General features: G+C 32.8%; 2 protein-coding genes and 1 long non-coding RNA gene across 7 annotated transcripts; 1 reads left to right on the forward strand and 2 right to left on the reverse strand.

Moving 5' to 3' along the window:
* Positions 1-16,845: 16,845 nt before the first annotated feature.
* On the reverse strand, positions 16,846-35,315 carry LOC124357082 (glycoprotein-N-acetylgalactosamine 3-beta-galactosyltransferase 1-like). 3 transcript variants are annotated; one of them, XM_046808502.1, is made up of 9 exons: positions 35,167-35,315; positions 31,923-32,061; positions 30,624-30,706; positions 27,702-27,854; positions 26,980-27,118; positions 24,506-24,624; positions 21,265-21,366; positions 18,829-18,986; positions 16,846-17,020 (listed from the first exon to the last, which is right to left on the reverse strand). In XM_046808502.1, the coding sequence occupies exons 1-9, from the start codon at positions 35,225-35,227 to the stop codon at positions 16,865-16,867; spliced, it is 1,110 nt and encodes a 369-aa protein (XP_046664458.1). In that variant the 5' UTR covers positions 35,228-35,315; the 3' UTR covers positions 16,846-16,864. The 3 variants fall into 3 exon arrangements, with proteins under 3 accessions (XP_046664458.1, XP_046664459.1, XP_046664460.1); XM_046808503.1 differs by lacking the exon at positions 31,923-32,061 and having other exon boundaries at positions 35,167-35,279; XM_046808504.1 differs by lacking the exons at positions 30,624-30,706; positions 31,923-32,061 and having other exon boundaries at positions 35,167-35,303.
* Positions 35,316-44,913: 9,598 nt separating this feature from the next.
* Positions 44,914-105,670, forward strand: LOC124357083 (H(+)/Cl(-) exchange transporter 7). 3 transcript variants are annotated; one of them, XM_046808505.1, is made up of 17 exons: positions 44,914-45,239; positions 52,551-52,665; positions 58,345-58,431; positions 62,895-63,093; positions 71,996-72,105; positions 72,357-72,500; positions 77,557-77,869; positions 81,795-81,954; positions 88,325-88,463; positions 89,325-89,418; positions 90,889-91,058; positions 92,069-92,251; positions 94,222-94,440; positions 95,079-95,243; positions 95,923-96,006; positions 99,229-99,309; positions 100,585-105,670. In XM_046808505.1, the coding sequence occupies exons 2-17, from the start codon at positions 52,579-52,581 to the stop codon at positions 100,684-100,686; spliced, it is 2,337 nt and encodes a 778-aa protein (XP_046664461.1). In that variant the 5' UTR covers positions 44,914-45,239; positions 52,551-52,578; the 3' UTR covers positions 100,687-105,670. The 3 variants fall into 3 exon arrangements, with proteins under 3 accessions (XP_046664461.1, XP_046664462.1, XP_046664463.1); XM_046808506.1 differs by having other exon boundaries at positions 44,914-45,186; XM_046808507.1 differs by lacking the exons at positions 44,914-45,239; positions 52,551-52,665 and adding an exon at positions 57,846-57,953.
* LOC124357085 lies at positions 54,412-57,820 on the reverse strand. The gene is made up of 2 exons (XR_006921919.1): positions 57,509-57,820; positions 54,412-54,728 (listed from the first exon to the last, which is right to left on the reverse strand). It is a non-coding gene; the product is annotated as an uncharacterized LOC124357085 (long non-coding RNA).
* Positions 105,671-144,179: the final 38,509 nt, after the last annotated feature.

The following is a 144,179-nucleotide window of genomic DNA, read 5'->3' on the forward strand; positions in this document are numbered from 1 at the left end:
TTACAAAAAAGTTACCACGCTATTCTCAGATAAAAAAATATTGATAGCCGAGTTTAAGCTTTAATCACAAACTAAATAGTACAGCTATAATTACAGGAGCATTATTAAGCTTTATCTTGTTTATTTCTGGCTTTAAATATGTAAAGCAAATTATTAACAAAAAATAACTTCAAGCTTTTATGTCGGTAAGAAGAAAAAAAGTATCGGTGTTGGGGGTTTTCAATCAAAACTGCAACTTTGAGCATTCATATATCGTAAACCTCTGATCCTGTTAAGACCATTTTTTTTACATATAATGTACTATTATTGAGTATGTAATTTTAGAATTATGAAAAAGAGTTCTCATCACCATTACCATTCTCAACTATATTTTTGAACGGACGGATGGTTAAAAAAAATCTGCATAGGCCAATTCATGGGGCCGATTTATTTTTAACACCGGTTTAGTTAAACAAGACGTTAGTTAATTCACCGCGGCTGCGCCTACTTGTTGGAACGCGCACACCGGCGTACTGCTGAGAACGGCATTGTCACTATCGTTCTGTGCGCGGTTCGCTCGCGCACTGGAGTTAACTATAATTATTTATAACTTATATTCAACATAGACTTTCCCATAAGAACCCTATCTTCAGTATAGCTTATAAACCATTAATTTAACGATTCAATAGCATTGAGACTGTGATCTCAAATTTGTATAGTGAAATATTTATGGATTTCAAACTAATTCTTATTTATAACGTAGTTTAGCCACATGCTAAAAGAGGAGCCTCAGATGCGCAGCCGGCGCGACAGTTGATCACAGTGTTCCCTCCTTGGCGGGAGATAGCCGGGGGTAGCCGAGTCTGACTGACCGCATTTGAATATTGCACGCCATTTAAGGGTGATATCCACTTGTTTATATACGTCGATGATAATGCAACAATTGAACAAAGGTTGGCATGTTTTAAAACACTTATATCCAGTTTAGGGCCTACAACTTGGCATCCATCGGTCCATATATGCAGAAAACCACTTACATAATCATCGCCAATATTTATCAGACGTCCAGGAAGTAATTAGCAGCATGTCGGAGTAGCCTTGGTAGAGGTCTGCAGCATTGCTATCGTGTCTTGGCCAATCAGAGCGTTCAGATTCGGGCTGCCAAAGATCAAGGACACAGTAGCATCAGCTGTATATCTGTTCACGCTTTAATATCGAACAATAATCAGCCTAGTGTTGCTAAATTTAAACGTTTCTGGGAGACTAGGATTTACTTGGAAATGTAAGCTCGATATCTTTTTCTGTAAGATAAAATAAAAAAGAGCACCTTAATTATGATCAAGGTTCCAAGCGACGGCGGCGGCGAGAGCCTGAGCTATGAGGCTAATTTCACGCTGCCCACTGCAATGTCAAATTAATTACCGCATCATATATTATGAATGATTTAACTTTTTGTTAGGTGGCCCATAAAGTTTCTTCTATATTAAATTTAATAAACTTTAAACTAATTTGATATGATTGAGTACAGTAAAAATAATAAAGATTGATCAGATTGAGAGCCTGCTGTAGTGGCGGCCATCTTATAAAAAATAACGGCGTAAAGTGCATGAAGAGTAACATTGTTCTGATGGGAGTAAACTCAAGGTTGTTTCGCTACAGCCGGCTCTTAAGCACCCCAAAAATGTCGCTTTTAAGCCCCTGATCATGTCGTCTGGAAGCGAATGTGAAAAATATGTTCAGTAAAAAACTGTTCAGTTACAACTAAATTCAGCCTTGCCTCCATACCAATCTTCGAAGCTACTCGTCAGCATAGCTCCATAACTTACCTGTAAGTTCAAATGCAGCTAGACGAACAAATGGATTCTTCCAGTGGTGAAGAGAGCAGTCCAATTACGGTTTGGCCCCTTTACCCGCCTCCTAAGAACCAGCTCCGAAGTCGCTGCAGATTATAATATCTTGCAACTGCAGGAAATGCTGCAAAGGAAGCTGCAGTTGCAGGACATCCGGCATACAATGTTCGCCGATATGCAGCTACTGCAAGGGCAAATCTAACACTAACACCATGCCAACAGACTATGATGAGGTCGATAACGACACAACCGTATTTTAGTTGAGAAACGACTTCGAGTTGAATGTTACACAATCGGTCACGACCCAAGTAGCCCAATTCCAACGAAACGGAGGAAAACGTAACAGGCTAATCTAAATAATAAAGGTAAAGATAATATATATTAGTCACATGTATGATAAGAAAACAAAAACCTTATTCGTTATGTATTTTTAAAGAGTTTTACAATAACTTTAATAAACTGCTTTTTCTTTTCCTCTACCCTTTTATAGTATAAAAATATCTCGTTGAAGAAATGTTTATGTTTAAAGGAAATTTTCCATTGAGTAATATTGTCCTATACGTCACGCTACAGACCTGTGTCCCGTTCAACACGGTATTCAAAAACATCCTTGAAATCCATGGATTTTAACCAAAATTTGCAATGAAATTGTTTGGAATAAACGTTAGGAAAGGATGGCTTAGAGCACTTGGAGCCTGAATCGGTATTGATAAAAATAATTGTTTTGTGAAATAAATAATAACGCTGAATGGTTACGTAGAATCCTTTGGTTGAAAGGGGCATATTTCAAAAGCCATACATAAAGAGTGTCTACGTGGTTACCTTGAACTTAACATGATTTTCACTTAAAATGGCATGAATTTTGGACTCTAAACATGAATAGATATGTTAACGAAGAGTAGTTCTATAGTACATTTGGAACAAGAAAACACAGCCGTAGGGCCGAACCTCATTTCCATATAACTACCATGGACGTCTTGTGAAATTATAGAATTTGGAATAAATTTGTATCATTATTAACATTTTATGGAACAAATATCTTGTATTAAGTATTCATTTAAGTAACGGGACAGACTTCTTAATAGGAAACGTTTCTTTTTGTAACAACTGGGATAAATTTCATGGGTTGGTAAAAATCTTTACACTCATCTGTTTTATTATATAACAAATTTAAACGGAGGACAGTTCAGGGCTTTTGGAGTAAATGGGGTGGAACAACAGAGTGAATATGTTTCTACAGGCTATGTTAAATTTGCATTCATTTTGGTATGAAGATGATGTGGAAAAATGTGAATAAAAATGAAAAGGTAGTATAGATTACGCATGGATGGTAAACTACACGCCTTTGGATGAAAGTGGAAGAAGTCTCGAATCATACACTATTCCTTTAAAGCTTTACGGATATTCATGAGTGCATGACTTCAAGCGGCTCAATAGTCAACAATTCAGGAGATCTGAGTTCCCAAAATTTGGAGATTCTCAACAGCTCACATATACAGAATACTTGTAGTAATTGGGAACTAGCCAGAGGTAGTCTTCCAGAGGCCAGTGTGGGTCAGAGATTGGAAGCTTTGACAGGCCGAAATCTTTCACAGACAGAAAGTCCGAGGAACTGAATAATTACAAAGACTAAGTTTTAAGAGACCTAGAAATTCTACAGTTGGAAGGTTACATGAAGCAGAGAAGAAACCAGAAATTTTCAAGAACATCTAGAGGCTAAAACTTTCCAGGAGTGGAGAGCTTCCAGAGTCTAAGATATTCCATGAATCAAAAACCTGTAGGATCTCGAACAAGGAGCGTTCAGAACCACATCATTTAGAGAGTAACCATTTCCAAGGCTAGGAGTCTAGGGGTCTGTAGGGAACGTGAGTTTCCAGATGACATTTTTAGAATAGGAATACCGTATGTAGAGAGTTCTCTAAATCGAAACCAAACATCTACAGAGACTTCTAGAGCTGCAAGAGGTCGATAAACTCTACATGTCAAATGTGATTACTTCCAAAGCCTGGTAGCTTCTAGAGGCTGAAATTCCTAGACAGTGAGCCAAAAGTTGTTGTTTGATAGTACAGAATGCTATTAAGTATGGTTTCACATTGGCTTTTCAAACAACAAATTGGAAAATAGCTTATGTCTAAATTAATTGTTATGTGTGTAGAGTTACAAAATCCTGTTAATGTGTCTATTGAATCTTTTTTAATGGGATTATACATTATTCCTGAGATTTAGACACGTTTATTTGCAATTTACAAACCTTGATTCTCTAGTCCCCATTTTATTTTTTATATCCTTGGTACATGTGAGAGCAAGTACTAGTTTCTATATTTGCACGTAAAGAACGATCTATCAACGCACTTCTGTGGGTGCCAAATAGTCAGTTTCATCAAAACCCACCTCGGGTATGATTCACCTCATGAATGTTAATTTCATTATGACATGTGCGACGTAAGTCTAAACTCATTGACAGTTAGACAGATCTGACACTCTACAATTAAACGTATCCTCCAAGGCGCTTGTGGGCGGGCAAGCGGACTACTTCCTACACTATCTGAGCAGAATGGCTATCTACGCAGTCAACAGTCGTAAAATTGTGTAATGGCTATTTAATAGCCTTTGTCATTATATTCTTGGCTTCGATCCGCCATCCTAAACATGTTTAGCTCTACGGAGCCAATGGCCGATGTGTATCTCTTCTCTCTGTTGTCCAGCGTAGGCCCTAGCACCCGAGGATAAAATAAATGTCAGTGATTGCCATGTGTTATCATTATATTGTGGAGAAATTCATAAGCTACCAGATGGAACGTCGGAATGAAAATGTAGTTTTTAGTATAGTGCAATATTTTCACTATCAGCTCTTCTTGTGTATATCTGTCTTATAGAACAACACTTGTCATTATTAAACAATAATAATTAAACATACAAAACAGCTTAAAGATCTGAAACCATTCAAAAAAGCAGTCACAAAACATGTACAACTACATGGAATTAGATTAGTCTTTTAGAAAAGTGACATCTTTAATAACCTTTAAACCACCAGGAAGGCGTTGTACAATTGTGACATGAAGTAGTAGGAGACATTTTCCAGCTCCACCTTATGAAAATAAAGATTGTTCTTCTGTCGTGTGTTGTGATTCTTCCAAGGTAAACACAGGTTGATCAGGTTGATGCAGGTCTGCACCTTTCACACGGATTCTATTGGTACCAAATTGGCATCAGCATTGAGCGATCCATGGTATTGTCTTCTTGAAGTATATAAAGGACGCACTACTGTATTCTGTACGTTTACGAGCATATTACAGTCCCTCGATATATTGTTGTAGTTTGAGTAAAACGCTTGTAAAATAGAAACAAAATTTCAAACGGCACAAGTTTTCATTTTTCAGTTTCTGAACATATTTTTTTATTTAAAAACCCATAATCTCCACGAATCTATGGTTATAGACATGCACATTATCATTAAGAGTAAGGTTGCTGTCAAGAATTAAAGTATGAGTTATATAATTACAACCTACGTTACCTTACTTGGTCTTGGGAAGAGAAATAGAAGCTCAATTGCTACGTTTCGAGAATGATACCTACCTTTTCCTTTCGATTCTTTTGCATTAAAGTAGATTGTGAAATGTGTATTATTGCATATTTCATTGGGTTCTCGGAACTTATTTCAACTCTACGGAACTTAATTGACCATTCAACATCTTATATTTCAAATACAAGATGGGAAGTCTGCAATAAGCAGTGTGAACATAATTGGACCCAGTAACCGATATTTTAAGTACTATGTTATCATATTTTTCATGTATTTATCATGAACATCTAAGTGTATTTAAACATTTCAAGAAACTAGTTCAACTAATATGTAATAAAACCAAACGTATAAAAAACTGAAAAGTTATGTATTTAACGTGGCTCGCCTACAGTGTGCTTTCCAAACGAAACAACAATAACAGTATAATCAAAATTGGAAACACCTGTTACGATCTCGACATATTAATTATAGTATAAAATTATACGTTTGCATTTTGTTTAATAACATTCATTTTCCTTCCTATTAGACTCCGAAACAAACGTGACAGAATGACGTTGAAGGGTCATAAGTCGATTTTGACTCACAGTCAAAAATTCCTGCCTTCAACACCGTCAAGACTTCATGACCTAGGATTAGCAGAAACAAACTGTAAAAATAACATTAAATACCTTGGCATTGAAATTGCCTCTAGTCTACAATATAATCTGCATGTACACCAACCGTGCAGGAAACTTTTCTTATAGGCAGATTCAACCTAGAGAGCATTTTACATGCATCATTTACAACCTACTTTACCTTACTTGGTCTTGGGGAGAGAAATAGAAGCTCAATGCGTAAAAAAGAGATGCTTAGACGGTCATCGAGAAATATGATGAGTAGCGTTTGTTGAACTTGAAATTCTAACGTTGGTGGGACTGTGTGCAGATATACTGTACACGTGGCCATTTTTACACAGTATTTGTGTTGTAACCACACGTTAGGACAAGCACCAACATAACATAAGATGAGCCATGAATATTTCCCATCAATACCACCATAAGTGTTTCTATAGCAAAAAGATATATCGGAAGAAATGTCTGTTGAAGAATACTGTTGAAGAAGTGACTGACGGATTATTGGAGAGACTCAGTTGAAGAATGCTCGATGCAGGTGAATAAACACAAGTTTACTGACTTCCAGATTGTGCAAATAAAGAAATTATCTATTGTTTACATTTACAGATATTTTATTGGCTGAGCGTTAGCGAAGCCTATCACTCGTGGGGCTGGAAAAAATTAAATTTCTGTCTGTATGTCCCTCTGTCTGTCTGCATGATATCTCGAAAACGAACTGACCTATATAGACTTTAAATTTTACATAAAGCCTCATTTATATATTATAAACACTGAATTGGATGATGATGAATGTTACTCCATGGGATTGGGCTAAGCGTTAGCAAACATTTTTCATTGGTTTAATGGGTAACCATGATGGCAACAAGAAAATAGCAGAATACATACATTTGTAAACTGCAACTGAGTAAAAGCATTTGAAATTTTAACAAGTGACATTTTTATTCATAGTGTAAATAGAGTGGAAACTCAACATTCGAAATCCTTGAGAGGTTTGATTTCAGAGCACTGTTGCGTTGCACCCTCTCTAGCTAACCGGAACTTTTATTATTTAACACTAATATGAAACCTGTCTTAATAAACAAAAATGTGAATGAATGATGTGGCAATCAATATATTCGAGAAATATTTCACATTTTGCATGAGACTTCATTTCTACATATACAAGAATGAGTTATATGATTGTTCAGTCCAACCATGGAATTAGCTCAGCGTCATTGATGGATGACACAGTTTCTCTTTGTCTGTCAGGGGAATGTAACATTTTCTTTTCTGTGTGATTGTTGGCATATCTACCTATCTGCTCGTAAGACACCTCAAGGATGAAATAAGCTACAGATTTGCTATCTCAGCTGTGCCAATTACGTGACACCTGGTGAGGTATACCTTGTTTAATATGAGCCAACAAAAGCAACTTTATAAAAAACATTTTACGCGGCACCAAACTCTGTCATTAAAACCAATATAATCTGTACGCAAATCAACAGCAGTTTTTGCTTGAGTTTAGCCAGTGATAAAGTAATTTTCCCTCCACGAATGTACATATAATAGCCCGTTCCAATCAATGCCACCTCCGCACGTGGTAACGAATAGGCTATCCTGTAATCTCGCCGCTTCTCCAGTTCAACGGCCGGCCGTCCAGCCCCCGGCACGGGGGAGTCTCGCTGCTTACGGAAACTGGTCAGCCCACGGGGCGGCGGGAAAGAACAATCCTTTAATTGATGTTGACTGGCGGTTATAATGGAGGCGCCTATGTAGCGCGTAATCTCCAATACAAACAAATAGCCTACATGTTTTAAATTTATTTACCACTTAATTAACTTCCGTAATCGTTCCTTTTGTGTTCAAATCAGAAATTTTATAATCGGCTTACAATATTTTGGTAAAGTCATGATTTCATAATTTTATAAATGTGTTATATTTTGCAATTCATGTTTACCGTCATATTTTGTCATTGTTTTGGAAGAATTTAAACATTATTTTTAGATCAATTTAATCTTTTTATGTCTTTATGTGTCTCCTTAGGTGCGTGAGCTTATAATTCTTATATAACATTGGAAAGCAACAAGCACAGTAGATCTTTTTGAAGATTGCCTCTGGAGTCTCCTAGCTGAGAAACAGAATCGCAAAAGATAAACCGTGATGGCCTAGTGTTTGTAAAAATAAAAGGCCGATTAGTGAAAAAAATTAAATTAAATGTTAGAAGGGTCTCCAGGAGGAAATATTAGTAAAGCTTCTACAGAAGTAAATAATCTCAGCTGTGTTATAATGTATTTTATTTGTGTCAAGAACAATTTTTCATTAATTACTTGTGACAGAAATGGTAGGTCGGTCGCATTTCATAGTTCCACGGATGGCTTGATAAGGACAAGCAGACTTAAATGTTTTGCAATTTAATGGTCCTGACAAAATTCGTTTATAATGAGGACCAATGGTAGAAACCACTGGTAGACCACCATTTCAAATGGACTGGTCGGAAATTAACTAAGCTAGCAAATAGCTCAGAAAAGTTATATGAGTATCTGGAGTATTACAATAACTGAAGTTGTTATAGGTAGTTAGTTTGGAGGAGAGCGAGTACACTGTTAAAATATCCAAGATGGTAGATCAGAACACTATAAAAGTAGAAAACACCTGAGTACAAGTAGTTCTAAACGGGGCCATTAAGAAGCCAAGGACGTAGCCAGCTAGGGGCCCAAGGGGTCAGGACTTCTCACATTTTGTTAATTACTTTTTTAGTAAACTATTATTATTATTTAAATAATCCAGTATTCCTGACATGTACTGCTGAAAGATCGTTCTAAAAAAAGAAACGGGTCAAGAACGTTTTAAGGAACACAATGGTGCCTTACTTTCAGTCCACTAGGGAAAAAATATCAGTTGTCTGGACCCCCCAAAACAAATATTTTCTTGGCTACGTTCTTGCATGGACCAGCACCCATATGAATAATAATAATATGTTTTATTTCATATAAACATAAACGTTTCATCGTAACCGACAAAGTGAATTGTATACTAAAATTTTACATCATTCACTACATTTGAACCTCACATACATACAATTTTTACATTCCACCCCAATTCTCATTTATTTCGAGTTTCTTCCCTCTCTTGCTCCAATGTCATTCAGCCAATTATGTGGTCTCCCAATCGTGAGTCATAAAATCGTCTATGTTGAAGAACGCTTTTGAAATCAGTGCTGTTTTAAGACGAATTTAAATGCCTTGGGCATCGAATTGGGAAATAGGTTGACAAATTGAACTCCCACCTGAGAAGGCAAGCGTTCGTAAACTACCGTGCTGTGTCTCAGAGTTTGGTAGTTTGGCTATCCCTGCCTCTAGGTTCATAAGGGTGCGATAGGATTGCACTTTGTCTCGAAAAAAAGAGACTTCTCTAAAATATAGAGGCAGGGTAATATCAACAGTTTCAGATTTTTGAATGCTGGTCTGCATGACTTTAAATTGCAGTTTTGCAATTATTCTGATTTTTTTTTAGAATGAATATTTGTGTTTCCACAACCTCCCCACAAACGCATAGGATATATATGAGTAGACTAGCCCATAATACGCTGTCATCAGAACCTGAGTTGGGCAGAATTTAGTGTCCATATAAATAAAGGTCCAGCTACAAGCAGGCTTTTTGTCATTTTTTGTTTTTTGTTTTTCACGATTACAAAACATCAAAAGCTGAAAGCTTTGGCACATGTTCTCGAACTCTCAATGAAGGTTGAACTAAATGTAATTTACAATTTTACATGTTCTACTAAGCCCTAGCCATGAATAACAGCTTAGAAACTTTATTCTGGTGGTTCAGTTCGGTGCATATTTCACCCTCTCTGGCTTCTCGTTCATGGTTCCCCGACGTCAAATTGATCAATTACCCTGGAATAGTCAAGAAGTGATAGGATAAAGGAATTTCCCAATTAATAAGCTCCTTTAAGAAGATAGTTCTGTAACTAAGCCTAACAGTTTTTAAAGTTTCCTGTGGGAAATCGCTAAACATTACACTGGCATGTGTGAAATCCGTCGTCCAATAAATACCTAGTCAAGCAGGTCATTTCTAAGACCGTTAAATTTTCAATCACTACACACTTTGCATAATGGCATTTGGAATAGCGAACTCCGCTTTGTTGCTTCGTCATCGCCGACCCTCTATACGGGAAGCCTCGGCATCTAATAGGGCTGTGACAATTCATTACTGGAGCACTCTGTAATTAGCTCAAATACGATAAGATCGAGCACGGCCTTGCCACCTGGCGCAAGGCCGTAGTCTGGAGCTGTGAGACTCGGCCCGCGGGAATGTCCCTACACTTCGCACAAGGACGACCACTGGACCAATAGTCAGATTAATATATAACGGTTCCAATTATTGGATCAAATTAGCCCATTACCTTTTTGCTAGATTATCATAATGAGAGTTAAGATTTACTTGATACATGGTTGCGGTGTGCTGTTTTGGCATCGGGGACAGTCGGCTGTGGTTTACCAAATCGAACAAAGACCAATTTGGGCTTCTGGCGAGTTTTTTCTTTACATTCTTTACAGTCAATTTACAAACTATTATGAAACCTCACCTTAAAATACTTATCTAGTATTTTACATTTTATGTATTGCAAGTTATATGTATTGGAAGATTTATTATGCTTTATTCTGTTGTACTTTACATATTTATTAAACAATGTTATTCAATTTTATTAGCAAAGTATTTAAAGTCTGGCATGCTCATTTATACTGTTAATCGTGCAATGTGTTTAAGTTTCATTTTCTGTAAAAATGATTTTTTGCTTCATTCATTGGTTTCCAGTTTATATTGACCGTTCTGGTTGTCCTCGAAGATAATCTGAAATTGTCAGCTTATTGTCTGGACCAGTATGAGCTTCGTTCGTTACTGCCCGGTTTTGCGGTTTTGGACTTTCATACGCTTAAACTCAATTCTCTGATTTCATATGCGACATACGACCTAACCTACCAATCTGTCTGCACTGATATCGTTACGAATCAAATAATACCACAAACTGGAACTGGCACTATCCCACGGTGGCGCCACAGCATGTTATCGATAGCCAGGTCAAGTTTGATTGCTGCGGTGTGACGAAGCCTCGCGCCGGGTGGCACGTGTGTAGGTGCGAGATTTAGACGATATACGACTACCCATCAATCGATCTGCACTGATGTCGTTACGACTTTAATAATAGAGCAGACTGGCACTAGCCCATACCCCTGTGGTACGCCACACAGTGTCGCGCCACAGCATGTTATCGATGGCCGGGTCAAGTTTCATTGCTGTGGTGTGTCGATACCGCGCGCCAGGTAGCAAGTGTGTAGGTGCGAGATTTAGACGATATACGACTACCCATCAATCGATCTACACTGATGTCGTTAAGACTGTAATAATAGAGCAGACTGGCACTAGCCCACACCCCTGTGGTACGCCACACAGTGTCGCGCCACAGTATGTTATCGAAAGCCAGTTCAAGTTTGAATGCTGTGGTGTGTCGATACCGCGCGCCGGGGGGCACGTGTGTAGGTGCGAGACTCTGCGACATACGACTACCCATCAAATCAAATCAAATCGTTTAATTGCAGTTGACAATATACATTGCATAGCAAACGTCAATTTTCATGTCTAAATTTTTTCCATTCATCCCACATCAAGGCCACATTTAAACTTACAACATTCAAACATTCACTCCCCATTCATTCCATGCCAATTACGCCCACTTTCGGCGCTGGAGTCAGTTTCCTCATCGCGTGGTCTCCCAGTTGAATGCCAGAAACTCATCAACACTGTAGAAAGCGTTTGACGCCAGGCAAAGTTTGATACGAGTTTTTAACACCTTGGGCGTTGAGGCATTTTTAATTTTGTTTGGCAATCTGTTTATAAAATGAACACCTGCCTGCGAAGGCAAATGTTCATAAACCACCGTTCTGTGCATTCCCGAACGGTAGTTATCTCTGCCTCTTGTCTCATATTCATGTATGTCTCGTCCTCTGGTTAAGGCACATTTAGACAAACAATATAAGGTCGACAACCATCAATCGATCTACACTGATGTCGTTACGACTGTAATAATAGAGCAGACTGGCACTAGCCCACACCCCTGTGGTACACCACACAGCGTCGCGCCGCACAGTGTTACCGATAGCCAGGTCAAGTTTGATTGCTGCGGTGTGTCGAAGCCGCGCGCCGGGTGAACGTGTGTAGGTGCGAGATCTCGGCGATAGACGCCAGCCTACGATCCCGCACCGCCCTTGTATGGCCAGGCAGCCCCCTCGCGATATATCTCCATCAAACATAAATTATCTTGTTTATTCGACATCGCGGTAGGCGCGCGCTTCGGATTCAGTTCACCTCGAGGCATTACTAGGGGTATTCAAAATACGCAATAACATCTTATTTTCCCGTACGCCTTTAGTACTTGATTTGTGTACCCACTCCAGAGACCTCCTATTTTAAATATATAGCCTATAATGGTGTATAATAATATACTAATTGACGACACTAGCTGAACACATTCTGACCATTCCCCTTCCCTCAATACTAAAATATACGAGTATTTCCATCTCCTTCACTGTTTGGCATCCTTCACCAAATCTTGTGTTCTCCACTATGTTTGCAACGTTACTACCACCATATCAATATAGTCCGAAGCATATCTGAGAGCGTAAAGGTAAATTTAGTTAATCTTTCTTGAAATGACTGAGGACGGTGAAGAGATTTGATTTTTAGATTGACCGTTGGCATAGTTTGATAATAAAATGTACTGGAGGATTTTGGGACGGTCTGAAGCTAGGGTGTACTGAAAGTTAGATTTTTAGAATGGTTTGAGGCTAAGGTGTATTGAGAGATAATTGTATGGTCTATGTTTGCAAAGTTACAGCCTGCATATCAATATATCTCCGCATATCTGTAAGAGTAAATGAGGACTTAGACAATCGTTCTTGACGTGACTGCGGACCGTGACGAGATCTAATTTTTAGATCGATCGTTGGGATGGTTTTATGAGAGAATGTACTGGAGGTCGTATTTTGGGACGGTCTGAAGCTAGGATATACTGAAGGCAATGTCAGATCTAGAGGAAGGTCTGCGGTGGCCAAGGCCCCCTCCGAGAGTTTGGAAAACGGCGGTTTTAAGGTGTCACTCTCGGATTGTAACCATAAAAAAATAAAATTAACTTAACTTTATAAACAACATTTTGAGTATGGGCAAGTTCCTTTCTAGACATTTAACTTCTTGTGGTATTGAAATCCAATGTTTACTATCACAGTAACAATAATGAAAAGTATAATAAACAAAAACTCAGGTGACCCCTACAAAAAGTAGGGCTGGATCCGCCTTTCACTGAAGGTCGGATTTTTAGAATGGTTTAAGACTAAGATATAATTGAGGATTATTATGTTCTATGTTTGCAATGTTAGAGCCAACATAGTAGCCTAATACTATAGTCCGTATCTGAGAGGGTAAAGGAGGATGTAGTTAATCGTTCTTCATATGACTGGGGCCGGAGGCGGAATTTGACTTTGAGGTTGATTGTTGGGATGGTGTGATGATAGAGTGTACTAGAGGTCCTATTTTGGGACGGTCTGAAGCTACCCTAGTGCTTGAAAAAGATTAAATTAAAGTAATATTGTAGTGACTACTATACGATACTCGCTTTACTAATATTTTGGTAACTTACACATGGCCAAAATTCTATCTAGACACATAAAAAATCACGTGAGGTTCTTTTAACGGTATAAAATAGAATCAAGTTTGGATATTTTTAATCTTATCAAACGTAAAATGTAAAATTTTATACATGTTAGTTCTTTTGTCTCATTGATATAACTCTAAGCACTCATTTGGATGGATCAAAGGTTCTTTGTTCAGGTTTTGTAAACAAATACAGACTCCACAGTATAAATCTCTCTTACTATCTTCCCATACTATCTTATATTTTGTTTATTGAATACATGTTAATTATGCTGTTAAAATGAGACATCATTGATATCAAGTTAACTGCTGAATGTTGTTTGCCTGATGTTGATAGTGCAATATCACGCCACTTCAGAAATTTTACCACATAATTCTTGCTACCTTTAGATTTTTCTTTTGCTCTAAATTTATCAATTGTTAGTATCTTTCAGAAAACAATACGGAGAGTGTTTCTTTTGGACATAAGTTCTGCATTTTTCAATTTTACTACATTTTTAACTATTTTGTTCTTTCTATACAACATATCATGATATGTAGGGATATGTCTCATGTGTTTCACAAATAGTATAAGTAACTTCTATGTTTAACACATATCCTAGCTCTTACACAAGCTGGTTACATCACTCAGCTCAATACTTGACACTGTGTCACATGGGAGCCAAATTGTAAATCAACTTTATTTATATGTTTAACACATACTACCCTAGATCTTACACAAGCTGGTTACATCACTCAGCTCAATACTTGACACTGTGTCACATGGGAGCCAAATTGTAAATCAACTTTATTTATATGTTTAACACATACTACCCTAGATCTTACACAAGCTGGTTACAATCACTCAGCTCAATACTTGACACTGTGTCACATGGGAGCCAAATTGTAAATCAACTTTATTTATATGTTTAACACATACTACCCTAGATCTTACACAAGCTGGTTACATCACTCAGCTCAATACTTGACACTGTGTCACATGGGAGCCAAATTGTAAATCAAATTTATTTATATGTTTAACAGAGAATTTTGACCCACATGTATCAAGTTAAATTCAAAAAAGAAAACAGTTGATGTAATTACCCGCATGAAATTAAGTTTATATGTTTGACCCCACAAGCTCAAACTCTGGATATGACACCTTGTTTATATTTCTACCATATATTCCTTGTGGACCCTCTTCCAGAGGTGCAAGTATACTGATATAATCTCAAGCAGTCATAGAACTGTTAACTGCGCTTTCAGACATGCATGACATATTATGTAAAGTAGTAAATTTACATTTTGCATTAGAAACATTTTTTGCAGCCAGAACATGGACATGACATGTAGGTATATGCAGTTTTTTCACAGTTTGATTGGATTTATTGACGATTAACCATGCAATTATTCTGAACTGCCAAACTCACATGAACATAAAAATAAGCTGTTGGCTATATCTGGTGTGATACAGTATATAAAATTTCTCAATTCTTATAAATATATTTTTCTCAGTTACTTCAAATGTACATACCTGTACATGCTCAAATTTTAGTTTTAAAAACAGAATTTAATTGTAATAAAAGGATGGAGGTAATTGCGGAAAAAATCCTGAACCAATATTCTAAAAAGATTAATGTAAGAAGTCTAGTTCTTCAAGCAGCCTGAAAGTTGTTACTTACGCAATATGTGATACAAGTAAGTGCTGCTTGTATTGCAAAAGGCAATGATTACAGGTGGTTCCCCAGTTAGTTAAATTTAACATTTATGGTATCAACATTTTGCTAAATGAGAGCTTACAACATTTGCTAGAAATTCAGACTTCTTAGATAAAATAATTGGACACCCATTATACCATATTGGAGCTATTTTAGCTCTTAATCACGTCACTAAACAATATAATGAAAATGTTGAACTCATTTTCTTTTTTCAGACATAATATGACAATAAAAGATAAAAACGTGTTTACCAGCTTGGTTTACTTGTAAGTATAGTAAGTTTTGAACTGATTGATACATACGATCAGCTGCCAGTAAGAAAAACATACCTTATTAAAAATGTGCTCAAATTTTAGAACACTGAATTTTAGATAGATATTGATAGCATGCCACTGGGAATTTTAATATTTTTAGGAACAAAATAATGTAAAGAATATCAAACTAAATATGCAAGCTCTTGTTCACTTCACTCTCTCACCGCTTATTTTCTTGTATGATTTTTTAACCGTAATAAAGTTATTTTGTAATTTTGTTAAGTCAAATATTTATCCAGTGTTTATAAAGAAAATTAAAAAATCTGCTTTTGTTCTTTATAGTGGTTTTCCAAACTTGAATGTACTAGTAACTATTAGTATTCATGCCATACTAATAAACTATCATTTAGTAGAGCTTACAACATTTGCTAGAAATTCAGCCTTCTTAGATAAAATAATTGGATAACCTTGCCTACTTTGCAAGTCAATTCCAGCTCTGCTCGCTTGTTTTTACACCTTCGCTATGGCAAAAATTAGTTTTGTAGAACCTACAACAATCTTTTATTTGTAATGACATAACTAATATAACTAAAGGCAGAATATATTATATATATATATATAAGTATACATTATTAAACAGAAATACTATAAACTATCTTTGACATAAAATAATAAATTATTGAAATAACTCAGAACTTATGAAATATTAAAAGTAATAAAACAAACTTACATTGTTAATTTTTTACATAATATAAAAGCAATAAAATATTTAATTTCTTGTTTATTAATAAAAAAATAATTTATATATAAACACTTTTATAGCAATTTGAATATAGTAGATGGAAATGTGGTTGAATATAATTACATTTTGTTTATGACAAAATGTTCAGTGTTGAATAGACCTTTAAATTGATATATCACACAACCCATATTTACACTTGAAAATTTCTCAAACAGTATTCCTGAATTTTAGAATAATTTAACTGGATTCTGTGGGGTTTAATAAGAGGGAATTAAGAAAGAAAAGATATTAGTTGGTTCAACACCTATACGGTACATACTGCATGGGTGGTCTGCCCTACTATGAACAATTTAACTCAATAAATATTATACTTAAGAAATATAAATGACTTGCTATAGGCCAGATCTCCAAAACAAAAAATACAGTATTGTCACTGTTTCATTCTTTATCTCTGTCTAACTCGGCTCCAAAAAATATGACGTAAAATGATACCAAAATTAAAGAAAGTATAATTATTTATTTAATAACAATGAAAGTATTGGTTTTGTTCATGACGGCGTGAGGGCTGATGCCATAAGGTCGTAGATGATAGATGAGATAGTTCATGACATACATCTTCTGATGTCCAATGCCATGAAAACTGATGGCTGTATCAGAACAGCATTCGAAGCCCTGAAAAAATCAGACATTTATTATTTTGGTTCGTAATTATCGTTTCTCTATAGCCAATGATGTAACTAAAATATATTACAATTTATAGAGAAATGGTTAATTATTTGATGATATGTAAAGATTGAGATACAGGTATTTTGGCCATTTTTGCCATTAGTAAATAGCTCTCTATATATATCATGTGACCTCTTCCACTTGACTGTCTACAAGGCTCTTTGTAAACCTTCCTACTCAGCATTTCATGAAGTGCTTAACCCTTCACGGTTTTTTACATAATATTACGTTCATAGCAATTGCATAACAGTGTGCTACTGACTTAATATTACGCATGTTATATCGCTCCTGTTTTATTCTGTTATCTGCTGTAATATTGTGCAGGAATCATTTCTATGATAACCACATCTCACACAAGTAGTTCTAGCATTTTATATTAGATGTCAGCACTTCCTTGGTCCTCTGTCATGAGTGTTTGCACCTTGGTGAGTTCACATGAATATATCCAGCACACAAACAGCTGACTAGATTCATTTAAGTGATGATGACACACACACGGGTAGTGAAATGACTTAGGGGACAATATATAAAAAATAACACAAATTTTATAAGGCACAAACATATTTTTTTTGCATACAACATTATATAGCTAAACTCTACAGCCTGTCTGTAAAAAACAGTAAAATTATTCAGCAAATAACATAATTTTAGCTACAAAACCAAAACTGTTAAAGGGTTAAACTATTGAGTTCCAGACAACTCTTTCTATGGCTTTGGTGAACACCCTCAGGGTATATTATTTGTTAAAAGACTAAAAAAACACCCATTCCTATCTCATGTGGCAATATTAGCTTCTTGCCACAACCTCAAATGATAGTTTCCTCAACCTCAGGAAACTATCATTTGTGCAAATTAAAGCTGTGCCATCCATACACAGTATATGCAAACTTCTATTTAAAACTGTTACGTTGATATGTTTTTTTTAAATGTAAACTTTGGTTTACAGCAAATTAAATAATATTTCCCAAAGTATGTCTCCATATTTTCTCCTGGAATTTTTTTTACTAATTATTACATTTAAAAATCCTAAGTTGAGAAAACCTAAGCTCGTTTATACCTTCCAGTTGAACCTACAATGGGTACAGAAAGAACTGGTGTATTACCTAAATCTGGGCAACCCTATCGATGTTCAGAAGCAGTACATTACAAACCGCAAATGTTGAGATATAAGGGTGCTAGGTTAGACCGATAGGTGTAGACTACTGCAGGAGATGGCTGTTGGAGTTGTGGAGTTTGTAGAACTCTCTGAGTGTAAAAGGCAGTTGTGAGAGCCTTGATATAAGGGTGTTTCACCCCCCTACCCACTTTGAGTGGAGAGACTTTCCCTTATTCCAAGGTGACATGACTAACATTAGTGTCCAAAATGCAAAAAACATTAGTGCTCATGGATCTCAATAGGAGGCAGCTCCTACCCCCGACCTTACCCACTCTAATACCCTGTCACTACAGAAGAAAGCACAAAGGTTCCTTTAGGTCTAAGTGCAATGAGAGGTTTCTAAAAGAACAAAAACAAGTGTATTCAATTAAAATGATATTGGTGTAGAAAGAATCCTCTTAAAAATCTTTGTAACATGAAATCTGAATCTACAATTAAACCCCAACACTAGAGCAAACCATGCAATATGATACAACAATATGGCTGTGTCAATCAATAATAATAATAATTGTGAGTAGATGATACCCTTCTCAAGAAGTTCATAGAACTTTTAAAACGCTTTACAGCATTTGAAAATGGTGAAGTGTGAAATATTTACCATATTTGGTGGGTAGTAGATCATATCCCAATACCAACTGTCTTGTTTTATAGCATCTGGAATCAAATGAGTTTCTGGAGAGAATGGGAAGAACCTTCCTCTGCCAAGTGAATCTCTCGTATCTACAGGAACCACTTGTAGGTTCTCCATACACCTGCCTACATACATAATTAACCATAACTGTTAAAACAGCACTAATTATGTTTCTGTAAAATAAAAAACTAACATACTACAAGGTCCTCTGAAATATTTAAGTAAATGTTTATTGTTATTGTTATTAGTGTTATTGTTTATTGTGTGTTGTTTATTGTATTACATTCTAGAGACGTCTATGTTTTTCAAGTCAAAATGCAATCTCATCAGAGGTAGTGATATACACTCATATGAGACTAGAGGCAGGGACAACTACCGAACTGGGAGACACAGGACGGTAGTACATGAGCGCTTGCCTTCTCAGGCAGGAGCTCAGTTTGTCAACAAACTGCCAAATTTCATAAAAAGTGCCGCAATGCCTAAGGCATTTAAAACTCGTCTGAAAAGTGCATTGCTCTCAGAAGCTTTTTACAATACAGACGAGTTCATGGCACATGTTTGGGTGACCACATAATTGGCTGACTGACGCTGGTGCTAGAGTAGGAAATTCGAATAAATGAGCAGTAGGATGGATGGAATAAATTGTATGTACGAAAGTAACCTAGATGTAATGTATGAATCCAAAATTTTAGCTTATTTTCTTCTTTGACAATTGCTATAACATGTACATGTTCTAAAGCAATAAAATTATTATTATTATTATTATTATTATTATTATTGTGAAATTCTAAATGTGGTACCATGAAAACATTCCATGCTCAGTACCATGAGTTTTAGGTATTTTTTCAAGGTTACTTTTAAGAAATAAAATGTTGTATGTAGGATATTAATTACTGCCAACTGGTACAAACTTGATAAAATAAATAATTATAAATTTGGGGGAATTGAAAATTCATTAGCTCAAAAACATATCCGAAGGATTATATTTATATTAAAATATATTTAGAACAAATATTATTTAGGAAATCCTTAAGATTTATGCATTTAAAATTTAATAAGACGGAAAACAATCTTTTTTTTTATTTTTTTAAGTCTCCTCCTTCCCCAAACCTTTCGCGAGAAGAAAAGTGATAACCGTGCAAATGTTTCTTCTCATTATAGAATAACCAGAAATCTAAAATAGTGAGATCGATTGAATAAGGGAGCTCCACCATTTTGATGCTAATTTCAGCTGAAATGCCAAAAGTTTTTGCATGACTGTGGGAAGAGGTATTGTTGTGGTGCAAAATTAATGTTCGTCATGAAAAACTTCTGGCAAGCACTGCTCAGTGAACTAACTTGCTGTGACAGTCCTTTTGTCCACCTTAATAGCCTTCAACAGTTCCGTACTCTTGAAGAACACAGCATACATGAGTTTCTTCACTTGTCATTGTTTCTTGAACATTGTGGGGGGATGACTTGTCTTCAAACATCCATACATAACTCTCCCCTCTAGTTGGAACGTCATAAAATGATATATATACGTTTCATCACCAGTGATAATTTTAGAAACAATCTGATGGTCACCATTCTTTTTGCTCACTTGTCAAATCATGAGGTACCCATTGAGAAACAATTGGCTTTTTAAAAGTCATGAAAGATTATTCTCACTGCTGCGGATTCAATCCCTAGGGAAACCTCTATCATTAAATAAATGCAGTATTGTTCATCTTGGATCATAGCACGCATTTGATTAATATTTTCTCGAATGACGAACTTCCCGAATGTTCATTGTCTTGACTCAAATTATAGCGTATTCAGAATTTTAAAATCATCTAAAAACAATAAAACAGGATAGTGCTCTAGAATTAAAGGCAATTTTAAAATGTTCGACACTTTCCTCTTGAGACAAACCGACTTTTAAATCGTAGAAAATCATAGCCCAAAATGCTCTTTCAGCAACTCTAACACATCACGAAACTGTTCTTTCCGAACAGACAACACATGTAGACTGACCATCCCAAATTACTGTTATGCACTAATAGGTACTCAGATAAGACAATCAGATAAGAATGATAAGATTGTTGTAATTTGCACTGCATGCAGATATCTCAAAACTTTCTGAGTGACCCTCTTATTTTTTATTTCAAATTAAGTTTTTGAAAAAAGTAAAAAAACATTGTAATACCATTATTGTTAATTTCTATATCACTTTTTCTTATTCTCCTAATACGCAGGCTTGCTCCCCTACCCCACCTCCCCCTCCCATCATCTGGACATGCCATCTTGTGCACTTGGACATTATGCTATACACACCTGGCATAATTTGTTATGAAAATAATCAAATGTTATCTGGACTCAAATTTAAATTACTTATACTTCTCTCTTAAAATAACTATGTAACATATAATTAAATTTGAGTACCCATTTCTACATCCTCTACACCTCCATTTTTTGCACTGCAGAATTCTTGAGGAAGTCCCTCTTGAACCATTCTTACAACAGCCTCTCTGCTTAATACGTAACCTGAAACAAAACTATTCAACAATACATGAAAAAGATAAAATATTACTTTAATATCTTAACATGCTATAATGTAGAACACAATATAATACACGCATCATGAAAATTAACTCTTTTAATGACTTTTTAATCCATTCTTTGACACTGAAGACTGTTAAAAAGAAAGTAATAAATTGTTATCACCAATTATTTGTATTACTTTTAGGGTTTGCTGTATTAGTATTATCTAAAATATTTGTTAATGCATAGCAAAAGTAAAATAGAACTGAAATATCTAAATTTGAACATTCTCTATTTGATATTTAGCATCTCTACATTTCCTTATCATTGGCAACTTCAGTTTCAAATCTGAAAACATTTAATGTCTCAGATACAAAAATGTCAAGATGCATCAACAATTACTTTATTTATTCCAAAGATTGTGGTAAATATTTCCTTTTATATTCATACTTCTTTCAAGTTTTATTTAAACATCATCAATAGCTTTGTTCCTAATTAAGTAAAGTTGTGTGGTTAATAAAAAGATAGTCACTTTTTGAAGGTGATTGGTCTATGAAGTAAACTAACCAATAATCTACTTCCACAAAAATTGATGAATCCTTAATTTGTGTACTTTGTGCAATACGTGTTTACTACCATATGAATGTAAATTAAACACTTATTAGAAACTGCTACATCGAGGAATCACAAGATTCATGCTCTAGTTAGTGCATGCTAAATTCATGTATTAACATTTGTTGAAGAATCTTTTTAAATGTTCTTGTTACTTTATTCATTACATAATTATCAAAATTATTCTAGATTATTGTTTAATTATAATGTTGTTTTTTTAGTACTGTGTTCATAATTGTTGTTTTTCTTATTTTGACCCAGGATTCACTCTGCCTTGTATATTCTACCTATATCTGATTATAGGTTTCAATGTTTGACAAGTTTCTCATGTTTACTATATGCTGCTTGTGAATTCCCTTCCACTCACATTATATCTATTGAAGGCCGTCACTGGTTTGTGACTGGATTCTAGAAGACATACATAGAGTGGTTGGCCAAGACAAGTTTGCCCAAAGTGTCCTAAACTCTGCCATTTACATACATGTATGTGTGCATTTGTGAGGGATAGTCTAAATCAATCAGTGTTTTCTTAGAGGTAAGACTTTCTTTGTCATTAATACTATCTTAAAAATAAAATTGAATCGCTAAATGTGTTTCTAAACGCTAATCTCAATAGCAGCTGGACTAACTTGGCAAATTCTTTTTTTGAAATATTCTGTGAAGTCCACAGAAGGTTTATATGAAGAGAAAGATTGGAAAAATAATGATAATATTTATGTTTTATAATCCAAATTTAACTAACAATAAACAGCTGTTGACTCAATAAAACTTTCCTTAATGATTCAGCTGTTCATCAAAGAGACTAGAATATTTGTTTACTTTTTAGTTTTATAAAATATTTACACAGTGCTTACTCAGTAGCGTAATGCAGATAACAAAGACAAATTTACCCTACAACTTTTATTCCAGATCGGGCCATTGATGAATTAAAAATATATAATGCATTGCAAATACTTTGTTAAATTTTGTTTGGGAAATACTACTAAAACACTGTTATAAAACACAACTTATTGAGCAAAGTTGTGAATGCACTCGAAATACTTAAACATACTTTGCACATGTTGGCTTCCTAAACATTGAGATATGGCATTTTTACAATGGCTTAAGAGGTTTATAGAGGAATGAAAACTAAACTAACAAACTAACACAGGCTACAGTACGAAAAACAACAAGACTTCTGTGACCTAAAACCTATTATATGTAAACTGTTGTTATTATTATTATTATTATTATTATTGGAGTGGCAATAGTGGAGCAATCTGACACTGGATTTTGTGTATGAGTTAGAGCCTGTGGCTGTTGCACTTTTTATCAGTATCATCGACCTTGTAATGTGACTTTCCTTCCCCTTTACCCTGTTTGAAAAGACTCTCACAGAGACTAGTGGTCCATGAGAATGGACAAAATAAGGCTTAAATAGAATCAGCATCTCCTTAAAAAAAATAAATAAATAAAAAACAAAAAACACATATTGTTAAATGTTCCATAAACTTATTTTTTCCTATATTTTTTAAGGTATATTATTTTCTCTTTTTACCGGAAGTAGATGTTTTTGATCGCAGTAGGCTTATTAGTCGTAGGTATGTATGTATATTTTCTTCATTGTGACAACAAGGTAAACTCAAAACTAAAAATGCATATTAACTAAGTAGGTTACAGGCTTTGATTTTTAAAATGGCATGTGAAGCCATGGGTTATACTGTTAGTTAGTAATATTATACATTAGTCTTTGTATTAAAATTGTTCATCTTTTAGGGGAAAAGTTTCATGGCTTTTAAGAAACATGTTTTTAATTTTAAACTGGTAGAACAAATATTGTGGGCTCTATGATGAGAGAGAGACTTATGATCACCGATTTCTTAAGAGCCGCCTATAGTGGTGGCCATCTTAATTCTAGTCCCATAAGAACAATGTTAAATTTCATGGACTTTTACAGCCTTATTGTTAGTCTTAGAATTTAAAGATATCGTCTCATTTTAAAGATATAATCAATAAGTATCCAATCGCTTTTGTTTTTTTTAATATTTTTATTGTTTTCAAATAATCCCAAAATTATTTGTACTTTGTCATTTAAATATTAAGAAAGTATAATCTTTGCAAGGACAATTAAAAAGCATTAGGGTGTGTTTTAATAATATCTTCAAAATGAGTCATCTTCAAAATGACATAATAAATATAAGGGTGTAAAACTGCATGAGGTTTAGCATTGTTCTTATGAAGAATAGCTCAAGGTCATTTTACTGTAGTCTGCCCTTAACGTAAAACAACCTTTTAGTTATAAAGATAATGATTTAATTGTGTCGTTTTTGAAAAAGTGTCCCTTTTCCAAAGACTGAAACCCAAAAAAAAACTTAAGAGCTAATTTGGTTTATTAGCTGTATGTTTGGTAGTTTAATTATAACAGTTGTTCAGTTAAATCCTTGAATTACTTGTATGCATTTGAACATAAAGTATCAAATTTGAGGTTATATCAACATTGACTAAATTTAAGTATTTGCTACATAAAATATATTGTTCTCAAGAATACTACCTGCTCCTCCACTCATGAATCCTTGTTTGATGTACTTCTTGAAGCGACAACCAAGATAGAGAGCATCTGAAGACTTGTATTCAGAAAGAAGCTTACGCAGATTTTCCACCACCACAAATCTGAATTTAAAATGTAAATATCATATAAATAACTGAAAGGGTGTTAATAATACTAATTATTATAGCTTTGGCTGTCCTAAAATAGTTAATAATTATATTTAGGGTTATATTCATTAGTTTTAACCTTAACTCTGTAAGACTGGTTTTCTCAGGTTGTTTTCACTCCTTAATTCTTCACGAGAAGAGTCAGGACCTATGTGACTGGCCAAGACCACACTTAAGGATGTTTGAACTATACGTAGTGTCTGCTAATTCATTACTGGGTAAAACCAGTGTTCATTAATTATCAGAGCAATGGACATATATGAGTTAAACTGATAGCATACTAGCATAGTTAAACTAAACAAGATAGAAGTATGAAACACAACGTGTCATAGCAGGCTTTGCTGAGGTTGCATGCAACATTTCAAATCTGCATACAGATAGACTGACAGACAATTATACAAAAAAGTAGTTGACACGAAAGTGACATATCTTAGAACTCATTCTTGTATAAATTAAGTTTCATGCAAAATTTAAAATTAACTTACAAAATATTTGCGGACTTATTTTGCAACATGGTACATTCAGATTTTCGTTCATTAAATTGGGTTTCATACTAGTGTTTAAACCATTTAAACTTACCCACAAGTCACAATAAAATTATGTTTTACGGGTTGGGATAATTAGGCAACATGTGTTAATATGTCTCGTTTGAATCTCTAATGGGTGTATTGAGTTTGTTCCAAGATTTATTTATTATGTTATTCGTTTGTTACCATCATGGTTACACATAAGACTAATCTAAAAAATATTCGCTAATGCTCAGCCAAATAAACAGACAGAAATGAAATTGTTCTAGTTCCACAAGTAATAGGTTTCATTAAAGCTCAGCCAATAACTATATACATTTATAGTTATTTTCTGGAGGTCCTCTTCTGTCCCATTAAGTAAGACTGAAGACCTACAAACAATCATCATATTTATGATACCACATTTGTTCAAAGTCTGTAATTAATCTATTTAATATTTCCACTGCTTAGAAGCATAGTTTGTTGGAAACCACCTATATACCTGTATTGTTTCCAATTCTGTTTACTCTGTATCATTGGAATATTATCTTTTATATAACTTGGGGCTGTATTATTAATTAATTATGTTAGTTTACCCCCAAAGCTGACATTACCTAAGTCATTTACATAAATGTTGAATGTGTATAAGCGAATATGAGATACACCTAAAATTTTACCTACGGTAATTCGCTATCTTATATCATACACTTTGACAGCTGATTTCCCTATCTTAAATAGATTTGAATCATATCTGCAATACTCCTGTTAATTTCTTTTCAATTTTTATTTTATATTTCTTTTTAATTTCATGAAGAACCTTCGTTTCATTTTATTATTTTATATAAATGTAGATTATCACTTTTAAATGTAAAACAGTAATGTAGATTACACTGTGGCTCTGTTTTACACTAAAAGTATCAATTATAAATTTATGGTTAGGTGTAAAGTTCTAACCTCGCCAATTGAATATGTTTTTCTTTGTGTTAATTAAGACATTTTTCATTTCATTTCACTTCCTTGGATACCACATCTATAAAGTTGTTATAACAAAATTTGATTATGCTCTGATGCTTTATTATGTCTAAAAATAAACAAAAAAGTGTCCTTGTTGTGTTACAAACAAATATAAACACTTCTTACAAAGTGCAGGACAGATTTTTATGTTCACAACTTTCCTAAATTCAAACTGATTTGACTATTAATAATAAAACAATCATTAAAATTATGAAATTTCTCATTTGTAATTGATTTAATATCTTTAAGAAAACAGATAAAATTCAATGCATTGCTACATTTACTGCTTTGTCCACTATTGCAAACAAAAATTACAACTAGACTTTGTTTATGTTTATGTTATGTGTAAAACACACCATTCAACAAATAACACAGCTATGGTGGGAATGGTTGATTCAATACGAATGGAGAGTTTAGCTCGAGTTCACCTTCCTCTAACGTGAACTAGAAGCATCTAAAATTGTATGCTCTAACAGACTTTTGAACGAAGAAGCTCCAAATGGATTATTTTTGGATCCCTTCAGACGAACATGGCTCCAGATTTCAGGAATCGAATCTGTGACAACATCAGGTTACAGATGTTGTATGTAAGAGGAATGTAAACTGAAACTTTACTCAACATTTGCACACCATTCAAAATTACTATTTTCGAATTATGAAAGTATGTAAATCATTCTATGTGAGACATAACTACTCTTAAAACAGAGGGACTAAATTGAGGTGTTTATTACTAAGAGTTCAGTTAATTTATTTACGAGCTCACTAATAGTACTGTGGCATAAGGACTTACGTGTGATCATCAACTCGCAAGAGCCAATCATGAGTGTCTAGGTAGTGGACGTAAATATGTTTAACAGCAGCTTTCACCAGTTCCCAGTTCTTCAGTTCCCCTTCATCTGATACTAATTTCTCCACGGGCACTGACCTGTCTGATATTGGCATAGAGTTGACTGCTTGTCATTAGTTGGATATTTAATGTTGCTCTCAGTATTATTTTGGCAATATTGGATTTGGCAGTGTATTAATTTGAATGACCTTCAGCAAAATCTATTTAACTTATTATAGATACTAATTTAATATTAATTCCTCTATCTGACTTCAACAACTTCAAAATATATTTGAGCATAAATGAGTATTTTAAAAGAGTAATGATGTAAAATTTGAGACTTTAGGAACCTAAAGTAAGATTACCTCAAGGAAATACAAAAATTACATGGAGATAGAAGACAGATACATTGAATAGATATATGAAGAAGGCAGAAGGTTAAGAACAATTTGTTGTGGCTGAGATATAAATGTCCACAGAATTAATTAATATGGCTACAACATTTTCACTCAGAAAGCTAAACTTTATATTTTTATGATATAATTAATTATGTAAAAGTGATTGTTCCATTGAACTTTGAGTTACAATTTGAACATTGTCAGAATTTGAACAAGTGTATAAGATGTTCCGGACATTCACAAATTTGTAAATTCTAAAATGGAATTTAACCTTGTTTCATTGCCTACCCTCAAAATTGCTTACAAACAGCAAGGTGTTGCACCTTTTTCCCCAGGTGTTTTTCACAGCTTCGGCACTTTTTTTGAAGGTCTCTTTTGTTGTAAACACCAGACATAGTACACGAACTGTGCTTTTAAGTCGTTCAGCAATTACATCTTCCCCTGTAATAAAACTTTACTTATTACATTGTAAGCAAACTACAGAAACTTATAATTAATTATAAATACTTTGGGTTTGAACTAATACAATCAAAGATGTATCTTTTTCATATCCAGCTTGAATATTAGATTGTTAAGACTTTGAGCCATGTAATCTGTGAGTTTGATGAGGTTTATAGATTTTTTCTCCTCATGATGACCTTAACTTTCCAGTTATATATTCTGATTAACCATCAGGAAGAAACAGTGATGTGACTATGGGGTGATGAAGAAGGATGGAACGCCCTCAAAAGCCCCAAAGAAATTTCAGTGTTCTCATAAGTGCCATCTAATTTGTTTGAAATAAAATTTGTAAAATGTTTAAATTAGAATTAAGCTTATCTCATTTGCTCAAATTTAGATTCATTCAGTTTTATGCCATATAAACAGTGTGGTGTGCTTATAAATCAAGATTCATCCTCCCCAAAGCCAATTCCTACTTTCTCCAGTGCGAAGAAAGATAGGGTTGTAGTCAGTTTGTGGTTGGATGTTTACATTGCCCCTTGCCAGGAAATAGTAAATGTGTTTATACAAGATGTACACAGAGGTATCTCCCAGGAGCGTACACTTTTTATTGGTTCAAACTTGGAAGTGGAAGCTACATTAGGTATAACAAAAACTGATTTGTCCAGGGCCACCCGAAGGGGGCGAATTGGCTTTATGGGGCCAAGCGTTTAGGAGGGCTCGGGCTGAAATCCATAAAAGATTTTATAATACCTGTCATTCTATAATATATACACTGTTCTAAGAAAACAATGGACCATAAAAGAAAGTTTTTTTTACTTTTTTGAGAAAAATAGGAGAAGAAATAACAAGTTGTAATTCAAAAGTTAAATACACTTTAAAAAGACACCAAGGATTGTCGTGGTCGAAGATTTTACAACTGCTTAAATATGTCTGGTGAATGTAAATGTATGCAAGCAAGAATCAAAGTAATTAATTCAGTTGTATGTGCTGGGGTCACACAATGCTACTTGAACTTGGTTAGTGTTCATGCAGTTAGCAAATCTTGCATATAAATTGTTGCTTTATTCGGCTGTATTAACCAACCTTAAAACTTTTTACCAGCAGCCTAGAGATATAGAGTGTACTTTTAAATAAAACAAAAGAATCATAACACAGAACTTCTAACACCAGATGAAATTCCCCAGAAAATGTGTATTAGGGTTTAGGTTACAAGTCACAGTAGATCCCATTGTGCAAAACTTGCACCAAAATTATTTCAGCTTTACAATCATTTATAAGAGACTGTATTTTAAACAAGGAGGCAAAAGCTGATGAAGAAGACCTCATACATCATTCTTCTGAATTTGATAACATTATTTCATTCAGATCTGCAGATAAAATTAGTTTGAGCAATGTAATTCTGCAATCTCAGGACATTAGTTCAACTTGAAATGGAAAAAAGACAACATTCAGAATATTTAATAGTCAACATATATAGGAGATAAACAACCTACTTATTTAGAAAGCACCAAAGACTTCGAGACTGCTTTATGAGTACTTACAGAATTTGAGACATTAAGGGAGAGGGGAAAATGTGTTGCTCAAGAAAGATACTGAAAACACTGAAAATTCTGCTGATGGAAATCTTATAGTGAATGTTTTATATCACGTTCTCATTAATTGACTATTTATCTACATGAGCCTCTCAATTCACAGATGTCAGTCCAAGCACATAATTTTCCGTAGCTCAGTTTATAGCATTGGATGAACGTATTGTCTTCCTTGCCCACTTCGACTGGAAGAACTGGAACTGAGCTGGCCTTCCTTTCTTCCCAGGTAATATGTCTCTGATTATGCCCATTATCTTTTTATAGTGGATGTAACCTATACAACATGGCCCCTCTTTCCAACCTTACTTGTACTGAATATCCTGTCACATAAGAAACAGCGCAAAGGCATTTTTTAGGACTAAGTCAAATTAAGGGTATCTCAGCTTCTTGTCCCAAGCAAACAACATCACAAAGTTGTGCACAAGCTGTGTCCACATACCTTCCCAAGGTATACCACTGGATATAAATAAGCTACTATCTGCTTCAAGCTGGCAACAATACGGTTCTTGAGATTTGTGGAAATGCTTTCCATTTTGGTAGAAAAATGGTTGTTTTGAAGAATATTTGTTGTAATTTATGTAAAAAAGTCAAGAAAAAATTATTATTAGTACAATAATAATAATTACTGCATTAGTAGTAATATGTAGTGCAGTATTTTTTTTTTTACAATACTTGTAGAACATTCTTTATCCTCAGAGCACTAGGTAATGATCTATTAAATGATTTGAATTACATTTACTGTAATGTGAAATAGTTGTTTTGCTTTAGAGGGCAATTGACTGTAAATGTTGGACTAGATTACTAGACTATCATTAAACTTTTTGAAAGCGCTGAAATCGTGAACTTGGCATTTATTTATATACCACTTGATTGTAAAACGCAGTTTCACTAATGGAAGACTAACACAAAAGCCTAACATGCATAACTAAACTAACAATAGAAATTGCTATCCAAGAATAAACTGTGTAAAACCATTATTTAGTATACAGCCATGAAAGGGATAGCAAATTATCTGTAACCTACATAGAGCATCAGTGGGTGCTATAAGAGCTGAAACATCAAAATTCATGTTCTGTTTTTAAAAACTGTATAGATAAATGGTGTATTTCTATAAATGTAGTTCTACCATTCCCCCACTTTATATTCCTCTCTAAATGAATCCAACCATTATATCTACCTTTGTAGAAGGTTTCATTTACTGCATAAGTTTTCTTCAAGTATTCTGCATCTTGTGACTGTAATTGTCCTTTTGTTACTGACCTGGAAATAAACAACACATCACAACAGATTGTGATTGTTTCAAAACGTTAACATAACATTTTTTAAATTGTTTCTTCAGCAATTTGATTAATTTTAAAATTTAGTCAATCCTTTACCCTCCACTCGTAATACAGTAAATTCTTGTTCAACTACATCATATATTTCATTTACCCTTTCAGTTTTAATTAGTTGTGCTGTTATTTCTGATCTTGTGATAGGTTTGCACAAAATGGCTTTTTGTCATATTTGTTTTGTATTGCAATATCATGTTTCATTATAAGATACAATAATGTATTACATATGATTTTTATTTAGGTTTACATGCACACGATGTGACTGAAAAAATATATAAAACTACTGTATATACAAACATTTACTTCAAGCTTGAATAAAAAAAATGTTTTTAATTTTTTATGACTAAAGATAGGATAAAACTACTGTTGTAGGTATCACAATTAATTACAATTACCTCATTTTGTTAAAACAAATAAAAAAACTTATAAAAATGCATTGGTTAATTCTTTTGAGGCACCAATTGACCCCAATTGGATCAAGAGGAACTTAACTGTACAATTTCAAGTTTCTAGGACCTTTCCATCAAGAGTTATTGCACAGATTGGACATACATACAATGACATGATTTTAAGAAGGATCTACCAGATTGTTAAGAACTCAGAAATTTAAAATCATAATCATATTTGGTTCTCAGCTGTTAAATATGAAGTATTAAGATCCAGATGAAAATGATGTAATGTTGTTTTTGTTGAGAGACTTAATGATCAGCACACAAACAAACCTTATCAAACTTGGCAGCAACTGTAATGTGATGATGAGTAACATTCACATTGAATTTACACTAACATAAACATTCATAAAAAAATACCAGTAATAATTTGGTCGTCTCAATCCCAAGCTAAAAAATGTATATTTTTTGGAGTTGTGCTTTTGGTTTACGAATCACACTGTGCTCTTCGAATCATCCTCCTATTGCCTAAAACATCAAGTTTTCCATTTTCCATCTAATACATTGATTGAGTGCTCCATTTTCACATCTCATCAACAGACTCACGTGCAAGCAATGATGAAAATAGATATAATAACTATGTGATCGAAAATCACAGCAATGTAACATGGCATGCTCTACTGTCAACATACTTCACTGGTATTAAAAAACACTATTATATGATAATTAATTATTAATAATTTAGAAACTTACCAGTGTAATAAATTATCATCTCTGAATTTTGTGTGTGAATAGCGAAGAGTTGAGAAAAATGTTATGCTCAGTATCACACCACAGCAAGTTCCCACAAAAAATAAGAAAACTCTCGTGAGATTTTTTATTTTTGCCAAACCTGAAAAAAAGTAATGATGAAGGATATGTAAATACCAGATGTGGCAGAACTGATAAGGCAATTAAGCTGAGTCAATGCTCGAGGTATGGAGGAGGTTTGTGTGTGAATATCTGTTATTATTGTCTTCAATCTGTGACCTCACTTCATGGTTTGGAAAATCGAGGATTTTCAGCTCAATCATATTACCAAAACAGTAAATTAGAGGTCACATTGCTAGGTGTGGTATCTTGAAGAGGTGATGTGGAGTGACCTGCTTGGTCATCAGACTTGAGCATTTGTAATGTTTTCCTTTGGAGATATCTGGAGGATAAAGTGTTCAAACGTCACCCTCACACACTGACAGAGCTGAGAGAGTGGATTATTGATGAAGTTAACGCATACTTAAAACTGCTTATTTGGGTCTGCCACATCCTGTACAATTAAATTAGACAAGTGGATTAAAAAATCTATTATGGACTAGAGTTCTTTCAAAATAAAGGATGTAAAAGTACATTCATTTAAGTAACAACATGTAGAATATCATTTGTACATAATTGAGTTTTTTAATACGATAATTTGAAAAACAAGATTTAATAAAATAGTAATTCCTTTCACAAAAAGGTTTGAACCAATATCTAATAAAAAATAAAAGGCCATTAGGATTGTTTGGAATAAAAAATAAAATATATTATGAATTAATTCACTTTTTTACTAATGTAATCTTATGTTATTGAAATTTCAATAAATATATAATTTTACCATTTAATAGATCTTCATCATTAACAATCCACAAGTATCACAATATGCAGTATTTTTACCTGCATGTTATATTTTTTTATACTCTAATTCTTGTGATGAAATCCAGTTACATACTACTCAAATCCATTATAAATATTAATAAACAAATTTTCTAAATTCTTACCAGCACTCATTATATGATCATAATATTTACACCACTGATTACAAGATTACAACCACACTTGTACAGAATTAAGATACACTCCACAACTTCCCTCATTAACTAATCTAATGAGAATAGTAACAATCACGTTGTGAGTGCCATTAGCCTCGGGTATGTTGACTCAGGTGTTCTATAACTGTCACTGATTGAGCACCTGTGAGTAAATATTCAGTGTTTAACTTCCAGTAATCAGAGATTCACACTAAAAATAAATATTTTGGAGATGCCTTTGAGTGGGGTTCAAGGGATTGGGTCAAAATGTGTTTAAATTATATGAAAACAGTCTAAAACTAAACATTTCATATAAAGCCAATATACTAAGTATATATAGTTCCAAGTTGCTTTGTTTCTGAGTTGATAGTACGGTTCAGTTGCATTAATTGAAATAGCAAAAATTAAAGTCATGTCAGAGCAGGAAACCTACTGGATATTCAAGATCAATCTATTTATATTCCACCATTGTGGTTTCAGATCCAGACCAGTCCAGTTAAGGGTTTTCAGGGTAACTGTTATGGATACACCAAAGGAGTTATTATTTTTCCTAGTATCCAAACTTTGTGGCTTTAGGACTTAGTGGCTAGATCTGCAAAGCAAAACTTTTGATTGGGTGAAGTCAGCAACAACTTCCTCTGCTTCCAGAATGCTATAGACTGCAGGTTTCTTTCCTCTATCAAGAAATACATATGTGCACTACTCTGAACCATACCCTAAACGACATGAGACAAATAATGTACTTCCCTCCTCTGGATTCTGGGACATACAGGAGGTGCGGTACAGGGAATATAGAAGCTGACCAACTGGCCAGGAAATTCCACAATTGAATAAAACCTGAACCAGAATGCAGGTTGAGTACCATACCATTAAAGAAACACTCAGGGAAGATAGCCAACAAAGATAACCTTGATATAGAAATTTGAGTTTAAGACAAGCTAGAGAATTACTGAAAAATCGCAATGGCTAGCTGAGAAGCTCATCAAGCTAAAGGTATTGACAGACTTCCTTGCAAGGCATTGTAAGTTCAATGAAAACCTGAGAAAGCTTTATTTGAGCGAAGATTATAACTGCTGATTGTGTTAGAATGAGCAGGGAACACTCCATCATATATTGCTAATATTGCTAGAATGTGAGGCATAAGAAGGAGAAGAGCAGAAATATTTGGTCAGGATCAGTTTTAAGCAGAATATCTACCAAGTTTTGAACCCATGCAAGTGTTCAGATTCCTTTTAAAAAGACAGTAGTAACTGAGATTTACCCCAATAAGGTAGGAGAAGGAATGCACCATAGACCTCTAGGTTGGGTTGCATTGCTTTCCCCATGACTCAATACAATACAAAATGAACAATTACAAATTAACAAATATAACATCAGTTTAATATTTCATAAGGCTTTACGATTGTGATATTCAAAGCTTTAATAGGAATAGTCATATCACAATCCAATCATAGAACAAAATTGTTTATTAATTCTAATATCATTTACTAAAAAAATTAGATCGTTATTTTTACAATTTTCAATACTTTTGAAAGTTTCAAGGTACTAGTTTTTTTAGTTACTATATTGAGTCGAGAAGTATATAATAAAATAGCAGCACTATGAGTGGCAATCACTGCCATAGTTTCTAACTGATTGAAAAAGTTACAATTACATATTATTTAATATGGTCTGTAGAAATTCATCAAATCAAAAGTTTGGACATGGCGATTTAAATAATCTAACAATTATGGGTTTTTACAATGATACAATTATGGGTTTTTACAACGATACAATTATATATATATATATATATATATATATATATATATAGGTTATAACCTCATGAAGAACAAAAATAAAATGTTTAAGAGCTGTACATTTTTGGAAACCCCTTGTTAGCTTATAACCATTTAGACAATCTTGTAATATGGCAGGGCTTTTAGTCTTTTCAAAATTATATATTAACATACCAGTCCTTACTAATAGTGTCAAAAGCAACACTGTGCAAATTAATATTCAAAACCGTTATAATGCATGTTAATTCAATAGCGTTTCACAATGCCAACCATAAAATATACAACTCTTATTGTAATGGAATATTTTATTATAGTATGAGTTTTCTACCTTGCATATAAACTTGGTGTAAAATATGATTTTAATTACTTGTACATTTAGTGTGTATGCATACTTACATGAGTGAATCCTTTTATTATGTAAAGTATTGAAGAGAGCAGTGTGTGTTAAGCGAACCATAGAGCTAGGGTTAAATCAACATTAGCACTAGGTAGTGTATCATATCTGACTACATACTACTTGTAACTGATAAAACCATCCCAGTGCACTGATAAGAGGCACACCTGCTAACAGTGTGACAAAACTAGATTATAATAATAACTATCATTCGATAAGATAATAAAATGTACTGTTAAGATATTATTATATCAAGATTGTTATTGTGTATTAAAAACTGCTATTGTATCAAGATTATGAGATGAAAAATTACTTAGCTCATTTCAAAGACAACATAGTAGCTTACTTCTGGTTATTAACATTGATGACATTATGAGTATTTTATTCATGAAATTATAACTGTGTGGCTATACACTATTAAGTTAATTTTTCAGTAACTAATTTCAACCTATCAGAGCAAAACCAAGTGCTGATTTGTCTGTATGGATTTAACACAATACATATGTTTTCCAAAATCAGTGTGTATTTGTAATTTATGAACAATAAACAATAAACATTACTGTTCTTTCATATTTTTTCTTAAGATTGGTCATAAAATCAAATTAAAAATTATTAAGAGATTATTTATTAAAAAATAAGAGATAAAACGTGAATTTATAATAACAAACTGTTTTAATAAACTTTCCTTAAAAACTTTTTTAATGCCTTTCTCCTAACCTTGAAAAACACATGCCTTTTTCCTCAGTTACATTTGTATAAGAACATTACTTATGGATCAGACATTCTCTGAGTTTAATACGAGTTCAAATTCCAAGCAACTATGCTGTAGATTATGTAAACTCTGCTATTATTACAACGAAGGAAGGCTTTGAGGGAGTATTTATAAAAATTAAAAAATTAACCCTCTTTAAACCACAAATAAGGAGAATAGATCCATGAAGTCCTGGTAGTATAGATTTTCACTATATTACAGTACTGTGTTTATCCAAAATAGGAGTGTTTCTTTTAAAGAGAGCTAGCACCAATCTAATTGTAACCCAATTAAAATAATGTTAAACTTTAAATAATTTTACTCTATTATTTTGACGAGTTATAGGAGGGATTTCATTGAAAGATATAATGTATCCAAATGTTTTTTTAGATATTTTTAATACTTATTCTGACACAATCATGAACTTTTTTTTTACTTTATTTTTTAAATACTCAAAAAATATACGCTTTAGAAAAAACAAAAATGGTTTGGATGCATGTTGAGCATATCTTTAAAATGAGACATCTATAACTTTACAATATAAAACAAGAGAGTAAAAGAGTAAAAGTGTTTGAAGTTTAATTTTGTTCTTCTGGGTTAAACTCAAGGCTATTTCACTACAGCCGACTCTCAATAGTAAATCCATGTAAAATACATAGTTGTAATAGCTGTATAAGATCACAAAGTCCACACAACTACTAGATGTAAAAAAGCTAGGTTACTGTTGAACACTCTTCCTATCATTCTTGTTTCATCCTGTGTACATCTTTTTATGCTAATTGCATCTCCATTATTGCAGCAACGTTTAATAAAATCCACACTTATTGTACTGTGTTAGTATTTCAGCTCCACTTGTGTAGATACTGTGTATAACCATATATATGATTCCAGCTTTTGAGGTGAAATTCAAAATATTTCATATTCAGAGAAGACATTATTACTGATCATAACATTTCACCTACCTAGATAGTGAAACAAGTTTTGCTCACCTGTTTTTTTTTTTTTTTTTTAGATCTACCTACATATTAAGAGGATCACACCTTCTTTGTGTGCAACCATGAAATAAAAATTAAATGAAGTGAAAAATTGCATTATTATAAAGGCAACGTAGAACTGAAATGTCTTCTCTTTTGCTTAATCTCTGTACACAAATAAATAAAATAAAATTATTTGAATATTACAAAATTGAAACTGGAAAGTTTGAACTAAAATTATGTTTATAATAAATTATAGGATCTAACATAAACATTTAGATTTTAGATTTTTTTAAATACAGAAAAATGAGAGCTGACAATGAAGATGCAAAAATATTCCACAACTATTTATTAACTCTATGCATCTAGCCTGCCTCCAATGGACAGGACTAAGACTGTTAGAACATGGTGGCACACTAGGTGGAGAGAATCCTAAGGGCAAAATTATCAATAAAAATAAAATAAATAATTTATTTAGACTACAGGAAGAAATAAGCAGATAAAACTATTGTTTAGATCATCTATTTTTTATGCTTCACACTAAATCAAAACTATAATAACACAATTAAAACACTGGTAATTGGACATTTCTATGAAGAGCCATATACAGTAATGTTAAGATTTCCACCAAAACTGGCAGTCAGCAGGTCCATTCAGTTGTAAAGGTGAAAGTAAGGGACAAAGCTGTATCATGAGTTAACACGTTGATTGCGGTAAACACAGCCTACTCTTAACAGTGCCTACTGTTAACAACATATTTCCCCTGTCCCTACACATAGACAGGGTGGTCTCTACCACTCTTATGGGAGTGAGCAAGAACTACGAGGAGCAGTCCCCAGGGATGCATCCTTTCTCCTCTTCTGTAGAAACTATTTTTGGACGAACTGTTTGTGTCTTTAAATGGCGGCTGTGTTTTAAGCATAAGGGTATTCTGATGACATTGTGATTCTTGTAAGTGGCAAGTTCAACACAACAGTCACTGAACTGACCATAGCTATGCTGAATATGGTGGGGAACTGGTGTAATGAGATGGGACTTAGTGTAACCCTAACAAGGTTGGGGTGGTTGCCTTTACAAGAAAGTGTCAGTAAGAGGTTCCATTGGTCCATTCTTATTGAGAGGCTCTTACACTGAGTTCAAGTCCAAGGTTAAGTCTCTGGGTATAATCCTTAGATAGGGCCCTAAACTGGAAACCCCATCTGGGAAGAGTTATTGCCGGAAGGAAATGGTCTATGTTACAAAGCAGACGTGTGATAAGTGGGTCTTGGAGACTTAAGCAGAGGCCTTTGTATTGGTTTTATATCTCCGTGGTCAGACCTGTTCTAATGTTTGGGACTGTTGTCTGGTGGCCTGAAACGGAGGCCAAGGTAGCAGTAAATGATCTGGCTAGCATCCAAAGGATGGCTTGCCTTGTAATCACTGGGGCTTTTCCAAGTGCACCGGGTGCAGCTCTAGACTGATGCCTCAACCTCGTCCCCTGGACATTGTCATTGGGGCTATAGCCAGGAGGAGCACCTACAGTCTCTAGCAGGCGCGACTTTGGTTGGTCTCGGGCTGCAACAGAGGATACTGCAGAATTAGCATTCTGATTCAGGGAAATGCTTTGCACCATGATCTCTGATCAGATTTCACAAAGATATTCCATCAATAAATTCATGATTGCAATACCTTCTAGGAGGGGCTTAGTCGAAGGGAAAGAAACCTCTTCCACCAGTGAGCTTGAATGTTTACAGATGGCTCTAAAACTAGTGCATATTGCAAAGTCTGCATTGTTTTTGAACCTGAATATACTGGCAAACGAACGCATAAAAATGGGGTTTCTGTTGGCTGCTCCATGTATAAATAGAAATACGTAACAGAAAAGTCCACAAATAATGCTAATTCGTACTACCATTAATTTCACAATCACTGCTGAAAACTTCCTCCCAGTGTAGCGTGGTAAATTAAGTAATACTTGACGCTCAAAGAGCCAACCAAGAAAAAGGAGCAAAATCGTGAGTACTTGAATCTCGTTGCTGATACCATCATATTTTGTGGGAAAAGTTCAATCCCCCTTCGTGATCATCAAGAATTTGGGCCACTAACTGTAGAAAAAAACTCAAAATAAAGATTTTAAGCTCAGGGGCCTTACTTTCATTTCATGGTGAAACTATTAAAAAAATTCAAGCAGCATTTAAGTCTCTGTGCAACATCTCGTATTTAAGCCCTGAAGTGCAAAATGAGATTATTGATTTCTTTGGAAATTTTATCCAAAGAAAACTCGTACAAGACATAAATAGTAGTGATTGTTTTTCAATCTTAGACGATGAAACAATGGATAGGGAAGGAGCCATTTTCATTATGCATTCGCTACATTACAAAAGATGCTTGACTAGTTCTAAAAGAGGATTATGTATTCATTACACAGATCTTTCATTTATCTGCCAAACACATTTTCACAGTTATTTTGCAAATGAGGGGCGTAGAATAAAAACTCACCAACTCCAAAAATAAAAATTTTGGGGAATCGCAAAAAAACTGTTTAGGTTTTCTATTCATGGTTTGGAATAAATTTAATAGTTTGTTAATTTGAAAATTAATCATAGAAATTCTTTGTTACAACATATATTAGCAAAACTTACACTGTGTTCTTGTAAATTAGAAAACAAATTAGGAGTTAGAGAGTTTTGACACCCACACCTGGAGTTAGAGAGTTTTGCTCTGTAACGATTTGGAATTAGTGAGTATACCACTAGTGGAATCCTCATAAAGTATATTTTATTACCAAATATTAATTTTTGTTTAGCTGAAGTTAAGTTTGATGCTCTGTACCTAATTTAAAATTTTGTTTTATTAGTTAGTATTAGGCTTTACTAGATAGTTTACTGTTAAAACATAGGTAGTTTTATTAATATAGGTATTAAAGGTATTAAAAGTACGTACAAATTGTGGTACAAACGTTTTTTTAATTCCTTCAACATACATGTAAGATAAAATTAAATAATATAACATTTGTTAAGCTTTACAATCAAAATAGGAGCCTCGTCAGCTATCTCACACAACTGATTTTCTTCTGAATAGTTTGTAGGTGCTGTTGCTCCGTTCAAACACCAGTCCTAACAAAAACCTAGATCTTCTAGATTATACCAATTTCTCTGTAACTTTTAAAAATTAAGAGTTTTTTACATCATTCCTTTGTTTAACATTGCTAAGAATGTTTGTTTCTGGTATGGGCTCTAGAACAAGTTTTTTTTTTTCGGGAAGAAACAGTAAGCTATATTGCACAGTCGTAAAGATAACGGTTCTACACGCACTGTAAGTATTTTATGGATCTCCAAACGGTTTGTTGAGATTTTTTGTTTCAGATAAAGTTTTTTACATAAACCCTTTTACATTTGAAAATTTTAAGATGCCATTTATTGGCAGGCTTGAATGTGTACAATGTTTGAAACCAAGGACATTGCAGTCTTGCCGACAATATTTACGCCGCAACTTCTGAGACTATTTTTGTTCACTTCCTGAGGATTTTGTATTCCTTCCAATTACCCAGCTTAACTGGAGAAATTAACAACTCCATACTCAAATAAAAATAATTAAAATTTCTAGCACAATAAACAATGTGTAGAACACACCACACCACCAAAACACAGCATAAAAACATAACCAAACCAACCAAACCAGCTGTAGATTCAGTGTTGTACTCTGAATCATATTATCAATGAATACTCAGCCCTCATTGGCTGAAAAGTTAAGGATCTAAATTCTCTAAACGTCATAGAACTATAACCATATCTATAGAGAGTGTTGATTCAGACTACTAATTTAAAATGTATTTTTAAATATTTTGTAGTGAGGTTAGACATGAAATAAGTTTAAATATAGATGTAGGGCTAAACAAAGTATAATATACAAAAATAATATGAAATTCGAATATTTCAGAGTTTGTGAGTTTTGATTCTTCACCCCTCAAATATGTAGTACGTTATGCTTAGCTATTACTAAACTCATTGGCCAAGGCTATGATGGATGCTCTACATTTATTGGCCATATACTGGTCCATCAAAGATTTCAGCAACTAATCCAAATGCTAGGTATGTTCACTGTAAGGCACAAGGGTTAAACTTGGTTTTAAGTGATTCACTTATCTTTCCTTGTGTAAGAAACTGTCTATGTACTGTAAATGTTATATAAAATATTTGGATCATACTTAGTTTTCATTTTATACTTTAGACTTCTGCTCCTCGCATCTGTTCTATCCAAGGAACTAATATTCCTTAGATTTTGGTATTTGAACTACTAAATCCAATATCGGACCATATTATTAAACATGTCCAATTTTGCACTCCTATTATGTAGTCTGAAACATTATGAGTCAGTCGCTAGGTCTGCTGGCCGACCACCAAGGACAGCAGAATTCGAAGTCGTACGACATTGCGGCATCACCACGTTTGAAAATACTATTTTCACTATTGTGTCGCCACGTAAAATGACATATAGTATAGTAGAGAATTTATAGCATGACCGGTGACTTCGAGATGCGCCGTAGGCAAAGACGGAACTAAAGTGGTGGGGGGTGGAGCGGCTCAGTCTGTTTCCGTATTTAGCCTTGTGAACTTCGGTCTCCAGTCTTCTATACGTGCCGCCCAAAAAACATTCGCTTGTGCCAATTCACGAGTTGTAATACAATTTGTGAATTAATTGCGTTGTGCTCATTACGTTTTAAGTAAAGAGTTTGAGATGGATCATAATGTAAAAAGTAAAATTGGAGGTAGAAAGGTTATACACGGCCAAGCAAGAGAAGTGCTTCCCATTTTATGAAACGGGAAGCAGAAACCAACACACTTATAAATTTGAAGAAAGTTCAACAGCGTGTCGTAGAGGCAACTGGAATTTCTGAAAGTACGCTGAGACGAATTTTGAAGGAGGAAAAAAATAAGTCCAATTGGCAATTCTTTTAGTACGCCCAACAAAGTAAGAAAACGCAAACATACCTAAAAGTAATCTGGACAATTTTGATTTGGGTGTAGTTCGAAGAACAATAAATAATTTTCATCGACAACGGGGTTTTATTATGTTAACTATTGCGTGTGGATCGTTGGCGTTATTGTTATTTTAAGTATACATCATTAAATTAACTTGATACAAGTTGGTAGATAAAACTGAGTTTTTTTCTTATTCTACTGTGTATATTGACAAATTAATTTAACCAGATTTATATTAATTTTTAATTTAGCAGCTAGGCTATGTCAGTTGAAAATTTTGTAGTGTATAATTGTATCTACTATCGTAAATCCTGAAGCTTACACGGTTAGTAGTATATGATAAATTGAATTTTAATGGCTAACAAAGCGTAACAATTACAATTCTGAACTGTTGTCGTCGTTGGAGATCAAGAATAATATAAATTCCTACCCTTTCCCAATTTATGAGAACCCTTTCTTACCACCAGGTATCTCTACTGCGAACTCATTAAGAAGGGTGAGCTATGAACACAATTTCGGCAGAACAGAGTCATTGTTAAGATCACGTACATCCGGTCCCAATATTTCCAAGATTTCCTGTATTGAATTCCCCATCATAAAAGTCCGTCGCCGTAACTTCAAAAGAGTTTAGAAATGTTCAAATATTCTTAAGGTCTCCTATACTAAATTGCTCATCATAAAAGACCACCGTGGTAAGAACATAAGGGTCTAGAAATGTTGGCAAACACTACAATATTCGGCTCCCGCCACCACTATGAGCCGGGAGCCGAAAACTCTCAGTAGGGTTAGTAGCACCGTATTCCCTCCCCTACTTTAGATTGTGCCCCCACGCGCTCAAACTCCTCCACTCCTCACGCGCATCCCACCGGTCATGCTATAACTTCCCTAGAGTATGTGTATCGTGAATTACAGCAGATTTAGGATTCCAAAGTGTTGAAAGTCAATTGATACCTATACTATTATTTCATAAGTGTGCTAGGGACATTATAGAACTTTGATATATACAAATATATGTGCATTGGATTTTAATAAGGTACCATCAAGAAAGTAATGTTCGTAATTTCAACTGCCTCAGTTGGAAGGAAGGAGGAAATGTTGGAACGGTATTTGTAAACGAAAACTGGTCAGTCTACAGTACAGCAGTTTGACACATTTCCCCAGGATTTCTGATCGTAATAATTGTGCACAAACCTTGCCTGTTTTGAAGTTTGAGCATAACCCATTATTAGCATATTTACAACTATATTTTCATTCAGAAATAGTTGGAAAAGCAATACAGGAATAAAGAGCTAGATTTATATTTCCGCTCTTTACTTCTTTTCTTTTAGATAATACAAGGAAGATAAATCAAACAAAAAAGGGAATTAATTATCAGGTGTTGATTGAAATGTTTTCCAATTATGATATTCTCTTAAAAGAATATTTCATTCGTGTTCATTGAATCTAATAAATTTACATTTATATTTAAGCAAAAACACAGAGTAAGTCATTGAACTTCTAGACAGTATTTTCAAAGATGTTGCCAGTAACATCGAGAAGTACATTAACACATTTTGGACATCGCGTTATATATTTTACACTGATCAAATTTGTGAAATCATCAGGTATGTTCATATTGAGTGAGGGATGGTGGAGATAAGAAAGTTCTTACTTTGGAGACTTTCCCCTTTTAAGAAAGAAATTTGACGTTATTACACAACAGATTTGAACAGGTTTGGAAAAAGGTTGAGCACCTAATTCTAAATCCATTTGAACATTAAATTGTGTCAAAGCCAATGTTACAATGTCGATTCACTATAACGTAGGTTCGCTCTGAGGTTTTAAAAAAGAACATGATACAATAATCCATATAAAAACTTTATTTATAACTTATTCAAACAGTTCTTTAAATTTCTATAGTCACCTTTTCATGAATGTCTTCCTTGTTCTTAAGATTTATTTTTATGAGTTCTTGAAAATGTGTACACTTTTTCAACATCAACCTACCGTGGGGTGTTTTTTTTTTTTTTTTTTTTTTTTTTACCTTTTTATAAGTTAAAAGCCTTTCTGAAACAAGCCATATTTATAATCACTAATTAAATGCCAGTTTCAAAGAAACTTAGTCCTAGAAATGTAAATGTTGATTCACGTCGTTCGATTTGCTTGCGGCAGTGACTTAATGGTCTTAAGCATCGGACTTTGGATCTAAGCTAGAGCATTGATTATGAATCCTTCAGAACGATTTATAATCAAGTGCTAGAGCTAGTTTAGGTTCAAGTCCTGTCTGTGATGAAAGCGATACTATAAATACTGTCAACCTTATACATACCGATTCTTTCCCTTGTTATGTTTTATAGAACAGACACAGAGTATACATCAAAACAGCCACGAATATGCTACCCCAGCTACAGGAATTAATATTATTTTTCCGATTTGCCCCTCCGCCAATGACAATAACATCTGTTATAACTGTCAGAAAAAATCCTTATCCTAGGCAAGTTTTTTTCCCTGAACTGAAAACCTTATTGGCTCTTAACCTATTCAAGCATCCTCCAATCCATAAATTCAATTCTCTTAAGCTCACGAGTAAAACCCATGTCAAATCATTTGCATTTTTCACACTGTATTAAATAGTCAAGCGAAACAGACATTAGCTGAGTCCCATCAGTCACTATCCCCCAATTTCCATATCTTAACCACTTTACTATTTTTGTGTGCATCTCTACCTTCCATCCCATGATACATACACCAAAGTATTTCACATTACCAATCTCAAGTATATACGCCAGTACAAATGTTGATGGAATTTATTTTAAAAGCGATTATTTCAATCTTCAATCAATAACTATTAGCAGAATTCTCTAGCGTTATTGAAGGAATGTCTCTTAATTACATTTACTGCACTCTAGTTAACTACAAGCACTAAGGAATTCGCACTTTTATAAATTATAATAAGTTTTATTACATTTATACATATGAAATGTATTGTTTTAAAGGTTTCATAGTTAAACTAAAATACCTACGTTACGAGTACAATACAAAAATCTAACAGCTGATGACAGGACAAACAGCTGGAAATCTGCAGTTGAATGTGAGTCGTAATGATGATAAACAAAAACTGAATTTACAATAATAAGGAATGTCAACATTGAATAAGAAAGAAAAAAAAGAATGAATGCAATATTCTATTGTCTTTAGTTCTAAAACGCTCAAATAGGGGAAGTAAAAATGTTGATGGATGATTCATTTTGTGAGTGATTCACATTAGAGTTATGTGATTCCCGGTTTACTCTGATCTAATTCAAAGGCTTTGAGGAAGCTGAAGCTTCAAGCTTGTATAAATTAAAACACATATAGGTTAGTTTGTTATCACTGTTAGTTGTTACCAGCAGAGTTATAGTAACTGCACAGTAAGTAAATTACGTGTGTTTTGTTTTATTTATCAATAAAATAATTGAAAATGTTATTATTGTTGTGTTATGATATGTCACTGCATTTATATTTGTTATTGCTTACTATACGCACGGTTTGTTATTGTTATAATATGAGTATATTATTTAGTTAATTAATGTTTGACCATTCACTTATTTATTGAGCTGAGTTTTTTGTTCTGCTGTGACTTTCTTGAACATGTTGATTTTTTTATAATTGGTGTTATCAGTTGGTAATAATAAAATAAGATTAAGATATAGCCTCAATATTATGACACTACATAAACCATTCACACTAGCTTGATATAAAAAAGATTGTTTTAATTTTACCAGAAAAGGCTTAGCATAGTTCTGGGCTATGCGACTTATATTAGAGAATCTTATGAAATAATTTTTTTTATCTGAAGTAAGAATCTTAAGACCCTGCTCATAGTCCTAAAAAGATTTTGGCATCTCTCTCACATATTTTGGTAAATGTGAAGTTAAGAGCCCACCCGAAAAATTACGAGTTTTGCTTTATTAACCTATTGCTATCGTCCTCCTGAACAAAACACAATATAAGGTTTTAATGGGTGGAAATTACAATTAATGGAGTTATAGAACATTAAAAGTAGAACTACTTTTCTCATGCAGAGTAACATTTGATTGTTTTAAACGGGCATCACCTGGTCTTGCTATGATCGTAGGTCAACCTCCTATTGGCTGCTGCTAACATCAGCTGTTATGCCATCTTTATGTAAAAGAACAATAATATTGAAATCAGGGGAATTTATTAAATTTCAAATAAAACAGCATGACAGAAAAATATCCGTCGAGGTAGTATCAATCAGTAAAAATTAAAATTCTAAGTGATTAGATCATGAATGTCCCTAGCCATTACTGTTGTATAGGAAACTCAACAAAATAAAAACACAATTATTATCAATTCACATAACGATAACTTCCTACTATCTTGCAAGTAAAGAAGTTCCACCTTGAAAGTTCTAAAATTCATTACTTGTTAATTTAATGCCCTATAAATCTTCTACTGTTTTGTTCAGAAGGACGATAGCAATAGGTTAATGATACAAATTTAATTTCCACAACAACAACAACACAACAATGAATAGTGTAAAAACATACATAAGTTTAATAAATAAGCAAAATTATCGTAACCGTAACTGTGTATACGAATGTAATATGTACTTACATACCCATTGGTAACTTCCGAAGAGATAAAAATAGCTTTTCTTGATTTGAAAATAACACACGATTACACAATGAACTTATACTTATATGTACACACAAGTCTAGCTTAAACTCACCATCATCCAATGTTCCTGAAGAGTGCCACTTCTTTTTAGCATCCAAGTACTGGAGCATATATCCTTCTTGCATAAAGCTAGGAGCTTAGCTCATCCTCTAGCATAAGGAGAAGTAATAAGTTTTTATTGCTCAAGTGCAGAGGTCTTTCTACATGTTTTCCATCAGACCCTCTATTCCTGGGCATTTACAGTAGAAGAAGGCTATTTCACAGCTCAGATCTGGCCCTAGCAAAAGGCTTCAGAACCTTCTGTTGGCCAGGACATCCACTGTTTCATTCACATAAATACCTGGTATATAACCCCATCACCCAATCAAGGACCACTTTGTTTGCCTTCACAAGTTTCAATAGAGCATTCTTACACTCCCATAATATCTTTGATTCAAAAGATCAAGTGTCTATTGCAATTAAAGCAGCTTCTTGGGTAGTAATAGGTATTCTGCACATTTAGGTCATTCTGTATGTGCCTTCTGGCACATGTTTCAATTTGCCTTAAGAAGTAGAGTATGATTAGCAGATCCAGTTTTTTATATAAATTTGAACGGAAACGCTATGTTGCTTATTTACTCAATGTAACCAACTGATGCCATTTAATTAATTTGATCAAAATTTACATCCTCTGTAGTAAGTGTAGGCTAACGCAGTCTAAATATTGTTAACATAATATTATTTAATTTCAAAGTAACTTCATCTAAATAAAAATGGTATTTAACACGTTCGCTGCTAAACCACATTAGCTCCTGGGGACAGTCTTCCTTGCCAGCTGGTAACTCTAGTAACCGCTCGCACTAGGAACGCCCTTTTATGACAGTGGAAATATTCTAAATGAATAAATCATAGCTAAGTGAACTATATTTTATTCGTTTTAGACAAACAAACTATATTAATACATAAATGTGTACACCAAAATGAATGTAAAAGTTTATAAAAATGTTAAAAAGTTTATATATACATCTCCACTAACTCACTCAAATTCAGTTATTATTTACAAATATGTGGTGAGTAATTATAACAAAGTATATTTAAATGTTTACTTGAAATGATACAAAAAATATTGTAGTACATAAGTTTATAAACATGTAAGAAAAAAGAAGAAATAAGTTTACAAAAAAAATATTGATACAAATGTGTATATATATCTAACCAACCCACTCAAAAATTGTTTATTATTTACAAATATGTGGTGAAAAATATGTAAAGTTATATTTCTAATTCTTAGAAAAAAAACAATCATCCCCACAATCCTTTTTGTCTGTCATTATTCATGATATTGGTCAAAACAATAAGGCATACACAATGCCATACCACTCATTTCACAATTCCCTTTGCACTACAAACTCGGCATCCTTTATTTTTAACTTTTTGCCACTTTTTTGTTTCTCTCCAATCTTGGAGGAGACGTGGTCAATACTTTTCTGCTTCAATGGCCTTGGAGGTGTGTGAGGGTTCGGTAGGAGACGGTCAACAACTGATAGATGAAAATCATACTAAGGCATTTTTCGTTCATTACAAGAAATTCACATTTCGTTGAAGAGGAAGTGGGCGTTCATCATGAGCATCTACAACACATGAATAAAAATGTTCTTTTACCAGCGTATGGTTTTCCTCTCGCAGGAATAATAGGCCATCATCTGGTCACTTCGGTCAACTCCCTTCATAAAGTGATTATATTTTACGATTGGCAGAGGCTTTTTCCTTTCAAGTTGGTTGCGGTTGATTGAAGTGACTATTTCATTAGTGTGTTCTGTGGATATGTAAGACACTACTCTTTTATCCCTCTATTTAGCGACCAATACACTTGCGGTGTAGTGTGCAATGGTTTCTCCTTTATTCAACTTAGCTGACTTAACATCTGTTGAAATGTATGTTCAATCCAATCTGAACATACCTGTGCTGTACGCATTTCTTCTCAAAAGAGTAGAGGTGAGAGAAAAAGTATTATAATAATTGTCCATGTAATGGCTGGGTCCGCAATTTAGTTTTCCTAGCATTAGGTTTAGTACAACGTTAGCCGCATGTCCTTGCCACCAAACTCGTCACAAGTACACCACAATACATAAAGAACTTTAAAATCAAACCATGGAGATTGCACAGACTGCATAGTTTAATCCCATATTTGTGCCATTTTCCTTTTATGTATTGACGGAAATACAGCCGACCACGCCAAAGTACCATGCCCTCATCAATACACCGGTTTTGTGCGGGTAGTACATATACTTAATTTTATTACAGAAGTAATTAATAAGGAACTGGACTTAAGATGAGCAATTAGATGGATCAGGATGGCTTTCGAACTTCAAACAACGTAAGACAATAAAAAATCGGTCTTGTGACATGAAATTTGGAAAACAAAAAGAAAACAATTTATTAATATTCCAACAATTTTGGAGTCTGGGCATTTGTATTATGCCCATGTGTAAAATAAGACCAAGAAAAACCAACAACTCTTCAATAGATAGGTCTTTCCACTTACCAACTCGAGAGCCGGGTACAGTATGGGGCCCACAAAAGAACTAAAGTTCGTAGTTGTTGGTTGCCTTAACAATTCCCTCTAAAAAAACTATATCCACAAGCAGTGTGAAAAAACAAATTGGAGATTTTCAAAGGAACTAAAAATCCTTCCTGTCTAGTAAAGGAAAGATCTTTCGTTCCAATCTGGTTGTGAGCGCTCCATTGGGTTGGGTTGGTCTCTTAATCAGGATCCTTAACTTCTGAGTCTGTCTGGTACTCCACATCGTCCATGTTGTCATCCTCATCATCCGAACTCGACACTGACTCTGTTGTAAGCCTAGAACTTGGTTGTTATACACCACTTGGTTCCGAGGGAAGATCCATTGTGTTGCACAATTACTTACTACAAAAAAACTTTTTAAAAAATCATTAAAAATAATGAAGAATTCTACAGAATGCTATCGCTAGTGTGCTCTTGCTATGAACGTAATATTACAAAAGATAGTGAAGATGTTAATTAGTTTGACTAGTAAAATTTAAGGTACTAATGAATGACATTTTACATTGAATCAGAAATATTTTAAAGATGGTTTTAGATTTATATCAGTGTTCTCCCACCTAATACCCCATACCCCATAGTGGTAGACTAAAATAGTTAGTAGGCCTACAAAGATATCAAAAAAAAAAAAAAAAAAAAAAAAAAAAAAAAAAAAAAAAAAAAAAAAAAAAAAAAAAAAACACATAGGACTATGTGATATGAAAATAAACAGGTAAATTTTTAAATTAGCTAATTTAAATTTTACCTATATACACAGTGTTTACAGAAGGGTGTCACAAACTTCTGTGCCTGATAGTATTCATCATTTCAAACAAAAAATGTCATAAATACATGTCAAGAAAAGTCTTGTTTAGCCGCTAGCCACCATTTTGTGTTTTTTATAAAAAAAATTATTATCTCTATACAAATTAAGCTAAAGAAACCATATTGGGCACATAAGTTTGAGTAAATAAAAAAATTTTCAAAAATAATTGTCATTTTCTTTAATATTAACAAAATTGTGTCTGTTGAAAATTTTATTGTTAAAGTCAATTACAAAAAACCCAGTATACTTACAAAAAATGTGTTAGACACTGACTATTTAAACAATTTTATTACATTTCTAACAGTACTCGATTCAACAAAAACTGTCAATACATAAGCGAGTGTGACCACTTTAAAGGTACCCTTGCATAAGCCAGGAGCAGCAAACATTGTCTTTTGATAAGCATCAGCTGTTTTACATAGGTTATAACAATTTTGCAAGATACTATTTTGAAATTTGTACTACAATTCCAACAATACTTTTTTCAACGAAATCCATCAATGCATAAGCGAGCACGACTACTATAAAGATAAGCTTGCACAAGTCACGAGCAACCAACAACTGATACCTCTCAACTGTGACGTGTTTGACGTTCATGGCTTTTGCAAGCGTATCTTTAAAGTGGTTGTGCTCGCTTATGCATTGACGGATTTTGTTGAAATAAATATCGTTGGAATTGGAATGAGATTGTTCAAAAAGTTGGTGTCTAGTACATTATGTATAACTACAGGTTTTTGATATTTTACTTAAAAAAATGTCAACAGACCCTATTTTGTTAATATTAAAGAAAATAATACAACTATTTTTGTAAATTTTCCCCATCTATTCAAACGTATATGCCAAATTTTGTTTACTTAACTTTAATAGTTTTAAAAACAATAATATTTTGATAAAAAATATAAAATGACGGCTAGTGGCCAAAACGAGACATTTCTAGACCTATGTTTATATGAGTTTTTTTTGTCTAAAATGATAAATACTATCACTCATAGAAGTTTGTGACACCCTTTTGTAAACATCTTGTTTATATGTAACTACCTACTATGTTTTTGTTTTGGGTTGAGTTGGCTACATTTTGTTATGTGATACACCTCATGTTGGAATATATGATTTTGAATTGAGATAATGCTAAGCTATCCATAAAGAAGATGTTCGGACTGACTGATTCATCAACGTTCAGTAAAAACCATGAAAGATAGGGACAGAAGTTTGGTATTTAGGTTTCTGGTGCCCTAGAGGTGCACTAAAAAAGAATTTTTCTTTCCAACCACAGGGCTTCAGCCCATTAACCTTTAAACATTATATGACAACAGAATCGTATGTTAAATAGATTTCATTACCATTTTAAATCTTTTCATTATAAAGTGATTAGATATACATACTGGTATTATTTAACGTTTTAGATAACTATAAAACTGTTTATCATTATAATATTTTCAAATTTGATATGATTATGCAGAATAAGTGTATAAATTGAAAAAAATAATTATTTATTAGTAATATTTAATTTACTACATAAAAGCTATGTAGTGTAAAGTTTTGATTTAAAGCTATAAAATCAGAGTAATATAAATTTTTTATTACAAGCAATTTAATACAAATAGACTTATTTCCCTTCAATTTAGTGAAACTTCTTCAGTTCTCATAAAAAATAATGGAATTATGAAAATTTTCTAAACTTCAACCAAATTTCTATTTTTTACCTATTCCTTTTAGGTTACCTATCAATTAAATGGCAGTGTATTTTGTGAGTGAAACATAAAGTTCATTTTTCACTACTTAGAGCACAAACTATATAGCATCTGGAAAATGATTAATTAGCTAATTACAAAAATAAGTGATGGGTGCCCATTATGGACGTTGGTCACAATCACAAGTTTCACTGCAGATGTCTATTATAGCCATCACTGCTGCAGGATTACTGCTAAAAATTTAAAGAGGAAACTGAATTATATTACAAGAGGTAAATTTAAACAATGTTAGTCGGTTAATAGATCAGATCAAATACCTGAACATTGACTACACACAAGCAGTCCTAAACCAGCAATTCATTGAGTATTTACACCACTGAGCTCCTCAGTAATTCATTATTAATATTAAAACAATCTATAAAATATAAATGAATGCTGGAAAAACAATGAATATTGTATGCAGTTAAAGTTAAACTATTGTAATTGATACATCCATTACATTTCAAAATTTCCATGGAGTAATTTATTTTTTTACATTAACAGATATTTAAATTTAGTCTTTGATGTGAAAAATAAGAAAAATTGTCTACATTATATAGTAATAATGAGAGTAAATGTTGCTTTTAATACGAATAGTAATTTATAATACGTAAATTTATAGTTTTAAAAATATCAATTAGGTACTCTCAATGAACTGCATTTAAGTTGTATAATTAATATGATTTAAGTGTAAAACAGTTTCAATCTAGTTCATTGATCTTAATGATGAAGTTTGACCTTGAGCAAAAACAACTGGTGCTATAATTTGTTGTTCACTTTCCAAAACTTGACTTTGACCTTGGCCAATCAGTGACCTACTTTTTACAGGTGAATATGTTCAGTCAGTGTTATCAGTGTAAATTGTGTAGCAGAGTGTGTAGGAGTGTTCAGTGTTTTTAAAATGTGGATCAAAGATTGTTTAATGTGTGCTTGTGTTTTTCAGTGAAATAGATTTTGCATAAACTGCAAAAATGAATTTTGAAACGGAAACTAATGATGATACTGAAGCATTGTTACCGAACAGGAGAAGGAACCATTCTACAACAATTGGAAATGTGGTAAGATTTATAACAAAAGTTTCTTGAAGTTCAGTTACCTCCAGTTATGTAATGGTAGAAATATGTCATTATTTGAAACCAAATTTTGAATATTCCTTCTGAACAATGATTACTAATTTTGTACACATCTGTTTCCAATTACAGTGGTAGGATTGAGTGATTGAAGTGCTAAAGTTACTTGTACATATACATAATATGTTCTCCAAAGCTGGTGAATGATACAAATCCACTTGTAATTATATTGATTAATTACTGGTTTTTTATTGATATACAGATACAGAGAAAATATTAATTTGTCATATTTTTTAAGGAATAGGATTGCCATATTACTGCAGCAATACGGTAGTGTTAAATTAGTGAAAATCTGTTAGTATAGATCCCAGCAGTTTAAATATTACCTATTTATTAATGTATACCCCTTTGATAGCCTAGTTTTAGTAGGCAGATTATTAGACATTACCCAATTACTAAACAAACCTTAAAATCATTAAAATTTAAAATATCCTCAACTTGCAAATTATTTACAATTTATTATATGAAAATAAAAATAAAACAATGGTTAAACTTTAAATTCAACCACTTGATTATATTATAATCCAATATTTATTGGTATTTGCAGAACACTTTTGTTTCAAATCACTGTTAAAATATCAAGATTTTAGTATTAATTTTATTAAACTTTTATAAACTGCAAAAAAATTGAGAATTGCTAAATTTTGAATATTAATTTCATTTATTCATTCAAAAGTGGAAATCCCAAAATCATAAGCACTGGAAACGGCTAGTTAGTTGAGAATGACCCATATACACAATTATCAATGGAAAAGAAAGACAGTGAAAGCAAGAAAATGTGATCCTCCTTGGTTTAAATATGTCCTCCTCTTTCCACAAGCTGGCTACATCATTTATGTGCTATCCAATAGATCCCTGCTACAGGAATCGAAGATAGAACTTGCCTCGTGGAGGAGGCAATGGCCGCACGGTCTGAGGCATGAGACATTGGTTTGGTTGGTTTGGTTTGGTTTGGCATAGTTTCAAATCCTGTCTGTGACCGTAGCACTTTTTATCTGTGCCATCGACCGTGTACTGTACAAGCTCTTCCCCTTATTCTGTTTGATAAGATCCTTGCATAGAGCAGTGCCCTTGAGGAAAGGCCGAATAAGTCTGAAAAGAAGATCAGAAAAATAAATAGGTTGAAATCTCTTATAATAGTAGTTTTTAGTGAACAAATTGTTAAAAGCCAGTGCAGTCTCAATTCAATATAAGATACACTTTGTGGTCTTAAAAATATTCAAACATGCATTTCTATTACCATTGACCTAAATTCTTGATACTAAATTTGTTAACATTTTAAAAACATTTTTCTTTTATTCCAGGGTAGGCCTTATTATTGGTAACAAATTGATTTAATAAAATGTTGATCATTTGCTGGCGTTATAAAATTGTTTAATCTGTTCTTAGTCTGCTATGAACTAATGGTTAAAAGGGTTGAGTCTTGAACACACTATTCTTCTTCAGGGAAAGGTAACATTGAATCACTTTCTTGAATAAATCCTTCCATAATTGCATTGTAGCAGTGATAATATAGATGTATCTTTTATAGTTTCACTGTAAGATACTATTTTTAATTTAATGCTTCATCAATATGATTTTCATCTAGATAAACTGGCTTGACTGATATTTATACATATCTATTTGTGATTGAGACTGGGCTATCCAGGTTTTGTGTAAAGCACATACTGCGACTGGGTTTGGTAAAAAGGATTTATTAATCTGAATGGTGCATATTGTTAAATCTTCAAAATAGCCTCCTTGGGTGTCAATATACTGTTACCAATACAATTTTTCCATGGTGTCAAAAACCTCAGAGATGCTAAGATGGTGGTGCTTCCGGTGTGCGCAAAAGGCTCTTGAGGCTTAAGTGCATGCAGTAGGCCGCCCCATAGAAGAAGAAGATGGTGGAAAGCTCTTTGAAACTGGTAACTTTTCATGCTTCTGATGGTCGTAATAAAGGTTGTGCAGTGTGGAGCGTTGTCTTGGTGAAGCTTCAAGCAATCTGCAACCTGTAGTTCAGGCTTTTGAGTGCAGGCACGTAAAGACTTTTCTATAAAAAAAAAACGTTGATGGTTTCTCTCATAGCTACAAATTCTTTGTGGACAACCTATGTTTGTCATAAAAATGAATGCACAGTAGAAGTCCGGTTTTTTCTCACCTCTGATTATCCAAGCAATCGGATTTTATTAATGCCTTTTTTAAATTAACCTTTTAGGAAGATGCAATGTTTGTTTTTTATGTACAGCTTTGTTAGCGCTGCAGTGCTGTGTTGTGTTGTTTGTATGGCTCTGCTAGCCATTTGTTCAATCAGACGAGAATATTGCCGATATGGTTGACCATCAACAAATTGAAGAAGACGATCCAGATGAAATCGTTCCTTAAATTTAACATCTTGATGGGTTGTAGATTGTGGAAGCTGCTCTAGGTTACATAAAACATTAAGAGAAGAGCACGGTCTACAATTAAAGGAGTTGTGCTTTTCTGAACCTAAACCCTTGTTTCAGGATTATATTGCAAAACTTATGGTTCAGTATCTCTTATTACACTGTCTAAAATGTCTGGTTCACTTTCTAATTGTTCCAACATCTCACAGGAACATTAACTTGTTATTAGATTAAACTGGGCTTCAACATGTTAATATATATACTCTAGAACGTTAACTCATATTCAACATTATTGTGATAATTTTGAGATGAGATTGATGAAATGTAGGAGGACAGTAACTGGAGCAGGAAGGGTTTATATAAGTCTCTATTTATGGTAGCTACATCCGAAATTGGTTTTTTTATTTGTTTCTTGGAATAAATTCTGCTTATTTGTAGATAGCTTGTGAGGATATAAAGCTGCTGTCAAGTCAGCTATGATAAGAGAAAGCTTTATCCCTGTTATACAAATGAGTGAATTCAATTTAATTCGAAATGCCTTCAATCATGAGTGCTTCAGAGTGCATGGCTGTTTTTCAGAATAACTCAGGTCAATAACTAGAACTATCTTAAGATTTACAAAACTTGACAACAGTTTACATTGAGCACTAAAAGATTAATTTCAATAAAATAACGTAATAAAATTTCAATTAAAATTTTAAGCTGCCAATGTCAGATATTTATCCAACTAATAAAAAATGGTCCCAGGGAAGGTCATTGTACATTTTAAGACTAAAGTAGGAGAATCTTTTCCTTCCACTTCCTGCTGCACTTTTAGAAGATGCAGTTATTTGTTTTGCCAAGTACTGGGCTGAGTGAACCACCAATCTCTCCACCAGTGTACTGCGACTTCCGCAGTGTCAACACGACGAGAGAACAAGTCTGCATCCTGCATATGGTAGCTGTTTGCAAAATTCTGGCAGCATCCCAAATGGCAGACATGTGGTTCTGTAAATTAAGATCGTAGATAAAACCCACTGCAGTGTTCTGAAATTTTTGGATTTGGATCTTCTTATGCTATTCTTATGCTATATTCAGGGTATCAGTAATAAAGCACTGGCAAAATAAATGACCAAATTAGCTGAAGCTTTGCCTCTGGTAAGATCAGTCACTGTATAGATCTTAATGCGTTGTCAAAACCAACTGTGAAACATAAATGATGTTGTCAGAGAATTGGAGACCACTGTCAAGTATTACATCCAGTATTGCATTTTTCAACATTTAACTTGAGACCATGTCTCATTGAGCACTTATAATCACAAGATCTGAGTTCATCCTCGCAAAAAAAATTGAGTTAAGCTCATACAATATGTACAGGCAGGCGTTAACAATGCGTTCACATTTTAATGAGCAGTATGTAGAGTGAACAATATGGGACCCAGACAGCTCCCCTGCACTCCCCTTGGTTTCTCAAGGGAGTTGTTATATCAGTGCCCCTCATAGCTACCTGCTGCCTTCTCTCCTAGTAAGATTTTAACCAGGACATGGCACCATCTTGGAAACCAAAGCATTTCAGGTTTACATGAAGCAAACTATGGCTTATAGAGTCAAATGCCTGCAAATAGTCAAGCATTATTAAAAACTGTATCTGTCCTAAATAAGTCTGCAATAAAATTTACAAACACAGTGTATTGTGATTTCTTCTGAATCAGGACTGTTTTTTTTTTCTTAGATTGCGGATGGTTTACACTTATCTTCCAAGTTTGTGAGAATTAACCTCTCAACTATGAGTAATTCATTAAATTAGCAATGGATCTACAATTGATTTAATAGCAAATGGACTGACACCTTTTATCATTGATATACTTATTTCGTGATTGCAACTTCTCTGAAGATAATCTTGTTTAAAGCAGATTTAACTTCGTCTTCAGATACCTGTTTAAAAAAAATTGGATTTTTATGCAATGTTTTCTCTCTTGGTTGTACAAATCTATCAGGTCTGCATTCGCTTCTTAAAATAATCCAGTCTTAATACAAAATTAGTTTATTTCATTTACCTTTGTTGTTAGTTGTTAGGTTTTACAAACTATGTCACTTTGTTTTATGCACTTCCAGAACACACAGTTATCCTTACACTCCACTGAGGGAACAATATTCAGTTATAATTTGTTTTCAAGAACTCAGTTTAAATAAAATATATTATTTTCCTTGATTACATTACATTATGTTTGTCTGTTTTCCCAAACTTCTGGTTAGGTTTAAATGAGTGTTGTATGTGTTTTTCTGTAAATTTAATTTCTTTTATTAAGATATATTGATATAATCTTTGCCCTTTTATGACTATAGTAAGATATATTTAAAATATGTCACCTAGTTATTTAAGATGAATTGAAAATAACTGTAACCTACCTTAAAAAGAATCTTACCTTTCAAAGATAAAAGAAACTGCCAGAAGTATTATTTAGCAAGATCAGTCAGATCCTGCTGTTGATGTCTGAACTGACGACATAAGTTGAAGTGGTGACAGTAGATCAACAGTGACGAAGAGAAAATAAAACCAATGAATAAAAGGAAGATAAAGATTTTTGTTAAAACAATGTATCTTCTAGGAAATTCCAAATGATAAACACATATTGTTGTTCACCATGAATTCAGAACATACCATAAATCAGTCTTAATCTGAAGTAGAGATCAAAGCTGACTGATGCATTCGTGGTGCTTAGAATAAAAGATTAGTTTCGGGGCGTTGTCAAATCTCAAGTGACATCTGCTGTGTTTTGTAATCTAATGTGTTATTGGTAATTATCTGACCACATTGCCAGTGTCAGACCAGACCTTGCCATGGCTCAACTCTTGTCGTTTTCACTCTCGGTAAATAAATTGTTAAGAATTTTTTTTAAATATATGTTGAAAACTAATATATTTTTTTATTTAACGTACCAAAATGTTAGTTTATTTAGTATCTTATTTGAAATATGCAAATTGAAAGAAATAGCTATTACTATATTGTTTTAATGGTGTTTAAGGTTCTTTTGAATTTTCCATTCCAAACATTTTCCTCCAGTAGATTGATTAACTTAAATTCGTAAACCCTTTAGCCCTTAGAGAGAAGGGGAGGGATAAGCTGATTTCAAAATATGCCACGTAGTTGTATATCACTATGAGTGACTGGACATAATCATGTTTTGCGCTCTGATTTGTAAAAATGTAACATACCTACTTCCTATGATCAGTTGCACTAAGAGTGTAAGTGTGGTTGCAGGATACAGTGAGCTACGTGAAACAGAACGATGGAGTCGATGGAGCCGTACCTTTGGGCTCTCTCAACACTCTCAGCTCTCATTTTGAGGTAAGGTAGATCAATGGAAATACATAAGATTGACTCACTGACTTGTTCACCTGAAGAGGTGAGCACCAACATAATTTGAACCATAAATTTAATAGATAAAGTAAGTTATTAAACGTTTTGATTTGTGGTGTCCGAGAACTGTTTTAAAGCAGTCAAAATATTTAAATTTTGAAATTTGCCTTATGGGTACTTAAAGAAATATAAAAGTAAACAATTTCTAATGTTTATTGTAACTGTTGTAGTATTTGCAAGTAGATACCAGGTACATTGTAATAACAGCTGTTTTCAGGTACAATTTATCCTTCACGTAATATTACTTTTGTTGTAATTTTAATATTGACATATCTGATCATTAGATAGTTTTATTTTTATATTCATTATAAAAAAGGTTTTTCACTTGTTTCTACTAAATTTGTATATTAACCATTACATTGGCAATTATTGTTTCAGGTGATAAGAAGTTGTTTCTGTGTTTGTTACACTCTTTCATGTATGATCAAAAATATTATTTTACTGTGTAATCATATGTACTTTTATAAGTTATCAAATTTTTAATCAATCAATATCTTTATTTACACATTCATCGGGAATGGTTATAGAGTTAATTTATGCATTATAATTAATGCAAAATAAGGTTAGGTTGATAAGTTTAAAACCACAGAAATGTAAAGGGGAAAGAAAATCTGTTTGTATTAAAGTTAACAAACATTTTTCATTCCAGACTTTAACCAAATTTTAACATAAAATCTTTTTATTACCAGACTAAGTATTTGTATTTTGTATTATGTATTTGTACATAAAAATAAGTGCTTTGTGCTTAAGAATACTGTGGGTACAAAATAATTTAGTCAGTTCCGCGACTGAAGATTATTTGTTGATTTATAGCATTTGATGTATCTGCATTGTTTTTATTAGTGTTTAGTTTAAGACTCCTATTCAGTAGTATGTAAAAAGTTATAATGATTTTGGTGTTAATTTTAATGTTAGATTTGAGAAGAAATATGGATTGATTAAATTATGTAAATAAGTTTGCACAATTTATTCACATAATTCATCACTGCCACAATTCTGCCAACTTTTTAATTTGTACTGATAAATAAGTTTGTTTTACAAAATAAATAATGTATGCAATAAATATGTTTATTCTTTTGTAAAACTAAAGAAACTGCTATTTTGAAATTTATTGGGGTCTCGGGGCTTTCAAAGGATGGGTAACTTGGTTACTAAACATTCATTTTGTAAGAAACAAATCATTAAAAGTAAGTGTAAAAATATACTAAATCTTTTAAAAGGTTTCATTGATAAATATGCAGTCAACTTCATACAAAACTTCAACACTACCCACTTTATATTTCTATGAATGTTTAAAACTAAGTTGGCTAAACATCTAGAAATTTATTCATTTAGGAAAATTTCAACTACCAGCTCTAGGGTTGATGAAAATATGCTAGCATTGTTACAATTGTTTCATTAAATATTAACCTTTTGGGAAGCAACAGTAAGAAGCAAGCATGTAAATCCAAACATATACTGTCTTAATAATAAAGAGAGATGTTAATAATCAATTGTTGTAATATATTCAAATTTAATTGTAACACTAATTGTAGTGTAATAAATTAGTTACAAATATAGAGCACTGAAAAAGCTCATATTATTGTAATTGTTTTCTAGTTAAGTAAATGATTGATTAAATCTATTAAGTATGGTAATTTTTAATACCAGTATAAATGGAATATTATGCTTTGAAGTTCTAATTACAAAAGTGTTATATGCTATTTTATTACATTCCCGTGACTATGGTAAAGTCTTAATAAACAAGTTAGTACCAAATATGGAAAAATGCGACTTGGCTAACTTAAATTGTGTTATCAATATTGATAAAGCCACTGAACTACTTGTCATTGATCCCAATACTAAAATAGCGTAGATAAAACAAGGAAAAATTTTGCATGGAAGATCATGACAAAACTTAAATGTAAAGTGGAAATTAATAATTTAAATAACATATTATTTATGGCGAATGTATGCACTATGTTTTTATAAGGAAGCCAACATTTTTTATTGATGGTTTAATTAATAGATAATAAAAGTTGGAAAGAGGTATTTTACAAGGTTTTAATTACATGTGAATATAACCAACTCATTTAATTTTATCCTGAAAACTAATGGAATAATGTATTGCTTTAATCAACAGTGTGTTTAAATCTGAATTCAGTTATTAGCCAATATATAACTAATAACGGGTTAAACCGAATTCCTTAAAACACAGGGGACAGTTCTATTTGAGATAATCTGATAGTTTGACTCATCAAATTCAAGTCTTACTGTGTTAAATATGTCAAATTGTAAGAAACTACTGTTTTCAATTTAACATTTTTCTAAGCTCTTGAATGTTTGGTTTGCTAGTGGTTCAGTAACAAAGCTAAGGCTTTTGTAGAAAAAGGAATATTGTTCTTCGTTTATAATGTTTTAAAAACTCTCGTAAGTTACAGCTGTTTATATTGACAGCAACTAATTTATTGAACAAAAGGTTTAACAAAACTTGAATTAAAAAATCACTCTACTACTATACCTGAGACAGACCTGATAAGATGCAGTGTCAGTGTGTTTATTGTTACTTGTACATTGTAATAAATCGTACAGGAGTTTTACACAAGCAGTTTTAGTGTCACGTTTAGTCAGTAGATATGTGCATAGCAAGTATGTTTATCATGTGTTTCAAAGTGAAACGAGTCAGCAAAGTGACTAAAACAAATGGATTGTATGCTCCGTAAATAAATTTACACTTTCAAAACCTTCACTAATTCAATATTTATATTCATCTGTATTGTACTTGGACAATACTCTACCAAACAACTATAAATGTGCACATATACAAATATCATATACTACAATAGCACAAGAGGAGAGACATGATCTGTGCAGTTGCGTAACTAGAACTTTTTGTTATGGGGGGATAGTCTGATTGAAATGTACATCATATAGGGGGAATGATATAATGTGAATAAATCTAAATTTGAATAAATTAGATTGGTCTGAATGGAAGTAAAACATTGCAATGCGTATTCCAAATGCATTGGATTGCTTTTATATATATATATATATATATATATATTATATATCTTTCCTGTTATTTCTAAAGTATTTTTGTAATAAGTTAATTGATTTTTTTAGAAGCTAAGAGCATATTTTTTGTAAATCAACATGGATTCACAAGGGGAAAATCCACTTTGTTAGCCATAATCAAATTTCGCAATCAAATAATGAAAGGAATAATAAATGGTGATTATATTTGTGGTGTGTTTCTGGACTTACAAAAAGCTTTTGACTGTGTAAATATAAATATTTTGCTTAATAAATTAGAAAACTATGGAATAAGAGGGGGCACCTCGTGATTTACTGAAATCTTTTGTCTGTCGGAAACAGTTTGTCAGTGTAAAAAATGATCAGGATGAAGTCACATCTAAAAGAGCAGACATTAAGTGGGGTGTGCCCCTGGGTTCTATTCTTAGTCCATTGCTATTTTTAATATATATTAATGACATTGGAAATGTAAGTAATCCTAACCAGACAATTTTATACGCAAATGACACATCTATACTATATAAACACAAAACTTTGAAGGATTTAGAAATCATAGCAAACATACAAATTAATAATATACTTAAATGAAAACTTTTTAACAGTAAATGCAAATAAATCAACACCTGTAAATTTTACTTCAAATAAAAAATCTTCCTTTGAAATTCAAATAGCAGTTGACAATTTAGTAATACCAATGTATGATTCCACAAAATTTCTCAGATTGATCATTGACAAAAATTTAAATTGGAATGACCATATAACTACTCTTTGTTTAAAGTTATCTAAAGCAATATTTATGATTAGAAAACTATCTGTGAATTCTGCAATGAAAAAGCTCTTAAAATGGCGTATTATGCATTTTGTTGCTCTCAATTGGTTTATCGTATTGAAATATGGGGAAATACATTTGAAAAGAACATGAATAAAAAAAAAAACAGTACATTATATTTCTGGTATTGGTTATAAGGAGTCATGTAAACAAAATTTCAAGAACTTCATATTATGACAGTTCTTTGTTTAGTTGTTTATGAACTGTTGCATTATATGGCTACATTAAACAACTTAACATATCAAAACATCCACCAATATAACACAAGGAGGATTGACGAACTGGAGGATTGCATTGTTCTTAACATTGAAGTGTACAATGATGTGTTTTCAATGTGACAATGTATACAAATTGCCATGTAATCTTTACCAGTAATAAATGAGTATCATTGAGTATCATTTTTTTCAAACTGTTAGGACTTTAGTTCTGTCCCTCTCATTCTCCCCTTAGTTACGCCACTGTGGAGAGGGAATCTACTATGCTTAAAATAGCGTTGAAAAAACTTCCAAATTACCATAGATTAAAATGTTGTTTGTTTATACATTTGCAGAGCTTGGACTACGACATATGTGAGAATACCCTGTTGCTGAAAGAGGCCATGGGGCGGGGATACCCATTCATCACCCGCAAGAGTATAGCCCGATGGTTCATCTTCCTGGCTATAGGTGTTTGTACAGCATTTGTTGGCATCTTCATTGATATTTCTATAGAAGAGCTGTCAGACATTAAATATGCCACAATAAAGAAGTGTATCCTTTATTATTGTAAACTAGTAGTATTCTTTTTATTGTGTAATAATCATAATAAAATTGCAATATTGTCTATGCATTACATAAAATTATGTAGTTACGGAAATAACTTCTCAATCCTAAATACCCATTCATACAATACATTGACTTTTTCATTATATTTTGCCAATAACCTTACCTAGTGGCTACATCTGTTATTTCTAAGATAACTGATTTGAGCAAGGTGGGTTGTTGGAGATGACGAACCAAGCTGATATGGGTAAAGTTTGACACTAATCTTACTGTAATAAAATTCCATATGTAATCCAAATTTATAAAAATTCCAAGAACCTTTCATTTATAAATTTTTACTTGAAAAATCTTTGAACACTTTGTACCCTGGGCCCTTAATATATGTTTTGGCGTGGCTCCCTGGAGGTTTTATGATGCTTTTAAAAAATTCTGTGTTATTACAGTAATTATGTTATAAACTCATACTGTATATCATTTTAAAGATAGAGAAACATACTTTTTTTAAATGTATACAAAAAAACACACGGATAACCTCACATTGTTTGCATTTGCCTTTACTTCATTCAGTAAGAAACTAAAGTTCTAATTATTTACAAACAGGTTAAATTCACATTTAGAATACATTATAATAACATTTGCTTCAGTATTTGTAGGCAAGATTTGTAGATAACTTAGTAAGACATCACTAAGACTCACAACAACACACAACGTGAAACACTACAAAGCAAACTGACAGTACCGACGATCAGCCGCGGTGCCTACAATGAGCTGTCTAGACTCGCTTGTAGTACGACGAAAAATATACGTATTTCATAACTAAAACGTGACCCAGGGATCTCAAAACCAACAAATACGAACTTAGACAACCAATGAACATAATAAAAATGTTTGAATCCAAAAATAAGATGACTGAGCTAAATAATACAATTAAATAACACGACCCGAGTGATACTCGGGCGCCGGTAGCAGGCGCTGCCGACACGGCCTGACCTATACTCGGGCTCAGGGTACAAAGTGTTAAACTCAATAAATAATTATTTTCATCCTAAAGCTATTTTTTTATTAAAATTAAAAATACAATTTTATTCTGTAACTATTTTTATCATTAAATTTTCACAATTTATAGTTCCATTAAAGTGATCAAAATATTATAAATCAGGAAATAGAATAAGGCTTCATAAACATGTGTTGAACAAAAATTAATCTGAAGTTAATTAAAATAATTTAAATGAAACTGAGGGCTCTCTAACAAGATTTCAACCTAGACTTTTTATAATTCTGTAGTAATGGTTAAATAAATAAATACAATAGGTCCATTTAGTATGTAACTTTTTTCTCTGATTGCTTTTGTGTTAGACGACCAAATGGGTCATTTGAGTTTGCTGGAAGGCAGGAGATCAGGTACTTTGCATTAAAAGGATAATAAGTTTTAGGACATGTGTTATTGTTATACAAGATGTTATTACTAAAAAAATAGAACACTAAGTTTCAAGGATTGTAATCTATAGGACTCTTCTTCAGGCGTCAAAAACCTCGAGGCATAAGGTTAAGCATACAAAAGAAAATTAACAACTAGTCTATAAATGGTGGTACTTTCCTTAGTCAGAATGCCAACACATACCTGGGAGTCCAGAGTGTTTAAAATAATGGACAAATCATGTTACTACAAAAACAGGCATATTTAACTTCAGTAGTAACGTTTACTCATAGGAGGAAGTTTAAATTATTCTGACTGTCTGAGCATTGTATAAAACTTTATTAACTAGTCACTAAAAGATAAGCTACTACTGTGTAAAGATTACTCAACAGGATGTCACTAACAGTAGAGGGAAAGAGATAGAATTAGATTTAGAAATATATCTTAATGAACATTTTACTAGAAAATTTTGAATTATATAAATTCAAAACTTAAAAAAATAACTAAATATAATATTTTAACCCTCGAGCTGGCAGTTGAAATTTCCTCAAGTGGCAGGCCATTTTGAGGTGTTTTGCAGTAGTATTGGTTTTTATTTTTTTTTTAATATAATTTGATTATAAACCTATATGTATTATATATCACTGTTTTCACAAGAAAATTTACTTTTTATTCATGGAAATAAAAACCCAAAAATATAAGAAATTTATCACTTTTTTTTACTAAGTTTGTTTTCAAAAAATAAAAAAGGTATGTAAAAGTGGTGGGGGTGCACCTATAAAAGACATATTGTGTGAAAAAAAATATTTCCAAAATACCCAAAATGTTGAAAATTTTTTATAGTTTTAGAAAATGTATAGTTTACTACACTTTTTTTAATTAAAACAATTGAGTAGCCCAGTTTCAAATCTCGTTATGTCCATACAAACAAAATTTCCAGAAAGAGCAAAAAACTGTGGCTAGTTTATTTTAATACTTTAAAATTGGATCTATTTTTTTTTACTGTAAAAATCATACTTTCATTAGGTTATTAATGGCAAAAATCTGACATTGATAGTTTACTGGAAAAATTAAAAAAACGTTTAGACATAACGATGTTTGCAGCAGTTTTGGGAACTTAACGAGTTTTGCATCAGTATTGGATATAATAAGTTTTAGTTCTGTTTATTTCCTCTGATATTTTTGCAATATTTAAATGATTTTATGACAATATTTTATATTTTTATTGTTTTTGAAATACTAAAATACATTTATCTATGTATAACAAAATGTTTTTGGTGAAAATGGGGTTAAATAGACCAGAGAACGAGTTTTATTTTATTTTTTTTTTTTAAGTACAGTAAAAGTGACGTTTTAAAAATTGAGTTTTATATTACATTTTTTAATGTATTACACAAGAAGCATTTAACTAACATGAATTAATGATTTTCAAAAGTTGTTAGAATACAAAATTATAGTGGAACTTGTGTGGCTTCTTGTACTTTGTCAGCAGTATGAGTCTTCATCAAAATCTTTTCCACATGGGTGCTGCAGCTCTTCTTGTTGCTGAAAGAGTTCTTTGTAAAAAAGAAGATGCTCTTTTTCCTTCCAGTGAGGCATGAAGTGTTTCGATAGCAATTTGTTCAAGTGTGTCAACTTTGATTTGAACAACTTGCTGGTTTGAAGAACTTGCTTTTTTTTAGCTATAGTTCTTTTCCAGTTTTCTATGTTTCTCATTTTCTTTCTTCCACATCCTGGAGGAACTGGTTGAACAGTTAGTAGGTTCAATATTTTTCACAATAATTACTAAATAATATAATAATAATCAAAATAACCACACTAAATGATGATGTTACTTTCTCAGACAGGAAAGAAGTGAGATTGTATGAGTCATCTGTATTGGAGGGTTCAGGCAGGTAGTATTACCAACATAGTAAAGCAAATAAATTGTTTAGCCAGCTACAAAATTATGATATTATAATAAAGTTAAAACTAAAAGTTTGACCAATATGGGACTAAACGAGTTTTGGTATAGTTGCCTTTCATAACAACTAAATTTAATGCAGACATGACGGGTTTTGAAGTTGTTTTTAAGAATGGACATAACAAGTTTTGTTGTAGTTTGAGATAGGGACAAAACGGATTTTAAAGCAGTTTATAATATTTCTTTATTTATTTTAAGTTGTTTAACGGGTTTTGCAACCACCTGAATGTATTATAGTGTTCCTCTTAAATTACTTAAGAAAATGGTACCCATAACTCATTTTTTAAAATTTTTGGACATAACGAGTTTTGAAACTGGACTACTCAATTATGAAATACTCTAATCTGAAGATAGTACAATACGGCTAAATTCGTTGCTATGGATACGACTGTGTTACAAAAATTCATCAAAACCTTAATTATTACTCGAAAAATTCATAAAATACATTAAAAGTAAGCCTATAAAAATAAATAAAGAAGCTTTATATCATGATCATCGCATATGAAAATGATCCTAAAGCTAACTAAAACTATCACAACACTGCACATAGCCTAGAACACAAAATCTCACTAACATATTTTTTCACATATATTTCTTCATAACATGACAAAATAAACTGATAAAACACAATATACGAGAATTTATTCGCATAAATAAACACACTTATTACATAAAAACACTTATTTCATGTAATAAACTTACGTTTTAGATGGACAAGAATAACGCGACCGGGTAACAATACAACAACAATGGCCGACTGTTTACAAACAACTCTCGTTTTCAATATGTCATACTTAAATCATGGCATACAAAACCAAACAAAATACATCGATCAAATCAGCAACTATTTCTGATTCCAGTGGTATATGGATCATTGCAGTTTAGTTCGTGTATTGATTATAACAGATGTCAAACGGGCACGTGTCAAATCGACTGATTTTCAGGCGACTGCCACTACAGAAACATTAATATCGACTGATAATCAGGCGACTGCCAGTTGTAGGGTTAAAATCCCAATGATGTAAATTATACATGTGTGATAATAATTTGCCTTGAATAAAGTAATAATGTTGCTGATTAAGCTAGTCTACTCAATGTGTGACAGAAATTTTTATCATCCACTAGTTTTCTGAAATACAAGCATTACTCGCACACAGTAAATCTATGGATTCCTGAAAAAATACTACAAAAAAGTGGAGGGAGAAATCTAATTACTGTTTGACATCCATTCTCTTTCTAAAAAGTGCTATAAAATTCCTCTGAAATGAGTGCTGTTAATATATATATATATATATATATATATATATATATATATATATATATAACATTTTCATCTGAATTTAATTTACATTGTCAAAATCTTCAACTTTTAATGCAGCTTGAGCAACAAAATTAATTCTACTAGGGTAAGATTAATACTGGAACAATATCATCTAGCAGAAACCAGTCTTCTTACTCCCATAATTCCCTCCATACTCAACGATCTAACAGATACGTTATTGTAACACTTTGTTATAGAACGTTCCAATCCATTCATTGTCTGGTCAGAGGAAAAATATTTCCAGTGGATGATTCATTGTGAGTCAGAATAGTGTTCAGCATACAAAATTTTCTCACGCGATTTCAAAGCACACACATTTGCAGGGTTTTTCTCACCTAGAGCCCTTTATTTAGCTGTTTAATATTTTTGTTTACCGAATCTACTGAAAATTTGTGAACAATAATATTGCTTTTTAGAAATTTTGATTGTTTAAAGCTTATTTAACAAAGATTTTTTGTATTTTCTATTCTGCTCCTTCTGCTCTAGTGTCATAAAGTTAATAATATTAAACACACAATTAAATTTTCTCTTCCCTAAAACATGTAAATAATTGTGCACACTACCAACGCTTATACCAATTTGTTAGGCTACCAATTTTCATAGTGTCACCAATTTCTAGCATATATTGAGCTCACACATTCAACATCCTCCTCCAAACTGCTTGTTAGTAGTCAGATTGTTCTGGAATAATCGTTAGAGGACTCCTAACAACTTTCAAAATGGGGAAACCACTCAGGATACATTTGAACAATGAAGTACACATCGCTACATATTCTTTTCATTTTATATGTTTCTTATGCAGTTTTATGACATTTAAAACAAAGTTCAATCGCAGATACTTTTTGTTATGAAAATTATGACAACCAGATTCAGCACACTTAAAACCCTGATAAATTAATTACAATCTGTTCAGATAAGCGTAAAAATACTTTGTCTACAATAATGGGATTATAGAAAATGTTAGCAATCTAGTCCTACAGTTGATTGAGGAGTAGTGTCATGTACTATCTGTATAAAGTCAATCCTGAAAACTTTTGTAGGCACTGTGTAAACCTCTGTATTAAAAAAATAACCAGTAGTGTTTCTAATACAGACTAGTAGGCATTCTGTAATCCTCAGTATTGAACACTAAAGAAATCAAATTAATAAGTAGGCACATACAAATGTCATATCTTACGTAACTATTTTACAGTATTTAAACTCCAATTCTTGTGATGTCTGAGATTTTTATGTTCCCTAAAAAATGACTGAACATCTGAGAATAGGAAAGTGTATTGGATAAATTGTACGTAAATAAAATAAGCAAAATATCCTAGTTTAGTAGACTGGTGAATTTCTTTCCTTATATTATACACTTTTCCCATTAATTTAGAAGTCTCACTTTTCATGGAATCAATGTTTTGTCACCATTTCAGTTTTTGTCACAATATCCATTTAGATCATATTTGTAGATCTAAACAACTATCAAAAAATGATTATTTACACAACTGTTTTTAAAACATATACTTTTATATATTATTTATGTACATTTATCCAGGACACTGTGACTAAGATAACAATCTACTGTAAATCTTAAATGATTCCTATGAAACTAGATATGGCTGTTTATGTACAATTTGTCAGATGGATGAGTTGATAAACCAGCTCAGTTAGATATAGAGTCTGAAATTGAAACCATTGAAAATATTTGCATTTCGGATATGTTCTAATGCAGAGGGAACAATAGTGTTTTAGAATCCTTCAATTACTTATTAAGGATGCAACAAGTTCTTGTTAATACCTCGACATTGTCTATTTGTCTGTCCATCCGTGTGATAACTCTAAATAGAAAGGTCCTAGAGACTTAACACTCTGTATGTAGTCTTAGATCCCTCCTGGTCCATCCAAGGAATAATTCTTTTGATTTTGGGGTCTAAATGTTAAATGTTACGATATGTTGGGTTCTATGATTCTCCTAAACTGTGATAATCGGTTAAAACTTCTCCATTTTGAAATTATTTGTGGTTAGTTAAATTTGTCTGTTGAAACACCTTATCTGTAACCCATTCTATCTAAAGTCATGTAGAAGTAAGTCATTTTGTCTAGATGATAACTTTTTTGTTAGAACTTAATAATTAAAGTCATTATATAATGATCATTCACGTTATGGTAACTACAGCCATATTCGTCATTTCACTATGGAATTATATATGTTCAATGTATTGTAAACATTGTTTATGACGAATGTGTATTTTATATCTTGGCTATATCTATTTTATATAGAACAGTTTTATTGATAGGACTATTATTAATCTGTTACATAACCATGAGTCAGTGATAGGGTCTCCTTTGCTGTAGGAACCTCTTCGTAACGGAAAGAAAGATAAATAAAGTTGCTTTATCTGAAATATCAATAATCCATAAATAGATATGTTGTTTTTAATTAATGGTTATATGATAATCAATTATTAGTTACACATATTTGTAATGTGTTTAAGTGGATTGTTGTTTCAAGAACCAATAATAAGATAAGTGTTTTGTTATAATTAACCTTGTCTTGTTGAATATTGTTGAAATCATTGTCATGTTTTCAGAATTGCATATCTCTATTGTTTGATGTTGCTTATTATTGCACAGTCGCAAAAGACAAAACAATAGTAATCTGGAAAGTAGTAAACAGTGAAAAAAATAATGTTGAGTCAAAACGTTTCCAACAGCTTTGCAGGTAGATGGAAGAGAAATAAATGGACCAGAATTGCAAACCATCTAAATGATCACTTTGTCAGCATTTCAGAGAGAACTAACACAGAGTGGGCAAATTAGCTATAACACTCTGGTTCCTCAAAACCGACAACAAGATATACAAAACCTTTTTCTACACCTTCTCTTAAAACAAAACCATCTGCTGGGGTAGATGAATTATCCTCAAAAGCTCTAAAGGCTACCATTAATAGACAGGAATTTGGTAAAGCGTTGTTGAAGCCATCAAGTTCCCTTTTGTGTGCAAGGGGATGTGCAAAGTTTTTTTCCATACGATTGTCTCTCGTTTTATTTGTCAATAATGAAATTATTTAGACTTCAAATATTGCATTGAACCTCATCAAAGTCTATTATGCGACCGACACGTGGTACAGCATACTTCTACCTTGTTTAATTTGGATACAAATACACGGACAGCAACATTAATAAGTTATGAACCAGTAATTTGATATATTTTATGTAATTTTTAAGGACTATATGTTCAGTGAATCCCTTACAAAATATATTAGAATATATGAATTATTATTAAAGGAAACAATATACTATTTTTTTATTTATGTGATCATACAGGTCAGTGGTAGTGTTATAGATACATATGTTTTGAAAAAATTACAATATAAGCAGTTTTGAGTAGAACCTAACCTAACCTAATGTAACCTAACTTAATGTTTTCCTTTATTTTTGATCCTATAAGTATTATGACCTGCAACGTGTTTAAGAGCTCTTTTTTACAAAATAAAAACTTTATTTGTGGTGATCCTCCCAATGAAATTCTCAAATAGGATTCAAGGAAGCCAAATTAGACAGCTGTAGTTACTCTAAGTGCTTGATTCTGCAAATGAAAAAGGCCTAGAGTTACTTACATAACTGGTAAACATGCAGTATCAATGTTAGGCTGGCTGGAGTCAATTAAAATATCAAGGTCTTAATAGTGGATTTGCAATTAAGGATAGATTTCCTCATGTCAGCATTTTTTCCTTAGGCTGTAAAAACTATCTGAACATATTTTTCTTCATTTAAGATCTCATTGTTTGGGACACAACACTCTGTGTTTGGGATTGTACTCTATGACCACAGCAAATTCTTCTTCTGTACTGTCAGTTGCTTATTATTTTTTTTTCTGCAAGATTATATGGCTCGCTTCGGGTTGGGAGGTTAGGATCCTAATGCTGGGAGCATAGGGTGTATAGTGGTTGGCGGCGTTGGGGTGTGGCATTGGAAAGCAAGCTGAATGAAAGCGAGTGTATCTGGTGATAATAGTAAAAAAATGTGTATAATATATCATTTATAAGTACATAAGTTAGATGTAATTAATAATGAATGAAATTTAAAATAGTTTTTTTAACAATCTTAAATGCGGAAACTGAACCACCGATTAGATGAGTTTTCAAAGTATTATTCAATATAATAAAACTGATATAAATTGTGTGTATTTCCTTAACTAAATCAGTCCTAGATGCATGCTCTACCAAGGAATGCATGTACAAGCCCTACTACGTGTGGCTGGGGTTCAACGTGTTTTCAGTTCTTGTAGGCTCCCTACTGGTTACGTATGTGGAGGTATGTATATACATAAATTACAATTATTTGTATTTATACTATTACTTTTTATTTATTTTTAAGGATGTTCTTTCAATTTCATTGGCAATTTTAGTAATAGATTATAGTAAATGTTTTAAACAAAAATAAGAGTTTTAAGGGTTCAAGAGTTTAAACCTAGTTTTAAATTCTTTAAATTTTTTAACAAAAATAGATAATTGATTCGTAGTATATGAAAAGGAAATTTCAATATCTTTGGAGTTATTTTGCAGCCGATTGCGCTGGGGAGTGGTATACCACAAGTGAAGTGCTACCTTAATGGAATCAAGATGCCCCGGATAGTACGAATCAAGACACTGGCAGTCAAAACAATTGGTGTTATATCTACTGTGGTTGGAGGACTTTGTGGTGGGAAAGTGAGTTGCCAATATATCTACATTTAGTTATACTTTTAACTCGTAAACGGTTTTCTTTTTACCTAAATTTATGATGTTTCGCTAAAGTTTTTCTGGCTTTTACAGAGACAAGTTTTTGGTTTAAATATATGGTGGGTTTGTTATGGAAAAAAGTTATTTTTAGTGTTTTTTTTTCAAGTTTTATTTTTTATATATTGTCCACTAAGTCATTTTTACCATCCATGTCCATGTTATCATGACCCAATCGAACCCAATTAGCTATTTGTACGTCCGATACCTCCATGGTACAATAAACACTAGATATACAATACTTCAGGACGGATGCCATGCAGCAACAACATGCTGTAGCGTCTGCACTGTGCGACTACAGCAAACTCACCAAGGTAAACGCTCATGACAGAGGATCAAGGAGGTACTGAAGTCGAGTAAAACGTGACGTGAGATCAAGCATTGTCGTGAAGTAGAACGATGCTGCTAGAGAGCAGGTCTCACCTTTTGAGTAGCACGCCTAAGCTTCAATAACATTTCACATTATCTCTCTGCATATATTGTCATTCCTTGTGACAGAAAGTCTATGAAAAGTATGCCTTTCCGGTCAAAAACAACTATGGCCATGATTTTCCTTGTTGAAGGTTCTTACTTAAATTTCCGTGGCTATGTCGGTGAGTTTGGGTGATGCCACTTACTGGATTGATGTTTAGTCTCTGGAGTGTAGTACGCAACCCACGTCTCATCACCAGTCACAATTTGACTTAAGAACTCATCACCATCCTTGTGATAGCACTCCAAAAAGGACAAAGAATGTGCTGTACGCTTTGCTTTATGTTCTTCTGTTAACATTTTTGGCAGCCATCTCTCACACATATTTTTTGTAAAAAAGTGTATCAGTAACATTACTATAATCTACAAGCCTTGAAATTTGTGTGAATTTCTGATGAAGTTCTTTTGAACTTTCTGTTGAATAGCCATAATTTGGCGATTTAATTTTTTTAGTCAAATCCTCATTCATGATAATAGGCCATCCAGGTCGTTCTTTATCATGAACATCATTTGTCCTCCCTTCAGTAAAAAGCCTACACCATTTTAACACATTTTTATTGTTCATTTCACCCTCACCATACACTTCTACAAGCTGGAATTTCAGCAGGATGAAATTTTTTGCATTTAAAAACAGAATTACTCAGCGCACTTCTCAATAGGTAGGATTAATGATTGACATGGTGACAAACTAAGCAATATAACCACACAACAACCAACACTGGTAAAGACGTGGAACATAATGGTGGCGTTGTAGGGGACTGATCAAGAGTGGCTGTTCTTGAACGGACGTTACATGACAAGATGCACAGGCACAGTGTGCAATCAGTTTTTAATTAAACAATTACCCACGTAATATTACTTCAAAAACCGTGAAGGGTTTAAGCAATTGTGGATATTTGTGAATGGCTTGCTATGAACGTGATTGTCTGGAAAACAGAAATGGAAAGTTCACTACCCCAAATGTCAGGGCTGAATTCAGTAAATCATATTTGGCTTTTGTTTGGTATACCTAACAAAATTTGAAATAATTTTCATAATTAACAATTATTGTTGTGGCTCGTGTGGAACCCAAGATGATGTAACTCATAAATTAAATTAAAAAGGAATTATATAAAAGCAATACAATTCCAAACAGAAACCATTCGATTGTTACATTTCTACTGAGTGTGTACTCTGTGTGTAATGGATTCAGTTAATGGTTACAATTTTAAGTTGGCAACACACAACACCTTTACTCACTTATACTTTTCTACTTTGTTAATTTCCATTGTAGATTATTAATATCGTTAAATTAACATTGGCGTTATTCAACTCAAGAACACATGTTAATAGTTAAAGGCCTTTTAAAAATAAAAATGTTACTAGCACAATTTAGTCATAATAAAGTAAGTTTGTTAACCATGACTATACATCACTCGTAGTGCATAAAAACTATAACCATAAGTAGACCAGTGTTAGATGTGCAATGAATCCTTGTTAAGGCTTGTCAGTGGCAATATTAAAGTAAGGACCAATGTCATAATAATCCATTAATGGATCTTTTCAGCTAAGTGTCAGCATTTTAAAAACAATTTTTAGGCATAGTACAATAGCAATCTATTGTTTTCTATTGAAAGTGAATGTTAAATGTGACAAAAGTGTGCTTGTGAATAATTATTGAATGTTGAACATTAAGTTACCAATTGACTTTAGATCCGGGTCTACAAGATAATGTAATGACACCTAGCTGCTGAGCGGTGGAAATCTGTCAGATGTCTTGTCAACTGAATCAATGTTCAACATTTAATGTTTTATTTGAGTATAGTTTGGTCATGTTTAACATTCCCATGCATATATGCAAACTATAGAAAGTTATTGATTAGCAAAACATGTAACAAAGTGTAGTGTGGCACGCATTAGTCAGTGCTTTACTCATATCTTCATGAATATTTATTGCGTAGTCGGTTTCAAGAAACAGATTAATTCAAAAAAATATTGCAAAATATTTTTACATACTAGTTTTCTGAATAAAATTTAAGAATTTAGTAATTATCATTTGTCCCTATAGACATTTTTTAAGATTGCTTAATCATATCTGAATAAATTCTCTGTTAACTACAATTACCAGCAATTGGCAAATTCAGAGCACAATGCAATTGGTTTTGAATAATTATTTGCATTTGCTTACAACATTCAATCGATCCAGGAATTAAAGCAAAAACTCATCAATAGGATCACGACTTTGTTTATTAAATGTTGAAAAACTGTTAGGCTGATTGGGATTTTGTGAAGATCATATTCTCCGTTGAATCCTCAATTGCTATTGATTTCAAGGCTTTATTGGGTTTGGAAATGACTATCATATCCCACATAACCCAAACATGCAACAAGATATGTCTGAACTGTTGCCATTGAACCAAATGCAACAATTTACTGATTTAAAATCTCCAAATAATTTATTTTGGGTTAATCCACTCACATATTGTTTATGGTATTATAATATATGGAGTTGCAAGTAAATCTAATCGAAATATAATTTGAATTTTGTAAAAAAGGGACTTTGTATCATGCTTAGATTAAAATTGAATATATATTTTTCAGAGTGTAGCATTTTTACTTAACATAGTCAGTATATTTTTTACCTTTGTATATTTATCAAAAGAAATTTGAATAAATTCATGAAGAATGGAAATTGTAATGGATATGACACAAAAAGTATAAGTAACCTAGATTTTTACCTCTTTAAATTAATGATCCATTAAAAAACATCATATTCAGGTCTAAAATATTTCAATAAAGTGTCTTATAACATTAAAACAAATACATGTTTTAATACATTGAAGATTAAATTAAAGTCAATGATGCTGAGGAGGACTCTGTATGTACTGGAGGAATTTTTTGAGTAATATAGTTTAAATATAATTTGTAATTATTTTGTTTAATTTATAAATCAGTCTAAAATCAATTATACGTAACTTAATAATTTGACAATTAAAATAACCATTATTAACCCTTTAAGCGTCATGAAAAGTTAGACCTGATCTTAGGTAAAGTTACAATTTTTTTCAATTTCCAATGTGTAAAGTTAAATTTATTTTCGTTTCTGTATGTCAAAATAGAGTTATGTAACGGTAAATAAAATTTGTTTAGCCCTTTTTGGATTTCCTAGGCTAATTGTTAACTTTTGAGAATATCGTAGAATAGCAGTGTAGTTGTCACTAATATTTTTATCATTTATTCATTAAGTATGGGAATGAAACACAGTTTTATAGATAAACATATACTATATTACAAACCAATAAAATTAGAAAAATACAAAAGTAGACAAAGAGTGTTTATTTGGTGGCGGGCTGTCACAACTGACATTCCGCGCGTCTCCCGCAAACCACTGTTATCGCTTGGACTTTGAATCTTCTTATCGCTCGGCAAACTGTAGGACAGGCTTGAATTATGTTTCTTGCTTTCTGATAACATCCTTATGACCGTAAAAAAATATGAAAAAGTTTGGGGTTGGCCAAGTAATTGCTCAGAATTACCAAATCTTCAAATTCCGTATCGTCTGGATTCGCCATTCACACGAATAATGATAAAAAACACTAAATAAATACTGGAAACTGCTGTATATAATATGAATAATTGACTTTAAAAAGAATAGGACACAACAGAAAATAAGCGATAACCGAAATACATATGCGTGTACCGGACGCTTCTCACTAACTAACTGGCTAGATGCCTTGACGGGAGCTCCCGTCAATGACTTTGTGAAAGGCGCGGGGCCACGCCCGCTAGACAGTGTTTGGCCAATTAGAAGCAACTGCCACTCCCATTGTAACAGAATTCGAGGCAGGGCAACCCGTCTGTATGTCGCATGACTACTAGAACCATCTAGCAGCAAAATATTCAACTAACATAGCAGTAAGAAAATAAAGAATGCAAAAACGCGGATCCACGGCAATAACGTTTTGAGCTTGTAGTGGCCCTCCGCGGATCCGCATCAATAACGCTGGAAAGGTTAAAAGAAAGCATTTCTGAAGGCTTAAGCCTTCTTTTGATCTTGATGATGCTGTAGTGAGATATCATTAAAATGGAAACTGGCATTATTAACCTAGGTGTTGTGTGTCAAAAAAAAATCTTATGTAATGACATAATGGTTACCCCACTCAAGACACACTAAACCGTTTTGGAACTTACCATTCTCAGTTAATTCTGATCTAGACCTTTAAAAAATGCAAAAATACCAATAGTCATAAGTTTTTATTCTGTTTGGTTTGATTATGGCATGTCAATTGAAGTGGGTTTGTGCAAAAATTGTATAACTGAATTCCTAAACTGATGTGATTAGTTGATTTCTTGAATGTTGTAATAATTCAAATTTCAAGATGATTTATTATTATTTCAACACCTTTATTATGTCTGGATTTAAAGGTGTCTTTAAGAACCGGACATCTTTTAAAGACAGGTACCATACCTTAAATTAAAATAAACCATACTAAAAAGTGTTTGATAGCTATGTATGATATAGTTCTGTGTATGATAGGAAGGGCCAATGATACACTCTGGCGCTGTAGTGGCTGCTGGTATCTCCCAAGGGAAGAGCACTACCTTCAGTTTCCTGGACTTGTCCATATTTACTTACTTCCGAGAGGATCACGAGAAGAGAGACTTTGTGTCTGGTGGGGCGGCTGCTGGAGTCGCTGCAGCCTTCGGAGCTCCTGTCGGAGGTGTTCTCTTCTCCCTAGAGGAAGGGGCCAGTTTCTGGAACCAAAGTCTCACGTGGAGGATCTTCTTTGCTTCGATTGTGTCAACTTTCACTCTCAACATTGTTTTAAGTGCCTATCATGGTCATCCGGGTAAGTTATATATGATCGCATCCTTTATGTGTTAGAAAAGTTTTGGTAGTAAAAGTTTTTAACTGAGCAGTGTCCCGAGTTAGCGAAACTAGACTTCACCGGAAGTCTCCTCAACCGCAACAGGAGGTCTCGGAAGCGCGCCCCTCCTAAACTCGGAGCAAAGCATTAAAAAAAAAAACAACCACATGCCACTAGTGGGAAGAGAGACAAAATTTCCAGTACATGGTATAATTAATTAGATGGCAAACATTTTCATACAAAATATAATTAACTGCAGCACCACGGTGCACCGCGTAACTTACAAACTAAATAACAAAAATAAATAGAATTCCAATATTGACAATAACATAATAAATAGAAATTTGACATATAAATAACATAATAAATAGAAATTTGACATATAAATAACATAGTTTCAGGTACGGCATGTAGTAAATATAAATTTTGAACTGGTAATTATTATGAACTGAGGGGAGGGAAAAGGTTGTAGAATTTCTAGGCCCACTATTTTTAAAAGTAATTTTGTTTCAAGTTTGTAGCCAAAAAATAAAAAAAAATATTTAAAGCCGATTTTCGAAGGAGGCCTCCACGAATCCGAATTAAAGATGAAATCCTTCCCTACAGATCATGTCACTAAACTAAATAAATACTAGTTTACTTAACACTGGCCCTCCTCCAGATATAATATCTGGCAGCACTCCATAAAACCCAATCCTCTCAAGTCCAGTAAAAGAAGTTGAAAAAACACTTTAGCTCCAACCTTGTTCAAGATGAATTGAAGCCCAGAAAGTCCAGTTGGATGACGGTACAGTAGCGCTGGCAGGGCGCGGGCATACAATTTTAGTTTACCAGTGCTGTTTCCATTGGGCAGACTCGCCGCACCAGTCATGTCAACGGCATTCAAGGGGACCCTGCCGAAAGTCGGAGAACTAGCCAGCCATGGGCATCAGGACGACCAGTAGACAGCACGAGATTCACGTCGCCTCTGCCGAACGTGTCTGACCGCTCCGATCAGTAGCCGCTGCCGGTAATCAGCTGGTCGGTAATCAGTCAAGGTCAACCACCTGACCTCGACCAATCAGTGCATCCAGGCAGAAAATAATCAATACGGTGACGGAATCACTCCCCCACCGACTGACAAAAGTGGCCGAGGTGGGAAAAATAATAGACAAAAATATCCAAACTGAGCCCCGGATCAGCAGAACACAACTTGAGTTTATCAAAATTTTTCTGAGCCAAGACAAGCATTTAGAATCTCTTTCAGAATCTTTATCAGTACCTATTCCATGTTAATATCTCTGTAAGAGTACAAATTCAGTTTAATAAAATGTTGTTTTATTTGAATTATTAACTGTTATATTTATTATTATTATAATTATATATTGTGTGTTTTTGTTCTAAAATATTTTTTGTTTTTCCCTACATCTTTTGTGTTTTTTCAATTTATTAAAAAGTAACTAGGCAGCCGAGAAAATGTGTTACAACTTATGGTAAACCAAATTAAATATAAATTGGTTACTTATTTTCATTACACTAGTATCCATTGTAATGTGTAATCAATAATAGTTTAACCAACTGAAGAAACAATTAACTTAGCCTCTTTAGGACTTAATGTTTGAATTGATTTTGGCAAAAATGCATGGGTGTTCTAAAATATTAATAGAATGAGTATGGATACATATAAATAAGTAAATTTTTCAGGACTTTAGCCTTTTTGTTGCTCTACAATAGTGTTTGTTGCTTTCTCCAAATAATTTTGTTTTTAATTTTTTTAGTTTATTTTTACAAATTGTTTATTAAGAAAAACAAAAAAATGAAAGGTAACTGTCAATACTCTTTATACTTTTTTGTTCATCTGTTTCAATAATTTTGTATTAGAAACAGCACAATGTTCTTTACATGGTAAATCAGTGTTTATTGGATTAGTTAATTATAAAGCATAATAACAAAACAATCAAAATTCACTTATATTTTTTTCACCTTTTTGATCTTATGACAAGCTCCTGAATTAGTTGTCTGGGAGATAAATAAAACTGTTTGTTAAATTCAATTGTAATTATTAAAATGATAAATAAACTATTTACATTACATACAATGACCACTCATTTACTTTATATAATTAACTTTTGTTTCAGTCTTTGAGTATCTTTAATATCTCAATATAACTGTCCAAGTATCTGTCTACTTGTGAAGTACGCAAATCGTCTATTCTATGACGTAGCGGAAGAAATAAAAACTCATTCAACAACTATAAGCAGTTAAACACTAAACTTTGAACATTATACAGAGAGTGTAAACAAAACATTGAAGTGACGAAAATTGAGCATATGGCAAAATGTAAACAATAACAAAACAGTTGTGGTTCCAATGTGCAAACATAGCAAATCGAAATGGAATAATTGCTTATAAGGATGCACAAGGGCAAAAAACTGCGATCTAGGGGTAAAACAAATAAATACATGATCATTAGCATCTAGATAGAGCACGAGTGCCTCTCAGGCAAGTTCCCCAATGGGTTATAGCAATAAATTTTCATTAGAAAATAAACATAAAATTCGTTATTGACAAATTAAAAAAATGTTATTTAAAGAATATAAAAAATGTATTCTTTGAAATTAGCTAGAGTTGCTTATTTGCAATTAATAATGGTTAAGACAGAAAAAATAAAATATAGAAGTCTCAATGAAATACAGTTTATAGTGCAATCCTACAACCAGACCTACAAACTAACTACTATTTAGAGGACCTATCGCATCAATAGAAAATTCTGTTGGCTGGTTCCAGTTACTAACCTTAGCGAGGCGTCCAGTTTGGATTGTCTTTGCTTGTTAATTATGTGATAGTGATATACAAATTAAACTCTTCTGAAGGCATTGTTCAATATTTTCCACAAAACTACCCAAAATAGGGAAACAATAACTAGTTGTTTTACTCATCCCCTTCATTGAAAAATTAAAAATTGTACAGAAAATAATATTTTTGTAAATTCTAATTTGTCACTTAAATAACCATGTCTGCTTTCTTACATTTAGGCTGTTGTCTTAGCTTGTACCATTTTTGCCAAACTGTGTTGTGCCATATCCTGTTTTCTCATATTGTTTAAATTGTGTTACATTGAATCTGTATTGTAACTCTCCATTCTTGTTTTGTTACAATTAGACACAATGATCAAGTGTAAGCACTATTTTAACACATTCACTGCTGAAAAAATTAAAACTCACAAGGGTACTAAAAAGTTTTTTTCGTAAAAACATTCTTTATTATGATTTAATTCCAGCAATAGCAAAAAAAAATTTCAAACATCAATTTCCTCGCAAATGTGATATATTCATTGGTTTCATAGCAGTTAGAAACATTGGGTCTCTTATTGGAAATGGCAGCACTTGGCAGTAGTATTGTTTACATTTAGACTGTAAACAATATCACCCTCTTCTCACTTTCCCTTCCACACCATCCATCCCCTTCCGTCCCATCTGGCCTCCCCAATGGCATCAAACGGTGCATCGAGCTGAGCATCGTCAAAGTCACTGTCATGGCTGACACCGCTATCACCAGACCTTCCAATTCATTCACATTGCTTGGTTCTGGCTAACAAAGGGCTTGTAATTCATTATCCAAAATTATTTTTGGCCCCACCATTGTAATACACAAGGAGATGGGAGACATTAGCAGTGAATGTTTTAATGATCTCAAGTATGTGTTTTTTTTTAGAAATAAAATTGTATAGTAACAAAATAAAATAATTTGTTCTTTAAAGGACAAATTTGAAAGCCTTTATTTATGATCTAACATTGATATTAATTTTGGAACTTTTTTTACATGATTTAATTGGGAATTATACAATTCATTGTATTATGTTAATAAATTGTTAACCATGAGTGTAGTATTTAAGTATCCCACTCTCTGAAATTATTTGATATTTCAGGTGACTTAGCTTATGCTGGACTTCTAAACTTTGGAGAATTTGCAAAGCTGTCGTACGAGATTTTTGAACTACCCTTTTTTGTGTTGATGGGCGCATTTGGAGGTCTGACTGGAGCCCTGTTTAACCATATCAACTACAAAATCACAGTGTTTAGAATGAGGTATATTTTACTTACCAACTTCCCAGTATTTTACTATGAATACAAGCTGACCTGGCAAACGTTGTTTTGCTATATAAAAATTGTTATTAGTATGTGTGAATATGGTGTATGAGTGGAAGAAGCATGTAAACGATGATGGAATATAACAATGACAAAACATTAAACGTTCATATTTTCCCATTTAATATAATTTATTCTGTATAGATAATTATCACACATGATACATATGATAATATTACTAATTACAACATCAATCCCTTAACACAATGGATTCTACAATATTTTTTGCTAGCCAATCTTTAGCTAACACAAACAAACTGAATGGTTTGCCCACTCAAGAGCATGCCACATACAATTACCCGTGTGAAAAGCAATACTTCTACACGGATGCTTTTCTACAACCTACGGTGTAAACCTGTACGAAGACTTCTGGTTCATGTGAATTATATTTCTGACGCTAATGTTGAGTTTCCCTTCTTCCCAAGATCAAGAAAAAATTTTAAAACTGGTTTATTTATAATCATTGCAATTTACTTTGATATTAGTGTTTTTTCCATTGCTGATTTTGCCTCTTTTCTGATAAAAAAAAAATATATATATATATATTTTTTTATATATATATATATGCAAAGCTCTGATAACCCCACTTTTATAAAATGACAAATAATTTAGGTTTAATAACAATGTTTAAATGTAAAGTAAATGTTAGACTATATTGTTTCTTATATCTGCACTTCTAGCAGTTACCTGCTCCTTTGCACGCAATTTAGAAGGTGTTGCACGTGTATGACCACTACTGGTTTGAGACAACTTTATTTTCGATGCCAATGTTGAGTTTGCCTTGTTGCCATGATCAAGAAAATAAGTTAAAAGTTTATATTTATAGCTATTGTAATTTACTGTGTCAGATAGTAACATTATCTTATAGATTTAATAGTTAATATTTGATTTAAATGCACAGCTAAAAGTACGTTAACAATGACACTACGTGTTTGTGTCCTTTTTAACTGGAAAACATTGTTAATATTTTAGAACATTTAGAGCTGGAGTTAGTACATTAGTTCAAAAGCACAGTCCAGCGAATTTTCATCTAGATAGTTCTTGCCGACTGCTTCAAAGGGAGTCTTCAGTGTAAAATTCTGACCATTTTATGTTTTGGAATATTATGTAAAATAGATAAGTACTTACCTAATTGCTGAAATCTAAAACGACGTTACAAATATTTTCACTCAGTATAAATGTAAACAAATTTAAAATAATAAACAATGTTTACACAGAACAGTTGATAACATTAGAAATGTTCTTTTACTTATTATTTCAGAACTTTAAGGTGTTATGTTGCTACATTAAAGACCAGTGGGGCCGTAGCCCGTAGGAATTTTAGAAATAAGAATATGCATATATTTATCCCAGGGACCTTAAGAATCTCCATCTCAAATTTCAGAGCAGTTGTTCAAATAGTTTATGATTGAATAAAAAAATCAAGTTAATTTTAAAGACACACAATAATTCAAGTAACTTTTTATAAATAATTAAAATTACTTAATTATGGTAATTACTGCTCATATTTAAAAATTGAATGATAGATTATTTAATTTTTTTTGTAGGCTGAGGTGTCCTGTAAAAAACAACAAAATTAAAAAAGACGCAAAGTACAGGTACATGTACTTTATTATAAAGTGGTCTAAAATTCAAGCTTTAAGTTCAACCATAGATAATTTATTTTAAACACAAATATACATTTTAACTTAGCGCCTTAAAAAAGTGTTTGGCTATATAAGAAACGTAACTGTCTCGTATTTGAAGTTTCCAATATGCAGGCACTTAAAAACTATGATCTTCTAAATTTAATTGGTGGATCACCCTGAACACTTGGGGTATGAAAAATAGATAGTAGCCGATTCTCAGAACTATCGAATATGCATATAAAATTTGGTAAAAATCAGTGAAGCCGTTTTTTCTTGTACACGAGAATTTTATATATAAGATTATTCTTGTTATAGTATTAAAAGCTTATGGTCACTTTTGATTAATTATACTTTTATATATTTTGGCTTTACTTACTTAATTATTTAATTTTAATAACCTAGTCTAAGAATTTGTATTAACACTAACATCTTTATGTTTGGGATTTGAAAGTGGGGTCCAAATGTATAAAATCTATAATCATAGTTGAATAGACTATAGTTGTGTTACGGGATATAAAAATCTTGTGTTATTATTATTGAGTATAAGACCTTTATTTTTCTCATAGGTTTAAGTGATATTTTGTGCTCTAGAAGTTAGAGCCATAGTCTTCTGCAAATAGTTCATAAGCCGAAAGATAATTTGCATTGTAAGCACCTTAGTTTTCCATGAAATTGATAGAGAACTTTTTCCTATGAAATTGACTGGGATTTAGAATTAATAATCAAGCAAATTTAATATGCTTTTTAATTATTCAGTATCATAATGTTTTAAATAAAAGTTAATCCTAACATTTTTTTGCTAAACACTAATCTTAAGAACGGCTGGACCAATTCGGCCACTTTTGTAAAACATTTATAGAAATTCGAGGAAGATTTATATGAATAGAAAGATTATAATAGTTACCTGGAATATTTATGAATTAAAAAAAAGTTGTAGTATTTATGCTTCATTATCCAAATTTAACTGACACTAAACAGGTGTTGATATTGAGGCAAAGTTGGACAAAATTATCTGTGAAACACCTATTTATATTTAAGTTTTATAATATATTAAGTTTGCAATGCTTGATCAGTAGGGATATAAAGGTATATTTGCAGATAGCAAATAAAAAGTTAATATCTAAATTTTACTCCTGATTGTGCCAGTGACAAATTAAAAACATTTAATGCATAGTAGATACTATTTAAACAGTGCTATAACATCAACCTTAATAAACAAATCTGTGATGTTTTCTAATAAGTTACTCCAAACTGGTGGGCTTCCTTGACATTGTGTTACAAAATATTGGCTTATGGAAAAACTGAGAAATGAACACTAACATGTCTCTACAATCCATTCTTTCCCAGACTACAAAATGTCCAAAAAAGATAGTTCTGTAACATAAAACCTTATAAACCATTATTTTGGAATGTTGCATGAACTTAATAAAGATTTCCCCCTTATACTGAAAGTATAAGGCTTCTCAGTCCTACTTATGTCTATATTTTTCTTTATCGAGAAAACAAGTACCAACTCTACTATGGTACTGGAAATATCTTAAACTGGAAGTATATTTCAAGGGCTAGAAGTAAACGCTTTTTGACCGCAGTAGGTTTTCAGAGACACTTGTATATAGATTTTCTTGTTCAGGGCAACAAGGCAGATTCAGCTGTGACGTTGGAAATATAATTAATCTCAATCAATAATGTTCCTACATGTGCAAAACATGATATAAGTCAGATTTAACTCTGATAAACTTAACCATGAACACTTAAATAATATCTACCTGATGTATGCCTACTTACATTTGAAAAATTCCATAGGACTCCATCATATTGCATCATGCTTTTACTACATGAGTTTATACACAGACAAAAATCTAAAAAGTTTCCCGAAATACTTAACAATTAGGATAAATAATGGTAATATTCATGTTTTTTAATCAAAATGTAACTGACACTAAAGAGCTGTTAAGATATTAGCTGAGTTTTGACAAAGAGGCTAAAACGTTTCTTTATATTTAAATGTTATAACACTTTTAAGTGTACAGTGCTTGGTCAGTAGTGTAATGCAGATAGTAAATTCCAAGTTGTACTATCTTATTCCTACTTCTGATTGTGCCAGAGAAGAATTAACAACATCTAATTCATTGGAAATATTACGAGGGCTGTTTTTTAAGTAAGGGCCGTTATTTTTTTTTAAATAAAGAACAATTATTTTTTTAAAAATACTTTTATTTTCAGAATCTACATACTTTTTTTATTTTTCTACATAGTTGCCTTGTTTGTTAAGGCACTTATCATATCTTAAAACTAAGTATTGAAATCCCTCTTCAAAGAAATTTGCCGCCTGCTCTGACAACCAGGAGTTCACGGCCGTCTTGACTTCTTCGCCGTCCTTGTAGCGCTTCCCGCCAGGATGATTTTTCAAGTACCAAAAAAGGTGGAAATCGCTCGGAGCAAGGTCGGGGCTGTACGGCGGATGATTCAAAACTTCCCAGCCAAAAGAGTCTATCATTTCCTGTGTCCGAGCACCGGTGTGAGGCCTTGCATTGTCGTGGAGGAGCAGAATTCCCTTTGTCAGCATGCCGCGTCTTTTGTTCTGAATGGCGCGTCGGAGACTGGCCAGGGTTGCGCAGTAGGCTTCTGAGTTAATCGTCATTCCTCGCGGCATAAAGTCCACTAGCAAAACACCGCGCCTGTCCCAGAACACAGTTGCCATAACTTTGCGCCGCGACAGCGTTTGCTTGGCTTTGACTTTGACTGGAGATGTGTGCCGCCATTCCATGGACTGTTGCTTTGATTCAGGAGTGATATGGGATACCCATGTTTCATCTCCTGTGACAATTCGACTCAACATGTCGTCTCCTTCCTCTTCGTAGCGGGTCAAGAAAGTCAAAGAACTGCTTAATCTCTTTTTTTGTGATCCTCAGTGAGGAGTTTGGGTACCCATCTTGAGCACAATTTTTTAAAGTTTAGGTTTTCTGACTCAATTTTGTACAGTACTGACCTGGACACTTGAGGAAATTCCATAGAGAGAGTGGTTATTGTGAACCGTCGGTCCTCATGAATTTTTGCGTCAACTGCAGTAACCAAATCTCCCGTGATCACAGATGGCCGGCCTGAGCGATCTTCATCGTGGACATTTTCGCGGCCATCTTTAAATTCTCGGACCCATTTCCGCACTTTACCTTCACTCATTGCCTTGGCACCATACACCTCACAAAGCTGACGGTGAATGTCAGCAGCCGACATGTTTCTTGCAGTCAAAAATCGTATCACTGACCGAATCTCACACCCGGCGGGTGATTCGATAATCTTACACATTTTAAAGATCCACAGTAATGCGTACAGGTTAGCTACAGAGCTGCAACTGACATGAAGTTGTTCGCTAGGAATGCCGGGAGGCGGGGCGCACGCTCGTTACGGCAGGAACGCGAACTACTACCGCGTACGGGAGAACGGCCCTTACTTAAAAAACAGCCCTCGTATTAAACATTGTTATAAAACTCACCATAATGAACAAAGCTGTTAATGTTTGTACATATAGTACTAGAAAATGGTTACAGCCTTTAAATTGTGATGTAGCATTTTAGAATGTTTTAAAGAAAAACATAAGAATGAACACTAACACGCCTTAACGAACCCATCTTTCCCAGACTCTAGTCTGAAAAATGACGAAGGTTTCTATAACATAAAAATTATTACAAACGGTTATTTTGAAATGTTGCATGAACTTAGCTAGGATTTTATCCTTATACCGGGAAGTAGATGCTTTTTGACTATAGTAGCCTTTTTATTTTGCGTATGTATTGATATTTTATTCATCAAAACAAGACAAACTAGTATAGTACTGGAAATATCTTCGACTGGCAGCCGACGCTGATTTTTAAAACCATGGTTGATTTTTAAAACATGTTTTATATATATATTTTTTTCCTTAAGACAAAAAGGCAAACTCAATATATATATATATATATATATATATATATATATATATATATATAAATTTATATTTACTTAATTGGAATAAAGGCCCTTGAGCCTTAAGTGCATGGCCATAGGCCGGCCCTTTGAAGAAGAAGATTCGGAGATCTATATATGTATATATTTCGTGATCAAAGAAGAAGAAGATTTCAAAGACCTATACATTTATCTATTTCTTGATCAGGGCTGTAAGATAAACTCAAATGTGACAATAAATATTTTTTAGACCAGAAGTATCTGCCAGAAGTAGACAAGGGTTTGAATATGTTTGAAGTTGGGGTTGTCGAAAATAATATTAATTCGAACCAGAAATGTTACTATTCACAGAAAATTTTTTAACGGACTCAGTCACAATTTCCTTTAATTTTAGATCCTCTTAACCATGAATATTGAAATAGTATGTTCCTCATGTATGCCTACTTTAGAAAAATGTTATAGGGTTCTATCACATTACATCATGAATGCTTTTGAAAGTAGGCTAAGTATATCAGTTTTGAAAATTGCATGCAAAGTCATAGGTAATAGCTATATGATTTATCAAAAATCATCAGTAACAAATAAGCAAGCAGTTCTGAATCTAGAAATGGGTTCAGCCTACCTCTATAAGAGGAAATGGCTTTCATTACTCATATTAAGAAATCTGTTGAAGTTACATATTGCACAGCTTAACTTACCAATCTAATTGAAGAGATGATATCATGAAGTTCACCATGCAGGTACATTCGGTTACGGTGGATGAAGGTTGTGGAGGCCCTCACGGTGGCTGCCGTTAGTTGTACCATCGGACTGCTGCTCATGTTCAACATTAATGACTGCAAGCCTCTTGGGACTGACCCAACCAAAGTTCCAGTTCAGGTAAGGATTGTGCATTGCACTAAGAAACATAAAATAGTTCTGGTGGATTATGAGCGTAACTTATATCTTTAATACTTTGAATCCTACATCTGAGATTAGCTCAGGGTAGTTCAAATACGCCAGAGTCCAAAGTTTTAGTATAGATTGTGTAATTAATTAATGCAATAATATTCAGTAGTCAGTGTAATTTTAGTCTTCGACTTTAATATTTGTAAGTCACATTTGATTGTTTCTTTATTATATTTTTCAATGAATTTGGGAATCTTTTATTAGTCAATAAATTTGGAAATATTAAGGATCATCTTGTCCATTCTCGCTGTCTGGAAACTCTTTGTAGCATTTTTAAAGCTACATTAGTTGATTTTTTTTATTAAAACTTAAATTAAATGAAATTTTTGGGAAAGAAATATTTGGATTTAATTTTAATTAGATTGTGAGAAGTTAGGATAAATACGAAAATGTAATCCTTTGGCAAGTTAGTGCTGGTAACTTTAAATTATTAGGAAGGCGGTTCACTGCCTTGAATTGATGAGAACTTGTCTTGTGTACTGCAGTTACGTCAGATCTGAGAGGGCTATTGTTTCTCGAGTTGGATACGGCTTATTAGTTGATTTAATAAAAAAATCAACCAATGTAGCTTTAAAAACGCTACACTCTTCCAGAAATGTTATGTAGTACCTTGGACCAACTTCACTCATGGTTTTCAATAAATGATCTCCAATTACATGTTGATAAGACTAAGAGTATAAAATTTGACCTGGTGAATAGGGTTTGTTACATATTTCATTACAAATGCACAGGATCTGTAGCTGTAATATTTAATGTTTTATAGAATATTATTTGATTAATTGTTTGTAACAGCTCTATTGTCCTGATGGAGAGTACAATACAATTGCATCTCTGTGGCTGCAAGTGCCTGAAGCTACAGTCAGGTCTCTCTTCCATGACCCCATTGGTGAGTCTTCTGTCTCATGATTTACTCTCCTGCTAAATTATGGAATTCTTCTGGGTATATCAATGGTTATCATAACAAGTCCGAAAAGCAATATCATACCATTATTGTGCTAAATCCAATACAGAAACTCACAAAACATTTTATTTCCTTGTTATATTCTTTGACTCAACAGTAACACAACTATTGTTTCAGATCAGTCATAAAGTCACTGAAACCAAAATTAACAAAGTTTGTTTGAGGTTAGTTTTATGAATTTTTGCTATTTCTTGTTTAATGAAAATGAATATGAAAGAAGAGCAACGTGTTTCTGTAAAGTTTTGTGTGAAACTGAACAAAACTTTTTTGATGATACTATTGGTGAAGAATGTTTAAGCTGATCATGTTATCATCAGTGGTACAAGAGGTTTAAAGATGGCTGAACATCCACAGAAAATGATACTGATGACAATGCTGATCTATTCAGAAATTTCTCAGAAATCTATTCAGATTTCTGAGAAATTTCTTTAAATGGTAAATGATGACAAGACCGTCTTGAAACATGTCATTACGGGAGACCAGACATGGGTTTTGGTTATGACTTGTAAACAAAAGCACAATCACAATGGCTCTCCAAGATCCAAGATAATGTAATATTTGTGCCAACTTGTAAATTTCATACTGTACAACTATTTCAACATTTACATCATCAAAATGAATAATAATAATTTCCCAACACTGCCTATTGGTGTTAAATACGTAGTTCTTATAGAATGCTGTCATTTTGTAGTAAATTTTCAATAGATTAGTATTCTGAAAATATACTTAGTATTAGTAAAGTACTTAACTTACCTAAATTCTCGTACTTTCTTCATAGTAAAAAAAATCACTAATGTAATACAATGACGTTAATACGTACTGAGTTTTAACTGTTCATGTAGAACATTTTGATGCTTAGGTTTTTTTTTATCAGATAGAGTCTGGAAAACAAATTTTCTGACTTTGGCTGGGAGTAATTTTCCCATTCTCAATCCCTAGATGTCATTTGATTTCTGTGCTAATTGAAGAAGTTATAACATAATTAAAGGATGAGTTATAACTTAAAGCGCTATTAGATCACAAAGATCCAAGGTAATAAATTGGCTCTAGTCAGATCAACAGAAAACATCATGCATAGACTGAAGATCTTAGTTTAGCTGACTATTTCTCTTTTTTATATAATTTTTTTAATTTGTCGGTATCAGAATTATTATACTGGAAATTTAGTATTAAAAAAATAGTAATAAATGCAAACTGCAAAATTTTACAGTAGATTCTTATTTTTTAGGTAATTACATTGGATGAATGGATATTTTGGATAGTAGGATTCCCTTCTTTTTTTGTTTACACTTTGTCATTGATAATGGATAATTTAGACTTTAAGTTTCTTCTGTAAAGAGAATTGATTTGTCAAGGAAATTGAGCTGCTGAGTTAAGTAATTTTTATGAATGCAGGTGCCCATGAACTGGGTTCATTGGTCTACTTCGCCACCATTTACTACCTGCTTTCTATCTGGACATATGGACTGAGTGTGTCGGCCGGGCTGTTCATCCCCTGTCTACTCACAGGAGCTGCTTGGGGCCGCCTGGTTGGGCTCAGCATCAAGACTTTCTTTCCTGACGCAGTGAGTGTTGACCATCTTTGTCTAATTGCTGTCTGTACCCTATACTGCATAACAAGTGTCTCCAAACTTTGTCATTCAAGGGCCAAATTGAAAAATGTTAGGAGGCAGGCAGGCCAAATACTTTCACATATTATTGAAGGACAATATGGTTAGACAGATATACAAAGAATTGAAAGTTCTACTGCAATCCAGCCGATGTAGTAGGTTTATAAAGAAAACTGTTAAACATTTTCGTATGAAACATTAATTTATTTACAAAAATTAATATTTTTAACAGTTACTTACAATTAGTTACATTTTTCTATTGAGCTATCCCATGTTATATGGATGTATGAGACTTTTACTGTGGTGCTTTTGCCCAGCAATGTTTGTTCATCTTGGCTCATACTGTGATAGCTCTCTCACTAAAATAGATTTTTAGTTGTTCATCAGAGAGGTTCACTCTATAACTGGATTTCACATAGGTCATTTTTGAGGAGTTGGTTCACAGATATGTTAATCCAAAAAAAGTGCTCAGAAGAAATACTACTGGTCTACAGATAAAGACCCAGAGAAGAGAAGGTTCTGGGCTTCTTTTAGGCAAGCCTCTTACGCCAAGCAGGGAATACTCCAGGCCTATTCTCCAGTCCTCCCCGTACCTTGTGGGGGGTCACAATTGCTTATAATAACCCTTAATATGAGCATATTTATTGCTCTCATATCAACATATGATGAATTCTGTAAAGAAATTTAGATTGTTAATGTTTCAATAAAGGTTATAAATGAAATAATATTTGGTTTTGAAACAGTTAGTTTTTGGCATAACAAAAATGGAACAAAATGGTATCTTAAAAAAAATTCATTATTAAATGAGTTTTTTGTTAGCAGTTAAACATTTTTTAACATTAGTGTTGGTGTATACAATTTTGAAGGAAATGTAATCACATGTACGCATAATCATACTAAATATACACTTGAACAAAATTACAATTTATAATCCCTACGCTGTCTGTGAAATACTGTGGTTGTAGCTGTGGTGTGTGGACCCAGGCAAGTATGCACTGGTTGGGGCGGCTGCTCAGCTGGGAGGTGTCGTCCGCATGACCATCAGTCTCACTGTCATCATGATCGAGGCCACCGGCAACATCAGCTTCGGCCTTCCACTAATGGCCACTCTTATCACGGCCAAGTGGGTTGGAGACTTCTTCAATGAGGTGAGGCATAGCTGGAGGTAATTCTTGGATAAACTTACAACATACAGAGCATATGTTAGATATAGTTCCTTCAGAATGTTCAGAAATGTATGATAATTTTCCATAGTTCACATTAGTGTACGTTTTTTATGAGCTGCACATAAGTTTTGTACATTCATATCATTTCTATAACTTTGTTAATGGGAGATTAATTGTGACGAAGCTGATGTAGGTATAAAGAATGTAGCACTAAAATGGTTTGATAGTTATTTAAGTGAAAGTCAATAAATTCTTGTATTAAACCAATATCTAAATAGAGAATCACAAGAAGGGAAATCAGCTCCGCTGATAGTAAGAAGGGAGGTCTTCCAAGGAACAGTGATGGGCCCAGTGTTGTTTTGTTTAAGCAGATCTTCCACCTCAAATCGAACCACATAGCTATCCAATTATGTATGCTGACAATACAATGCTGATGACTGATAATTAGTTTATTGAACAGCTTGAGATCAACACATTTATCTCAGTCAGCATGACCCTGTGTTCCGTGTTCAGAAAGAACTTGTGTTCAATGAAAGTAAGACTAAATCTTTTGTGCTGGAAAGGCAGAAGAAAGACACTGTAACCCTCCAAATCTACAAGTAGTCAACTGTACAAAACACCTTGTAGTATTGCTGGATGATCACTTATCATGGAATTTCAATGTTGACGAACTAAGTGCCCAACTCAGCACAGCCATTTTTGCCTTAAAAAGAGGGATGATCTTTAGTTGTGATGAAGCCACTAAAACAACTTACTATGTTTTATTTGTGTAGCGTGTGAGATAATTTCTGGTTGTCATCATGTGACAACCTTCAACAGATTATGAACCTTCAAAAAAAGCTGTTAGCATTATGGCCAATTTGAAGCCACATGACAGCTGTTTAGAGGCTTTCAAGAATTTTAACATCATGACAGAGGCTTCTCTATACATCTTGGAAGTGATTCTGCATGCCTTTAAACTTAACTAGCCAAAAAATAAGGACATCCAAGGACGAAACACCCGACAAGGTAATGACTTCTACTTACCCACTCACAGGGAAACTCTGAGAAGAAGCCTGGATATGATGGTGCAAGACTTCAATGCACTTGCTACAGAGCTAAAAATACAAAACTCAGAATCTGAAAGCATCTCTGCAATATTGACCCATAGACAAATCCATCTACTGCATTAGGAGGTTACTCACCTGTGCAAGTGGTCAAGCACACTACTAAATAAATGATAAGTATTTTTACTAAAATTTTTAAAGTTTTACAATCAGTGACACTTTTACATACTTTTATAACACAAACATTCTTTTGACTTTTGTTCTATTCTCCAAGTATATGTTCGAGAAAGAATCTGAATCTGAATTCTTAATTATACTAGTACAATATTGTAAAAAATGAATGATCTCCTTTAAAAAATAGCAAAGAAATTTTGTCTGCATATTCAGTGCGCACTCTCATTTTAGAGTTTACTGAAAATATAACAAAACAATTCAGTATAAGTAGAGTTTGAAAAATAAAAATTACAAGTCAGTATTTCTTACAGATGATGTTTTAAGATTCATTACAAGAAAGAATGTTGGATTCATAATATGAAGAAATAGGGTTCATAAATTTCATTTCATGTTGTATTAAACACCATTGTGTAAGTAATTTCAAATCTACCTAATAAAACATCAAATGACTTGGATGTTAAGTGAACTATTATTATTGTTTCTGTATGTAATAACAACTTAGTACTATTAATAAATTGCACATGAATATAAAATGGAATACTAAGGAAATAGTGACCACCATAGTCAACATTTATGTAATAATCCATTTTGTACTTAGTTTTGTGATTTATTAATTTACACTTAGGTTTTATTACTGATCTGGGACACAATACAAATAGTTCACTTAACAATCTAGTAATTCATTCTTTTGAACTCCTTATACTTTTAAAGATATAATTTTGACATGTTTAGGGTATCTACGACATACATATACATCTGTCCGGCGTGCCTCTTTTAGCCTGGGAGCCTCCACCTCTTATATACCAGGTTCAAGCATGTGCCATCATGTCCCATCCTGCTGTTGTGTTCCGCACAGTTGAGAGTGTGAGACACATCGTCAATGTGCTGAACCGTGAGACCTACAATGGCTTCCCTATAGTTGATTCTCAGTCTAAGGCTAATCCTTCTGCAGTGAGTATTATTATCAAATTTATATCTACTAAAATATGCAAGATATAAACAATAAACTACTTAGCTGTGTTCACATGTGTAACCAATTCTTAAAATATATATCATTAAGTAGCTGTTTAAAATTTCATATTTGTTGATGGGGGAAGCAATTATATTGAATATTTACTTCCTGGTGTTACAAATTTGACTAATGATGAGGCCATTTCTCTAAATTACCCTTTGTAAGTGCTGGTTGCCAAGCATAAGTTTTTTTTTTTAAGTATCAGTATAGCTTTCAACTTTTAAATCAATTCCAGATAAAGAAATAACACATTAATATATAATACCTAATATATAGAAATATCACCTAAAAATATATTATTTTGAGTGTTTATAAAATTTATATCACCAGGAATGACTTGCGAGGAGGCAGAAGAAAATCTTAAACAAGAGCTTAGGTTGAAATATACATATTTTCAATTGCTATTAGCAATGATGAGTTGTACTTGTTCTGTTCTGTTGAATAGACCAAAAGTTATGCTAATTCCTAATATCAGTTGTTTTTATGTACAGTACATTTTATTATCACGTTTTTTAAAACTGTTAGGTATTTTACAAATTTGGATGTAAAATAAAAAATAATTTTTCTATCATTGCAGGATGGAGTGAAATCGTCTGGAAGGCTAAGAGGAATGATTCTTCGCTCTCAGCTGATTGTTTTACTGCAAAATAAGCTGTTTAACGTCACAATGGAGGATTGGGAAAGTGGAAAGATTGACATGAAAATGTTCCGTAAAGCATATCCCAGATACCCTACAATTGGAGTGAGTATAATTCAATCTGGACCTTAACAGATCCATTTATTTTGTTTGTACAGACTTTCTATTTTTATAATAGAAGGTTTGTAATATTGTAAGATAAGAAACTAGAAACATCGTAATGTATTGAATAAACAAATTTTATTTAAATTGTTGCTCATAGTTCACCACTGACATGTTTATTTATTTCATTGCAAAAAATCAAGTTGCTGTATTATGGCTTACATTTTGTTAATAAAATAATTTATTTACAGATTTTTTCACTAATTTAATACTAATGACCAAATATAATCGAGTACATGCTGTGGACTGTCTGCAGCCGCTACACTGGCACTCCAAATAACTCCGGCTGCTGGGTATCAAGGACTGAGGCTTTTCAATTTAGTCAATATTTAAACAATTCTGGAATTAGAATTATTAGTTTTGAACTTTTGCACATCCTTAAAAATGCACAAAGGAAACCAATAAAAACATACAGTTTTGTAGGAAATGTTTACAACAATAGCATGGCCTCCAGTTGTGCAAAGTTGATAATTTGACGAGAATTACAATTTTAGATTATGTTCAATGTTTATTGCAGATTTCACATGTGCTATTTAATAACAAACTAGCTGCTAATTAAGTTGCTTTATTATTTCTGAAAATTACGTTTGGTAACCAAAATAATTCAGGTGTATGTTTATAGGAAATAAATTTAACAGAAGAGGAGCTTAGATGTGTTTTGGACTTGAGGCCTTTTATGAACCCATCGCCCTATACTGTTCAACTGGTGAGTTCTATAAAATTAGCTTTATTACTTTAAGCCAAACATAAACAAGGATTTAACAAAATTTAAATTATGAAGAAAGTAAATGATCTGTCAGTTCCAGCCATTAAATTAATGTAGTTAGTGATGGGAAGCTGCCAGCAATGTTGTTCTATTATAGTCATGCACATACACAAACTTACAGAAGAACAGTTAGCCTTTTTTTGTCCGTAAAGCAATATACAGTATCAAGATTTTCAAGAGCAAATGGTTTTTATTTCAAATAATGTGGTGTTAACACAATTGAATTTTATAATTAGATCTGTTCACAGTAACCTGAATTGTGCCAAAAGAATCAGTCCTCGGACCACTTTTCTTTACATTTTTAAACATTTATCAATACTTAAGTGACCCTGTAAAATTGTGACATATCTCAAAACCATGTTATTTATAAAATATAACATAATATATTTTTAGAGGAAATATTGTGCAACTAACAAATTGTGAAGTAAACAAAAATCAGTTACTGGAATCCGTGCATAAACGCAACAAACGTAACGACATTGAGCAAACATAACATAGAAAATAGAGACAGCAACTGAAGTATTATTTACAAAAGGATGATAGTTTGTTTCTTAGGTTATCTATCTATGGGTTTTCATAAACAAAATATAACAAAAACACGTTTTAGCGATCATTTGCAAATGCATCAGTGCACAAAAATAGTTATAGAAAATACTAATAGCAAACAATATATTATTTACAAACAATAATTTGTTAATTAGGTAATCTATTTACAAGTATTCAAACACAATTTAAAGTACGATAGAAGCCAGGTTTGTGATTGATACATTTCTTAATGCTGATTAGCTGTCAACCATGAATTTGCACAGCAAACTCACAGTACTCCACCATAAATATAGAAAACACTAACTGCAAGTAAATAAACTATTTATTAGGTTATGTATTTAAGGGTTTGAACATTTACGGCAAACAATTTTTTTAGCGATTGTTACTTTGTGTAAACAATCTGCTCTTTCAACAGATAATTATGAATGCATGTTTATTATTCTATTACTGAGGTCAAGTGAATATATAGATTTGATAAAATTAGAATTTTTTGTTCATTCACTATCTAAGTTGATTGAGTGTGGCAGTTCCCTGTTAAAATTTTGTGTGTGTTTCTTTGAGAATAAATCTCAAAATATTTGGTTTTTATATTCTTTTATTATAACGGGTACGTTTTGGATATTATTAAAATGTAGAGAGCTTAGTTAGTTTGGGGAAGAGATTAAATTGATGTGACTAAACATTTATATTTAACATCGATATTCATAGATTAACATTATAGATTTAAGAAATGTTTGATTTTGTGCATTGATTTATGCTTCAGTTAATTTGCAACAGTTTTTATTTGTGATTTGTATTTATATCAATAATGAATATAAATATATATTGAAAAATGGAAACTATCTAACCCTTAGTAAGAATGTTCAGTGTTTAGAAATTCGAAGCACGTAGTATACAATTTATAATCTTCTTATGCTCAAAGGTAGAAACTTTTTTATAAGATAATCACTAGTACTTTATCCACTAGTTTTTAGAATATAACTAACATTTCACTTTGCAGATTAAGTGAAAGAATTCTCAGATTTCTTCATTGGAATCTTTTATAGATATTTTCTCAAGTAATAAGTCAGCTTTAATCATAGACATCAGTGATACCAAAAGTGTAAATCATAATGGTTGGATTTGGTAAAAAAATATATACATACGTTTTTAGTGTAGTTAAGTTTGCTATAAAGTTACAAATATTTTAAATTTTTATCCAAATAAATTGGACATTAGTGCATTAGTGGAATTCAGACAAAACTAATATAAAATCTTTAGTGATGTGCAATCTATGTGGTGGAATTTAAGTGGTGCAATCGATTTAGAATTTGAAAAATTTATTTTTAATCACTCTATGTGAAATTGCAGGCAATTAAAGTAGGATATTTAGGCATTTTATAAATAAAAATGGCTAAAGATAAAAATTAGAAACTTTTACAGCATGTACATGAATTACAGCTTTAGGGAGTGACATGTTTTTTTACTTACAAAAAATTGAATTTCTTTAAGGACAGAATATTGAAAACATGTAATTTTCTGAAACTAAGTTAAACTAAAAAATATAGTTATTCTATGTTTGATTTATAAATATAGTGATTGGAAGTAGTGAAGTGATTACCCAATAACCTAAGATGGACGGTTTCAACAATTAATGTTTCCTTCAAGTGATATGACTTTAATTATTCTGCTCATATTTGCAGCTGTATTTTCTCACACAAAATTTAAACAAGAATTCATATAAATTTTTCTTCTATAAAGTTTTATTGCACTGTAGTTTCTTTGTACTATTACAACATTTGTTTGGTGCACCACAGACTCAAATATTTTCATTTCACTGCAACAAAACTAGCAAATAAATGATTTTATTAAACTCTGTTCATACCTTCTTGTTGACAAGTTAAATTTTATAGCATCATTCAGAGAAGTACATTCCATTTCACATTATGTGAATATTATGATTTTTATTGAAGAAATGGTATTTTGATTGTTAATCCATTTGCAAAATTACTCTGCCGAAAGTATACAAATTTTTAGTAAAATGATAAGGCCATTACTGATGACTTTTCCAAAATGTAGGTTAGTGTGTAGATACCATAGTTGGCAGGGTCCTACAATTGTTAATAGTTTGATTGTTGGTCTGGGTACCTTCCAGTGTCGTCTTACTCGATGGCCTGATACTCTGGCTCAGTAATGGATTTACTACTTCCTTTTATATATTGTATCTATCCAAAGTGTTTTTCCTCATCTCCTGTTGTTCTAAGCCCAATGAATCTTTAATGTTTGCAAGTAGCAGTGGCTAGCAGAACTTCCTAATAACTGACAGAAAATTACATGGCTAATAAGTGACTTTGACAGAAATTCAATACCATCAGCTCGACTTTGTGAAGATGACAATATACTAACCTAGAAATGCCTTTCGATTTCCATTCAACCACCTGTGAGAATAGCGTAGATCTCTGGCTGGATGATGGTGCTAAACTTTATTTTATCTTTAAGGTACCTAGATATCAGTATACTGAACTACTTGATTTCCACAATGAACGCTTGTCACTGGATTTGATTCAGTTGTCTCTAGCACAAGTATAAAAATGGTAAAACCTTAACCATTGATCTATACCTGTCAATCTGTTCTAGACATCATCTCTTCCAAGAGTTTTTCGTCTGTTCAGAGCACTAGGTCTGCGTCACTTGGTGGTTGTCAATAACTTCAATGAGGTAAGGATCAATTTTTAACATTTTTACTGTGATTGGTGCTTTTATCTACAAGATAAATATTGCTCTGAGATGGTCCTGAGTGAAATTTTTACCACAGTTAATGTGTAAATGAATTTTTTCCATGACTTTTGAAAATTTTATTTCAATGTCTTGTCAGCACTTTTAAGTACAATATTCCTATAGTTTGTTAGAGAGTTATCCATAACAGTCTTTCATCATAATGATCCCTGAAAATTGATTCCTAGTACCTACAGCATTAAATGGTATAGGATGCTATAGTAGTAAATAGGCTACTTAAATTTTACATCAACTATACAAAATATTTAGGACAGACTTGCTTCTTTAATGTACTTATACTGTACTTTGCTTTTTCAATATTACTAGAGACTATGGCTGAGTATATCAGAAGCCTGGTCACCTCATGAGGAGAACTTGGGTCCGTAAAAGTGATTTTTATTCCCCCGAGCCATGGTTGCAAGTCCTGGGCAACCAAACTAACAGAGAACAGCACTCAATTCTGTATAAATTCTTATAAATCTTGATAGGCCTCTATCCAGAGCGATTCCATTGTATGCAAGTTCTATTACTGTTTTTCTTGAAAGTCTAGGTTAGACATATAAATTTCTATACTTATGATTGCATGTTCGGATAAAATAAAAATTTAATCTTGTTTGCAAAAGACTATCAATGTATTATGCATGTATGACGTATACCGTTTAAACCATTTAGTTGGCTGTAAATAAGCTAATATTTAACAAAATCACTAGAGACCTTAAAATCTTACCTATCTAACTTAATTACAGAGAAATATCACAGTTTATAAGATTTTAAAAGTGTAAATATGTTTTAAGTGCTAAGATAATGATTTACTTACCTCATTTTAAAATTGTTAAATTAACTTGTCTAATTAACTTTTGGACAATTTAAAGACGTGCAGGTTGTGCTAATTTAAACATATGATGTGATGTGTGCTTTTCTGGTGTACACGGCCAATGCTTGCTTACACATAGAAATGTTCAAACATTTTAAATTTATGATAAGAATAATTCTGTTACTTCTGAATATTTGGCTATATTAAACCTTTATATCACCAGTGAAAAGATTATCAGTCACAAGTTAAGAAAAATGTAGCTATTTCAATATTGATGGAAGAGTTAGTATTTAAATTCTGAAAGATTCTGTATTATCAAATGACCAGTACTTGTACTACCAGTTTAAGTACCAGTATTTTTATCAGTACTGTGCTTATTATTAATGTCAAATAATAATTTCCAGGTAGTTGGAATGGTCACCAGGAAAGACCTAGCCAGGTATAGAGTGTGGAAACATTTTGGAAGAACGGGTGTTGAGGAATTGAAGATATCTGAAAAAATGTAATCTCATTGCTCATGGCAGGTTCTGTATGTAGAATCATGCTCAATTTCTTTTAGCTGAAAAAACTGCCCTCAATTTTTGTTACTGTAGATTTGTGTTTAATATTATTTTTAGTTTTGTTTTACGTTGGTTGACAAAAACTTTGTTTCTGTTTCCAAGTTCGTAGTATCCTGATTGGCAACATGTTCATTTTAATTTCATTTGTTTACGTGGTTACACAGTTTTACTTACCTTGGTCAAAATAATTTTGATGCATGATTATAAAAATCTCCAGTTATAAAAATGTAGTAAAAAGATCAGAAAAGTAACCAGTTATTTTGCTAAACAGTCAATAAAATCCTATCTAAACAAGGTGTAACTTTAAATTAGCTTTTATTATTTTGGTAAAAGATGATGTCTAAGGTTAAAATGTTTAGTAGAAGGTAAGTAACATGTAGTTATTGTCTTGATTTATGTTCAAACATTTTATACCCTTCTTATTGAAATATCAGATAATCTTAAAGTTTTTCAATGCATTGATTTCAAGGGTTTTTAATGAAATCGTCTGTGATAAGTAATTTGGAGAGGCATTCAAAATCTTTGTATATAACAGTTGCCGGCAGTTTAGTTAGTAGATTTGTTACCAGTGCTGGATCTATGAGTGTTTGGAAGAGAATTAGAAATAAAACAAATAATTGGTGGCAAAATCCCAAGATCTGAGTAAAGGTTTTTTATTTCATAATTATACTACTCAATGTGATAATATTATTCTATGTTGCATGTTTGTATACTTATTTGACATTAGAATTAACTTTATGTACAGTATTTACGCAGGTATTATTTTTGTATGTGTTTAAAGAGTCCAACAGACTAATCAATATTTCTGGACAGGTATTAAAAAACAAAACTAATTTTTTTTTTAATTACTCAACAGAATACATTTTAACTTGTATTCTGGTTTATTAACCGTGCAGACAAACAAAATTTATGTAAAATAATAATCAGTTACATTTATTTTCTGCTTGTGTTTCTATAAATGTTAAACTAAAGGATTAAACTACTTTTACTATGTAAATAACACCTGTATTACATTATTATTTAATTTATTTACATACCTATTTTTTTCTTTGGTCAAATCAAATTAATTATTTATTGCACATAATGTTTGTGCAGATTGTTGCTAAAGTAACCACTAACTGGTGTATTGCCATACCATAGTATATTGTGCCCTAATATAATATGACATAAATAATAGGTGATAAAACCTTAGAAAGGATAAAGTAATGATTATATTAGACATTTAAAATATTAAAAAACATAAATGTTTGTCTCTGCTTATTCAAATTTATTGGGTTATTTGTATAAATTCATTCTTTACATTAGCTTAAAAGTGGTTTGAAAAGTTCTTTGAATGAAATAAAAAAGTTTGATTTTATTCATTAAACATTTTAAAACTTTTCAATAATCTGTGGCTATTTTGAATATATTTTTCAAAAATTTTCACTCTGATGCATTTATGATGGCTACTGCCTTACAAGGGAATGCAAGTTAAATGCTGGCTATACATCAGAGACTCTACTTTTGACACGGTTGCCTCGTGTTTAAAACTGCATTATAAATAGGAATTCTGTCTCAAATGCTTAAAAATATTTAAAACAGAAACTAACATTATATGTTTAGTGACAATGAGTTGTTAAAAATAAGATTATTTGTTAATACTTTCACTTTGGAAATTTACATTCTGTATAGATTTTTCTCATAACAAACTACATTGAATATAAATTATAAAACATTAGTATTAAAAGATAATCATATTGAAAACAATTTATTAGTATTCCATTGTTAAAATGTAATATGTTCACTCAAGTGAAATCCCTACAGTTCCTAAAATTTTCTGCACTTTAGATGGCATAACACTTAAGTCTGCTCCATGAATGTTTTATATACTTGTCAATACATTTTGAGCTAGTGACCCATCTTAGCTGACCACTTTGTGGATCGTCTAAGTTGCTCTAATCAAACCAACATGTACGTCTTCTTGACAGCATATTAATATGGAGCAACAACGTCTTCCATTTTGTTCTGAAAATAGGCATGCATTTCCTTTGGTTTCATACCGTCTTTGCAAAGGACCTAATCACAGCTTGAAAGAGAGATCTGTACCACATATGTTGGTGGTTCTGAGATCTTTTCAAACCCTCCTCATATTACAAAAAGTTGACTGAAAAAGATTTATGAATGGCCTCTTGTATTAAATAGTTTTGTTTTTAATTAGATTTGCTGTATAATATGTCTTATCTGAAGAATATTTCATTGTTAGTTATATTTCAGAGTTTTACTATCTAAAGTCATCTTCAGTTTTATGCTGCATGCATTTTTTTACATTGAAAGATTCTTGTTTAAAATGTTATGTTTTATAATTACTTGAATTAAAAAATTAAATACTTGTATTAAAACACAAACACTAGAGATTAAGTGTTGACCAATTCCAATTCTCATTAATTACTAGATTTTGTGTGTCAATTAACAATAATACTTAGTGTATTGGCTCTTTATACACAGCATTTTAGAATAAAGTGCAGATTTTGTGTGTGATGGTAGACAATATCCCAAGCATAATTTGATAGGAATCTAGCAAGTAGTTAATAAAATAAGTCACAAGGTCATTGTGTTATATGCACAATTTATTAACATATGTTTTAATATTATGACACCATCCATGTTCAATGTGTGAAATAATGGAATAAAGATATTTCTGACACCATTAGAGAGAAAAGATAACTTGGGATAGCTTGGCAGTTGACGGAGGCAGTTCATATTATACAATAAGAGGAAAATAAGAGTAAATTCATGGTAATTCCTTTCACGAGGTTCTGTGATTAATACTAAATGTGAAATACAACTTTAAATTCCAATGATGTGCTCATGGAGAGAACTGTGACTAGCCACTTGCAACACTGAAGCATGTCTGAACACAATAAGATATGCACAGAAATAGTCACATTTAGCCCTAGAAAATATTTCAAGTGTCCAGAATTCACAGTTTCAAGAATCATTCTCCATAAATGTTTTGATTTGTGGTTTGTAATTGGCTGGTAGAGCTTATATGCTTCAATCCTGCCCAATTTATCACACTCGCTTTGGTTTTACGAGACATCTGTACAAGATTTCTTTGACAGTTTCATTCTCCTGGCACCCAGGATAATCCTTCAGGAGGAATGTGGTTTGATGGTGTGTCAGCACATTTCACCATAATTTTCCCCACCTGTAACTACTTGGAAAAAGAGTTTGCATGTTGAAGGATTGGTCAAGGTAGGCCAGTGCACTGGCCAGCAACATCATTTGACTTTACACCTATTTACTTTGTTTTGGGTGTGGATGAAGCACCAGTCCTAAAGAGATAGGAAGACATTCTAGTCAGCTCTCCCACAATGAAGGATTCAATGATTTATAGGGTTAAATTATTGTTGATTCAACAAAATGCCAGATGTTGTGAACTAGGGTGTTCAAAAATAAGGTTGTGATGGACTTACTGCAATGCTGTTAGTTTTTCAGTGTTGATTAAACGTTATTTTTTGCTTTATTAATAATTAGAAAGTTAATTTGATGATGGATATATATATATATATATATATATATATATATATATATATATATATATATATAAAATACTTGGGAATGGATTTAAAAGTTTACTATTTCTTTTATTAACCTACATACGATTTATGGCTTACATCGACGACGGCACTATCTCAAAGTAGGGTAATCTTATCTCTCTAGTGGTGTTACTCTGCATATATGACCAATTGTTCCCATTCTCTCAGAAATTATGCTTTGGTATCATCTACCACCACATGAGAAATCTATTCTTTTCTCTAAAACACCCTACAATTTATTACGATTAATAGCATACATCGATGGCACTATCTCAAAGTAGGGTAATCTTATCTCTCTAGCGGTGTTACTCTGCATATATGACCAATTGTTCCCATTCTCTCAGAAATTATGCTTTGGTATCATCTACCACCACATGAGAAATCTATTCTTTTCTCTAAAACACCCTACAATTTATTACGATTAATAGCATACATCGATGGCACTATCTCAAAGTAGGGTAATCTTATCTCTCTAGCGGTGTTACTCTGCATATATGACCAATTGTTCCCATTCTCTGAGAAGTTATGCTTTGGTATCATCTACCACCACATGAGAAATCTATTCTTTTCTCTAAAACACTCTGTATTTGATTTCTATTGTTCTGTTTTCCACCCAGTTAAAGAGTGTTATTTAATTGATGAAATAACAGTATTTAAACGTCTTACAAAGCCCACAATGTTTTTTGTTTAAAGTTTGTTTTTGATGGTGGAGAATTTTTTGAAGGAAACAATATTTTTTAGAACATTCATCATAGTATTTTTTTATTTCATATAAGATTGAAAAATGTCCAAGCAAATCCTGTTACCTCATAATATTAGTAATGCAACAAGTTCTGTAACAAGTTTTTAATTTGTTAGGAAGTAAGAAATCAGGTGCTAATAAACTAGTTAAAGTATTTAAGGTGCCTTTGTATATAACATTATATACTTATCATATCATAGTGTGACAAACTAATAGTTTATTTGATTTAATACTGTTACATTATTTATTATAACACTTACAGCATTTCCACAAAGTATATGTTAAATATTATACCAGTTTTAATGTTATGTTGTACTTTAATGAACAAACTGATTTACTGTCCTGACTTATATGAATATTTCTGAATAATTAGTATATATCATATCTTGACGAATAAGGATTGCAAAAATGTTCTGCAACAAAGTATTCTGACTCAAACATATGAACCCTTCAAAACCTATTATTTATTAATTAATTAGTATAGTACATATTAAGAATTCAAGTACAACCTAATAAATGTAGTTTATTCTGTACAATAATGTATGTATGTATATACAGTGTATATTATGTGTTATGCAATTATATATTTTATATTTGTGTCGAAAGTGTTTGGACAGTGTTTTATTTCCTAACACCCTGAAAATATTTGGTAGTAGTAGGAAAGTTTTTGCTTTATTACCTATATTCCAATATTCAGTTGAAAGAGGTACTTTATTGTGTATCAGACTTCCAAAACACAAACTTTGATCGATATTGACCAATCAAATCAATTTTCAAAACTTTAATATCAACATAGTAATAAATTGTATTTACGATTGTACTGCCTTTGGCTTATTAATTAAAAAACTATTCTATTCTATTCATGTTATTCTGTTCACTCGTGTTAGTTTTATGGTCAGTAAGAAGCCTACACTATTGAAATATTTCACCACGAACATATATTTGTTAGTTTGTGACTTATATAAACGTAACATTATCATAGTTGTAATCGATTTTCATAGGAAGCAGTATAAGACAATCATGGCTTTTATACTTCTTAGATATTGTGCTCTAAAAAGTGGGATGTATACGTACTATTCACGCAATGCTCAGAATTTTAATTAGGGTAAGTTTATGGCCAACCCAACCGATATAGTGAAGTCCACTGATGATCAGGTTCTATTGTTGTTACAATAGGCTGGGACAAATCTTCTTCTTCTGACCTGGCCGGGCGCGGTACTCCGGCTTATGAGCTACCTCTGAGCATATATTGCAACTGTTTAGTCTAAGTATCAATGGAATTTGTTTTAAACAACAGATCTTTTGAGCACAAATCAAGGGAGTTTCCTGCACTTAGTAAATGCAAGCAGGATCTATGATTCGGAATGAAGACCCTCAAAATAGGAGTGAAATTAAATTCTAATCTAAATTCAGTTTAGTAATTACAATATAAGTCATTTCACATAAAAGTAACTTTATGTACAGTAAGTTTACGTACTTAACTTTTACGTCATATATCTGAGATCAACATGAGTAGCATGAATTGTCCTACAGTTGTTCAAACAAACTTTGATCTTCTGTCAAAAAAAGTCTAAATCTACTTCCAGTCTAAGATACTTCAAAGGCCACAGTTGGGTTGCCTTTTTGTTATGATGAGACAATATATATAATTATGTAAGACTGAAAAGTTACTGAGGTTAAATATATCTAATTTATTTATGGTTCGACAACTGAGTTTGAGTTTGCGTTGTTGCACCGATCAAGAAGTATACCTGAGTATATACACATGTGGGTTTAGAAAGCTAACTTACATGAAAAGCATCTATTTGTGGTCTACAATATTTCTTGTGATATATTTGGTTTTGATTTTTTACCCCGATAGTGAAATATATGCATATGTACGCTTACAAAGACTACTTAGGTTGCTTGTGTTCTTTTTCCGGTAGAATGGAAAATTCTTGCAACATGTTCATTCCAAATTTTTAAATAGTCGTTTATAATAAGTTTTGCATAATAGAATTCTTGTTACAGACTGTAGTCTGGAAAAAATGGCTGGTTGAGTCATATTTGTGACTATTCTCTTGGTTTACCTGGAGCTGCAGTAAAAATATCACACACTATGTCAAAGGAATCAACCAGTTTCAAGTACTTTATGTGCAAACATTCACAGCTTTGTTTATTAATGTTGGATTTATAATAACATTTTAATAATATTTCCTAAGCATTAGATAGTTTAAATTGGTCATTGGTGAAATTTGTATTAAAAATTAGATAGTAACTTTGTCTTTGCAACCTGCATAATACTATACTGATCAAGTACTGTGTTCTTAGTATTTTCTAATATTTAAATGTAAACAAATGTTCTATCTCTTTGGTAAACTTCAGGTGAAAAGTTCGACCGCTGTTTACTGTTAGTTAAATTTGGATTGTGATTTGTAATTATCATAATTATTATTCTGAATTGAAAAAAAATCCAGGAAACCTTTCTGATGTTTCTCTCCATAAAACCAAAGAATATAGTAAAAAAGAATTAGCCCAGCGTTTTCAAGATTACATTTACCAACCCATTTTGTTTTTTAGATTAGAAAGATGAGGACAAACAAAATGTGGTCAAATGGCCTGTTAAACTTTTCTATTAAAATTTCTTTCATGATCCTGATATACTCCCCCTGGCTACAACAGTGTTTGAGAACCAATCAAATATAACATTTACAATTAAATACCTTTTAGTGCATCAAAACTGGTGATAATATCACTAAAGCATTATATAATTTCAGGTGAGAGTATGCCACTCCAAGTGTCATGCTTCACTAAGGTCGCATACCCAGTTTAAAATCTATATAGCTTATTACATTTTGTACGTGTCCGTACGTGTCCTATGGACTGATGGACGTACAGTTATACCGAAAAGAACGATTTTCATCCTCCCAGCGGACAAAATAGAATTGTGTTAGCTTACTGAGTGATAGGCTTCAATGACGCTCAGCCTAATCCCATGGTTGGACATGTACCATCATAAAACTCATTCTTTGCTATATAAGTATAAATAAAGTGTAATACCAAATTTAAAGTCTAGAGATAAAATCTTTCTTGGGATATCTTGCCACATGATACATTCACATTTTTATTTAGTACAACAGATATTATGGCAGTATTCAAATAATAAAGGTTCCAGTAAGCTAAGTGAGAGTACTACAATTCTACAATACTACAATAAGTGTGTTGGTGTGAAATATCATCACTGATTTTTTATATTGACTCCAGTCTATTATAAATTTCTTCTTACTAAATTAATTAAAATGTCACTTATTAAAATCTATTGTACACAGTTTGCTTGAAAATTTATTTATCCTGCCATTTTCTCGTTGGTTTCCATCATGGTTACCCATAAGACAAATGTAAAAATATTCGTTAACCCTCAGTCAACTCTCATGGAGTTACATATACACAGGGTGACACAGAATAACGGTAAATTTTTGTAACGCGTCGTGGCAGCCGTTAGCACCGTTGCAGCACTGCGGGACAGTGACCAAGTAAACAAGCCGCCATTACATTTAGCCCATGGAATTAAACAATGTACATCATATGCACGGCACTCCCAGCGGCCGTGGAAGCACATACTAACAATTTTGAACACCGGTAAAAAAAAGCACACCAGTTAATAGTAAGTATAGTCTATGAAATCTTTAGCTAAAATGAAAATTTGGAAACTTTCAAGTGTGAAGGTCAGTTCATTTTCAATGCATCATGCGGACAGATAGACAGAAAGACAAATATGTAAACAAAAATTTCCAGCCCCTAGAGTTGGTTTCACTAACACTCAGCCAACAAATAATTTAGTTTTGAAGAAAGAAGACATATACAATATATCAAGGTACATGTCTCTAGGAGTGTTCACTTTGGTTGGTTTATACTTTTTAATTGAACCCATACTTGGTACAGCAAAACCTATGTGTCAAATAGGATGATTCTATGGATGTCCAGGAGCAGCACATAATTAGCCGTAAATGTCGAGATATAGGGGACCAAAAGAAGGTCGACATTTCTAGTCTACTATGGAGGATGACTGTTGGAGTTGGTGAGGTTCCCTAAGTGTTAAAGGAAGTTACCAACTTGGACATCAGGGCTTGCTACCTCTGCCTGCTTTTACTGGAAAGGCGGTTACAGAGCTGGCCTCCTCTTACCCATTTTGAATATCCTGTCACTGCGGAAGCAAACTCAAATATCCCTTTAGGTCTAATTCCAATGTGAGGTTTCTTAGCTTCTTGTAAAAATCTAAATAAAAAAATGTTTATTAATTCAAGAATTGGTGTTGAACTTTAAAAGGAATTTTTGTTGTGTTATTTTTATTGCTCAGGACGTTGTTTCCACGGTGTGGTCTGCCGGTTTGTACCTTCAAAATGAGCAGGCGCCGGCCGCGGTACATGAACAAAACCTTGTTTAATGAAATCTGTGTTATAAAGTAAGCATTTTAAATAGTGATTTATAAAATTACAAGCCCAAGATACTAGATGAGGCTCCATTAAACAGAAAGTGCAATGATCCGTGAACTTCATGAGCGCCCTTTAGAACGCTAATAAGGTTACAGTATGGTGTGCTGTTTCATTACATGGGATCATTGGACCTTATTTTTTGAGGAGAACGGGGGATTTGCAGTAACTGTCAATTCTGATCGTTACGTGGGAAATGTTAAACGTTTCGTTTACACCTGAATTGAACAATCTTTCCAGACGTTCAAGAATCCTGTTGTCAACAAAATGGTGCGACATCACACACTGCATCGACAGTCCAATGGAATTGCGAGTATTGTTTGGTAACCAGGTGTCTCAAGATTCGGTAACGTTTTTATCGCCAGATTGAGTGTGCAGTTTCTGACAGTTTCACAATTCAAAGAACTTCGTTCCTAATGATATTACTGAAAGTTACTATTTGTAAATGAACAGTATATTCCAGTTGAGATGTCTAAGACCAGAAATAATTTTTCTAAATTAAAATTAACTCTCGTAATTGTAGTTCTACGAGTTATTTTGTGATTAACGTTCATACACGTGTATCTGTATTTTTGTTCTAATAGAAAAGCTATTCTCGTGGTGACTGACTAAATTATACGTAAAGAGTTGTTTTAAGGCAACTACCTACTCGACCTTCTATAATTTTGCCACCCGGGGCAAACGACCCCCACTGCCCCCTCTAGTTGCGGCTCTGCTCAAAATTTTTAATGAAGTTTTCCCATAAAAACTATTTTACAATTTAAACTTGAGCGTATGTATTAATTTGTTGTAATGTATTCCACAATTGTAATATATAGTTCAAGCAAATTTTTGTAATGTTGTAATAAGACAATATTTGGAGTTATTCCTATTTTGTGGTGGATTTGACTACATTCACATATGTGTAGGGTTGTATCTTGTATTAAACCTAGTACTTTCACTGGTTCTTACCAGAGCAAATTAATGCTATAATTTCTTACATTTGACTGAAAGACTTGCTAATGAATCATATAAGTAAATTATATTTTGGTGTCACTCCTATGTTGAAATAAATGGCCATCTTTAGTTTTTATTTTGGCAATATGCAGTATAATATAATTCATTAAATTTCTTTTCTTTTCATAACTGAAATTATTGTGCGACAAAAGTGACATGTACTCACGTTACTCAACAACAGTTTATACTACTAAATGATCACTATTTAAAAGTTTTAGTTATCTCTAGGTTTTACAATACGATAGGAGATGCTTACAAACTAATCTCCTCACTCTTCTTTATCTCTTCTGTCATCTATATCATACTATATTTCTTGGCACGTTGAATATTAATTATCATAAAAACTTGGTTGTTACTTTAAATTATAGAAAACATGACAACGAAAACAAAGTTTCAATCTCTTCATAACAATTGCGGTAAAAGTGTTCTACTGACTCAATATCACTCACCGTTCTATTGTTAATGTTTTATTTTTTTGTCTGTCATAGTCATTAAATTACACAAGAGGTATATCTGACAATTGCTCGTCGGGCAAGAAGTTCTAGCATTTTATACTAGATGTCAGCACTTCCTTGGTCCTCTGTCATAAGTGTTTGCACCTTAGTGAGCTCACTGTAGTCTTTTTTAAAATCTCATTTAAGCGTCAGTTATGCCGGCTTCGAAGTGCACTGGTTTTTTTTATTATTTTTATTACATGATTGGACCTCCCTGGGATTTGAACACGTGATCTCTCGGTTAGAGAGCCGAGAATATAACCATTAGTCTATGGAGAAGGTCTTCTCCCTGTAGTCGCACAATGCAGAGGCAGAGACAGCTGTTGTTGCATGTCACTCATCTCGTGTATTTTATGGTTCATTTCTATTGTTTATTGTACCATGGAAATATCTGATACAAAAATTGACAATTGGGTTTGTTTGCGTGATGATAACTTTGATACGGATAAGGAAATTACTTAATGGACAATATATAAAAAAAAAAAAAATTATGGTTGCCTGTAAAGTCGGTTTTACGGGCGAAGATTTTACGTGACAACGTCTTTTTCTCGGTAGAATATTTATTGATATGAATATTATTAAATTGCACAATAGGAACAAGGAATTGAATGAAAATAAGAATTGCACAAATTTTAACTATAGAAATATATTTTGTTTACTAAAACATTGTACATAATTTGAAATTAATTAAAATTTGTTATTGTAAATGGTAAAGTTGAATAAAACATTTACTAAAATTGGAATTTGAAATTCTTGCTAAACACAGTTAAATTCTAACTCCGCGCGTGGTGATTGGTCGGTTTAGTTCGTTTGTTTGGTCGCACTGTTATGACAGGTTAGAGGTTATAATTTGTTATTTTAAATGTTTGACTAGCAATACGCGCTGTTTCTTCTCAATCGACTGAATTACGATTGATTGCAGAGTGATTTAAACTAATAATTTACTTAACACTATCAACATTTGTCAATAGTATGACATAACCTATAAACTCAGTTTCTCAACTTTTGTGTCAATCTAACAATTAATCAATCAATCATAGTTTACGATAATGAAATATCAGTGTACAATTATTTACCTTTATTGTTGTAGTTGTTGTAAATGACGAATCTAAGCACTCCACATTTTCACGAATAAACATAGTTATCTGCTTTATCCCGTGCGGATCCCGTGCGGCGGACCCACTGGACGGGCATCGTAACGTTACCGGGCGTTACACTTTTTCATGAGTGACTCCGAGCCGCAACCTAATTTAAGACGTTGTCACGTCAAAAATAAAAATTTGAAAAGATACTATAAATAACTTTTATTTGCATAAAAACATATACATATAAACCCTAATGTTAAGTACAAAAAACAAAATATATTTATTTGTAACAAATGTTTCAAGTAATAACGTAATCTTGGTCATTGTGTACCTGTAGATCAATGAAAGAACAGCTGTTATAATTAAATTGCAACTTAAGTAAAACTTATTTGTTTCTTACTTGTATTTTACTGAATAAACAGCTGTTTTGAAATAAACATAATCTCCATGAAAAAAAACTGAAGGTAGTGAGTGAAAATGAATTGTTATAAAGACAATTGAAAACCACTTGCAAAACTGTAGAGTGTAACTATTTTTTTGATACTTCATACGAATTAGTTCATAAATAACGGAGGAATTGTTTTTGAAAATTGCCTTCATAGACATAGATACTTAACATTAGTAAAATAAACTAGCTTTTGTTTATGTAAAATGTAATGTGAACGCTTCTACAACTATCTGCTGTGTACAGATTGAGAATTTCAAAATAATTGGCAACCATCAAGTACTATGTTATTTTGAAACAGGATGAACTGGTGTGGTACATCGAGGGGCTTTTCCCATTGGCATGATATTGCATTGCAAGAGACAGTGATGGAACTTCCTGAAATAAAACCTATTTCTGTATACTCCTGTGAAATATTAATACAACTTTTTATATTAAAGTAAGAGGAAAACTTGCAGAATGATAAAATAAAATTACTCAACAAGAGTTATTATTATTATTGTGTAAAAGTTTAAATAAATATGCAATATTTTGTTTTTTTAATTGTATTATGGACGAAGTAGAAAATATTTATTTTTAAAATTAAATTTCAATTTTCACTAGACAGGGTGATTTAATATCAGATTATATACATTAAACACGTCTTGCTTCCACTAATCCTTCTAGAAAATGTGTTGTAGTATTCACCATAAGCTTTAATTCGTCTAATGGTAAATTCATGTAATGACAACTTTCTTCCATTTCTTTAATGCAGATTTCAGCCTTACTGGTGTGCTTGAATATAATTTCGTCTGACTTGAAAAATGTAGTCGAAAAATAATAGGTGTGTTGAGGTCTTTTAATTGGGATAAACTTTACGCTCTGTCGAAAATTTTTTCCCTCATCTTTAGTAACAATAAATACGAAGAGATTACCGTCGTCGACCATGATATGATACTATGTTGTTGTTTTCGTCCAAGATGGAATAGTGTATAAGCACTGGATCATTAGACTCATATTTGAATTTTTATCTACAGTGATTTTCTCTCAGATGTCTTTTGAAAAACGCCACTTCTCCTAGCCATTCACAGCTATCCAGTGTGCAACTAAAAGGCCTGAAAAGGCTATTTCCGGCAAATGATATCTTGCTACACCTTTTTCTTTGTATGTACACATCGTGGGGAGTCTCTCGAGTATTTGCACCAGTTGTATCGGTTTTGCAGTTAGCAAGGGCTGTTCACAATTGGGGCACTTAGTCAGTTTGGTGGAACACGATTGGCAGAACGCATGTCCATTAGAGCACTGCCTCATATTTGGATCCAACCGTTCTAGACACACACTGCATGTAGTTACATCTTCTAGATATACAACACAAGGTCTGAAAGGGTCTTGATGTCCTGAAACAGTTTCAACTCTATGACAACATTTAGTTACATAAAAATAAACTGCAAACTGCATTTACAATGTTACTCAGGTGGATGTATCTTTGTTAATAGTTGTCTTAACCACGGCTTTATTGTCTATTGATATTATTTTCTGCAGTTTTGGATTATCACTAGTTTGTTCCCAATCTTCATTTCTACGGTGCATTTTAAAGAAGGCTATATCGTCCTCAGTCTTTGCCCCACTGAGAGAATTTTAAGAAGCCTCTGGAGAGGCAGTTACAGTAGATCAGACACCCATTATGCCCCAAGACTAACGCTGCTGATATGATAGCTCTGTGTATTCTAGTATTGTTCAGTGATGAATAAATAATACGCTTCTTAAACATGTCATCACAAGAAATACATGTTCATTGGATTGTTTGACGTTAGGCTATAAAACTAACTTTCAGTCTTTAAAACGATCCTGGACTTCTCACAATGAATTATGATAAAAAAACTGCATAAAAAATAAAGTTGTTGCAATATTAATGTCCATGGTACACAAGGTACTAGATTTGTGAATCTGTAATTGGCTAAACAAAAACAAAAGGATTTGTCAGTTGTCTAAAATTAAATTGTTACATTAGAATAACCTATAAAGTTGTAATGGCACAGCCCATTCACCAATAATGCATACTACACGATAGCCAGTATGTTAATAGTATCAGCTCTAACTTGAATCATAAACTAGAAGATGTCTTTATTTTAGATTATTTATGTGATTTAGAACCACCCCTAGGTACAGAAAAGACCGATGTTGTCACTCACATCTTCTGAGCAACCTAACTGATGTTCAAAAGTGGCACATTACTAACCACAACACAAATGACGAGATACTGACATAAAGAGATAACATGATCCAAAGAGATAGTTTACTGTGGAAAATTATTGTTGAAATCGATGGGGTTCCCTTAGTGAGATTTTAATAACCCTAAATATGAGGTAGAATTCCCCATTATTCACTTGAAGCTGACTGCTAGAAGCTCAGATTTAAGCTTGACCTCTTCCAAGGCAGTATGAGTGAAAATCGTACCCACAACCTATTCATGATGGCTGTACAGTGGAATCTCGGCTTGTGGTTATTTGAAATTTAAATATTACCTTTTGATACAGCCAGGGCCGTGCGCAGAATTTTATTTAGGGGGGGGTGGTTCTATACTTATTTTATGAAATAAAAAAGAAGAAACTTAAATAAGTAATAGATTAAAAATTAATACGTATGGAAAATGAGTTTATTATACAATTGTAAAACTACATACTTTTAATACATTTGTAACTCATTCTTTAAACAAAGTAAAAACTTGTTCAAATAAAAACATATGTGATCTACTCTTTCAATAAGTTGATGCGTCGAGGTACAGAAAAAAATTAATCTAATACTGAGTTCACATCTATTTCAATGTCTCGATGAATGTTCAGTGATGCCAATCCGTTCATTCGATTTTCACTCATGGTAGAACGCAAATAATTTTTCAACCTGCGTAATGTTGAGAAAAAGCGTTCGTTTGTCGAAGTTGTTACTGGTAGTACAGCCATTACCCTCAAGATTTTATGGACATTAGGTCGCTCCGTTTTTGGTCCCGCGCGACCAATTGTGTAGCGCGTCGGAGCTCCAACTTTTAAACAGTATATAACACAAATCAGGCGGAAAGCGCGCGCAATCAAACGATTGGAAATATTTGCGCGCGCATGCGCGTAAACTGACGGCGCAATAGAGCACAATTAAACTGATATATGGAAACAATATGATATATCCCAATCTTCAAGGGGGGGGGGGTTTGAACCCCCAAAAACCCCCCCATGCGCACGGGCCTGGATACAGCTAAAGCTTTGAGGTTAAGTGGTACCAACCACTTGAGGTTAAGTGGTAGAGAGGACTTTATAGTCCTAACTTCGCCTCTAATAAAGTCATTTTTCATTTCATTTCAAGCCTTAAAAATCTTTGATTTTATTGAGATTCCTTTAAAGCCAAAGACTGAACAGTGTGCTTGTAAACAATGTTGGAAGTGCCGATTGCCGAGCGGTCCAAAACGTTAAACTTTGGGTCTGATTTAGAGATAGCGCAGGTTCAAATCCTAACTTTTTATCAGTACGGTACCATTGATTTTCATACTGTATCGACTTATACCCTTATTATGATAAGATCCTCACATAGGCCAGTGGCCCATTAGGACGGGAAGAATAAGGCTTAAAAGGAGCCTTTCCTTCAAACAAATTCTTTACTTAATCATGAATAAACTATACGCATATAATATCCATTACAAACTAAAAGAACGGTTGAATAAAAAAACGCAGACCTCTAAGTTTTACTTCCTGAATCGGGATGAAACCGATGGGGTTCGTACTTTGTTTTATATTAAAAGTGCTTACAATTAGATTGTATAGTGTCTAAATGTTAATGGATTAATAGAATGATTATCTATTAATACTAATGGTCTATAATTTATATTCAAACGATGTAAAGAGTTCGCTTTGAGCTTCTTTGTTTGCAGATCTTTTTGAAGTGAAAACTTCTTTAGGCGCGTTGAGCGTTTTGGTAGAGGGTTAAAATCCTCGGTTCGCGTCACCGACATGCTAATGATACTAACCTGCATGAAAAAGTCAGTCTCGCTGTGTTTTTTAACCGTAGACTTGGCCGCGGACTACTAACCTGCATGAAAAAGTCAGTCTCGCTGTGTTAAAACTGTCCCGGCGGAGTATGAAAACAGACTGCGAAAATCAGTGACCTTTACGGCTTCCTCTCGCGATTTAAAAGTGAAGCCAATGTCGTACAATTCTGTAAGATGCGTCAAATTAAAGCTCTTAATATTGGCAATCTATTGGTTACATTTTTAAATATTAAAAAAATTTCGAAATAATTTTGATTATTGTTTACATTTTACATAGCGTTTACAATGACAAGAAAAAAGTAGTAAGCGAGGATTTTTTTTATTTTTTGGTCAGACAAAATTTGTCAGCGAGAAAGTTGTGTGAAAATAGATGAATATTTTTTTTGTAATTTATCATTTTTTTATTCGAAGTTTAGTTTAGCCTGTAATAGCGTATGAAGTGATGAGTGAACGTTTCTGTCGGAACTGTAGTTGGCGCATTGGCTCACTGATACCGTATTAACTCAATAAATTAGTTTATTGTGCAATAAAAATACCTTTACGAAAGAACCAAGTTAATTTAACTAATTTATTAGTTTTAAAAATATTGTGAGTTTAATTGTTATTGCAATTATATACTTTATCCGTAGCAATAACTGTATTATTTACAACGGTGTTCAACTCACTGTTGTTCACTCGGTGTTTACTCACTTGTATTCTATGTTTAACTAACTATTAATATTGAGCAATTACAACATATTTTTATACAGATAAATGAATAATGAAAACAACGAATATATTTTTAAACATTTTTAATATTTGTACGAATATTTGTATTTAAAATTTAGCATTATTCATTTTAATTATGTTTTTAATATTTAACCTCTTCATCATGAAATGAGTATTATTACGGTATATTTATCTTACTAGCGTGGTAAAATAGATTTCTAGTTATTTGTTAATATTTTTTCGTGGATTTTAAAATTGGAAAATTAAAAACGCGTCACATTTACAATTACAGATGTACTGCTACTATAACGTATTGTTAATTACTCTCAACTTAATAGTTCCGTTTTCCACTTCTATCGGCAGTCCCACGACTGCTACTGTTTTTTTTTTAATCTCTTCCGAGGAACATGAATCCAGATTTTCAATTCAATTCAATTCAAATCATTATTTCACAAAACGTTACATATAGCAGTGCTATGGTAACATGTGATATTGTCTACTATTTTAAACTGTATTAATCATACAAGTAGTATTCGTCGGTATAAATATTATTACATTTAAGTGCTAGTATAAAAAGTACATTATTATTAGTCATACTGAATAAATAAATATGGAACAGATAAAAGTAATTAGATATTATGGAATTAAATAATAAATATAAAATTCAGACAAACTTAATAAACTTAACAATAACAATTAATTTAACAATAAACTTATCAAATTATACATATTTGCCTGCAACAGGTAAAAGTAATGAAATATTACGGTATTAAATAATAAATACAAAATTCAGATAAACTTAACAATAATAATTAATTTAACAAATTTTACATATTTGCTAAATTTGTAGAACTTTCAGGCATGGCATTTGATGTACCGGAAAGCCCCACCCATTTGATTCCAGGAGGCAAGTCTGTAATCAAATCAGATTCCGGACGCTGCACTAAGAGGAAGGTGAACTGAAGTTAAACTCAACATTCACGTTGAAATCAAACCCTTCCAACCTTAACTACGTCATGTGTATAAACCTTGGTTTCTCCATAATGATTGGTATTTAGTTTCTCATCACTATCGTTCCGGTAATAACTATCTTGAGGTTGAGACGTTCACGTGAATTGAGTTTGATTTTTAGTCAGCATCTCAATTAATTATTTTATTTTTTGACACACGGGCGGATGTATTGAAGGCATCTTCGTAGCTCCTACTAATCAGCGATAGTGTTGAACGATTTGACGCGAGTAAGTACCGACCAGAAATGCCGTTCGTCATCAGTGGGGCATAAAATAAACGCATTTGCATTTCTTAGGTCGGGGGTGGACCTCCTGCGCCACCCCACACATCTGGCGAAAAGAGTGCATCCCCAAAGATACTGTAGTATCTAAATTCAAGTTCAGACCACGTAAAAGCTCTCCAAACCGATGATATTGCTTTGATTAAAATTGAAATATGGTTAGGTTAAATTTACACTTTTATCTATTCTTACCACGATCTACCAACCAATGTAGCGTAGCGTTTAAATCACAAATAGTAGTATCATGAGATTTATAATTTGTTTGCTCCACTTGGCTTTTTAAAAATGATTTATTTGTCATTTATTTCGTATTTCCGATGGCTAATATCATTATATCAAATGTTCTTAAAAACGTTCACTTTGTATTTTTCAATAGTAAACAAACTGAAGTTGATACAGTAATAGTATAGAATTGATTGATATAATTTCCGTTGGCAAATGGTAGTATATGAATGAAGCCTTATCAGGTACGATATAAGTTTTTCAACTGAATTGAATTGAATCATAATTTATTTCCAATTTCGGTACATGAAATAGTGTACAAACTAAAACTTAAACTCCTTAAAACATAAACAAAGAGTAACAATGTAAAAATTAAGCAGTAATAATTATAAGTTATTTAATAATATACAATTAAGGAATCTATTTATATAACTAGTTGTACATTCGTTAGTAGTAGCAGTTAATTTCTTTTAAGAAGTTGAACTCATTAATAAAAAATATTAGTGACCTAGGAAATAAGCCTACATGGGCCTGTAGAAAGCCTGTGCGTAGGCTCGAGTTGCTGCCATGAAACCGTGGACGGATTGTAATTTGCTGTCTTTATTCAATATAAATCATGCGAACTACGTGGTGCGCTCACACACACACACACACACACACACACACACACACACACACACACACACACACACACACACACACACACACACACACACACACACACACACAACACACACACACACACACACACACACACACACACACACACACACACACACACGCACGCACACGCACGCACGCACGCACGCACGCACACACGCACACACACATACACACAAACTTCATGAAATATTGTACTAATGTCAATCTTATCGAATAATTAAAAGTATTAAAATTTAGGATGGTGTATTTCCAGAATCAGGAAGAAACGACAGAGTATTAACTTATATACAGTAGTTGGTTGAGAGGATTAAAGTGAAGCAGTAAAGTGAAATATATAAATTATACTACGAGCTACCATGAATCCATTCATAATTGTCGGTAGTGGAGAGTAACAGGTTAGATAAGGAGGGTAGATAAGGAGGGGGGGGGCAATGTTAGAAGTAGTCCTACGTCTGTATTCAGCCGTAATAATTGATTCAGCCTCGTCAATACTGATAAGAGACAACCATTCATTTGAACGTTTTTTATACACATAAATACCGATGGTGAATCGAAAATGTGGTGATCAGGAAAATATCGACAAAGATTTCTAAATAGAAGATGGGGTATGTAGAAAGAGTTAGTTGATGATATGGATTTACTAATTTGCATTGGGACAACACCAATATTCCGTGCATATCGAGTATTATGAGAGTGTGAAGTTGTTGAGAAGATTGTTGTAAAGTTGTTATAAAATGGATGGATGATTGTTTTTATGAAAATTTTACGGATTGACAGAATAGCGGTTTCTTTATATAAGGTATCAGTATGATATCTCCTACATTTTTTATACCCGGCCTTTAAAATTGCGTTTTGAACTACCTGCAGTGGCTGCAGAAGTGTTTTGTACGCTCCGCCCCAGGTTATTTTTCCAAATGAAAACAATGATTGGGCGTAGGCAAAATAGGCAAGTTTAATTTCCTTTTCATTTAAAATTTCCCTTAATTGTTTGAATGCAAATATGTATTTCCTTGTTCTTCTCTTCACATATCCAATATTACAAGACCATTTCAAACGCTTATCAAAGATAACGTCCAGATATTTATAAGACGAGACATTTTCAATACTTTCACAAGAGCAAAATACATTACTTATAACTGCCACAACTGTGAACAACCAGTCCGTCCAGGGAATAGTCTGTAGACTCCCTGAGAGAAATGGGCATAAATTTAGTTTTCGAGGTGTTTAGTGAAAGAACATTTTGATCAAACCAATTCTTTAGGACCATAAGGTCATATAGTGCTTTTGAACGAGCATCAACCCAATCGTTGCCCTTAATTAAAATAAGGCTATCATCGGCAAATAAAACAGGTTTGCCGTTCAGATTTAATTTAGAAATATTGTTTATGTCAATCAAAAACAGAATTGGGCCCAACGTACTCCCCTGGACCACTCCGTAGTCCACAGGAAGCGCATCACTCTCAGTCCCACAGATAGACACGGTCTGTAGCCTATCTGTGAGGTAGCTTGTGAACCAAGGAAGCGCATTACCATTTACTCCAATATACTCTAATTTTAGAATCAACTTATTTCTATCGATGCTATCAAACGGTTTTCTTAGATCAAGACATATTAGAATAACACGTAAGTTGTTGGATATTGCGTCATTAATTTGCCTATTGACATCGAACAGAGCATCAGAAATGTTCCTGTCCTCTCTGAACCCATACTGGCAGTCACACAGGATTTGATTATTATAAAGATAATTTACAAGTTGTTCTTTAACCACTCGTTCAAGAATCTTAGAGAATACACTCAAAAGGCTGATGGGACGGAAATTATTTTTATCTAAAAAGCTCTCACCTTTATGCAAAGGAATTACTTTTGTAATTTTAAAAATATCTGGAAAAATCCCAGAAGAACGACTTAAATTAATTAATTGCAGAATAGGTTTCGAAAATACATGAATGTTATCTCTTAACGTAGTGGCCGAGGTACCGTCACCTCCAGGGGCAGATCCCCCGCGCAGTCCAGTCACATGTCGTATTACATCGAGTTCAGTTATAGTGTGTAATGTAAACACGGTATCCAGTCTGTAGTCCGCATAACTCAAAACCGGGTTCCTACTTAAATGAATGGCACTAGGTAGGCTGTGTCCCACCGCGGAAAAAAAATATGTTAAAATCATCTGCTACTTGTTTACACATACTATGAGTTATATAAGGGGTATCTGGAAAAATATTTTGGATAGGAAATGGATCTTTCTCTTTTTACGTTACCTGCAAGTTCATTTATAATAGTCCAGAACATTTTTGGGTTATTTTGAGAATTGTTAAGTTTTGATCTGTAATATTGTTTTTTATACTTTTTGAGAGACTTACTTAAATTTTGTCTGAGCGTGCGGAAAACTTTATAAAGATCGTTATTGAAAGGTTGTTTTTTTTAATCTTTTGCTTATTTTGTCTCTGATTCGAATTAATTTGATCAAATCGGGTGAAATCCATGGTTTTAATCTTTTTTGCGGGTGGAATGCCTTATTAGTGGTTTGGAAGAGGCTTTAATAAGACAGGAAATTGTTCTTGCAAATTGCTCTGCACATGGTGCGATATCCTGGCAACTCATGACAGGTTCCCAGTTTAAGTGAGCGAGGTTACGGCTGAGTAAATGCATGTCCGTGTAGTACTGTGTAGTGGAGTCGCCAGCGAGGTTGTCAGCATGAGGTACAGTGGCAGTGGCAGTGATAGTCAGGCCAGTACTGTAGTGGTCGCTCACGCCAGTCTGGAGCACAGCTGATTGTACTTTGTTCATGTCATAGTAACGTAGAAAAATGTGATCCAGACATGACGAGCAGTTATTAGTCACTCTTGCTGGTTTATCAATGCACTGAACAAATCCTGAACCCAGTAAAATATTTAAATATCTATCGCTCGTTGCAGTACTTTTAAGTAAGTCGATATTTATGTCACCCGATATTATTCCCATCTTTCTCTTATCTAAATGATTACAAAACGTTTCCAACTCAGATAAAAACAAGTTTAAATCGCTGTCAAAGGTACGATAAAGTGCAAGTATGTAAAAGTGTTTAATTGTAGTAATTAAATTGCATGTAAATACCGTAAACGTCACCGAGTGTTATTTGTGAAGCAGTGGCTAGTAAACGTTTACTGTAGTAAACTATTGTCATTGTCACCGTCATTTCTGTTACGTTGCTTGTCCGTCAGTACAACGTCAAACCCCTTCAATGCCTCCCCCTCCTCCCCCTCCCTCAACCAACATTCGGTCAATACAATTATATCTAAGCTTGGCATATCATTTAGGTAAACTAGAAGTTCGTTAAAATTTTTATAGTAGCTCCTAATATTGCAATAAAATATTTTTAGACAATCATTGCTCTCCTGACCTAGACAAAAATTTGACAAATGTTGAGTACCAGAAATTTCTAAGCACTTGTGAAAGTTAAAAGAGCCGTCATCGTCCCTATTCGTGAGCAGGACCCCCGACACAGACTACCCCCCAGCTGAGGACACATCATCCTTTACAGTTAAATATAACCATGGAATAAAGAAACGAAATAATCATCAATACATTTAAAAAGACAGGTTTTCTATAACACTAGTACTTGAATATAATATATCTAATATTAGCCTATATACTGTTATGGTTATGGTTATAAATATTGCATTGTATGGTTTAGCTATAGTACATAAATATAGATTTAATTGGACTAAGAACTTGAGTGTTTTACATATGATATTAAAAAAAAACAACAAATATACCCTTAGGTATACACTAATTAAAGCTGTAGATAAAATTATTAAATGTTATGAAAAAATAATCACAATAAGTAAGATCTGAAAAAGATGTATTATTGGATGGTAAATTTACATCAACCGGACTGATAGAATTGGTACTAGTATTACTTATTAAATAAAATAGGATGAAATGCCTACAAAATATACATATAAACATTCATGAATTATTAATAACTTAATTATTATGATTTTTGTTTGAGATTATTTAATTTGAAGGATGAAATTAATTTAAATTAACAAAATTCTATTTATATGCCATTTACTCAAATATGTTAACACTAAACGAGTACGATTGATATAAATTAATAAAACTATGGATTTGCCAATATAAACTGAAAAATTTACACAACATAAATGAACACATGGTTAAAAAGACTGACAATAAACTATTTATACTATACTATTGATGAAAGAATAATAACACAAAATGTACTCTTATTTATACAGATATGTATTCTTATTAATCTAATAAATCGATTAATTCTTGTAAAAAAATAAAAACTTTCTCTAAGCTAAAAGAAACAAATAGAATAAAAATTGTGCTTACCAGATATTTAAATTAACAATAACTAAAATACAATAACATAATTAAAATGTGTACCTTGTGCGGAATAGAGTTTTTTACTGGTAAAACTTGTCGAGATCAGAGAGAGAAGTAATTCTTTCAGTCTCAGCACCCTCCGACACCTTGACAAGAATCTTTCCGTTGAAGAACCCCGCGAAACTGATCTTCTTCTCTCGCTGGATTCTCCGTGCTCGCCCGAGAATCGCCTTGTTGTGGGGGGTTAGGTGCTCATTAATAAACACCGGACTGTTGATCAGCGCTGGGTCGACATCAGAGGCGTTGATGTTCATACTCCCTCTTGCAGCTGTCAACCATTCTTCTCTCACCTTCCTGGAGATAAACTGCGCAATTATTGGCATATGGACGTGCTTTTTGGAGAAGAGACGCAGCCTGTGAGCGATAGAGAAATCCTCTTTCCTGAAGGGGACATTGATGGTGCGAGCGACTTTTTGGAGACAAAAGTATATATCCTCTCCATGTGTACTTGGCAGTCCGACAATCTCGATGTTGGCCGAGCGCGAATGCTGCTCGATGTCTTGCAGCTGATTGTTTAGATTACGCACCTCTTCATTTAGCTTGGTGTTTATTTGTTCTAAGTCACTGCAACGGGCTTCCAACTTCTGCTGAGAATTTTGCAGCTCGAACACCCTGGACTGCAAGTTTTTCACCTATGCCGACAAGCAATTGACAGATTCTAAAACCGTGTTGATTTTTTCGTCTGTGTTCTTGTTGATGTCTTTTTGGAAAGACTGAAGAAGTTCTGCAATGAATTTTTTCATATCGATATCCTCGTTGCTACAAACTGATGAAACCGAGGCAGTTTCCTCCACACATTTGTCACACTTCCAGGACCTATGCTTGCCCTTCGTAAAATTTTGCGTCGAAATGGCACGTGAGCACGCGGGGTGAAAGCAGCGCTTACACTCAACGCACTTTGCCACAACATCAGAAGCAACGAAATTTGTATCGCACTTTTCACACTTTTCTGACATTTTAAAATATTAAATATAATAAACGGTACAAATAAAATAAGACTAGAACGGCAGGTAATAACCTCAGCTGGACAGGTAGAATCTTGCAATCAGATAAGGCTGGACGTCGAAGATAAGAGGTCCGGACTCATCGGCGATCTGATAACAACTGAACTAACTGCACAATTTATTAAAAATTGCTGCAATGTCTTAGGTTACTATGCAACCATGGAAAATGCTGATTTTGAAACCGTATTGATTGCAAAATCAATTTACAGTATAGACACACGTTTGGGAGACCACATGATTTCTGACTGGCATTGGCACAAGAGCATGAACAATTCGGAATGAATGGAAGATGGGTTTAAAATAAAAGTAATGTGTGATGTGATTCAAATATAGTGAATAAATACAGTCTTAACATTTCGTTAAATTTGTCGGTTACAATGACATACAAGTGTTAATACGCAATAAAACACACTATAATTATAGTTATACCCTATCAACTTCACCTAATACGCAATAAAACATACTATAATTATAATTATACCAAATGAACTTCACCTAATACGCAATAAAACACAGGTACTATAATTATAGTTATACCCTGTCAACTTCACCTAGTACGCAATAAAATATAAAATATTAAACGACTTACAAAGAAATTATTAAAACAATGCTAACCATAGTGTAATGTTTGTACTTATCCGGTTGGAGTTTAATGACCAGTCATGTTTATCACTACACTCACCCACAAACGTATTTTCCTCTTTGTCAACAGTGTAAATAAAACGGCAAAGAAGTGCAAAGGGTGGAAGAAGTAGTAAGATTAAGTTGTGTCTCTAAACGAGTGAAGTAACTAAAACGATCAGTCTGGCACTGGTTGCTGTAAAGCACAGAATTTATGACATCACATCATCAGCTGACAAGATAACAGCTCAGCGCGCTATTAGCCACATTGTGAAGTACAGTAGTGCCAACAGTACAGGCCATTTACAGGCTGCCAACATGATTTGTGTTAACTATGCGTCACTAACCGTATGAGTCATAGTCATCAAACTTCACAAGTTGTGGTTTACATTCCCAGTTCCTGTTTATTCTTATCCGCCGTCATCGGAGTGGCCGTTCCTCCAAGGCCCTCTGAGGAGACTTAGTGTTCATCCTGGACAAAATTCAACTAAGATTTTGAGATCGTTGTTTGTATACGTTCATATAGTTATGTCCAGTTAGTATGAAATTCGCCTTGGTGTGAAAGTAAACGAACGAAAGCTCAAACATTATCTTTGCCAAATGGCTGTAATTTTACTTATAGAGTATTTATGCAGTCAAGTATAAAAAAACAAAGTATGGTGATTGTCTTTTGGTCACGTATTTGTTTTAAATTAGAGGTAGGCATATTTCTGTACAACCTTTCTCACCCGGCAAATCTTAGTAGTTATTAGTTAATTCCCATAGGAAAATAAGTCCATTACTTGTACCGACATATGCCCGTATATGTTTTTGAGTGACATCCTATACTTTATACGTATACATGCATCCAGGGTGTGTAAACGTCTCGTATATAAAAAGAGAGGTGAACGTACGAGGAAGTACGAAGAATAGTACGTTGAATAATTTACTAATAAAACTTACATTTTTAATAATTGTATTTCGCCAAGTATTTATAAATAATAACGTCCTTAAAAGAAAAGAATTTAAACATGATTAGGCGCTTAAGAACATTAACTTCAATTTGAAACGGAAGTGTCAATCGAGATCAAGGAGGTTCAAATCCGTAAACTGAAATATTTGTGCTCATTTTGGATTAGTAAACTAATAAAACGAATTTTTTTGCCAATTTTATAAATTATTATTTACGCACGAGAATCAGTTTAAAGAACAATACTATGGTTTTAATTGACAACCATGTCTTGTTTGGAGGGAATAAAATTAGGTGGAAACCAATATTACTCAAGTATTCTTGTACTCTGATCACAGAAGACGACGGAAGACTTTCATAATGGATGGATTGAACAAAATTAAAAAAGCTAAGTTAGATTGATGTAAGAAGTTTTAGCAATAGCTAAAAATTACATAAATAACCTCTGATAGTTAATAACTACGACTAATAATTTGTTAGTTTCGCTACGAAGAATAAAACTTTTTAATTTTGATAACCCATAGAAAAATATGCCAACCCGGACCTTTAGCTTTCCCTAAACAAGTTCATAAATGTTAAGTTTCTTTTTAATCTTACGAAAAGAGGTCTTTGTTTTATTAGCTACTGCAGGAGCATGATCACTCTGTTACAATAAGGTCAAAACCTAATTTATTTTATTGAACATAAATAATAAGTACATACAAATTACGAAAACTGTTACATAAAATTACAAATAACAATGACATGTTTGTACATCTATAATTCTTGCAGATTTAATTTTTTATTTTTGTTTATACATTTTTTCAAGTAGAATAAGGAAAAGGAAGTAGATTTATTTACAAGTACTGTATTTTGAATTTGTGCTGATGAAAATCAACCAGATTGACTACTCCAATTAGTAAACATAATTTTATCTTGGTAATTGTTTTTTATTAATTCAAATTCATATATTTAAAACTTCTGTAGTAACACTACAGAACTAGCCTAATCTTACCTCTAGTTATGCATAACACGTAATCATTCTTGAAGAAGCGTTTACTGTCAAGTTTATAGTTCTCAACAGTCAGCTGTCAGAGGGGACTTCATGACAATGCTACGCTTGGTCTTAGGAAGAGTTTTGAAATTGGATTTATCTTCTAAATTATTATATTGTTACCCCGACTGTGGCTGTCGTGTACGCCACCAATAAGACGTTTGGGGGAGGGGGGTGGAGGGGATTATTTACCTGAAATTCTTTGTTATTAAAATTCTTTAGACGATCTAATGTAATTATTTTGATGTGATAATTGCTTTTAATTTTTTAATAGTAAGTTGGGTCGGCAAGGAGAGGGAACCTGTTAGAAGGGATTACAGGTAGGACGTCGAAGGAACCCTTCTTCTCTCGTCTCTACAGCTCGTTGCTCGTTGCACCTGATATCTGAAGCGAACATTCTCTAGAATAGAGGACAACAACAAACCTCTCCTCGCGTTAATTTACTAAATTTTGCCCCATTGTCGGAATAGATGAGGTAACAGTGGCAATATTACGTCTACATTACTTTCATGTATGTTAAAGGTAAATGCCCTATGGATTAAAGTGCATTATAGTTGGTGGATGATGTGCAAGGATAACAGAATTGATAGACATTTACCATCGTGATTACAAAAACTGAATCACGACGTTACGAAAAATTGTGTTTGCTTTTTGTATGTGAACAATGTTTTAGAAATCTCGTGTTCAATATTTTAATCATATTATGCTGTAAAATATCCATAATATACTCGTTACCCTTCTTCTGATTAGATTGTTATAAGTAAATGGATAAACTCGGTTCTAGTTTAATCTTTCACTCGATGTGCGCTACAGAAATATCACATTCCTCGAAATAAAAATACAATATATATGGCAGTTACTATTTAGTGTTCTTTGGTTTCTAATATCCTAATTCAAATTTTATGTGTATTTGGTACAAATCTTTAGTATAGTAGGTAACCTTTCTTTCTTCCTGGCCCCTCAAAGATACAAACGCCGCTAACGATATTATAATGGCTTTAGGAATCAGCTTTGTTACAGATTTCGTCACTGTTTTGATGTAAAACTGGTTTTAGGCTATAATCTCTGTCACATTTTCTTCAAAGAAAAATAAACCCTCAAATCGATCAAAATTTTGAATCGACCATAAGGAAATCTAATATATATTTGAATTATTGCAATGGCTAAGATACCAATTTTATTACTTTTTTATTATTATTTACCTGGCCAACATTCGACATTTTGAAATTATTAAAACATTATGAATTTTTGCATTTTTCTTATTACTATCTAGCACTGATCAAAGCTCAGGCCCTGCTAAAATTAAGGAAGGTTATCTTTTTTATCAAGCTTTGAGCGGAACGCAAAGATAAGAGTCTCTTTGATAACAGACCTGACTAATCGGCCGACACAAGTACAGGTAATTTATATGTATTGCACTCTGCGGTATGGTTGCAACCAAATCGTAAACATGGACGAATCTTTGAAACATAAGTAAGATATCCAGTAAATATTTTACATTAATTTTATTTATTTGTATGTGGCATTTACAAATAAAGATTTTTGCTCCAACTGACAAAACAAAGTAATTTTATCTTGTGTCAGTACTTTTCAATAAAACACCGAAAATATTCTAAAACTGTATATTTAACCCTTATTAGCCCAGGTAATAAAGTGAGTACCACACTTGGGAATAAGTACTGTAAGCCACTAGGCCGTAGGTGTGTGTGGTCACTTGGCACCACTAGGTTATGGGTTAACCGTTACATATCATGTATCTATCTATATATGTCATCCTGGCGTAACAAAACTTTCTACAAATCTTTAGGATACTATTGTTCCATGGGTCTAGAGGAGCTGAAAACTAAATGAAACCTATGATCTATCTCTTTTTGTTAATCATCTCCATATGAATGTGATATTTTATTTTTATTTTATATTCCAGAAACCAATGAAGATAAAAACCTAAAATTTGGTGTATTCATTCTTCTTACAGTCTCAAATTAAAAAAGAAATTAACATCACACTATCATTATAAGGTTTTAAAGCCGAACAAGGAATAATAATATTTGATAACATTGTCAGATTTGTAATTTTTTGAATAAAAGATTTTTGACTTTGACTTTGATACATCTAATTTCAAAAGTTTTGCCACCTAGATCTTAAAAATCTGTCAGTAAGTAATGTAGATAAAATCTTTTAATAGTTGTAATGCACGGTCGATGATGTGGTAAACAATTACAAATTTGTCCGTGCGACCGTTAGATCCTCAAAACCTGAGGATCGATGTATATACGAGATGCCCTAGGATTTGTTTGATCCTTACTTACAGTATATTAAAGAGAGTAAAAATTCTTAAGTACAATCATTCAGTTAATATTTATGAGTTATGGTGAGGGGGAGGGGGTCTTTCATGGACATGGGGAGGAATCCCATTCTCAGCAACCCACCCACACCCAGTCTTGTTGGACCAGTTCAGGACACTTGGGACCTCAAAAGTAGCGCGTAATCCTTTATTATGATCTCTCTCCTGGACAACAGTGTTCCTCTGATGAGGTTAGAGGATCAAACGCTCGAGGAACACAGGCTTCTAATTATACAAACATAATATGTAATAACAACTGAAACATACAAAATCCCTCCGTAACAAAGAGTGAGATAAACCCAAGATCCCAAAGAAATAAACCAAAATATGCAATAAGCATCTTACATCTTAATTACCTAACCTACATTTTCCAGAACCTTAAAAAGCTCTTAGTCTATCTTGAACTATATTTTATGTCATGGAGAACCAAACTCGGTATAGTTAAATGATAGTTAGGCCTAATCAGCAAAAGATGCTGATTAATAATTTACTGAACTATTCATTTCATTACATTCGTTTTAGTAACTTCAAATGATAACGAGAAAGAACTATTATTCTAGAATATTATGCCCATGAACTAAAAGTCTCATCGTTGCCTAATATAATAGGATGTATTATTCCCCCACTTTAAAATGGTAAAATTATAACTAATGATAATTGTTAAAACGTATTACATGTACAAACATGGATTTAAAATGTATTATTTTAGTTTCAGGTGGCATAATACATTTTGTAGGATAATAGATCGTACCTCTCAATTTAATGCAAAATATTTAATAATTGACAAACTGCATGAATTATGATAGAAATGATACTTATAGATTTACTTTTTAGATAAATTTTAAATATTTATGGTATTTCCTATTTTAGTCTGTAAATTTTATTACAAACATAATATTTATACCAAAATAAATAATACAATGAACTTCCGGAATAGTAAATCTCACATTTATGTGTAACGGACTATGATATTAAAATCACAATTTCACTACCTTAACGTATCGTATATTTATGCTGGATAATAGACAATAATGATTGACTCTGTTGATTACTTTGGGAACGGAGATTCTTTAAATATTTTAAAACCGCTAAGTTTATTTACAGTTTATCAGTGGTTTAACTGATAAGTTATGGTTTCTAAACTCTCAATAAACCAGACAAGACTCGAGAGACTGTTACATTTTATCTTTCAATTTAAAATCCTATCTTGGCAATGACAAGGATATCTGGCGATAAGCTATTTCCTCAGTGGTAGCAAACCCAATACCAGCTTTTATGATAATATTTATCAAGCACTTCTTTATCCACGTCAAAGAACAACTTACTATTATAGCTTTCACTGTTAGAAATAGTGACTAAAAAGACTATTATTACATAATAATATAAAATATCATATTCACTTGATTCCAAATGGCTATACTAGAATTTTACCATATGTCGTTACTAAAATTTAAAAAGAGGGATTTCCCTAATTTTAAAGACCTTAACAATTAGTGCAAATTTGAATGAGAAAATAATAGAATATTATACTTTTGACTTTGTGTCTTAAACATAATAAAAATTGTTGATTAAAGTATTAAAAGTTCTATATCAACAGTACAAATTTACCATTAACCAGATTCAGTATTATTTTTCAAATTTACATAAAAATAATGGAAAATGTGGGGAAAGAGATGGGCGCAGTAGAACACAGGAATGATTTGAATAATTTGATGTATAACACGATTATGAATACTTATGCCCGCTTTTAGTGAAATAGAAAGAGAACATGACGATTCGTTTTCATTTATATGTTCTTCAAAACTTTTAATACATAAGGTTAAGCCTAAAAGAAGTCATGAACTGGCGATTAATATGCTATAATAAGATTTTTAAGGTTGGGAAATATTTAAATCTGAATTATTTTAATTCGTCCAACCTCCCACTCGTGACTATTATAACCACTCCTCTTGAGAAATGCCGACATCTTTGCACATTTTATTTTTGTTTGTTATATACGCCTCACCTTTCCCTTCTTTCTTCAGCCTTCTCCCGTAAATCGGTCAACGTTTTACGAGATCGACACCCGATTCTTGTCCTTTCAGTAATGTGTTTATAAAACTCATACAAAATATCTCAGCACTGTACTCTGGAGACAGTGATTTTTAAGCGCTTTCTTTATAGATCTTTAACGACCCAAAGTTAACCACAATGTTCGTTCTATGAGTGCTTAGATTTTAAGAAGAAGCTTTTAATTTCAAGTTGAACGTATGTAATATATCTTTATTGTTATATGGGTACGTTATAAAAAGTGCTGAAGTGTAAATTGTTTAAATACATTTGCTTATTCGCTTAAATTTAAGTTTCATGCATTACATTAATTTCTTCTCAGTAATCTAACAGTAAAAACAAACCTAAAAGTCATTACAGAATATAGTATCACACGTTCTTTTTGGAAAATCAAATGTTATTAAAAAAGCATAATTTTAGACTATGCTCACCGCCTCCTTCGCCATCTGTTGTATTGTTCTTAAAATAAAACACAGTGTCATGCTCAGTAAATAATGTGTAATGTGTCATAGTAGTAGTAAGGTTTTTTGAATAAGGAAAAACATTTATGCCGTAGACTTTGACCAAATAATTGGTAAATTTGTTTTAAACATGGTGTCTATCCTGCAGCTCGAATCGGAGATGAGAAAATACATTAAAACACTATTGGTTTGTGGCAGAAAAAAAATTTCTACATTTTCCAAGCTGGAGCTGTAACAGTTTCCGAGTTCTGGGAAATTGTTCCCATCATAGGTCAGTGTCATGTTTTGAAACGACGAATACTCACGTTTTAACCGCAACATCCAATTGTTTGATACATAAAGTTTCCAGGCGTATATAAGCAAAGCTGTCATATGTCTGCACCGTACAGGTAACCAGACGTATTCAAAGTTTACATCAACATCACAATTACCCATCTTGTAATTGGATTATTTGTTACAGGGCGATTTAGTAACACGGGTGATAACTTCACGACATTTTTGGATATTGTCATTTGACAGGATGTTACTAACCCTATCTTAAATTATCACAGCGCAGGTGGCAGTAAGTTGTGTCTATGATCAATATCAACTACTGCTCCTGTTTTAATTTGAATACTTGTTGCAGGATGAAGAGGACCCACGAGTGTTGACTTACACGAAATTGTTGAACATAGCCAGTTGCCAGGTGTGTCAGCAACGCTGTGTTCGTCACTCTTTCAAGCTTTGTGCCAGTAGCCATGCTCTTTGTGAATTATGCAGCAACCGTGCCAACTGTCCATGCTGCGATCAAAGCTTGTCTCTACAGCCACCGAAGATACTGACTGATATGCTGAAGGAGCTGCCTGCCCGCTGTCACTACACAGAGCGAGGCTGCAGAGCTGCGGCCGTGTTCCAAGATCATCATCCTTTTTGTGAGTGGCGACCCATCAAGTGTTTTGTAAGCCAGTGTGACTGGGAGGACAGTACTAGATACTTGGAGATGCACGTAAAAACGAAAATAAAGCATTCTAAATCCACTTAAATCTCACTCACATCTATCAGATTCATTATGTTTGTTTTATACGCCAACTTTTTAGTCTAATGCGTTTTATATCAACATGAATAATAATTTGTTTTTGCTCCTTGCGCACAAAAGTAAAACAGGGCGTTTCGCTCAAGCTGTACGCTACACACCTCTAGAGAAACCGAAAAAAATGTATTATTTTGAAATGTCTTTTTTTTCAAAGGAACAACGCTCTAAAGTTTAGATCAACTCTAAGGGCTTATTGTGTGACATTTGAGAAAGTGTTCAGTGGAAAATTTGACCCAGAATCAACTCTATACAGTATGAGTTTTGCTCTCAATGATGTATATGAATTTGTTGATAAATTTGGCCACTTCAAGATGAAAATTAGAACCTACTGCAATGAAGTAAAATATCTCAGCTAAATTTCTTTTGCACGTTTTAGACGATAAAAACACACTATCATTAATTCACTTCAAATAGTTCAAGTAAAATTTAAATCTCATCAGTGCCAACATAGATCAATATGGATACTTTCATATTTAATATTTGAAATGATGATAAATTAAAGGGAGACTAGTCGAAGTTTGAATTTGTATTATTGTTAGGAAAATATTAAAAATGTATTACAGACTAGCAGTCACCCACGGTCTTGCACGTAATTTCCTGTTTAAAAACTGGACAATATATTCATGTATTATTTTTATATGACATAATAAACAGTCCTGTAATAATCGATAGTCAGTCAAAGCTATTCCAATCTCCTGATCCATTTTAGATATAAGTTTACAGAACAGTGTTTTGGAATCCTGAAATCTATCAATCAAATATCAATATAAACTATCATAAATTTGCTTAAAATCGGTCAAGTTAGATATGAATGACATCAGTGTAAACATAGAACAATACGGATACTTTCATATTTAGTATTTGAAATGATTATAGCTTAAAGAAAGACTAATCGAAGTTTGAATTCAAATTGTTGTTAGAAAAATATGAGAACTACAGTATATTATATATTAATAGATGCGTAATATAATTAATTATATAATACATTTGTTTGCCTACGCATTTTTGCAAACTAAACTGAATGTCTGTCTGCTATTAAGTGAATATTATAAATATGAGATATCCGTGTTTCTCAAATTTAATCCACTTTTAAAAAACGCACTTTATGGTGTATATTGTATGTAACCGTACTGTAGCTACAAACCAAAAACCTAATGCGCATGAATAATGAAATCAGGTACACACATAAGAGTTATGAAATATCTACGATATATAACGTCACACTTCCATTTATAAAGTGGAAAATATAATTTTCCATAGCTTTAACCCTTTCCGGATCGAGTTGTACCTGAATGACATCGATACGTTGCCGGCGTTTATTTGAAAAAATATGCAAAGTTATTTTTGTTCGACCGAAATAAGTCGGTTGCAAGTACAAAAACACCGCTGAAAATATGAAAAAAATTTGATCAACGCTTCAAATCCAAGTTTTTCTTTAGTAAAATGTTGAATCTTTACGTGCGATCGATATAGATTAGTTTTACAGTTTTAAAGACTGTACATTAAACAGTACAGAGATAGATATATAGATCTAACTCATAGTAAAATGTTTTTTTATAGTCCTTAGTTTAGTCAAAACGACTAAAAAATGAGTTATTATCTTCGTAATATGTCTGTTTTGTAAGTTATGCACAAAATTATTCTTGCAAAATAAAAATATTTTGAACAACGCATAGGACAGAAACTGACTTATTTTAAGGACTTGTTTACAGCTGGTTAGCACATTAGTTATGTGCATTTCAGCAATACTGTTTTAACGAAAGTAAAAAAATATACTGCTCGACTAGGTTTGACGAATAAATTCTGTTTACAAAATTAGCAATATATGTTTTTTTTCTATTCTTTATTATGAATAATTGTTATGTTTATTGTTGTGATATTATAATTATTCAACAAATACTGTATATTGATAATATAGTTTTTAATTATTTTTTTTAAGTTAAGCTCACTCTTATTATTAATGTGTAACAGTTTTAATAATTGATTTTTTTGTGTTACTAAAATAAATCTTCGATGTCAACTAATTTGTATTTTACATTAGTATTATAATTCCAAAATTGATATATCTTTAGCAATTTTAAAGTGTTTAACAATAATAATTTCAGGGTGGGACTTATAGTATAACACGAGGGATTTATATTATAATCTGGTATGCTCTCAAGCACACATATACTTGTAAATTAGTAAAATGCAGGGATAACCATTAATTTAGGGAAGGACATTTCATGAACACAGTATAGGCTGTGATCATCCATGTAATCAAAATCGTACTAGTTCACGTGAGTAGTATTCTGTACATCGTGGGTGAGCCGTCAATTGAGGTATATCACGATATCATCAAGAAGATATACAGCAATATCTAATCTAACTTATTTGATTATGGGTGGTTCGCTGTGATATGCCTTTCAAAGTGAGCTGTTCTTTCCCAACACTATTATCGGATTCTTATTTATAGATCTTAGGCTTAGCTACGACTTTGTATTCTCAAGGCAATGCTTAAAGCTTCTAAGAAAAAATGTGTGAATTATAATACATTTTAAAGTCCATATGCAGAGTTTTATTGTATTTTTATTATTTTTTGTTGAAACGAAACGAGTTACAGTTTAAATAAATAATTAACCATAGTTGAGTTTTGTTTCAAGATAATAATATAGTACTTCGCTACAACTAACGACACTGTTATATGTAGCTGCAATGTTGTCACAAAATAACACAACTATTTAATGATTCAATATTTGTTTTCAAAATAGACTGCACCGACAATATTATGTAGACAATTTATGACCTAATCGGATCAGGATACGTGTTGATGCTCAGTTATTGACTAACACATGACGAAAATAATCTCAGTAATATTATCTATCATCGGTAGAATCAGGAGCTACTGTAACTTTCCTCCGACTGTACACAATAAAACAATGCTTAATAATGTACCAATTTGGAGTGGTTCAGACAGTACAGCCCTCCCTGATCTCGCCTACCGACCACTCAAGATACTTGAAAATATTAAACATTTGATAAGTCATTGCAACAATAAATAACACTGATAGAGTCAAGTGAGTATCTCTTAACAAAACTTCTAAGTATTTTCTGTATACATCGCGTTGCACATATTGGCTAAACTACTCAATACCTGGTAAAAAACTAAAATATGAAGTACGCCTGAAGTTTAAACCCTCAATATCCTTAATAGTGAAAGTCCTCGTCTAATATTTCTTGCTATTTGAATCCTAATTGATAAATAAACTTCTGTCTAATTTCGTTTAAGTTCATCTTGAAATTATTGTAAAATTACAAATGTGGAAATCAGGCCATTCGGTAAAAAAGTTACATGTTTAAAGCTATCTCCTTTGCACAGTAACAATTTTATACTATATTATCTATTCTTTAAGTTGGTCTAAGTGTATTTCAATGACTGAATGAAATATTAGTTATTGTTTAGCATCTTTTTAAATAGTTTACTACGTTAGCCTTTGACACTTAGTTCAGGAAATGTATCTGCTTTCTAATGAGGGGATTAATATATTTGCGTGCATTCAAATGGTTATAAACACCATACGTTAAACAAACAAAACAAGTTCATATATAGCGACACAATTAAAAGATTAAAGCTATAAGATTTTAAAATAATTAAATAATATTTGTAAATGTAAGTTTATATGATTTATATAAATAAAATGGCAGATATAATAATTGGTAACATATTAAAATTACATTTATCATTGTCACATGTTACAAAAAATATAACAACGTTTCTGTTCTTTATTTTTGTATGTACCATACAAATAATAACCCATCCCCTACCTGACGAAGAGGATAGGTTCCAATCCTCGAAAAGTTGTGTTATATCTTTTGCAACATATAAAAATAATAAATGTCACAAATAATGTTATTTTTTCAAACCTTCCATAGTCAATAACAAAACGTATTTGCTCTATTGTTACTCTTAACTGCTTAAAGTAGAGTAACATGCTTAAACTCGTACCAGCTAAAATATCGTATTTTAGATCGTACACGATAACTTGATCTGGATATTTACATGAGAGCTCAAATGTCTTGGGATGTTTCACTATTTTTTATAGTAAAACCAAAATTTTCTGCAGGAGCCATATGAACTTTACTGAGTGGAAAAAATTAACACCAGTGTTACAGAGGCTGCACGAGCCCATTACACGTATGAAGATTATTTGTTACTTATTATACTCTATATTTAAGGAATTAATTAAGGTCGTTAATAGAAAAGAATACAATCCTGCTATTAGTGCATCTGTATTTTAAGTAAAAATTTTTGCAAGAAATATAAATTCAAACCCCCTTTTAACCAACTTATAACAGTACAGAGTTCAAGTATATCTCTGAAGATCAGAGCTTTTTTGTTAACTACCCCGACATGCTATTAATATATTAGTAGCTTCCAGTTCCAACACAGTAACCCAGCTGACTCCCAGCATAAACAGATCCTTTGAACGAGGATCAAAAACGACACCTCGTTGCTTGCAATAGGGTACATTGTATATGGGCTGAGCTTAGCGAAGTCTATCACTCGTGGCGCTGGAGAATTTGTTTCTATGTGTCTGTATATCTGTCTGACTAGCCGGAAGATATCTAGAAAACGAACTGAATTGAAATTTTGCGTGGTTTTATTTAAGTATGAGGAACATCGAGTCGATGATCGAGCCTATCACTGCATAGGATTTGGCTGAGCGTTAGCGAATATTTTTAAAATGTATTTTTAAATAGATAAATAAATAAATTTGAAAGCAAACTTTGTACAATCATATGAGATATATCAAGTAGGATCTTTTTTCGTAGAATAAAAATAAAATAAAATAGACTGGAGTCAATGTTAAAAGCGGTGCCAATATTTGACTAAAATGCTGTAGTACCCTCGCTTTAGCTTTTATTTGATCACTCATTAAATCTAACCTACTGAACAAACATGTAAATGTATCATTTAACAAGATATGTCACGAAAACTTTTATCTGTATACTTTAAACTTTGCATGAAAGTTAATTTCTACACAGACAAGAATTAGTTATGTGATAGTGCATGTCCAATCATGAAATTAGGCTTAGACTCATTACGCTTATCATTCAGTGGGCTAACGCAACTTTTCTTTTATCTGCAGGTAGGACGTAACATTTATTTTCTGTGTGATTGCATGTCTGTCTATCTGTCCATATATATAATAACACAATAACTTTCTTGTGAGAATTAATTACTAAATTAGTTGCAGCCTGTTTGCGCTTCAAGTACATTTTAGTTTGTCTTAGTTCTTTTTTATTTTTTTTAATTGTGAAGTATTATGTTTTTAATAGATATGTTGTACACATTCACTAAGACCCGGGTTCGATATCAAAACCCAACACCTTTCTGGCAATGAATGAATGGAATGAATTATTAAATTGATATATTTAGGTAATTTATTAAATTATTAATAGATTATGGTAAATAATAGATAAATTATTAGATTCATCCTCATGTTATTACGATTTGTCATAAAGAAAATATTAATTATATCAAAAGTAAAAACAAAAAATTTCTCGAATATACTCTGTGATAATAATATGTAATAAAATATCCCTCATTAAAGCTAAGAGTTGCAGTACTACAGACCTTAAAAACAAAATCTATTGCTGTAGCCAGAAATATACTTTACAATATTACAATCACCAAGTAATTTGGGATAACAGAAATATTATAATCTTATTTCCATAACATAGACTACAAGATGACTATTAAAACGCACTTATAAAGGAAGGAGGATAAGAGGAATTTATGTTAGAGAACACGAAAGCTTTTTAAAATGAAGTAATAAATCATGAACTTCGTTTAGAGGAAAATCATATCCACTCCATATTTCAGCCTCGTTCCGTGCCGTTCGTCTCGAAAATTACTGACATTAAGTTGATGACGTCACTGCTGAAAGCTTTTCTGAATAACAATGAGGTGATAATATTAACTGGGGAAATATTCATCGATATGTCATGAAGGGCGGATGGCAATATTCTGCTAAACCTTGCATACCAATCGTATAGGTATTAAAGTCAATTGGTTATGTGAATAAAATATTGTGTCTTCGTATCACCAATATCGCTATGTGTGTCATAGTTTATTGAATAGTTATGATGAAGGCTGTGAAATGTGATATAAACTGATATGTAAACTCAGTTAAATTGTTTTACCTTACAGAGAAACCTTAATATAGTTTTAAAATTATTCAGATGACAAAGAATGAAGAAAAAGTCTAATCCAATTTTTAATACAGTAATATTTTATTTAAATAATTGGCTATTTAATCACCAGTATAATGAAATACACTGACGAACAGGAAGTAATTCTTCTATGTTACATTTTTAATGGTTATTCTTAGTAATTTTTGACAAATTGAGCAGTCGTAATGTTATATACTAACAGTACATCCACATATTAAATATTACATAGTTACAGTTTTTTTTAATTAATAGTAGTACATAATGTTATATCTTATATTTTGAGAGTATGCACATACAGTAAATACATTATTAATTATTCTAGTCTGCTTACAAATCTAATTCTCAAAGTCTTGATGTTTTGTTCCTTATAAAAATGTATTTAATTTAATGGATCGGGAAAACATATTACTTTATTCCTCCGTTCTAATAACAACAAGGCAACTTCATAAACAAGAAAAATTCGGAACGGATTTTTTCACATTCAAGCAATAACTTATTATATTTCCTTCCCTTAGGAAATCGTACATCAATAAAATACATATAACAGTCAGGTACATACTCGACGGAATCCAAACATTAGAAAATACTGTCACTAGCGAGAACAACCATGCAACTATGGATAAATAACAAAGAAGTAAATAAAACGTTCTGAAAGAGCTCGTGTTATTTTATTTGGTATACCTAACATTAATCCTTAATGGAGGCTACCAAACAACAGAACGAACGCGATAGTGGCTTTTGCTTCTCTTAGTTTTTTCCCGGACCACTCAACTCAGCCCAAGTGTTCAGATTGGAGAAGTATTCAATTGGCGCCCCCGAAATCTCAAACTGGTCTTCCAAGTTGAATTCGAGTCTATAAATTTCCTGAAGATGTTTTATAAAATCGCTTTGCGAAGCTAAACTCTTCTTGCCGGTATGTATAATCCGTGGCTCGTGATCAAACCCCATTGAAGTGCAACCTTTTGAACAATCTGAGAGAACAGCTAAAGGAAGGATTGGAGAAGGGCGAGGAGGACATGCGATGTTCATACTACGACATACTTAGGTACATACAGAACATCGACGTAGTTCCTAAAACAGTGCTTAAAAGCTAAAAAAGGTGTAAGCCTCTCCACTCTCCCTAAACTCGGGTTGAGTATGAATTTCCAGAACCTCAACGGTTTTTCGTACCAAACTTAATCAATTGCGCAGGTCGATCTCGACATCGTCCAACGACATTGTGATACTTTTAGAAATGTAGAAATGAGCATTAACGAGGAATTTCATCTTCTAAATTTCTTGTGTTTGGATTGTCGGATAACATATATATATATTCTGTTATATATATTCTATATAACAATATTATATATGGTCTTTACTTTTTGTAAGTCAACTAATAAGGAAACTAATGTGCCATCGCAAGATCTAATACTTGTCAAACAGTTTTTAATATTTATTAAATTGGTATGAACGACAATAGACTAATTTCTTTTCTTCCTCTGTCGGAACTCTAACTCGGATGTGTTCTCGATTGTGTATATATGTGTTAATTGTGTATATCTGTGGACATTTCAACAGAGTTTCAAGTGTGTACACACTTTCTTTTATTGTTGATAAGACTGAAACTCACTGGCCTAACCGACCAACTCTTTTTTGGCGAAGAGATTTTGAGAAAACGTATATTACAAATTTAATTTAAGTTTTTGTAGATTTGTGTAATGCCATTTTAATTATGTTAAAAACGATATTTTTTAAGTTTGAATTCATTTTCGACTTAAATAGTTCTTGAAAAGAAATGTTATTGAATACCAATCAGCTATAGCAGGAAAGGTGGGCTATGATGTGGGATTTGAAGGTATCGGTAAACTTTGAAAAAAGTGTTGTAAAGAAAAAGTGTTTTAATTGCATTTAGTTAACACTTATTTCATGCTTCTTCCACAATTAAAACAGCTTCTTCCACGGCCCTCTTGAGGTTAAGTGGAATAGATGACTGTATAGTCATAACTTCATCTACAACAAAGCCATGTTTTTAATTTCTTATGTTTCCAACAAAACAATTACGCCTACCTGTATATAGTTTGTTATCCTAAATATTTAGAATCCACTTCAATCACGCCATTGCTCCTGGGCTACGAGACCAATTATCTTAGTTGCCCGATTATATCTATCAAATTATATCGTAATATAGAATATCAAAGGATTTCTTTTCCTTAAGCGAACCGTTTGAGGAAATCCTATTATCAAGGTAAATATCCCCAATTTATTCAGACTTGGCCTGGATCATCCAATAAGCAGTAACAATCGCCACTAACTTTGAACGGAGCGAGAGGTTCAATTGAAACCCATTCAGTCCAATAATTGTCTGCCGTGCCTACGCTCTTCAGTTCTCCGGCCATTGTGATCTTGATTGTTCTCTACTGTAAAATTTGGAGGAGGAGGCTGTTTTATACACTGGTTATCCAAAAATACGAGTCACTAATTATAAGATAGTTCGTATTTTAATTCAAACACGGTGACATGAGAAAAACACTCAAATAGATTAAGCCACCAGTATTTATTCATTTACATAAAATTTATATTTATTGTTTTTTAATAATCTTTTGTATTTCCTCTATAAAAATAATGTTATTTATTTTATCCAATAAAAAATATAACGTCACCGTTTTTGCTAAAGGTACGTAAACAAAAGCTTTGTTGTATTGTACTCTCAAAACATTTTAAACAAAATATCACGGAATTGGTAGTCCTATTTCAAAATATGGAATCATCCCTCCCCTGATTTGTTATGATGAAAGTGAAATGAGTGCTACTTCAGAATACGTTTCACGCATGTAGGGAAACCTCACATAGAACCTCACGAGAACCTCTGCCTACTGCATCTTGCATAAAAACTGATTAAGGTATGAGGAACTCATGAATTATGTAGCAATAAAAACGTGTATGTCACATTATACACCTACATACTAGTATAGCACAAGACATTTGATTGGATGACTTCATAAGCCTGTGAGGGTTATAATTCAGGAGCCGAGAACCAGTTTGCATTTTATAAGCACATAACCTGCGTTTCTGGAAACTGACAGAGAAATTAATGTATCGAATAAAAGAAATCAATCGTAGGCAGCGCTAGTTTTAGTGGAGCTCGAAATGGGAGGACTAAAGATATAAAATAAGGATTTTTAACAGATCATATTTTCTTAGCTCGACACACTACAAACTGATTGTTAGCAACATAAATAGTTGTTATATAACCGTCAGATATCTAGATATAGAAACTGAAAGTAAACAATTTCAAGGTATTTATATGATTAGCCGACGATTTAACATTTATAAACGTGTCGATTTGTTTTAAGTGTGTCGAGCTAGGAAAATATGATCTTATATTCATATGAATTTAGGCCTTTTGATACCCTCTCATTCCGATCTCCACCAAACCTAACGCGGCTGACCATCGATTTCCATCTTAAACTTGCTTTTACCGAGCAGATTGACTCTCACTTCCTAGACTATTCTGTAAATTCATTGAGAAGTTTCCATGAAACACAATTTCCCAAAATGTTAACGGTGCCACTTGAAACATATGTTGTCTTTATAGATCAGCTGTTTGTGACCGGTGTGTTAAACACTTATGCAGTTTACATAGCCGTAACTGAACAGCCATGAATACATTGTATTATAGTATACTGAAAAACTATCCTAGAACCATTTACCACATTTATATTGACTAATAAATGTCTGATTATTATTTATTAACTTGCAAAAATGTTGTGCTCGATCCAGGATTAGAACCTGGGCCTCTGGGGTGTGAAGCTGAGACGCTAATCACTAAAACCTACCAGAAATGACAGTGGTAAAGCGTTACAATATTTAAGATTCTATTGCTATACGACAGGTGCAAATTAAAACAGTTGAAACAGATCATAAACTGACATTGTAGTCAATAACAATAATTGAGGAATTGTAGCGCGTGGGTGTTTGTGTTGTGGGCAACACTGAACTGCCATAATCCCATTAAAACCGCAGCAACTCTCTCGCGACCAATAACACTAACATTATACCTCTGTAATCCTCACCCCTACCATTGTCTGCGCGTGGTACAGGTTTAATAATTAGCCGAATCGTCATATTTTGACCTGTATAATTCCGCTTTCATGTTATTGCTGTCCAGATAAGTGGATCAAATGGAAATTGGTGGTATAATACGGTTGTATTTAGTACAGTCACGGTGTAACGTGGGCGTTGGCTGATACATACGCTACATACATCTGCAATGTGGACACAAGACGAATATGAACTTAGTATTTTAATAGGTAGTCAATTTAATAAGTCGTAATGACGATTTGTTGCATTCATGAGTCCTGAGATAAAGGAAGGTAACGATTCATACATAATCGTGTGTTTTGGTAGGTATTTATAGGAACGCATTAAGCCCTATAAATCCGTTATATGTTACCATATGATCATTTTCTTAAGACTTTAACCAAGTCGGATCAGTGAATGTATTTAACCACTCTGATTCCTGCCATTATTTCCTAAATATCTCCCTAATAAAAACGGCAGATCTGCTAAAATCCCCGAATTTGTCAATTTTCTAGATTTATATAAAAAAGTTTA

This window comes from Homalodisca vitripennis, chromosome 3, assembly GCF_021130785.1.
Source record: "Homalodisca vitripennis isolate AUS2020 chromosome 3, UT_GWSS_2.1, whole genome shotgun sequence".
NCBI lineage: Eukaryota > Metazoa > Arthropoda > Insecta > Hemiptera > Cicadellidae > Homalodisca > Homalodisca vitripennis.

Excerpts from the sequence above, each read along its gene's own strand:
- LOC124357083 (XM_046808505.1), top strand. The coding sequence starts at position 52,579 with ATGAATTTTGAAACGGAAACTAATGATGATACTGAAGCATTGTTACCG. Across the intron at positions 52,666-58,344 it reads CTACAACAATTGGAAATGTG|GATACAGTGAGCTACGTGAA; the intron begins GTAAGATTTATA and ends GTGTGGTTGCAG. Across the intron at positions 95,244-95,922 it reads CCAGATACCCTACAATTGGA|GAAATAAATTTAACAGAAGA; the intron begins GTGAGTATAATT and ends GTATGTTTATAG.
- LOC124357082 (XM_046808502.1), bottom strand. The coding sequence starts at position 35,227 with ATGGTTCGCTTAACACACACTGCTCTCTTCAATACTTTACATAATAAA. Across the intron at positions 30,707-31,922 it reads GATGATAATTTATTACACTG|GTCAGTAACAAAAGGACAAT; the intron begins GTAAGTTTCTAA and ends GTTTATTTCCAG. Across the intron at positions 18,987-21,264 it reads TGTAGAGGATGTAGAAATGG|GCAGGTGTATGGAGAACCTA; the intron begins GTACTCAAATTT and ends TTATGTATGTAG.